Source organism: Pimephales promelas, chromosome 20, assembly GCF_988280905.1.
Source record: "Pimephales promelas chromosome 20, fPimPro1.hap1.1, whole genome shotgun sequence".
In the NCBI taxonomy this organism is placed as follows: Eukaryota; Metazoa; Chordata; class Actinopteri; order Cypriniformes; family Leuciscidae; genus Pimephales; species Pimephales promelas.
In genome coordinates this window covers 26,310,399-26,454,230 of record NC_142788.1, presented here as the reverse complement: position 1 = coordinate 26,454,230, position 143,832 = coordinate 26,310,399, and the positions used below count along the sequence as shown (strand labels likewise).

Here is a 143,832-nt window from a genome sequence, read left to right as displayed (position 1 = left end):
TCATGAATATAAAAACAGCGCATATAGGGTACAATATAATAATATTATATTCATATTGTGCACTGTTGTTATAATTTAAGCAAGTATGTTTGGATGTTTAAATCAATTTTTCAACTTGTTTTGATGAGTTAAAGCAACCTTGATCACACACACATACATACATATATATATATATATATATATATATATATATATATATATATATATATACATACATAAAACACTGCATCATAGTGTATATTACACTGATTAAAAGTGAGTTTAACAATGATATTTGAAACAGCTTCCACATCTGCCTTTTTGTTGAGACAGGAATTTGTTTTTTACATTACATTTTCAAGTTTGATTAGCTATATGCAAAATCTCTGTAATATGACATTGAAAAGCCTTTATTTTCTTCCATATAGACAACTTGCCAAGTAAAAAAAAATTGATGAAACATTTTTATTTTTCTACAGCCTTAATGATATTTGCTAGGCTTCCTGCAGTCAGTGGTCACTCATTTGTGACTTTTTCAGTGAATGTAATTTTCATTGAGGAGGAGTTTTTGATTGCTTGACCTTCATCTGTATGCAAACCCTGTCTCAGTAAGCTAAATAGAGGACTGTCTGTTTGCTCCTCACAGATGACTGTAGGTCAGGGGTCACATGCACTGTCCATCAGGCCTGTCATAAAAATATTCCAAAGCTGTTGCTTTCCAGTTTTTTTTTTCCATTATGCCCAACATTGAATTTCCTGTAAATTAATTAAAAAAACCTAGTGCATATAAATGTGCCTTTCTCTACAGTGTTCATTTTAGCATAGCGTTAAATCTGCAGTTTAACTGCTAGTCAACTAACAGCTGTCTTAATGGAAATCAGACTCATGTTTTGTTGTTTGCTTGTGTTGTTTGCTTTTGGAAGCTCACAGGAAGTTGCACATTCCTTTACGGCACACACACAGGGGTTGGATGGGAAAATCCCCAGGGGTGTTGCAGGCATTGAGCCCTCCCTCACATACTGCTACAGTTGCAAGTGTCTCTCTAACCTCTGTGCCATCTGCGCACCATGTGTATTTTTCTGTGTGTGTTTTTGGTCGTGTCATTGCAGTCATGGATGTACAGTCTGACCTGGCGCAGGATATACAAAGACAAAAGTCAAATAAATGCACAATGCTTTGGTTGCAAATGCAATAACAAAATACTAATGTCTTTCCTAAAATACTTCCTTTTGCTTTGCAACTAAAACATTGAATATTTATTTGACATTTTGTTGCATTTACCTGCATGAGAGTATTTAATTAAAACACTTCCCAAAGAGCTGAATAAACTCTACACTCTAAAAATGCTGGGTTGTTTTAACCAAACTTTGGGTCAAATATGGACAAATCCAAATGTTGGGTTAAAAATGCAATAAAAAAATTAACCCAATGGCTGGGTTTGTCCATATTTGACCCAAAGTTGGGTTAAAACAACCCAGCAATTTTTAGTGTACATGTCAATCCCTCACCCTTTCTCGTAGGCTTAGAGCACAAACAGTTGATCAAACAGTTGGTTTATCTCGCTCTCGTTGTGCAACTAAAAGTTAAAAAAAAGCAATTGTAGGGTCACCTCTGATATTCACAAGGGATATTCTAACAATCAGTGCATTCACTGACAAATATGAAGTAATTAAGCAATTTCCTTAGGAAATAAAAAGTGTGCATGAAAAAACTGATGAATGAGTTACTGGATAATAGAATTGGCAGTCGCCAGAAGGCATAAAGGAATCAAACTAAACATTTGAGGAATGACTTGCAAACTTGGAAATGGCCAACCAGCCAGAGGGATGACGTGCCCCACTAAGCCTAAAAGAGAGCAAGGGAATGGGGGGTGGGGATCGATACAGATTGCCTCGGTCATCTTGGCATCCAGCCCACAGTAATTCAGGTGCTGTCAGGGTATAATTGAAGAATGACGCACTGGGACTGTGTGCACTGTACTGGGGGATCCAGTCAGACACTCTGTGTAAGCTTTTATTCATGTTGAGTATAGGAAACATTTGATGTTGCCCAGTAAGAACAATAACCCTCACAATGCATGGAATCTCTGACTTAACGGGATCGTTCACACAAAAATTCGACCATCATTTACTCAGCCGCATGTCGTTCCAAACCCATTTGACTTGCAAAGAGGAATAATGTGAAAAATGTCTCATCAGGCGAATTCAACGGGGTCCAATGTTCTTCATAATATCTTCTTTTATGAGGAAAGTCATACAGGTGAACCATCCCTTTAATGTTTTTTTTCCCTTTAATAATAATCTTTTTTTCTCTTTTTTTTTTTCATTAGGTTATAATGAACTTCAGTAAAGGGGCAGGCAATAAACATTCGCCCTACCATTTAACATTTGACTTTGGCTGCTGTGTTGACGTGAGTATTATCTTAAGCACTTGTTGACAGACCTCTCATATATCATCATACAATGCTTTCTCCATAAGCCTTGTGATAAAACCAAGACATTAAGCACAGAGGGTTGTAGTGACCATTTTATTTTACACTCCTATTCAAAGGGGAAATTCACCCCAAAATGAATCATTTACTCACACCCTCATGTCATTCCAAACCTGTATGCATGATGTCTCCATGGAATAAAAGTCAATGGGATCCAATGTTGCTTGGAACACACCATTCTTCTAAATATCTTCTTTTGTGTTCCGCACAAGAAAGAAATGCATGCAATGACATGAGGGAGAGTAAATGAAAGTTTTTTTGGGTGAACTATCCCTTTAAGCTTGAAGGGACAGTAAAGTTCAAATCTAGGTAAGAATGAGTGCAATATGTATGTATGTATAATGTGTGCATATTATATATGTGGGTGGACTGGCAGACGCAAAACAAACAACAGACACAACAGTACGCAAATTGTTGCCGCCATTCAAGCTTTTGGGATTTGATATAGCAGGCCTTTCTATTCTGTTTCCTGACCACAGCTATTGTTCATACGCTGGGCGATATAGCCCGAAATGACCTTTTCACTGACATATTTGCCTGTGAGTTATTTTAGATCATCAGTGTGGCCTGGCTAGACATTCTTCTCCCTGATAGTCTGGAAACCATATGAATGCTGTATTACTGATTCGTAGGAAATGACAAATCAAACAGGGCTCTTCTTGGTTTTACCATCAACCTATTACATATATCGTGATTTATTGAGGGGGGCGAGCGATTCACAATTTAACGCACGGCTCTCACAACAAACATGAAATACTTTGACATAATACAGGTCAAATGTCATTGAGCGTGACATTTTATGAGCACATGTCAAGTAACTCACATTTGAACTGCATTAAACGCAGACCTATCCAATCATTACTCTGGTTAAGGATTACGCTGAGATTCTGACAGACATTTTCCGACATTCAATATAGAAAATTAATTGCAGCATATAAACATTGGTCTCTATTAAGATTTAGGGCTCTGTCGAGGAAAAGTGTTCCTCCGAAGTTTATTTGGCTCTGAATGGAGAGCTAGGGGGTGCTGGACTCCTTTAAATATAGCCTGGGCTGCTGCTTGTCAATGAGAGCGTTTTTAAAGGGATGAACATAGAGAATACAATAAAATGGAAGATGCAATTTATAAAAATGGAGGGATTCTGCCTAGCATGTTGTTGCTGACCCATTTAGGCACAAGAGCAGATTTTATGTATTACACTCTGCTTAATTTGTAAAGGTTTCTCCATAAAACAAGCAGCCTGATTTCTGTCCCTGACATGTGCCACATCTGCAGAGGATGTTTCATTATCTGCTTCATACTTCTGCTTACAGTCTACTTATAGTCTGACATGTAAATGTCAAATAATCTGAGCCGTATACACCATATACACATACATCTGTGTGTGTGTGTGTGTGTGTGTGTGTGTGTGTGTGTGTGTGTGTGTGTGTGTGTGTGTATATATATATATATATATTCAGACACACACACACACACATATATATATATATTAGTGTCAGATCGATTAATAGCAACATAAAAGTTTTTGTTTAGATAATGTGTGTTTATAGTATATATAATTGATCCCCATATATATATTTGTGTGTGTGTGTGTGTGTGTGTGTGTATTGACAAGCACACACACACACTCACATATATAATATATATATTAATTATAATCATATATATACGTATATACACATAGGCCTATACATATATGGCTCAGATTATTTGACCTTAGCATTTTACTTTTTATTTAAGTACATGCACTCTAAAAAATGCTGGGTTGTATTAACCCAACTTTGGGTCAAATATGGACTAACCCAGCCGTTGGGTTAAATTTTTACATTACATTTTTAACCCAACATTTCGGGTTTGTCCATATTTGACCCAAAATTGGGTTAAAACAACCCAGCATTTTTTAGAGTGTGGTTTCACTATATTATTTTAAGGTGATTATATGATGTGGAGGTCTTGAGGTGGTGATATTAGCCTATTGACAACAAAGCCTACAATCCAGTTGATATGGGTAAATTTAAAGTGAGGATTGATGTATATAGTTAGGACCACTTTAATTTTCTCATGCTTCACTATATTTGTAAGTACATGTTTAAAAATGTGGCCTTCACAGGTATAGCCAAACGTACACCCTCATAGCTCCTCCTCCAAATATTAATTTCTGCTTGCTGAAAAGTTACTGTCCAACTTTGGATAGACTTTCTTAACCATTTTATAATTTAGAAACACCATTAGCAAACGTATTATATTTTAAATCACATCACTAAGATTTAAAAGCAAGGATGCGCGGCCACTCGGTCAGTTAAGATGCGCTGCAAAAAAGTTCGTCGAACTAGAAAAGTCAACTTACCAGCACGGGATTGATTTCTCCTCACTCTCATCCAGTCGAATGTCTTTTCACTGTGTAATGTCTCATTTAACGTGTTCATAGGAGCCTCGTGCCTGGTGCTATTATCCTGAACTGGAGGGTGACGCACTGGGCCGTCGCATGTGCGCGCAGCGAGGTGTGTGTTGTTGACAGGGCCGAGTTCACAAAGCGCGCCGGAGAAAGTTCTTAAAGTGTCTGAGGAAGACGAGAAACCCGTTCTGGAGAGACCCTGCATACGACAGCTTTGGAAGGAGGGGACTTGGGGACGAACGGGGTGCACTGGTCTTCTATAGAATTCTTGGTTATGGGGGAAGGGGGGTCTGGTCGAGTTAGCAAGACCAGGGTCCTCACAGGGCTTTGAACACGCGCCTGTGGCCGTGGCACTGAGATTCGTGAAGTGATATTGAAGAAAATCCGCCTCGGTGTTGTTAACATATCCCTCGTCTCTGCTAGGGAAGTCAGAAGTAGCTCCGTGGTCCTGATGCAGACGCATTACTCCAGTAGCATGATAGCCCTTGAAAAGTGACGTTGTGTCCCTGAACCCTTGATAAGAATTCATGGCTGCATCTCATGTATTCCAGATTTTCATTCGAGGCTGGACGCGACAGAAACTCCATCCACAGATGCCACACATAGCGCGCAAGAGGACAGAGGCTCAGATCTAGACAGGGACATGCCTTGTAGAAACATTCGATCGCTGATGGATGGGGATGACGTGCCCTCTAACTCTTGGCCAATAGCCGGACATCTCCTTCATCTGTGTGAGCGTTAATTTACCAAAGCAAGCAAGTTTGAATGACTTATTTGACCTGCTAATAAGGTCTCGTGGAGTGTGTGGGCTCGCGCGTGCGCGAAGAGGGGTCAACATCAGCACTACAGTTCATAGTGGATAATATTGAATTTAATAAAAGCGCACTACATTATGCTGGATGATTCATATGAATTTTGCACAAATGTTCAAGGGATTTCATTTGGGAAAAGTCACATTTAGGATATGAATAGATTCTTTGTTCTGTTTGTTTCAGATCTAATTTAATTTCACTAACGGGTATAGTTTTGTGTTTTAAATTTTAGTTAACCCATACATTTTTTTTTTAATTTCGACACATGTTGTCTTGATTGTTTTTTTTTTCTCTCTCGGAAGGCCCAGTCCGTTTTAGATTAGCACGCGCAGAAAATCAATGACATGTTTAGTCAGTATTGCAGCCTTAGCTCACCCGAATAAGGTCTTAAGCCTGCATTGTCAATAGTTGTTAATGGGAAAGCCATGGATCTTAGCCTATTAATTCATTCAAACTTGGAAAAGGATCTTAGAAACGTAGGCTGTATCTAACCCACGTTAACACAATTGCATTCCTCCGTGTGCTATTTTATACTCCGATCTATTTAACAAAACAGATTTGTTCAACGTAAAGAGTCTCCATACTTTCTCCATAATTCTAAACTCTGTGTAGAATTCTATGGCCACGGGGAATCTAACATAACAGCTGAAATGATGTTAAAAGGGAATCATAAAGTCATTGTATGAGATTTCTGAGTGATTATGTGTAAACATCTGTCGTCCCAGGTCATTCGGCGGTCAGATGATAATTAGCAGCTGCCTCCCCTGCAGTAATCAACCGCGGGTACAAAAAGTGTTTAAGCTTTTATTTATGAAAAATATTAATGATTCAAAACAAATGGCAAGTTAAACTGACAATATTAAAAAAAAAAGTTTAATTCGTTAAGTATACTCGTTTCATAAAAAATAAGAGTTTTATTTTAGGGTAGGCCTAATATGCTAAACTTAATTATACACTTGCTGCCTTTTACATATTGAATAAAAGAGAAAATATATATATAATTGCATTTAAAACTTTTCACTGTTTTCATTCTAAGAGGAGTTTGTCTTGTAATTAAGTAGCGTAGGTACACATCCATAAAAGGAGTTTTTGACCAGCTTTGTTACTTTCCTCGAGAAATAAGAAATAACTATTACGGAGTTTCTTTCATTCTCTTCTTGTTTTCTTTTCTTCGTTTTTCCATCAGATTTGATTTTTTTGTTGCTATCTTCAAGCAATAATTGGCTGAACCCATTACACTTGAGGATGGCGAAATGTACACTGTAAAATGTATATGATCAATAAGTTATGACTACAAATGTTTTTACATTGCTTAAACTTATCAAAATAAGTTAAGCAATTTTCAACTTTTTTTATAATTTGTAGAAGATTACACTAATCATTTTTTATATACGTATATGTATGGAATATGATAATTGATGTTATTAACTAATATGTGATTCATGTGGTATTGAAACTTTAATTTACTAGATCAATTCAAGCCAAAATATTATGAAATATGTCCTTGTAAGATACCCTTTGAACCTTTAAAGCCTTGCTTCGTTAATCTATCATGTCTAAAATATGAGAATTTTTGACTATTTCACATGTGCATTTCATTATGTTTTATGTGACATTTCAAAAAGTTTCTCCAAACTCATAGAGCATTAGACGTAGAACACCCGAGATATTACCTTCCGAGGTTACAACACTCTCACATCTGTTCAGAAGTGGCAGCCCGTTGTAACAGATGTGGCCTTTACTTTCAGACTTGAATGGTCTTTCCTTCCAGTAAGTAGCTCAGTCATGAAAAAGTTTTACTGAGTCAAATGATTTCAAAGTTAAAATATAATACGAAAAATATAAAAACAGAGAAAATTGAGAAATGCCAACGCATTCTCACCCTTGGGTGTCATGTAACTGACGCTTTTTGACCATGCATCTAAATCCGACGCACATGGCAACCTTTAGCGTAAGTTGCTCATCCGCGTCAGCTAACTGACGCTTTTGACCATGCAACCGACGTACATGGCAACCTTTAGCGTCAGTTAGAATGCGGTTCTCAAACTGGGGGCCACTATAGCGCTAGGGGGGCCGCAAAGAAATTCTAGAATATGAAATTATTTAAAAAAATTATTTTACCTGTATGTAAGTTTGGATTGTCCTATGTGAAATCTGCATTGCATGATTTCTTTTATATTGTAAAACTTGTATAACATTGTATGTCTTCTATATTGAAAAAGTATTTCTTTAAGTAGAGTAGAATTTTTTTTTGTTTCTTGCTGAAAAAACAGATTGCTGTTCAAATTTGCAACCAAACTTGAGCCACTGCCATTTACTACCTTAAAACGTAAGAAGTTTAATGCACTTTTTTACAATCAGCAAATTAATTTTTCAGTGTTCATCTTTTACTATGAACATCACAAATGTTCAGTATTCAATACTTTTGTTGCACTTTTCAGACAATATTACTGTTAACTGTCAAAACCATTTTTTATAAAAAATTGTTATATTTAATGAAATGTACAATTTAACTAATTTTGTATATTCAAAGACATAAAGCTAAAAACAGAACTGTTGTTCCAGCATTGTACAAATTCATTTGTTTTTGGTACAATCTAAAATTTGTAAGTAAAATTGTACGTTTGAGGATGTTTTCGTTATGAGTTTTCTTTTGGGGGGCCACAAAAGGATTCACCCTACACAAGGGGGCCTCCTCCTGAAAAAGTTTGAGAACCACTGATGACGCAGGTAGGTTTAGGTCTGGGGTAGGTTTAGGGTTAGACCACTAGGAGGCGCGTCTCATATTGACGTTAAAGGGTGCCATATGCGTCGGATGTTGACGCATGGTCAAAAAGCGTCAGTTAGTTGCACATTTGCATCAGATTTACATTGTGAGAGACAAAAATATATAAATTGAATGTGCTGTAAGTCACTTTAAGTGTTTGTCTGTAAGTGTTTGTCTGTCTTCTCTAGGTCTAGGAATCGGAAGCACTATGGCATTGCTCATTAAAATAATGTGAACGAGGTGAGTTTATGATCATTTTAGTTTTTTAACATGCATAAAATGCATTTATTTAAATAAAAGGGCAAATGTGAATAGTGAATAAAAATAACATTGATTATATATCTAATTGTTATGATATTGTTTGCATAAAATGTATTTTATTTAAATAAAAGGGCAAATGTGAATAGTGAATAAAAAATAACATTGATTATATATCTAATTGTTATGATATTGTTTGCATTTAAACATTTGAACTACTGCACAGGACAGAAGGAGGAATTTCTGCTTATGACCAATAAAGAGTTTTACTGGGGCTCTGCTGTGATTAAAAAACCATCTCAAATAATCAACAATGTATAACCGTGCACTCACAACCCCAGAGATCTGGTCCCAGCTGGAAGAATAAATGGAATTCTACGGGCAGCAATGCACTGAATGACGGAGTGCAATATATCCTTTCCCTCTGTACATTTGCATGGTACACTTATCCATCTTCATGTCAGCTGTGGGGTTACCCAGGGTTCACGCGCTAGCTTGTTTCTCTCCTCTCCGCTCAATAAATAAATCTCTGCTGCTCTCTGTTTACGGGCTGAATATAAATTTGTTTGCAGTCGATCGCGGGCCTGTGTGAAGGCATTAGAAATTGTATTTCTGTAATGGGTTTCAACATGAGGAGGTGGGGATGGGGGGAGGTGGGGACGAGGGGTGCGAGGCAGGAGTTGCAGAAGTGTTTGACTGCAGGGTAGGAGAAAAAAAAAACCAGGTGTGTGTGTGCACTTCTCCACCTCAATAAGATTATACACACTTTTTTTATAGTCCAGATAAGATAAATTGTCTCGGGGCTGAATTTACAATGGATTTAAACTGAATTTTAATGTTTATAGAGATCAAATATTAAGGGTTTATTCGTTTCTCCTCGTGCCATATGTTTGATTAGTATAAATCTTGAGGGAAAGCGGTGTTCAACATGCCTCCATGTGTTTTCTACAGACATTTGACCTCAGTTGAACAGCTCTGGGTAAACAAGTCATCACAAACGTCAGTTCGAAACAGCTTGCTTCCCATCAGCACGCGTGTTTTGCCAGGACAGATGATAGGAAATCAGTCTCGGTTCATGTTCGTAATAAGGTGAGGGAATAATCATTTTCCTTATTGACTGGAAAGAGACCAAATAATACCAGCTTGCCACATCTGAGCTGTTTCCGGTCGTATCCTGTCTTCATTTACAACGTGTGCATATTCAAAGCGAATGGCATGCACCGGCCAAGCCTCTCTCTGTGAAGGAATTGCATGCATGTGCACCTCTCCGTGACTTTATAGCTGGAGGCTGGTGAAAACTCCAGTGTGGTACAGGTTAGGTTTCATGAGGATTTGAATGCATCACTCTTCTCAGAGGGGAAGCTCGGTCTGATAACCTGATCTCTCTTTGGTGACCCTCCCACAAGCTGTGCGATCTTGGCTATGATGTGGAGATCATATCATTGGCTGATTTTGACCTCTGACCCCTGTGACAGAGCCCTGGCATGATGACTTGTGGCCCGGGTTTAACCCTAGAGGATTGTCGGGCCTAATTATTTCTCATCTCTGAGCCCTGAAAATGCCAGGAGTGAGACGTTGCTGACAGGTGACTGTCACCACTGGTGGGAAGGTCATTGCTGTTAATGTAGAGCGGGCCTGTCTACGATGATTGGTTAAGGGCTGGTAATCTATGCACTTGCGTACCCCTCTTACTTTATCACAGAGGAGCACTCCAGAGAGGAGGCCAAATGAAAAGCTCTCTGGCCTAGAAAGTTTAGGCTTGTGCGACATTCAGAACTGAATTAGGAATGGAGTTTAAATGAGGTAGTAAAAAAGATGCTAATTAGAATTCGAAGTTGAATGTAAGGATGTAGAATTATAATGAATGAAGATATTTATTCTAATTTTATCTAAAAAAGCAAAGTTTGTCAAGACAAATCTGAATATTGAATTGACCGTGTTTTGAAAGTTTTGAACAAAGTTGATTATAGGCCATAGATAGATAGATAGACAGACAGACAGACAGATATTGATTGATACATATATTGATACAGATTAGTTTGAATGATTGATTAATACATTGGAGGATTGATACATACATGAATTGATACATGGATGGATGGATGATTGATTGATGAATTAATGATATTGATTGATGCATATATTTATTTATGGATGGATGGATGGATGGATAGGTAGATGATATTGATTGATTGATACATGGATGGTTGGATGGATGGATGGATAGGTAGATGATATGGATTGATTGATGCATAGATTGATTGATACATGGATGGATGGATAGATATAATGATGGATGGATGGATCAATGATATTGATTAATGCATAGATTGATTGATACATGGATGGATAGACAGACAGACAGTAGCAACTTCAAGGTCATGGGTTCGATTCCCAGGGTTGGTATGAACTGAAAAAACGTGAATGCAGTGTCATGGATAACAGCATCTGCCAGACAAAAAGAAAGGCTGACAGGGGAATACAAACGGAGTAAGAAAGAGCAATACAGAAAAAATGAGTGATCGAGGGAGACTGACAGGGAAGATGAAGCCATTGATAACATCAACAGCAGTAATTGATTGAGCACAGTGCTGACATGGTGATTGTTTAAACTTGCAGTGGTGCATTTTACTCAAGCGGCTGCAAGATGACTCTGATAACAAAACACGCCAGGCACTTTTAGAGAGTTTTTAGACTTCATCACTTCATGTGTTTTTACTAATAGCTATCTAATCATGAAAACACCAATTGCTCTCCAAGATGCATTTGAGACAGATGCGAGAGGTGGCGGTGGTCCGAGACGTGTACAAGATACAGTCAATTGTAAATGCTTCTGTTTGTTAATTAATCCCGAATGGTTTAGGTACAGTCCGCATGAGCGAGCAATCATGGATGAGCTTTTGAACTTAAATTTTCCAATTTTTTTTTTTATTTTGATAAAGAAAAGCTTCTGGTTTTTTGAAGGGGTACAGCAGCTTGTCACTAGGGCAGTTCCCTTTATGTGAAAACGGTGACGTTATGCACACGCGTGTTACATGTTCAGTCTATAGGCGTGTAATGTTTCTTTATAAAGGAACATCGCCTGGCATGAATAATATGGCGTTTTGTGGATCCTTTTGCACATGGATCGTTTTGACAACGTTGTCGTCTGTACGCGAAAAAAAAAATTTCTGTTTTTAGTACATCATTGTCATGTACAATGTACTCATTGTACTCACTCATTATGAAAGGTACTCATAGAGTAACAATACATATTTTGAGGTACTATTAAGAACTTTTAAATGAGATACAAAGATCTGCCCCAGTGACAAACTGTACAATTTGTGTACATTTTTTTTCTAAGAGTGTATCAGTCTCATTTTACGAAGCTAAATTCATACCTTTCACATTTTCTCTTCAGGTGTTTTAAAAAAATGCTTTGATTGTGAATATCTGTCATTGTATTATTCCAAGTATTTCATGTTGAATTGAAACTTGCATTTCATTCTTTCAATGACAGTTTCAGCGTTCTCTAATGAACCTCTAACAAAACTGTTGTTTTTTTGGCACAAAAACAGAGTACATAGTGACCAGGTGTGTGTTAATGGGATGCACTGCTGATTCTTACAATCACACAGAGATCCCAGCAGGCACGTGCAGAAATGGCTCTGTCGCATCTATCCCGTGTACTTCGCTCAGTGTAGTCTGTAAGAATACGAATGCTTCCGGTCTTCACTTCCTTCTTGAGCCCAGCAGGCAGCAGCCCAAACAAAGTGACAATAAGCCATCTGTCATATGAGCATAGACTGCTGCATGCTCGCCAGTGCCTCCAGTGCTCCTTACTGGGAGACATTAGCAGGGTTAAACAGTTGGTAGGAAGGAAAGCTCGTCACTGCACAGCCATATGCCTCTTCTCCTCAAGAAAGCTCGTCGGAAATGTATTGTTTTTGTTGTCCTGACCCGAGAACCGCTTTTCTGAAAATCATCAGGTGTCGATTCGGTTGATCAGTCCTAGACATCAGAACACATGTTAATGGTAATTGTTTTGTGGGAAACCTCATCAAGTTTGTGAGGCTTCTCATCTGTGTGACAGTCATCAGCCTTTTTATTCTCTCCATTTAATGTCACCAATCACCTTTAGCTAGAGCGTATTTAAAAAGCCATTGATCTTTATAATGCAGTGCTTTAATATGACAGTAACAGTTGTACGTGATGCAGGAAGTCAAATTGTGGAGATTGATGAGGGCTTGCAGGTGAATTATAATCCATCTACCTGAGTGATGCGTGCGCTGTGTTCCATACCAGCAGGCCAACAAATAAATAAAACCCACAAAAGGTGACACTAGGAATTGATACTTAACAATCCCTCTGAGCAACAAGCACTAGGAGCGGCTTTGACTGAGAGGAAAACTCCCCTGGAGAGACAGAGAGCGAGAGAGAAATGGCAAAGCTGGGAAGGTTAATGGAAAAGAATGGACTGGATTTGCCAAAGGTCACACATAGAGAGTCAGCACCTTGTTTATGATTAGAAGAGGTCTGAGCACAGCTTGTGCTTGAGCCGCTTAATAAAACACTTTAAATGACTATTGATTCATGCTTCGGAAGAGAACTATGAATCTCGATGTAGTGATTACCTATGTAAGCATAAGGTCCAGCGTTTTTAAATCCTTAATGAGAGTCATACAGTAAAAAGTGTGGTCAGGGAGGTTGATCTTCTCCTTTTTAATTGGTAAGAGGGCCTATATTTCATTATAATAAATAAAATTGTAGCCGGCCATGAGATGTTTGAAGACAAATTGAGAATTTTAATGGCCAGTGGACCATCTCTTATGCAAATTGACTGTAGAATTAATTGATTCGATCCAATTTCCAGATCCTTAACTAGATTGTGGGATTACTAACTAAATCTGGAATGTGATGTATGTGTGGTGTCCTGTGGCCCGCGTTGTGCAGGGCCTTTCTGCCGATTTTTCAAAAATTCCCAGGATGAACTTATTTGGAGCGTATGCCGTAATCTCATTCGGAATGTGAATATGATGAGCGACTGATGGGAGTCTGTTAGTGCACTCAGTCTAGGTTAGTGCTGTGGATCAATACGTGACCCTATCGAGGAGGAAAAATGGGAATTTGGAAGTACTGACCTTTAGATGAAAAGAAATGGACTGAGATACTAATGAAAAGAAAGCGATATCCAGTTAGACTGGTAAAAATGCAAGGTGTATGCGTGTAATTAGTTGATGTCAATAATGAGGTTGCATAGTTGTAATGATGATTTCCTCGTGGGTATATCGATGCTGAGAGCTTGCTCAGAAACTGTGGCATGGTGTGCTTTTGTTTAGATTTGTGCACCTCAGTATTCATCACGCTAACCTCAGTTTTTTATTATATTTCTCAATTAAACTCATATTTTTTGGTTGATGCACCTTTATACTTAAACTTGTTTTCATTATATATGTATACAGTAGCAATGTGAACTATTTACACTTAGGATATTAAAGGTATAGTATTATTGATGGATGATATATTGGTGCCATATCAAGCCGATTTTTCTGTATTGGCTGAGATTGGATACTGTAATGTGCATGCTTGTTTTTATGCATGCCTCATTGGCCACCCTTTTTAATAGCACTTATGATTAATAATCTTTATAAGATATCAACAAAAAAATACATACATGTGTATGTATATAATTTTATTTTATTTTTTTTACCACAAAATGTTTCCCCAATGTTCCCCAGATACCCATTTATCAGTTGCCGTCACAATAATTATTGGTATCGAGCAGAACTTTATACAGGAAGCAGTCACTGCAAGAAACAGGTGACATGATCTCATAGCTTTATTTTTCTCTCTTTCTCTCTATGTTGTAGAGCAATGCATCAGCAATGGATATCTGTCATTGTTTTCACATATACATCATGTTGAAGAGGAACTTGAATTATATCAAAGACAGCTTTGGATCAATTCAGTCATGTGGAGAGTTTGTGATGTGCAGCCTGTGTGGTTTTAAATGCTTAAAAATAGGTCTTTTTATTGTGTGAGTGGCCAGAGCAAGCTCTCTCATCCTCTGTGATCTTTGCCAGGGGTCGTGTAATGCTCCTTAATGTGCTCGTAAATCATGGCTGCTCAGCCCATACACACAAGAATGTAAAGAATCCAACGCAGACTCCATCTATCTCTCTCTTCTTCTGTCAGTTCAGTAAATCTTTTTTTCTTCTGAACACTCAAAGAGGAATTTCTCTGCAGCTGATTTTCTGCAAATTAATTACAAACTGAACTCAATGATGGAATGCTTTAGGAATGTAGTGGACCCATTTTGCTGTTCTCTTTACCATGAAATAAAGCTCATACAGTGCAACGTTTAAATTAGATCTTGATCCTCCTCAGTTTACAGGCAGATTTGTCTTCTGCGGCTACTCTGCAGGATGTCTATTTTAAAAATTGGGGCTGATGATGTTCAATGGTCAGTCTGTCATGCCCCTTTGAACTTCAATTACTGGATTTCTCTCTTGTTATTTTCATTAGTATAATATTAAAGTGTTAGTTCACCCAAACATAAAAATTCTGTCATAATTACTAAACCCTAATGTCGTTCCAAGCCCATAAGACTTTCATAAGAATTCGGAGAACTTTCTGTCCATCCATTATCAGCTACGCAACTACCACTTTCAAGGCCCAGAAAAGTAGTAAAGTCATTATTAAGTAATCCTTTTGACTCTAGTGGTTTAACCTCAATTTTATGAATTGACTTGAGTGCATTTGAGTGTGAGTTTGCTCAAAAAAACATAATTTACCACTTTTACCACTCCAATGCGTGTTTTCATGAGAGCACCACGACGCATGTGTTTTTTAATGAATTCAGAGCAGACAATACAACATACATTTGTGGGTTCATGACAATCACAAGTCACGAAGCGTGCATGCCATATTGTGTTGACACGAATTTTTATATTTTGTAAATAAAGTGGAAAATTAAGTTGGGTTTTTTTGCACAAACACTCGCATCACTTCATAAAATTTAGGTTAAACCGCTGGACTCACGAAGATTACTTTAAAGTCAAATGAGACTTGATCTCGTGTCTCCATCGCAGCTTTTGCTCCACGCATCCACACTTCTGTGTCCAGTCTCGAACCGGGATCCTCCCGACAGGGGAGATCACGCTCAACCCACTGAGCCAATGGCACTTCCACATGAAGTTTTCTTTTTTTGGATGTCATTTTTATTTGGACAAAACCAGTGAAACTGAAGCATTATAACACAAAGATTGAGATTCGAACCCAAATCCTCCACATGATGGAGCAACACTCAAACCACTGAGCCACTGGAGCTTTCACTCTTAATTCTCTTTATTTTGGCGGGCATGTCTTTTTTATTTGGACAAAACCATTCAAAATAAAGCATTTTAACACAAAGAGTGAGATTTGAACCTAAATTCTCCGCATTATAGAGCAATGCTCAAACCACTGAGCCACTGGAGCTTCCATTGTTGCTCCTCTTTTTTGGTGGGCATGTCTTTTTTATTTGGACAAAACTGTTCAAAATGAAGGATTTTAATGCAAAGAGTGGGATTTGAACCCAAATCCTCCACATGAGGGAGTAACGCTCAAACCACTGAGCCACCGGAGCTTCCACTCTTACTCCTCTTTATTTTGGGGCCATGTCTTTTTTATTTGGACAAAACCATTTAAAATAAACTATTTTAACGCAATGAGTGGGATTTGAACCCAAATCCTCCATGTGATGGAGCAACTCTCAAATCAATGAGGCACTGGAGCTTCCACTTTTGCTCCTCTTTTTTGGGTGGCATGTCTTTTTTATTTGGACAAAACCGTTCAAAATGAAGCATTTTAATGCAAAAAGTGGGATTTGAACCCAAATCCACTACATGACAGAGTAACGCTCAAACCACTGAGCCACTGGAGCTTCCACTCTTATGCCTCTTTATTTTAGGGCTGTGTCTTTTTTATTTGGCAAAACCATTCAAAATAAAGCATTTTAACACAAAGAGTGGGATTTGAACCCAAACCCTCCACATGATGGAGCAACTCTCAAACCACTGAGCAACTGGAGCTTCTGCTTTAACTACTCTTTTTTTGGGTGGCATGACTTTTTTATTTGGACAAAACTGTTCAAAATAAAGCATTTTAATGCAAAGAGAGGGATTTGAACCCAAATCCTCCACATGATGGAGCAACACTCAAACCACTGAACCACAGGGAGCTTCCGCAGTTGATCGTCGGAGAAAAAAAACGAAAGGGGTACCACTGTCGTTTTTTTTGGGGTCGAAATTAGGTATATCAGCTCTGGAAGGGTCTAGAGCCTCCATTTTTGCGCTCAGGTCAAAGACTGACGGCCCTCTATCAGAATCCAGAGTTTTGAGAAGATTGGAGAAACTTAATTTTTCGCCCGAAAAAAAAAAAACGTAAGGAGTAACACTGTCGTTTTTTTTTTCAGGTCGAAATTTTGAATTTCGATATCTCAGCTCTGGAAGGGTCTAGAGCCTCCATTTTTGCGCTCAGGTCAAAGTCTGACGGCCCTCTATCAGAATCCGGAGTTTTGAGAAGATTGGAGAAACTTAATTTTTCGCCCGAAAAAAAAAAACGTAAGGGGTAACACTGTCGTTTTTTTTCGGGTCCAAATTTTGAATTTCGATATATAAGCTCTGGAAGGGTCTAGAGCCTCCATTTTTGCACTCAGGTCAAAGTCTCACGGCCCTCTATCAGAATCCAGAGTTTTAAGAAGATTGGAGAAACTTAATTTTTCGCCCGAAAAAAAACCTGTAAGGGGTAACACTGTCGTTTTTTTTTTCGGGCCGAATTTTTAAGTTTTGACATCTCAGCTCTGGAAGGGTCTAGAGCCTCCATTTTTGCACTCAGGTCAAAGTCTCACGGCCCTCTATCAGAATCCAGAGTTTTAAGAAGATTGGAGAAACTTAATTTTTCGCCTGAAAAAAAAAAACGTAAGGGGTAACACTGTCGTTTTTTTTTCGCGTCGAAATTTTGAATTTCGAAATCTCAGCTCTGGAAGGGTCTAGAGCCTCCATTTTTGCACTCGGGTCAGTCTCACGGCCCTCTATCAGAATCCAGAGTTTTGAGAAAATTGGAGAAACTTAATTTTTCGCCCAAAAAAAAAAAACCGTAAGGGGTACCACTGTCGTTTTTTTTTTCGGGCCGAATTTTTGAGTTTCGATATCTCAGCTCTGGAAGGGGCTAGAGCCTCCATTTTTGCACTCAGGTCTAAGTCTCATGGCCCTCTATCAGAATCCAGAGTTTTGGGAAGATTGGAGAAACTTAATTTTTCGCCCAAAAAAAAAAAAACGTAAGGGGTACCACTGTCGTTTTTTTTTCGGGCCGAATTTTTGAGTTTCGATATCTCAGCTCTGGAAGGGGCTAGAGCCTCCATTTTTGCACTCAGGTCTAAGTCTCATGGCCCTCTATCAGAATCCAGAGTTTTGGGAAGATTGGAGAAACTTAATTTTTCGCCCCAAAAAAAAAAACGTAAGGGGTACCACTGTCGTTTTTTTTTCGGGCCGAATTTTTGAGTTTCGATATCTCAGCTCTGGAAGGGGCTAGAGCCTCCATTTTTGCACTCAGGTCTAAGTCTCATGGCCCTCTATCAGAATCCAGAGTTTTGGGAAGATTGGAGAAACTTTATTTTTCGCCCAAAAAAAAAAAAAAACGTAAGGGGTACCACTGTCGTTTTTTTTTCGGGCCGAATTTTTGAGTTTCGATATCTCAGCTCTGGAAGGGGCTAGAGCCTCCATTTTTGCACTCAGGTGTAAGTCTCATGGTCCTCTATCAGAATCCAGAGTTTTGGGAAGATTGAAGAAACTTAATTTTTCGCCCAAAAAAAAAAAACGTAAGGGGTACCACTGTCGTTTTTTTTTCGGGCCGAATTTTTGAGTTTCGATATCTCAGCTCTGGAAGGGGCTAGAGCCTCCATTTTTGCGCTCAGGTCTAAGTCTCGTGGCCCTCTATCAGAATCCAGAGTTTTGGGAAGATTGGAGAAACTTTATTTTTCGCCCAAAAAAAAAAACGTAAGGGGTACCACTGTCGTTTTTTTTTCGGGACGAATTTTTGAGTTTCGATATCTCAGCTCTGGAAGGGGCTAGAGCCTCCATTTTTGCACTCGGGTCTAAGTCTCATGGCCCTCTATCAGAATCCAGAGTTTTGGGAAGATTGGAGAAACTTAATTTTTCGCCCAAAAAAAAAAAAACGTAAGGGGTACCACTGTCGTTTTTTTTTTCGGGCCGAATTTTTGAGTTTCGATATCTCAGCTCTGGAAGGGGCTAGAGCCTCCATTTTTGCACTCAGGTCTAAGTCTCATGGCCCTCTATCAGAATCCAGAGTTTTGGGAAGATTGGAGAAACTCAATTTTTCAACTGAAAAAAAAAAAACGTAATGGGTACCACTGTCGTTTTTTTTCGGGACGAATTTTTGAGTTTCGATATCTCAGCTCTGGAAGGGGCTAGAGCCTCCATTTTTGCACTCAGGTCTAAGTCTCATGGCCCTCTATCAGAATCCAGAGTTTTGAGAAGATTGGAGAAACTTAATTTTTCGCCCAAAAAAAAAAACGTAAGGGGTACCACTGTCGTTTTTTTTTCGGGCCGAATTTTTGAGTTTCGATATCTCAGCTCTGGAAGGGGCTAGAGCCTCCATTTTTGCACTCAGGTCTAAGTCTCATGGCCCTCTATCAGAATCCAGAGTTTTGGGAAGATTGGAGAAACTTAATTTTTCGCCCAAAAAAAAAAAACGTAAGGGGTACCACTGTCGTTTTTTTTTCGGGCCGAATTTTTGAGTTTCGATATCTCAGCTCTGGAAGGGGCTAGAGCCTCCATTTTTGCACTCAGGTCTAAGTCTCATGGCCCTCAATCAGAATCCAGAGTTTTGGGAAGATTGGAGAAACTTAATTTTTCGCCCAAAAAAAAAAAACGTAAGGGGTACCACTGTCGTTTTTTTTTCGGGCCGAATTTTTGAGTTTCGATATCTCAGCTCTGGAAGGGGCTAGAGCCTCCATTTTTGCACTCAGGTCTAAGTCTCATGGCCCTCTATCAGAATCCAGAGTTTTGGGATGATTGGAGAAACTTTATTTTTCGCCCAAAAAAAAAAACGTAAGGGGTACCACTGTCGTTTTTTTTTTTCGGGCCGAATTTTTGAGTTTCGATATCTCAGCTCTGGAAGGGGCTAGAGCCTCCATTTTTGCACTCAGGTCTAAGTCGCATGGCCCTCTATCAGAATCCAGAGTTTTGGGAAGATTGGAGAAACTTAATTTTTCACCTGAAAAAAAAAAAAACGTAATGGGTACCACTGTCGTTTTTTTTCGGGACGAATTTTTGAGTTTCGATATCTCAGCTCTGGAAGGGGCTAGAGCCTCCATTTTTGCACTCGGGTCTAAGTCTCATGGCCCTCTATCAGAATCCAGAGTTTTGGGAAGATTGGAGAAACTTTATTTTTCGCCCAAAAAAAAAAACGTAAGGGGTACCACTGTCGTTTTTTTTTTCGGGCCGAATTTTTGAGTTTCGATATCTCAGCTCTGGAAGGGGCTAGAGCCTCCATTTTTGCACTCAGGTCTAAGTCTCATGGCCCTCTATCAGAATCCAGAGTTTTGGGAAGATTGGAGAAACTTAATTTTTCGCCCAAAAAAAAAAAACGTAAGGGGTACCACTGTCGTTTTTTTTTTCGGGCCGAATTTTTGAGTTTCGATATCTCAGCTCTGGAAGGGGCTAGAGCCTCCATTTTTGCACTCAGGTCTAAGTCTCATGGCCCTCTATCAGAATCCAGAGTTTTGAGAAGATTGGAGAAACTTAATTTTTCGCCCAAAAAAAAAACGTAAGGGGTACCACTGTCGTTTTTTTTTCGGGCCGAATTTTTGAGTTTCGATATCTCAGCTCTGGAAGGGGCTAGAGCCTCCATTTTTGCACTCAGGTCTAAGTCTCATGGCCCTCTATCAGAATCCAGAGTTTTGGGAAGATTGGAGAAACTTAATTTTTCGCCCAAAAAAAAAAACGTAAGGGGTAACACTGTCGTTTTTTTTTCGGGTCCAAATTTTGAATTTCGATATATAAGCTCTGGAAGGGTCTAGAGCCTCCATTTTTGCACTCAGGTCAAAGTCTCACGGCCCTCTATCAGAATCCAGAGTTTTAAGAAGATTGGAGAAACTTAATTTTTCGCCCGAAAAAAAACCTGTAAGGGGTAACACTGTCGTTTTTTTTTTCGGGCCGAATTTTTAAGTTTTGACATCTCAGCTCTGGAAGGGTCTAGAGCCTCCATTTTTGCACTCAGGTCAAAGTCTCACGGCCCTCTATCAGAATCCAGAGTTTTAAGAAGATTGGAGAAACTTAATTTTTCGCCTGAAAAAAAAAAACGTAAGGGGTAACACTGTCGTTTTTTTTTTGCGTCGAAATTTTGAATTTCGAAATCTCAGCTCTGGAAGGGTCTAGAGCCTCCATTTTTGCACTCGGGTCAGTCTCACGGCCCTCTATCAGAATCCAGAGTTTTGAGAAGATTGGAGAAACTTAATTTTTCGCCCAAAAAAAAAAAAACCGTAAGGGGTACCACTGTCGTTTTTTTTTTCGGGCCGAATTTTTGAGTTTCGATATCTCAGCTCTGGAAGGGGCTAGAGCCTCCATTTTTGCACTCAGGTCTAAGTCTCATGGCCCTCTATCAGAATCCAGAGTTTTGGGAAGATTGGAGAAACTTAATTTTTCGCCCAAAAAAAAAAAAACGTAAGGGGTACCACTGTCGTTTTTTTTTCGGGCCGAATTTTTGAGTTTCGATATCTCAGCTCTGGAAGGGGCTAGAGCCTCCATTTTTGCACTCAGGTCTAAGTCTCATGGCCCTCTATCAGAATCCAGAGTTTTGGGAAGATTGGAGAAACTTAATTTTTCGCCCCAAAAAAAAAAAACGTAAGGGGTACCACTGTCGTTTTTTTTTTCGGGCCGAATTTTTGAGTTTCGATATCTCAGCTCTGGAAGGGGCTAGAGCCTCCATTTTTGCACTCAGGTCTAAGTCTCATGGCCCTCTATCAGAATCCAGAGTTTTGGGAAGATTGGAGAAACTTTATTTTTCGCCCCAAAAAAAAAAAAACGTAAGGGGTACCACTGTCGTTTTTTTTTCGGGCCGAATTTTTGAGTTTCGATATCTCAGCTCTGGAAGGGGCTAGAGCCTCCATTTTTGCACTCAGGTGTAAGTCTCATGGTCCTCTATCAGAATCCAGAGTTTTGGGAAGATTGAAGAAACTTAATTTTTCGCCCAAAAAAAAAAAACGTAAGGGGTACCACTGTCGTTTTTTTTTCGGGCCGAATTTTTGAGTTTCGATATCTCAGCTCTGGAAGGGGCTAGAGCCTCCATTTTTGCGCTCAGGTCTAAGTCTCATGGCCCTCTATCAGAATCCAGAGTTTTGGGAAGATTGGAGAAACTTTATTTTTCGCCCAAAAAAAAAAACGTAAGGGGTACCACTGTCGTTTTTTTTTCGGGACGAATTTTTGAGTTTCGATATCTCAGCTCTGGAAGGGGCTAGAGCCTCCATTTTTGCACTCGGGTCTAAGTCTCATGGCCCTCTATCAGAATCCAGAGTTTTGGGAAGATTGGAGAAACTTAATTTTTCGCCCAAAAAAAAAAAACGTAAGGGGTACCACTGTCGTTTTTTTTTTCGGGCCGAATTTTTGAGTTTCGATATCTCAGCTCTGGAAGGGGCTAGAGCCTCCATTTTTGCACTCAGGTCTAAGTCTCATGGCCCTCTATCAGAATCCAGAGTTTTGGGAAGATTGGAGAAACTTAATTTTTCACCTGAAAAAAAAAAAACGTAATGGGTACCACTGTCGTTTTTTTTCGGGACGAATTTTTGAGTTTCGATATCTCAGCTCTGGAAGGGGCTAGAGCCTCCATTTTTGCACTCGGGTCTAAGTCTCATGGCCCTCTATCAGAATCCAGAGTTTTGGGAAGATTGGAGAAACTTTATTTTTCGCCCCAAAAAAAAAAAACGTAAGGGGTACCACTGTCGTTTTTTTTTTCGGGCCGAATTTTTGAGTTTCGATATCTCAGCTCTGGAAGGGGCTAGAGCCTCCATTTTTGCACTCAGGTCTAAGTCTCATGGCCCTCTATCAGAATCCAGAGTTTTGAGAAGATTGGAGAAACTTAATTTTTCGCCCAAAAAAAAAACGTAAGGGGTACCACTGTCGTTTTTTTTTCGGGCCGAATTTTTGAGTTTCGATATCTCAGCTCTGGAAGGGGCTAGAGCCTCCATTTTTGCACTCAGGTCTAAGTCTCATGGCCCTCTATCAGAATCCAGAGTTTTGGGAAGATTGGAGAAACTTAATTTTTCGCCCAAAAAAAAAAAACGTAAGGGGTACCACTGTCGTTTTTTTTTCGGGCCGAATTTTTGAGTTTCGATATCTCAGCTCTGGAAGGGGCTAGAGCCTCCATTTTTGCACTCAGGTCTAAGTCTCATGGCCCTCAATCAGAATCCAGAGTTTTGGGAAGATTGGAGAAACTTAATTTTTCGCCCAAAAAAAAAAAACGTAAGGGGTACCACTGTCGTTTTTTTTTCGGGCCGAATTTTTGAGTTTCGATATCTCAGCTCTGGAAGGGGCTAGAGCCTCCATTTTTGCACTCAGGTCTAAGTCTCATGGCCCTCTATCAGAATCCAGAGTTTTGGGAAGATTGGAGAAACTTTATTTTTCGCCCAAAAAAAAAAAACGTAAGGGGTACCACTGTCGTTTTTTTTTTTCGGGCCGAATTTTTGAGTTTCGATATCTCAGCTCTGGAAGGGGCTAGAGCCTCCATTTTTGCACTCAGGTCTAAGTCGCATGGCCCTCTATCAGAATCCAGAGTTTTGGGAGGTTTGGAGAAACTTAATTTTTCACCTGAAAAAAAAAAAACGTAATGGGTACCACTGTCGTTTTTTTTCGGGACGAATTTTTGAGTTTCGATATCTCAGCTCTGGAAGGGGCTAGAGCCTCCATTTTTGCACTCGGGTCTAAGTCTCATGGCCCTCTATCAGAATCCAGAGTTCTGGGAAGATTGGAGAAACTTTATTTTTCGCCCAAAAAAAAAAACGTAAGGGGTACCACTGTCGTTTTTTTTTCGGGCCGAATTTTTGAGTTTCGATATCTCAGCTCTGGAAGGGGCTAGAGCCTCCATTTTTGCACTCAGGTCTAAGTCTCATGGCCCTCTATCAGAATCCAGAGTTTTGGGAAGATTGGAGAAACTTAATTTTTCGCCCAAAAAAAAAAACGTAAGGGGTACCACTGTCGTTTTTTTTTTCGGGCCGAATTTTTGAGTTTCGATATCTCAGCTCTGGAAGGGGCTAGAGCCTCCATTTTTGCACTCAGGTCTAAGTCTCATGGCCCTCTATCAGAATCCAGAGTTTTGAGAAGATTGGAGAAACTTAATTTTTCGCCCAAAAAAAAAACGTAAGGGGTACCACTGTCGTTTTTTTTTCGGGCCGAATTTTTGAGTTTCGATATCTCAGCTCTGGAAGGGGCTAGAGCCTCCATTTTTGCACTCAGGTCTAAGTCTCATGGCCCTCTATCAGAATCCAGAGTTTTGGGAAGATTGGAGAAACTTAATTTTTCGCCCAAAAAAAAAAACGTAAGGGGTACCACTGTCGTTTTTTTTTCGGGCCGAATTTTTGAGTTTCGATATCTCAGCTCTGGAAGGGGCTAGAGCCTCCATTTTTGCACTCAGGTCTAAGTCTCATGGCCCTCTATCAGAATCCAGAGTTTTGGGAAGATTGGAGAAACTTAATTTTTCGCCCCAAAAAAAAAACGTAAGGGGTACCACTGTCGTTTTTTTCTCGGGCCGAATTTTTGAGTTTCGATATCTCAGCTCTGGAAGGGGCTAGGGCCTCCATTGTTGCACTCAGGTGTAAGTCTCATGGCCCTCTATCAGAATCCAGAGTTTTGGGAAGATTGGAGAAACTTAATTTTTCGCCCAAAAAAAAAAACGTCAGGGGTACCACTGTCGTTTTTTTTTCGGGACGAATTTTTGAGTTTCGATATCTCAGCTCTGGAAGGGGCTAGAGCCTCCATTTTTGCACTCAGGTCTAAGTCTCATGGCCCTCTATCAGAATCCAGAGTTTTGGGAAGATTGGAGAAACTTAATTTTTCGCCCAAAAAAAAAAACGTAATGGGGTACCACTGTTGTTTTTTTTTCGGGCCGAATTTTTGAGTTTCGATATCTCAGCTCTGGAAGGGGCTAGAGCCTCCATTTTTGCACTCAGGTCTAAGTCTCATGGCCCTCTATCAGAATCCAGAGTTTTGGGAAGATTGGAGAAACTTAATTTTTCGCCCCAAAAAAAAAAACGTAAGGTGTACCACTGTCGTTTTTTTTTCGGGCCGAATTTTTGAGTTTCGATATCTCAGCTCTGGAAGGGGCTAGAGCCTCCATTTTTGCACTCAGGTCTAAGTCTCATGGCCCTCTATCAGAATCCAGAGTTTTGGGAAGATTGGAGAAACTTAATTTTTCACCTGAAAAAAAAAACGTAAGGGGTACCACTGTCGTTTTTTTTTCGGGACGAATTTTTGAGTTTCGATATCTCAGCTCTGGAAGGGGCTAGAGCCTCCATTTTTGCACTCAGGTCTAAGTCTCATGGCCCTCTATCAGAATCCAGAGTTTTGGGAAGATTGGAGAAACTTAATTTTTCGCCCAAAAAAAAAAACGTAAGGGGTACCACTGTCGTTTTTTTTTCGGGCCGAATTTTTGAGTTTCGATATCTCAGCTCTGGAAGGGTCTAGAGCCTCCATTTTTGCGCTCGGGTCAAAGTCTCACGGCCCTCTATCAGAATCCAGAGTTTTGGGAAGATTGGAGAAACTTAATTTTTCACCTGAAAAAAAAAAACGTAAGGGGTACCACTGTCGTTTTTTTTTCGGGACGAATTTTTGAGTTTCGATATCTCAGCTCTGGAAGGGGCTAGAGCCTCCATTTTTGCACTCAGGTCTAAGTCTCATGGCCCTCTATCAGAATCCAGAGTTTTGGGAAGATTGGAGAAACTTAATTTTTCGCCCAAAAAAAAAAACGTAAGGGGTACCACTGTCGTTTTTTTTTCGGGCCGAATTTTTGAGTTTCGATATCTCAGCTCTGGAAGGGGCTAGAGCCTCCATTTTTGCACTCAGGTCTAAGTCTCATGGCCCTCTATCAGAATCCAGAGTTTTGGGAAGATTGAAGAAACTTAATTTTTCGCCCAAAAAAAAAAAACGTAAGGGGTACCACTGTCGTTTTTTTTTCGGGCCGAATTTTTGAGTTTCGATATCTCAGCTCTGGAAGGGGCTAGAGCCTCCATTTTTGCACTCAGGTCTAAGTCTCATGGCCCTCTATCAGAATCCAGAGTTTTGAGAAGATTGGAGAAACTTAATTTTTCGCCCAAAAAAAAAAACGTAAGGGGTACCACTGTCGTTTTTTTTTCGGGCCGAATTTTTGAGTTTCGATATCTCAGCTCTGGAAGGGGCTAGAGCCTCCATTTTTGCACTCAGGTCTAAGTCTCATGGCCCTCTATCAGAATCCAGAGTTTTGGGAAGATTGGAGAAACTTAATTTTTCGCCCAAAAAAAAAAAACGTAAGGGGTACCACTGTCGTTTTTTTTTCGGGCCGAATTTTTGAGTTTCGATATCTCAGCTCTGGAAGGGGCTAGAGCCTCCATTTTTGCACTCAGGTCTAAGTCTCATGGCCCTCTATCAGAATCCAGAGTTTTGGGATGATTGGAGAAACTTTATTTTTCGCCCAAAAAAAAAACGTAAGGGGTACCACTGTCGTTTTTTTTTTTCGGGCCGAATTTTTGAGTTTCGATATCTCAGCTCTGGAAGGGGCTAGAGCCTCCATTTTTGCACTCAGGTCTAAGTCGCATGGCCCTCTATCAGAATCCAGAGTTTTGGGAAGATTGGAGAAACTTAATTTTTCACCTGAAAAAAAAAAACGTAATGGGTACCACTGTCGTTTTTTTTCGGGACGAATTTTTGAGTTTCGATATCTCAGCTCTGGAAGGGGCTAGAGCCTCCATTTTTGCACTCGGGTCTAAGTCTCATGGCCCTCTATCAGAATCCAGAGTTTTGGGAAGATTGGAGAAACTTAATTTTTCGCCCCAAAAAAAAACGTAAGGGGTACCACTGTCGTTTTTTTTTCGGGCCGAATTTTTGAGTTTCGATATCTCAGCTCTGGAAGGGGCTAGAGCCTCCATTTTTGCACTCAGGTCTAAGTCTCATGGCCCTCTATCAGAATCCAGAGTTTTGGGAAGATTGGAGAAACTTAATTTTTCGCCCAAAAAAAAAAACGTAAGGGGTAACACTGTCGTTTTTTTTTCGGGTCCAAATTTTGAATTTCGATATATAAGCTCTGGAAGGGTCTAGAGCCTCCATTTTTGCACTCAGGTCAAAGTCTCACGGCCCTCTATCAGAATCCAGAGTTTTAAGAAGATTGGAGAAACTTAATTTTTCGCCCGAAAAAAAACCTGTAAGGGGTAACACTGTCGTTTTTTTTTTCGGGCCGAATTTTTAAGTTTTGACATCTCAGCTCTGGAAGGGTCTAGAGCCTCCATTTTTGCACTCAGGTCAAAGTCTCACGGCCCTCTATCAGAATCCAGAGTTTTAAGAAGATTGGAGAAACTTAATTTTTCGCCCAAAAAAAAAAAAACGTAAGGGGTACCACTGTCGTTTTTTTTTTCGGGCCGAATTTTTGAGTTTCGATATCTCAGCTCTGGAAGGGGCTAGAGCCTCCATTTTTGCACTCAGGTCTAAGTCTCATGGCCCTCTATCAGAATCCAGAGTTTTGGGAAGATTGGAGAAACTTAATTTTTCGCCCAAAAAAAAAAAACGTAAGGGGTACCACTGTCGTTTTTTTTTCGGGCCGAATTTTTGAGTTTCGATATCTCAGCTCTGGAAGGGGCTAGAGCCTCCATTTTTGCACTCAGGTCTAAGTCTCATGGCCCTCTATCAGAATCCAGAGTTTTGGGAAGATTGGAGAAACTTAATTTTTCGCCCAAAAAAAAAAAACGTAAGGGGTACCACTGTCGTTTTTTTTTTCGGGCCGAATTTTTGAGTTTCGATATCTCAGCTCTGGAAGGGGCTAGAGCCTCCATTTTTGCACTCAGGTCTAAGTCTCATGGCCCTCTATCAGAATCCAGAGTTTTGAGAAGATTGGAGAAACTTAATTTTTCGCCCAAAAAAAAAACGTAAGGGGTACCACTGTCGTTTTTTTTTCGGGCCGAATTTTTGAGTTTCGATATCTCAGCTCTGGAAGGGGCTAGAGCCTCCATTTTTGCACTCAGGTCTAAGTCTCATGGCCCTCTATCAGAATCCAGAGTTTTGGGAAGATTGGAGAAACTTAATTTTTCGCCCAAAAAAAAAAACGTAAGGGGTACCACTGTCGTTTTTTTTTCGGGCCGAATTTTTGAGTTTCGATATCTCAGCTCTGGAAGGGGCTAGAGCCTCCATTTTTGCACTCAGGTCTAAGTCTCATGGCCCTCTATCAGAATCCAGAGTTTTGGGAAGATTGGAGAAACTTAATTTTTCGCCCCAAAAAAAAAACGTAAGGGGTACCACTGTCGTTTTTTTCTCGGGCCGAATTTTTGAGTTTCGATATCTCAGCTCTGGAAGGGGCTAGGGCCTCCATTGTTGCACTCAGGTGTAAGTCTCATGGCCCTCTATCAGAATCCAGAGTTTTGGGAAGATTGGAGAAACTTAATTTTTCGCCCAAAAAAAAAAACGTAAGGGGTACCACTGTCGTTTTTTTTTCGGGACGAATTTTTGAGTTTCGATATCTCAGCTCTGGAAGGGGCTAGAGCCTCCATTTTTGCACTCAGGTCTAAGTCTCATGGCCCTCTATCAGAATCCAGAGTTTTGGGAAGATTGGAGAAACTTAATTTTTCGCCCAAAAAAAAAACGTAAGGGGTACCACTGTCGTTTTTTTTTCGGGCCGAATTTTTGAGTTTCGATATCTCAGCTCTGGAAGGGGCTAGAGCCTCCATTTTTGCACTCAGGTCTAAGTCTCATGGCCCTCTATCAGAATCCAGAGTTTTGGGAAGATTGGAGAAACTTAATTTTTCGCCCAAAGAAAAAAACGTAAGGGGTACCACTGTCGTTTTTTTTTCGGGCCGAATTTTTGAGTTTCGATATCTCAGCTCTGGAAGGGGCTAGAGCCTCCATTTTTGCACTCAGGTCTAAGTCTCATGGCCCTCTATCAGAATCCAGAGTTTTGGGAAGATTGGAGAAACTTAATTTTTCGCCCGAAAAAAAAAACGTAAGGGGTACCACTGTCGTTTTTTTTTCGGGCCGAATTTTTGAGTTTCGATATCTCAGCTCTGGAAGGGTCTAGAGCCTCCATTTTTGCGCTCGGGTCAAAGTCTCACGGCCCTCTATCAGAATCCAGAGTTTTGGGAAGATTGGAGAAACTTAATTTTTCACCTGAAAAAAAAAAACGTAAGGGGTACCACTGTCGTTTTTTTTTCGGGACGAATTTTTGAGTTTCGATATCTCAGCTCTGGAAGGGGCTAGAGCCTCCATTTTTGCACTCAGGTCTAAGTCTCATGGCCCTCTATCAGAATCCAGAGTTTTGGGAAGATTGGAGAAACTTAATTTTTCGCCCAAAAAAAAAAACGTAAGGGGTACCACTGTCGTTTTTTTTTCGGGCCGAATTTTTGAGTTTCGATATCTCAGCTCTGGAAGGGGCTAGAGCCTCCATTTTTGCACTCAGGTCTAAGTCTCATGGCCCTCTATCAGAATCCAGAGTTTTGGGAAGATTGGAGAAACTTAATTTTTCACCTGAAAAAAAAAACGTAAGGGGTACCACTGTCGTTTTTTTTTCGGGACGAATTTTTGAGTTTCAATATCTCAGCTCTGGAAGGGGCTATAGCCTCCATTTTTGCACTCAGGTCTAAGTCTCACGGCCCTCTATCAGAATCCAGAGTTTTGGGAAGATTGGAGAAACTTAATTTTTCACCTGAAAAAAAAAACGTAAGGGGTACCACTGTCGTTTTTTTTTCGGGCCGAATTTTTGAGTTTCGATATCTCAGCTCTGGAAGGGGCTAGAGCCTCCATTTTTGCACTCAGGTCTAAGTCTCATGGCCCTCTATCAGAATCCAGAGTTTTGGGAAGATTGGAGAAACTTAATTTTTCGCCCAAAAAAAAAAACGTAAGGGGTACCACTGTCGTTTTTTTCTCGGGCCGAATTTTTGAGTTTCGATATCTCAGCTCTGGAAGGGGCTAGGGCCTCCATTGTTGCACTCAGGTGTAAGTCTCATGGCCCTCTATCAGAATCCAGAGTTTTGGGAAGATTGGAGAAACTTAATTTTTCGCCCAAAAAAAAAAAACGTAAGGGGTACCACTGTCGTTGTTTTTTCGGGCCGAATTTTTGAGTTTCGATATCTCAGCTCTGGAAGGGGCTAGAGCCTCCATTTTTGCACTCAGGTCTAAGTCTCATGGCCCTCTATCAGAATCCAGAGTTTTGGGAAGATTGGAGAAACTTAATATTTCACCTGAAAAAAAAAACGTAAGGGGTACCACTGTCGTTTTTTTTTCGGGACGAATTTTTGAGTTTCGATATCTCAGCTCTGGAAGGGTCTAGAGCCTCCATTTTTGCGCTCGGGTCAAAGTCTCACGGCCCTCTATCAGAATCCAGAGTTTTGGGAAGATTGGAGAAACTTAATTTTTCACCTGAAAAAAAAAAAACGTAAGGGGTACCACTGTCGTTTTTTTTCGGGACGAATTTTTGAGTTTCGATATCTCAGCTCTGGAAGGGGCTAGAGCCTCCATTTTTGCACTCAGGTCTAAGTCTCATGGCCCTCTATCAGAATCCAGAGTTTTGGGAAGATTGGAGAAACTTAATTTTTCGCCCAAAAAAAAAAAACGTAAGGGGTACCACTGTCGTTTTTTTTTCGGGCCCAATTTTTGAGTTTCGATATCTCAGCTCTGGAAGGGGCTAGAGCCTCCATTTTTGCACTCAGGTCTAAGTCTCATGGCCCTCTATCAGAATCCAGAGTTTTGGGAAGATTGGAGAAACTTAATTTTTCACCTGAAAAAAAAAAACGTAAGGGGTACCACTGTCGTTTTTTTTTCGGGACGAATTTTTGAGTTTCGATATCTCAGCTCTGGAAGGGGCTAGAGCCTCCATTTTTGCACTCAGGTCTAAGTCTCATGGCCCTCTATCAGAATCCAGAGTTTTGGGAAGATTGGAGAAACTTAATTTTTCGCCCAAAAAAAAAAAACGTAAGGGGTACCACTGTCGTTTTTTTTTTCGGGCCGAATTTTTGAGTTTCGATATCTCAGCTCTGGAAGGGGCTAGAGCCTCCATTTTTGCACTCAGGTCTAAGTCTCATGGCCCTCTATCAGAATCCAGAGTTTTGGGAAGATTGGAGAAACTTAATTTTTCACCTGAAAAAAAAAACGTAAGGGGTACCACTGTCGTTTTTTTTTCGGGACGAATTTTTGAGTTTCGATATCTCAGCTCTGGAAGGGGCTAGAGCCTCCATTTTTGCACTCAGGTCTAAGTCTCATGGCCCTCTATCAGAATCCAGAGTTTTGGGAAGATTGGAGAAACTTAATTTTTCACCTGAAAAAAAAAACGTAAGGGGTACCACTGTCGTTTTTTTTTCGGGCCGAATTTTTGAGTTTCGATATCTCAGCTCTGGAAGGGGCTAGAGCCTCCATTTTTGCACTCAGGTCTAAGTCTCATGGCCCTCTATCAGAATCCAGAGTTTTGGGAAGATTGGAGAAACTTAATTTTTCGCCCAAAAAAAAAAACGTAAGGGGTACCACTGTCGTTTTTTTTTCGGGCCGAATTTTTGAGTTTCGATATCTCAGCTCTGGAAGGGGCTAGAGCCTCCATTTTTGCACTCAGGTCTAAGTCTCATGGCCCTCTATCAGAATCCAGAGTTTTGGGAAGATTGGAGAAACTTAATTTTTCGCCCAAAAAAAAAAAACGTAAGGGGTACCACTGTCGTTTTTTTTTCGGGCCGAATTTTTGAGTTTCGATATCTCAGCTCTGGAAGGGGCTAGAGCCTCCATTTTTGCACTCAGGTCTAAGTCTCATGGCCCTCTATCAGAATCCAGAGTTTTGGGAAGATTGGAGAAACTTAATTTTTCGCCCAAAAAAAAAAACGTAAGGGGTACCACTGTCGTTTTTTTTTCGGGCCGAATTTTTGAGTTTCGATATCTCAGCTCTGGAAGGGGCTAGAGCCTCCATTTTTGCACTCAGGTCTAAGTCTCATGGCCCTCTATCAGAATCCAGAGTTTTGGGAAGATTGGAGAAACTTAATTTTTCACCTGAAAAAAAAAACGTAAGGGGTACCACTGTCGTTTTTTTTTCGGGACGAATTTTTGAGTTTCAATATCTCAGCTCTGGAAGGGGCTATAGCCTCCATTTTTGCACTCAGGTCTAAGTCTCACGGCCCTCTATCAGAATCCAGAGTTTTGGGAAGATTGGAGAAACTTAATTTTTTACCTGAAAAAAAAAACGTAAGGGGTACCACTGTCGTTTTTTTTTCTGGACGAATTTTTGAGTTTCGATATCTCAGCTCTGGAAGGGTCTAGAGCCTCCATTTTTGCGCTCGGGTCAAAGTCTCACGGCCCTCTATCAGAATCCAGAGTTTTGGGAAGATTGGAGAAACTTAATTTTTCACCTGAAAAAAAAAAACGTAAGGGGTACCACTGTCGTTTTTTTTTCGGGACGAATTTTTGAGGTTCGATATCTCAGCTCTGGAAGGGGCTAGAGCCTCCATTTTTGCGCTCAGGTCTAAGTCTCATGGCCCTCTATCAGAATCCAGAGTTTTGGGAAGATTGGAGAAACTTAATTTTTCACCTGAAAAAAAAAACGTAAGGGGTACCACTGTCGTTTTTTTTTCGGGCCGAATTTTTGAGTTTCGATATCTCAGCTCTGGAAGGGGCTAGAGCCTCCATTTTTGCACTCAGGTCTAAGTCTCATGGCCCTCTATCAGAATCCAGAGTTTTGGGAAGATTGGAGAAACTTAATTTTTCACCTGAAAAAAAAAAACGTAAGGGGTACCACTGTCGTTTTTTTTTCGGGCCGAATTTTTGAGTTTCGATATCTCAGCTCTGGAAGGGGCTAGAGCCTCCATTTTTGCACTCAGGTCTAAGTCTCATGGCCCTCTATCAGAATCCAGAGTTTTGGGAAGATTGGAGAAACTTAATTTTTCGCCCAAAAAAAAAAAACGTAAGGGGTACCACTGTCGTTTTTTTCTCGGGCCGAATTTTTGAGTTTCGATATCTCAGCTCTGGAAGGGGCTAGGGCCTCCATTGTTGCACTCAGGTGTAAGTCTCATGGCCCTCTATCAGAATCCAGAGTTTTGGGAAGATTGGAGAAACTTAATTTTTCGCCCAAAAAAAAACGTAAGGGGTACCACTGTCGTTTTTTTTTCGGGACGAATTTTTGAGTTTCGATATCTCAGCTCTGGAAGGGGCTAGAGCCTCCATTTTTGCACTCAGGTCAAAGTCTCACGGCCCTCTATCAGAATCCAGAGTTTTGGGAAGATTGGAGAAACTTAATTTTTCGCCCAAAAAAAAAAAAAAACGTAAGGGGTACCACTGTCGTTTTTTTTTTCCGGCTAAAAATTAAGTTTCTCCAATCTTCCCAAAACTCTGGATTCTGATAGAGGGCCGTGAGACTTTGACCCGAGCGCAAAAATGGAGGCTCTAGACCCTTCCAGAGCTGAGATATCGAAACTCAAAAATTCGTCCCGAAAAAAAAACGACAGTGGTACCCCTTACGTTTTTTTTTTTCAGGTGAAAAATTAAGTTTCTCCAATCTTCCCAAAACTCTGGATTCTGATAGAGGGCCGTGAGACTTTGACCCGAGCGCAAAAATGGAGGCTCTAGACCCTTCCAGAGCTGAGATATCGAAACTCAAAAATTCGTCCCGAAAAAAAAACGACAGTGGTACCCCTTACGTTTTTTTTTTCAGGTAAAAAATTAAGTTTCTCCAATCTTCCCAAAACTCTGGATTCTGATAGAGGGCCGTGAGACTTAGACCTGAGTGCAAAAATGGAGGCTATAGCCCCTTCCAGAGCTGAGATATTGAAACTCAAAAATTCGTCCCGAAAAAAAAAACGACAGTGGTACCCCTTACGTTTTTTTTTTTGGGCGAAAAATTAAGTTTCTCCAATCTTCCCAAAACTCTGGATTCTGATAGAGGGCCATGAGACTTAGACCTGAGTGCAAAAATGGAGGCTCTAGCCCCTTCCAGAGCTGAGATATCGAAACTCAAAAATTCGTCCCGAAAAAAAAACGACAGTGGTACCCCTTACGTTTTTTTTTTTCAGGTGAAAAATTAAGTTTCTCCAATCTTCCCAAAACTCTGGATTCTGATAGAGGGCCGTGAGACTTTGACCCGAGCGCAAAAATGGAGGCTCTAGACCCTTCCAGAGCTGAGATATCGAAACTCAAAAATTCGGCCCGAAAAAAAAACGACAGTGGTACCCCTTACGTTTTTTTTTTTGGGCGAAAAATTAAGTTTCTCCAATCTTCCCAAAACTCTGGATTCTGATAGAGGGCCATGAGACTTAGACCTGAGTGCAAAAATGGAGGCTCTAGCCCCTTCCAGAGCTGAGATATCGAAACTCAAAAATTCGTCCCGAAAAAAAAACGACAGTGGTACCCCTTACGTTTTTTTTTTCAGGTGAAAAATTAAGTTTCTCCAATCTTCCCAAAACTCTGGATTCTGATAGAGGGCCATGAGACTTAGACCTGAGTGCAAAAATGGAGGCTCTAGCCCCTTCCAGAGCTGAGATATCGAAACTCAAAAATTCGGCCCGAAAAAAAAACGACAGTGGTACCCCTTACGTTTTTTTTTTTGGGCGAAAAATTAAGTTTCTCCAATCTTCCCAAAACTCTGGATTCTGATAGAGGGCCATGAGACTTAGACCTGAGTGCAAAAATGGAGGCTCTAGCCCCTTCCAGAGCTGAGATATCGAAACTCAAAAATTCGGCCCGAAAAAAAAACGACAGTGGTACCCCTTACGTTTTTTTTTTGGGCGAAAAATTAAGTTTCTCCAATCTTCCCAAAACTCTGGATTCTGATAGAGGGCCATGAGACTTAGACCTGAGTGCAAAAATGGAGGCTCTAGCCCCTTCCAGAGCTGAGATATCGAAACTCAAAAATTCGTCCCGAAAAAAAAACGACAGTGGTACCCCTTACGTTTTTTTTTTGGGCGAAAAATTAAGTTTCTCCAATCTTCCCAAAACTCTGGATTCTGATAGAGGGCCATGAGACTTACACCTGAGTGCAACAATGGAGGCCCTAGCCCCTTCCAGAGCTGAGATATCGAAACTCAAAAATTCGGCCCGAGAAAACAACGACAGTGGTACCCCTTACGTTTTTTTTTTGGGGCGAAAAATTAAGTTTCTCCAATCTTCCCAAAACTCTGGATTCTGATAGAGGGCCATGAGACTTAGACCTGAGTGCAAAAATGGAGGCTCTAGCCCCTTCCAGAGCTGAGATATCGAAACTCAAAAATTCGGCCCGAAAAAAAAACGACAGTGGTACCCCTTACGTTTTTTTTTTTGGGCGAAAAATTAAGTTTCTCCAATCTTCCCAAAACTCTGGATTCTGATAGAGGGCCATGAGACTTAGACCTGAGTGCAAAAATGGAGGCTCTAGCCCCTTCCAGAGCTGAGATATCAAAACTCAAAAATTCGGCCCGAAAAAAAAACGACAGTGGTACCCCTTACGTTTTTTTTTTTGGGCGAAAAATTAAGTTTCTCCAATCTTCTCAAAACTCTGGATTCTGATAGAGGGCCATGAGACTTAGACCTGAGTGCAAAAATGGAGGCTCTAGCCCCTTCCAGAGCTGAGATATCGAAACTCAAAAATTCGGCCCGAAAAAAAAAACGACAGTGGTACCCCTTACGTTTTTTTTTTTTGGGCGAAAAATTAAGTTTCTCCAATCTTCCCAAAACTCTGGATTCTGATAGAGGGCCATGAGACTTAGACCTGAGTGCAAAAATGGAGGCTCTAGCCCCTTCCAGAACTGAGATATCGAAAATCAAAAATTCGTCCCGAAAAAAAAACGACAGTGGTACCCCTTACGTTTTTTTTTTCAGGTGAAAAATTAAGTTTCTCCAATCTTCCCAAAACTCTGGATTCTGATAGAGGGCCGTGAGACTTTGACCCGAGCGCAAAAATGGAGGCTCTAGACCCTTCCAGAGCTGAGATATCGAAACTCAAAAATTCGTCCCGAAAAAAAAACGACAGTGGTACCCCTTACGTTTTTTTTTTCAGGTAAAAAATTAAGTTTCTCCAATCTTCCCAAAACTCTGGATTCTGATAGAGGGCCGTGAGACTTAGACCTGAGTGCAAAAATGGAGGCTATAGCCCCTTCCAGAGCTGAGATATCGAAACTCAAAAATTCGTCCCGAAAAAAAAACGACAGTGGTACCCCTTACGTTTTTTTTTTCGGGTGAAAAATTAAGTTTCTCCAATCTTCCCAAAACTCTGGATTCTGATAGAGGGCCATGAGACTTAGACCTGAGTGCAAAAATGGAGGCTCTAGCCCCTTCCAGAGCTGAGATATCGAAACTCAAAAATTCGGCCCAAAAAAAAACGACAGTGGTACCCCTTACGTTTTTTTTTTTGGGGCGAAAAATTAAGTTTCTCCAATCTTCCCAAAACTCTGGATTCTGATAGAGGGCCATGAGACTTAGACCTGAGTGCAAAAATGGAGGCTCTAGCCCCTTCCAGAGCTGAGATATCGAAACTCAAAAATTCGTCCCGAAAAAAAAACGACAGTGGTACCCCTTACTTTTTTTTTTTTCAGGTGAAAAATTAAGTTTCTCCAATCTTCCCAAAACTCTGGATTCTGATAGAGGGCCGTGAGACTTTGACCCGAGCGCAAAAATGGAGGCTCTAGACCCTTCCAGAGCTGAGATATCGAAAATCAAAAATTCGTCCCGAAAAAAAAACGACAGTGGTACCCCTTACGTTTTTTTTTTTGGGCGAAAAATAAAGTTTCTCCAATCTTCCCAAAACTCTGGATTCTGATAGAGGGCCATGAGACTTAGACCTGAGCGCAAAAATGGAGGCTCTAGCCCATTCCAGAGCTGAGATATCGAAACTCAAAAATTCGGCCCGAAAAAAAAAACGACAGTGGTACCCCTTACGTTTTTTTTTTTGGGCGAAAAATTAAGTTTCTTCAATCTTCCCAAAACTCTGGATTCTGATAGAGGACCATGAGACTTACACCTGAGTGCAAAAATGGAGGCTCTAGCCCCTTCCAGAGCTGAGATATCGAAACTCAAAAATTCGGCCCGAAAAAAAAACGACAGTGGTACCCCTTACGTTTTTTTTTTTTTTTGGGCGAAAAATTAAGTTTCTCCAATCTTCCCAAAACTCTGGATTCTGATAGAGGGCCATGAGACTTAGACCCGAGTGCAAAAATGGAGGCTCTAGCCCCTTCCAGAGCTGAGATATCGAAACTCAAAAATTCGTCCCGAAAAAAAAACGACAGTGGTACCCCTTACGTTTTTTTTTTTGGGTGAAAAATAAAGTTTCTCCAATCTTCCCAAAACTCTGGATTCTGATAGAGGGCCATGAGACTTAGACCTGAGCGCAAAAATGGAGGCTCTAGCCCATTCCAGAGCTGAGATATCGAAACTCAAAAATTCGGCCCGAAAAAAAAACGACAGTGGTACCCCTTACGTTTTTTTTTTTTGGGCGAAAAATTAAGTTTCTCCAATCTTCCCAAAACTCTGGATTCTGATAGAGGACCATGAGACTTACACCTGAGTGCAAAAATGGAGGCTCTAGCCCCTTCCAGAGCTGAGATATCGAAACTCAAAAATTCGGCCCGAAAAAAAAACGACAGTGGTACCCCTTACGTTTTTTTTTTTTTTGGGCGAAAAATTAAGTTTCTCCAATCTTCCCAAAACTCTGGATTCTGATAGAGGGCCATGAGACTTAGACCTGAGTGCAAAAATGGAGGCTCTAGCCCCTTCCAGAGCTGAGATATCGAAACTCAAAAATTCGGCCCGAAAAAAAAACGACAGTGGTACCCCTTACGTTTTTTTTTTTTGGGGCGAAAAATTAAGTTTCTCCAATCTTCCCAAAACTCTGGATTCTGATAGAGGGCCATGAGACTTAGACCTGAGTGCAAAAATGGAGGCTCTAGCCCCTTCCAGAGCTGAGATATCGAAACTCAAAAATTCGGCCCGAAAAAAAAAACGACAGTGGTACCCCTTACGTTTTTTTTTTTGGGGCGAAAAATAAAGTTTCTCCAATCTTCCCAAAACTCTGGATTCTGATAGAGGGCCATGAGACTTAGACCCGAGTGCAAAAATGGAGGCTCTAGCCCCTTCCAGAGCTGAGATATCGAAACTCAAAAATTCGTCCCGAAAAAAAACGACAGTGGTACCCATTACGTTTTTTTTTTTTCAGGTGAAAAATTAAGTTTCTCCAATCTTCCCAAAACTCTGGATTCTGATAGAGGGCCATGAGACTTAGACCTGAGTGCAAAAATGGAGGCTCTAGCCCCTTCCAGAGCTGAGATATCGAAACTCAAAAATTCGGCACGAAAAAAAAAACGACAGTGGTACCCCTTACGTTTTTTTTTTTTGGGCGAAAAATTAAGTTTCTCCAATCTTCCCAAAACTCTGGATTCTGATAGAGGGCCATGAGACTTAGACCCAAGTGCAAAAATGGAGGCTCTAGCCCCTTCCAGAGCTGAGATATCGAAACTCAAAAATTCGTCCCGAAAAAAAAACGACAGTGGTACCCCTTACGTTTTTTTTTTTGGGCGAAAAATAAAGTTCCTCCAATCTTCCCAAAACTCTGGATTCTGATAGAGGGCCATGAGACTTAGACCTGAGCGCAAAAATGGAGGCTCTAGCCCATTCCAGAGCTGAGATATCGAAACTCAAAAATTTGGCCCGAAAAAAAAACGACAGTGGTACCCCTTACGTTTTTTTTTTTTTGGGCGAAAAATTAAGTTTCTTCAATCTTCCCAAAACTCTGGATTCTGATAGAGGACCATGAGACTTACACCTGAGTGCAAAAATGGAGGCTCTAGCCCCTTCCAGAGCTGAGATATCGAAACTCAAAAATTCGGCCCGAAAAAAAAACGACAGTGGTACCCCTTACGTTTTTTGTTTTTTTTTGGGCGAAAAATTAAGTTTCTCCAATCTTCCCAAAACTCTGGATTCTGATAGAGGGCCATGAGACTTAGACCTGAGTGCAAAAATGGAGGCTCTAGCCCCTTCCAGAGCTGAGATATCGAAACTCAAAAATTCGGCCCGAAAAAAAAACGACAGTGGTACCCCTTACGTTTTTTTTTTTTTTTGGGCGAAAAATAAAGTTTCTCCAATCTTCCCAAAACTCTGGATTCTGATAGAGGGCCATGAGACTTAGACCTGAGTGCAAAAATGGAGGCTCTAGCCCCTTCCAGAGCTGAGATATCGAAACTCAAAAATTCGTCCCGAAAAAAAAACGACAGTGGTACCCCTTACGTTTTTTTTTTCGGGCGAAAAATTAAGTTTCTCCAATCTTCCCAAAACTCTGGATTCTGATAGAGGGCCATGAGACTTAGACCTGAGTGCAAAAATGGAGGCTCTAGCCCCTTCCAGAGCTGAGATATCGAAACTCAAAAATTCGGCCCGAAAAAAAAACGACAGTGGTACCCCTTACGTTTTTTTTTTTCAGGTGAAAAATTAAGTTTCTCCAATCTTCCCAAAACTCTGGATTCTGATAGAGGGCCATGAGACTTAGACCTGAGTGCAAAAATGGAGGCTCTAGCCCCTTCCAGAGCTGAGATATCGAAACTCAAAAATTCGTCCCGAAAAAAAACGACAGTGGTACCCCTTACGGTTTTTTTTTCAGGTGAAAAATTAAGTTTCTCCAATCTTCCCAAAACTCTGGATTCTGATAGAGGGCCATGAGACTTAGACCTGAGTGCAAAAATGGAGGCTCTAGCCCCTTCCAGAGCTGAGATATCGAAACTCAAAAATTCGGCCCGAAAAAAAAACGACAGTGGTACCCCTTACGTTTTTTTTTTTGGGCGAAAAATAAAGTTTCTCCAATCTTCCCAAAACTCTGGATTCTGATAGAGGGCCATGAGACTTAGACCCGAGTGCAAAAATGGAGGCTCTAGCCCCTTCCAGAGCTGAGATATCGAAACTCAAAAATTCGTCCCGAAAAAAAACGACAGTGGTACCCATTACGTTTTTTTTTTTTCAGGTGAAAAATTAAGTTTCTCCAATCTTCCCAAAACTCTGGATTCTGATAGAGGGCCATGCGACTTAGACCTGAGTGCAAAAATGGAGGCTCTAGCCCCTTCCAGAGCTGAGATATCGAAACTCAAAAATTCGGCCCGAAAAAAAAAAACGACAGTGGTACCCCTTACGTTTTTTTTTTTTGGGCGAAAAATTAAGTTTCTCCAATCTTCCCAAAACTCTGGATTCTGATAGAGGGCCATGAGACTTAGACCTGAGTGCAAAAATGGAGGCTCTAGCCCCTTCCAGAGCTGAGATATCGAAACTCAAAAATTCGTCCCGAAAAAAAAAAGACAGTGGTACCCCTTACGTTTTTTTTTTTTCAGGTGAAAAATTAAGTTTCTCCAATCTTCCCAAAACTCCGGATTCTGATTGAGGGCCATGAGACTTAGACCTGAGTGCAAAAATGGCGGCTCTAGCCCCTTCCAGAGCTGAGATATCGAAACTCAAAAATTCGGCCCGAAAAAAAAACGACAGTGGTACCCCTTACGTTTTTTTTTTTTTTTTTGGGCGAAAAATAAAGTTTCTCCAATCTTCCCAAAACTCTGGATTCTGATAGAGGGCCATGAGACTTAGACCTGAGTGCAAAAATGGAGGCTCTAGCCCCTTCCAGAGCTGAGATATCGAAACTCAAAAATTCGGCCCGAAAAAAAAACGACAGTGGTACCCCTTACGTTTTTTTTTTTGGGCGAAAAATTAAGTTTCTCCAATCTTCCCAAAACTCTGGATTCTGATAGAGGGCCATGAGACTTAGACCTGAGTGCAAAATTGGAGGCTCTAGCCCCTTCCAGAGCTGAGATATCGAAACTCAAAAATTCGGCCCGAAAAAAAAACGACAGTGGTACCCCTTACGTTTTTTTTTTTCAGGTGAAAAATTAAGTTTCTCCAATCTTCCCAAAACTCTGGATTCTGATAGAGGGCCATGAGACTTAGACCTGAGTGCAAAAATGGAGGCTCTAGCCCCTTCCAGAGCTGAGATATCGAAACTCAAAAATTCGTCCCGAAAAAAAAACGACAGTGGTACCCCTTACGTTTTTTTTTTCAGGTGAAAAATTAAGTTTCTCCAATCTTCCCAAAACTCTGGATTCTGATAGAGGGCCATGAGACTTAGACCTGAGTGCAAAAATGGAGGCTCTAGCCCCTTCCAGAGCTGAGATATCGAAACTCAAAAATTCGGCCCGAAAAAAAAACGACAGTGGTACCCCTTACGTTTTTTTTTTTTTTGGGCGAAAAATTAAGTTTCTCCAATCTTCCCAAAACTCTGGATTCTGATAGAGGGCCATGAGACTTAGACCCGAGTGCAAAAATGGAGGCTCTAGCCCCTTCCAGAGCTGAGATATCGAAACTCAAAAATTCGTCCCGAAAAAAAAACGACAGTGGTACCCCTTACGTTTTTTTTTTTGGGCGAAAAATAAAGTTTCTCCAATCTTCCCAAAACTCTGGATTCTGATAGAGGGCCATGAGACTTAGACCTGAGCGCAAAAATGGAGGCTCTAGCCCATTCCAGAGCTGAGATATCGAAACTCAAAAATTCGGCCCGAAAAAAAAACGACAGTGGTACCCCTTACGTTTTTTTTTTTGGGCGAAAAATTAAGTTTCTTCAATCTTCCCAAAACTCTGGATTCTGATAGAGGACCATGAGACTTACACCTGAGTGCAAAAATGGAGGCTCTAGCCCCTTCCAGAGCTGAGATATCGAAACTCAAAAATTCGGCCCGAAAAAAAAACGACAGTGGTACCCCTTACGTTTTTTTTTTTTTTTTGGGCGAAAAATTAAGTTTCTCCAATCTTCCCAAAACTCTGGATTCTGATAGAGGGCCATGAGACTTAGACCTGAGTGCAAAAATGGAGGCTCTAGCCCCTTCCAGAGCTGAGATATCGAAACTCAAAAATTCGTCCCGAAAAAAAAACGACAGTGGTACCCCTTACGTTTTTTTTTTTTGGGCGAAAAATAAAGTTTCTCCAATCTTCCCAAAACTCTGGATTCTGATAGAGGGCCATGAGACTTAGACCTGAGTGCAAAAATGGAGGCTCTAGCCCCTTCCAGAGCTGAGATATCGAAACTCAAAAATTCGGCCCGAAAAAAAAACGACAGTGGTACCCCTTACGTTTTTTTTTTTTGGGCGAAAAATTAAGTTTCTCCAATCTTCCCAAAACTCTGGATTCTGATAGAGGGCCATGAGACTTAGACCTGAGTGCAAAAATGGAGGCTCTAGCCCCTTCCAGAGCTGAGATATCGAAACTCAAAAATTCGGCCCGAAAAAAAAAACGACAGTGGTACCCCTTACGTTTTTTTTTTTTTTGGGCGAAAAATTAAGTTTCTCCAATCTTCCCAAAACTCTGGATTCTGATAGAGGGCCATGAGACTTAGACCCGAGTGCAAAAATGGAGGCTCTAGCCCCTTCCAGAGCTGAGATATCGAAACTCAAAAATTCGTCCCGAAAAAAAAACGACAGTGGTACCCCTTACGTTTTTTTTTTTGGGTGAAAAATAAAGTTTCTCCAATCTTCCCAAAACTCTGGATTCTGATAGAGGGCCATGAGACTTAGACCTGAGCGCAAAAATGGAGGCTCTAGCCCATTCCAGAGCTGAGATATCGAAACTCAAAAATTCGGCCCGAAAAAAAAACGACAGTGGTACCCCTTACGTTTTTTTTTTTTGGGCGAAAAATTAAGTTTCTCCAATCTTCCCAAAACTCTGGATTCTGATAGAGGACCATGAGACTTACACCTGAGTGCAAAAATGGAGGCTCTAGCCCCTTCCAGAGCTGAGATATCGAAACTCAAAAATTCGGCCCGAAAAAAAAAACGACAGTGGTACCCCTTACGTTTTTTTTTTTTTTTGGGCGAAAAATTAAGTTTCTCCAATCTTCCCAAAACTCTGGATTCTGATAGAGGGCCATGAGACTTAGACCTGAGTGCAAAAATGGAGGCTCTAGCCCCTTCCAGAGCTGAGATATCAAAACTTAAAAATTCGGCCCGAAAAAAAAACGACAGTGGTACCCCTTACGTTTTTTTTTTTTGGGGCGAAAAATTAAGTTTCTCCAATCTTCCCAAAACTCTGGATTCTGATAGAGGGCCATGAGACTTAGACCTGAGTGCAAAAATGGAGGCTCTAGCCCCTTCCAGAGCTGAGATATCGAAACTCAAAAATTCGTCCCGAAAAAAAAACGACAGTGGTACCCCTTACGTTTTTTTTTTTTGGGCGAAAAATTAAGTTTCTCCAATCTTCCCAAAACTCTGGATTCTGATAGAGGGCCATGAGACTTAGACCTGAGTGCAAAAATGGAGGCTCTAGCCCCTTCCAGAGCTGAGATATCGAAACTCAAAAATTCGTCCCGAAAAAAAAACGACAGTGGTACCCCTTACGTTTTTTTTTTTCAGGTGAAAAATTAAGTTTCTCCAATCTTCCCAAAACTCTGGATTCTGATAGAGGGCCGTGAGACTTTGACCCGAGCGCAAAAATGGAGGCTCTAGACCCTTCCAGAGCTGAGATATCGAAACTCAAAAATTCGGCCCGAAAAAAAAACGACAGTGGTACCCCTTACGTTTTTTTTTTTGGGCGAAAAATTAAGTTTCTCCAATCTTCCCAAAACTCTGGATTCTGATAGAGGGCCATGAGACTTAGACCTGAGTGCAAAAATGGAGGCTCTAGCCCCTTCCAGAGCTGAGATATCGAAACTCAAAAATTCGTCCCGAAAAAAAAACGACAGTGGTACCCCTTACGTTTTTTTTTTTCAGGTGAAAAATTAAGTTTCTCCAATCTTCCCAAAACTCTGGATTCTGATAGAGGGCCATGAGACTTAGACCTGAGTGCAAAAATGGAGGCTCTAGCCCCTTCCAGAGCTGAGATATCGAAACTCAAAAATTCGGCCCGAAAAAAAAACGACAGTGGTACCCCTTACGTTTTTTTTTTTGGGCGAAAAATTAAGTTTCTCCAATCTTCCCAAAACTCTGGATTCTGATAGAGGGCCATGAGACTTAGACCTGAGTGCAAAAATGGAGGCTCTAGCCCCTTCCAGAGCTGAGATATCGAAACTCAAAAATTCGGCCCGAAAAAAAAACGACAGTGGTACCCCTTACGTTTTTTTTTTGGGCGAAAAATTAAGTTTCTCCAATCTTCCCAAAACTCTGGATTCTGATAGAGGGCCATGAGACTTAGACCTGAGTGCAAAAATGGAGGCTCTAGCCCCTTCCAGAGCTGAGATATCGAAACTCAAAAATTCGTCCCGAAAAAAAAACGACAGTGGTACCCCTTACGTTTTTTTTTTGGGCGAAAAATTAAGTTTCTCCAATCTTCCCAAAACTCTGGATTCTGATAGAGGGCCATGAGACTTACACCTGAGTGCAACAATGGAGGCCCTAGCCCCTTCCAGAGCTGAGATATCGAAACTCAAAAATTCGGCCCGAGAAAACAACGACAGTGGTACCCCTTACGTTTTTTTTTTGGGGCGAAAAATTAAGTTTCTCCAATCTTCCCAAAACTCTGGATTCTGATAGAGGGCCATGAGACTTAGACCTGAGTGCAAAAATGGAGGCTCTAGCCCCTTCCAGAGCTGAGATATCGAAACTCAAAAATTCGGCCCGAAAAAAAAACGACAGTGGTACCCCTTACGTTTTTTTTTTTGGGCGAAAAATTAAGTTTCTCCAATCTTCCCAAAACTCTGGATTCTGATAGAGGGCCATGAGACTTAGACCTGAGTGCAAAAATGGAGGCTCTAGCCCCTTCCAGAGCTGAGATATCAAAACTCAAAAATTCGGCCCGAAAAAAAAACGACAGTGGTACCCCTTACGTTTTTTTTTTTGGGCGAAAAATTAAGTTTCTCCAATCTTCTCAAAACTCTGGATTCTGATAGAGGGCCATGAGACTTAGACCTGAGTGCAAAAATGGAGGCTCTAGCCCCTTCCAGAGCTGAGATATCGAAACTCAAAAATTCGGCCCGAAAAAAAAAACGACAGTGGTACCCCTTACGTTTTTTTTTTTTGGGCGAAAAATTAAGTTTCTCCAATCTTCCCAAAACTCTGGATTCTGATAGAGGGCCATGAGACTTAGACCTGAGTGCAAAAATGGAGGCTCTAGCCCCTTCCAGAACTGAGATATCGAAAATCAAAAATTCGTCCCGAAAAAAAAACGACAGTGGTACCCCTTACGTTTTTTTTTTCAGGTGAAAAATTAAGTTTCTCCAATCTTCCCAAAACTCTGGATTCTGATAGAGGGCCGTGAGACTTTGACCCGAGCGCAAAAATGGAGGCTCTAGACCCTTCCAGAGCTGAGATATCGAAACTCAAAAATTCGTCCCGAAAAAAAAAACGACAGTGGTACCCCTTACGTTTTTTTTTTCAGGTAAAAAATTAAGTTTCTCCAATCTTCCCAAAACTCTGGATTCTGATAGAGGGCCGTGAGACTTAGACCTGAGTGCAAAAATGGAGGCTATAGCCCCTTCCAGAGCTGAGATATCGAAACTCAAAAATTCGTCCCGAAAAAAAAACGACAGTGGTACCCCTTACGTTTTTTTTTTCGGGTGAAAAATTAAGTTTCTCCAATCTTCCCAAAACTCTGGATTCTGATAGAGGGCCATGAGACTTAGACCTGAGTGCAAAAATGGAGGCTCTAGCCCCTTCCAGAGCTGAGATATCGAAACTCAAAAATTCGGCCCAAAAAAAAACGACAGTGGTACCCCTTACGTTTTTTTTTTTGGGGCGAAAAATTAAGTTTCTCCAATCTTCCCAAAACTCTGGATTCTGATAGAGGGCCATGAGACTTAGACCTGAGTGCAAAAATGGAGGCTCTAGCCCCTTCCAGAGCTGAGATATCGAAACTCAAAAATTCGTCCCGAAAAAAAAACGACAGTGGTACCCCTTACTTTTTTTTTTTTCAGGTGAAAAATTAAGTTTCTCCAATCTTCCCAAAACTCTGGATTCTGATAGAGGGCCGTGAGACTTTGACCCGAGCGCAAAAATGGAGGCTCTAGACCCTTCCAGAGCTGAGATATCGAAAATCAAAAATTCGTCCCGAAAAAAAAACGACAGTGGTACCCCTTACGTTTTTTTTTTTGGGCGAAAAATAAAGTTTCTCCAATCTTCCCAAAACTCTGGATTCTGATAGAGGGCCATGAGACTTAGACCTGAGCGCAAAAATGGAGGCTCTAGCCCATTCCAGAGCTGAGATATCGAAACTCAAAAATTCGGCCCGAAAAAAAAAACGACAGTGGTACCCCTTACGTTTTTTTTTTTGGGCGAAAAATTAAGTTTCTTCAATCTTCCCAAAACTCTGGATTCTGATAGAGGACCATGAGACTTACACCTGAGTGCAAAAATGGAGGCTCTAGCCCCTTCCAGAGCTGAGATATCGAAACTCAAAAATTCGGCCCGAAAAAAAAACGACAGTGGTACCCCTTACGTTTTTTTTTTTTTTTGGGCGAAAAATTAAGTTTCTCCAATCTTCCCAAAACTCTGGATTCTGATAGAGGGCCATGAGACTTAGACCCGAGTGCAAAAATGGAGGCTCTAGCCCCTTCCAGAGCTGAGATATCGAAACTCAAAAATTCGTCCCGAAAAAAAAACGACAGTGGTACCCCTTACGTTTTTTTTTTTGGGTGAAAAATAAAGTTTCTCCAATCTTCCCAAAACTCTGGATTCTGATAGAGGGCCATGAGACTTAGACCTGAGCGCAAAAATGGAGGCTCTAGCCCATTCCAGAGCTGAGATATCGAAACTCAAAAATTCGGCCCGAAAAAAAAACGACAGTGGTACCCCTTACGTTTTTTTTTTTTGGGCGAAAAATTAAGTTTCTCCAATCTTCCCAAAACTCTGGATTCTGATAGAGGACCATGAGACTTACACCTGAGTGCAAAAATGGAGGCTCTAGCCCCTTCCAGAGCTGAGATATCGAAACTCAAAAATTCGGCCCGAAAAAAAAACGACAGTGGTACCCCTTACGTTTTTTTTTTTTTTTGGGCGAAAAATTAAGTTTCTCCAATCTTCCCAAAACTCTGGATTCTGATAGAGGGCCATGAGACTTAGACCTGAGTGCAAAAATGGAGGCTCTAGCCCCTTCCAGAGCTGAGATATCGAAACTCAAAAATTCGGCCCGAAAAAAAAACGACAGTGGTACCCCTTACGTTTTTTTTTTTTGGGGCGAAAAATTAAGTTTCTCCAATCTTCCCAAAACTCTGGATTCTGATAGAGGGCCATGAGACTTAGACCTGAGTGCAAAAATGGAGGCTCTAGCCCCTTCCAGAGCTGAGATATCGAAACTCAAAAATTCGGCCCGAAAAAAAAAACGACAGTGGTACCCCTTACGTTTTTTTTTTTGGGGCGAAAAATAAAGTTTCTCCAATCTTCCCAAAACTCTGGATTCTGATAGAGGGCCATGAGACTTAGACCCGAGTGCAAAAATGGAGGCTCTAGCCCCTTCCAGAGCTGAGATATCGAAACTCAAAAATTCGTCCCGAAAAAAAACGACAGTGGTACCCATTACGTTTTTTTTTTTTCAGGTGAAAAATTAAGTTTCTCCAATCTTCCCAAAACTCTGGATTCTGATAGAGGGCCATGAGACTTAGACCTGAGTGCAAAAATGGAGGCTCTAGCCCCTTCCAGAGCTGAGATATCGAAACTCAAAAATTCGGCACGAAAAAAAAAACGACAGTGGTACCCCTTACGTTTTTTTTTTTTGGGCGAAAAATTAAGTTTCTCCAATCTTCCCAAAACTCTGGATTCTGATAGAGGGCCATGAGACTTAGACCCAAGTGCAAAAATGGAGGCTCTAGCCCCTTCCAGAGCTGAGATATCGAAACTCAAAAATTCGTCCCGAAAAAAAAACGACAGTGGTACCCCTTACGTTTTTTTTTTTGGGCGAAAAATAAAGTTCCTCCAATCTTCCCAAAACTCTGGATTCTGATAGAGGGCCATGAGACTTAGACCTGAGCGCAAAAATGGAGGCTCTAGCCCATTCCAGAGCTGAGATATCGAAACTCAAAAATTTGGCCCGAAAAAAAAACGACAGTGGTACCCCTTACGTTTTTTTTTTTTTGGGCGAAAAATTAAGTTTCTTCAATCTTCCCAAAACTCTGGATTCTGATAGAGGACCATGAGACTTACACCTGAGTGCAAAAATGGAGGCTCTAGCCCCTTCCAGAGCTGAGATATCGAAACTCAAAAATTCGGCCCGAAAAAAAAACGACAGTGGTACCCCTTACGTTTTTTGTTTTTTTTTGGGCGAAAAATTAAGTTTCTCCAATCTTCCCAAAACTCTGGATTCTGATAGAGGGCCATGAGACTTAGACCTGAGTGCAAAAATGGAGGCTCTAGCCCCTTCCAGAGCTGAGATATCGAAACTCAAAAATTCGGCCCGAAAAAAAAACGACAGTGGTACCCCTTACGTTTTTTTTTTTTTTTGGGCGAAAAATAAAGTTTCTCCAATCTTCCCAAAACTCTGGATTCTGATAGAGGGCCATGAGACTTAGACCTGAGTGCAAAAATGGAGGCTCTAGCCCCTTCCAGAGCTGAGATATCGAAACTCAAAAATTCGTCCCGAAAAAAAAACGACAGTGGTACCCCTTACGTTTTTTTTTTTCGGGCGAAAAATTAAGTTTCTCCAATCTTCCCAAAACTCTGGATTCTGATAGAGGGCCATGAGACTTAGACCTGAGTGCAAAAATGGAGGCTCTAGCCCCTTCCAGAGCTGAGATATCGAAACTCAAAAATTCGGCCCGAAAAAAAAACGACAGTGGTACCCCTTACGTTTTTTTTTTTCAGGTGAAAAATTAAGTTTCTCCAATCTTCCCAAAACTCTGGATTCTGATAGAGGGCCATGAGACTTAGACCTGAGTGCAAAAATGGAGGCTCTAGCCCCTTCCAGAGCTGAGATATCGAAACTCAAAAATTCGTCCCGAAAAAAAACGACAGTGGTACCCCTTACGGTTTTTTTTTCAGGTGAAAAATTAAGTTTCTCCAATCTTCCCAAAACTCTGGATTCTGATAGAGGGCCATGAGACTTAGACCTGAGTGCAAAAATGGAGGCTCTAGCCCCTTCCAGAGCTGAGATATCGAAACTCAAAAATTCGGCCCGAAAAAAAAACGACAGTGGTACCCCTTACGTTTTTTTTTTTGGGCGAAAAATAAAGTTTCTCCAATCTTCCCAAAACTCTGGATTCTGATAGAGGGCCATGAGACTTAGACCCGAGTGCAAAAATGGAGGCTCTAGCCCCTTCCAGAGCTGAGATATCGAAACTCAAAAATTCGTCCCGAAAAAAAACGACAGTGGTACCCATTACGTTTTTTTTTTTTCAGGTGAAAAATTAAGTTTCTCCAATCTTCCCAAAACTCTGGATTCTGATAGAGGGCCATGCGACTTAGACCTGAGTGCAAAAATGGAGGCTCTAGCCCCTTCCAGAGCTGAGATATCGAAACTCAAAAATTCGGCCCGAAAAAAAAAAACGACAGTGGTACCCCTTACGTTTTTTTTTTTGGGCGAAAAATAAAGTTTCTCCAATCTTCCCAAAACTCTGGATTCTGATAGAGGGCCATGAGACTTAGACCTGAGTGCAAAAATGGAGGCCCTAGCCCCTTCCAGAGCTGAGATATCGAAACTCAAAAATTCGGCCCGAAAAAAAAACGACAGTGGTACCCCTTACGTTTTTTTTTTTTTGGGCGAAAAATTAAGTTTCTCCAATCTTCCCAAAACTCTGGATTCTGATAGAGGGCCATGAGACTTAGACCTGAGTGCAAAAATGGAGGCTCTAGCCCCTTCCAGAGCTGAGATATCGAAACTCAAAAATTCGGCCCGAAAAAAAAACGACAGTGGTACCCCTTACGTTTTTTTTTTTGGGCGAAAAATTAAGTTTCTCTAATCTTCCCAAAACTCTGGATTCTGATAGAGGGCCATGAGACTTAGACCTGAGTGCAAAAATGGAGGCTCTAGCCCCTTCCAGAGCTGAGATATCGAAACTCAAAAATTCGTCCCGAAAAAAAAAAGACAGTGGTACCCCTTACGTTTTTTTTTTTTCAGGTGAAAAATTAAGTTTCTCCAATCTTCCCAAAACTCCGGATTCTGATTGAGGGCCATGAGACTTAGACCTGAGTGCAAAAATGGCGGCTCTAGCCCCTTCCAGAGCTGAGATATCGAAACTCAAAAATTCGGCCCGAAAAAAAAACGACAGTGGTACCCCTTACGTTTTTTTTTTTTTTTTGGGCGAAAAATAAAGTTTCTCCAATCTTCCCAAAACTCTGGATTCTGATAGAGGGCCATGAGACTTAGACCTGAGTGCAAAAATGGAGGCTCTAGCCCCTTCCAGAGCTGAGATATCGAAACTCAAAAATTCGGCCCGAAAAAAAAACGACAGTGGTACCCCTTACGTTTTTTTTTTTGGGCGAAAAATTAAGTTTCTCCAATCTTCCCAAAACTCTGGATTCTGATAGAGGGCCATGAGACTTAGACCTGAGTGCAAAATTGGAGGCTCTAGCCCCTTCCAGAGCTGAGATATCGAAACTCAAAAATTCGGCCCGAAAAAAAAACGACAGTGGTACCCCTTACGTTTTTTTTTTTCAGGTGAAAAATTAAGTTTCTCCAATCTTCCCAAAACTCTGGATTCTGATAGAGGGCCATGAGACTTAGACCTGAGTGCAAAAATGGAGGCTCTAGCCCCTTCCAGAGCTGAGATATCGAAACTCAAAAATTCGTCCCGAAAAAAAAACGACAGTGGTACCCCTTACGTTTTTTTTTTCAGGTGAAAAATTAAGTTTCTCCAATCTTCCCAAAACTCTGGATTCTGATAGAGGGCCATGAGACTTAGACCTGAGTGCAAAAATGGAGGCTCTAGCCCCTTCCAGAGCTGAGATATCGAAACTCAAAAATTCGGCCCGAAAAAAAAACGACAGTGGTACCCCTTACGTTTTTTTTTTTTTGGGCGAAAAATTAAGTTTCTCCAATCTTCCCAAAACTCTGGATTCTGATAGAGGGCCATGAGACTTAGACCCGAGTGCAAAAATGGAGGCTCTAGCCCCTTCCAGAGCTGAGATATCGAAACTCAAAAATTCGTCCCGAAAAAAAAACGACAGTGGTACCCCTTACGTTTTTTTTTTTGGGCGAAAAATAAAGTTTCTCCAATCTTCCCAAAACTCTGGATTCTGATAGAGGGCCATGAGACTTAGACCTGAGCGCAAAAATGGAGGCTCTAGCCCATTCCAGAGCTGAGATATCGAAACTCAAAAATTCGGCCCGAAAAAAAAACGACAGTGGTACCCCTTACGTTTTTTTTTTTGGGCGAAAAATTAAGTTTCTTCAATCTTCCCAAAACTCTGGATTCTGATAGAGGACCATGAGACTTACACCTGAGTGCAAAAATGGAGGCTCTAGCCCCTTCCAGAGCTGAGATATCGAAACTCAAAAATTCGGCCCGAAAAAAAAACGACAGTGGTACCCCTTACGTTTTTTTTTTTTTTTGGGCGAAAAATTAAGTTTCTCCAATCTTCCCAAAACTCTGGATTCTGATAGAGGGCCATGAGACTTAGACCTGAGTGCAAAAATGGAGGCTCTAGCCCCTTCCAGAGCTGAGATATCGAAACTCAAAAATTCGTCCCGAAAAAAAAACGACAGTGGTACCCCTTACGTTTTTTTTTTTTGGGCGAAAAATAAAGTTTCTCCAATCTTCCCAAAACTCTGGATTCTGATAGAGGGCCATGAGACTTAGACCTGAGTGCAAAAATGGAGGCTCTAGCCCCTTCCAGAGCTGAGATATCGAAACTCAAAAATTCGGCCCGAAAAAAAAACGACAGTGGTACCCCTTACGTTTTTTTTTTTTGGGCGAAAAATTAAGTTTCTCCAATCTTCCCAAAACTCTGGATTCTGATAGAGGGCCATGAGACTTAGACCTGAGTGCAAAAATGGAGGCTCTAGCCCCTTCCAGAGCTGAGATATCGAAACTCAAAAATTCGGCCCGAAAAAAAAAAACGACAGTGGTACCCCTTACGTTTTTTTTTTTTTTGGGCGAAAAATTAAGTTTCTCCAATCTTCCCAAAACTCTGGATTCTGATAGAGGGCCATGAGACTTAGACCCGAGTGCAAAAATGGAGGCTCTAGCCCCTTCCAGAGCTGAGATATCGAAACTCAAAAATTCGTCCCGAAAAAAAAACGACAGTGGTACCCCTTACGTTTTTTTTTTTGGGTGAAAAATAAAGTTTCTCCAATCTTCCCAAAACTCTGGATTCTGATAGAGGGCCATGAGACTTAGACCTGAGCGCAAAAATGGAGGCTCTAGCCCATTCCAGAGCTGAGATATCGAAACTCAAAAATTCGGCCCGAAAAAAAAACGACAGTGGTACCCCTTACGTTTTTTTTTTTTGGGCGAAAAATTAAGTTTCTCCAATCTTCCCAAAACTCTGGATTCTGATAGAGGACCATGAGACTTACACCTGAGTGCAAAAATGGAGGCTCTAGCCCCTTCCAGAGCTGAGATATCGAAACTCAAAAATTCGGCCCGAAAAAAAAAACGACAGTGGTACCCCTTACGTTTTTTTTTTTTTTTGGGCGAAAAATTAAGTTTCTCCAATCTTCCCAAAACTCTGGATTCTGATAGAGGGCCATGAGACTTAGACCTGAGTGCAAAAATGGAGGCTCTAGCCCCTTCCAGAGCTGAGATATCAAAACTTAAAAATTCGGCCCGAAAAAAAAACGACAGTGGTACCCCTTACGTTTTTTTTTTTTGGGGCGAAAAATTAAGTTTCTCCAATCTTCCCAAAACTCTGGATTCTGATAGAGGGCCATGAGACTTAGACCTGAGTGCAAAAATGGAGGCTCTAGCCCCTTCCAGAGCTGAGATATCGAAACTCAAAAATTCGGCCCGAAAAAAAAAACGACAGTGGTACCCCTTACGTTTTTTTTTTTTGGGGCGAAAAATAAAGTTTCTCCAATCTTCCCAAAACTCTGGATTCTGATAGAGGGCCATGAGACTTAGACCCGAGTGCAAAAATGGAGGCTCTAGCCCCTTCCAGAGCTGAGATATCGAAACTCAAAAATTCGTCCCGAAAAAAAACGACAGTGGTACCCATTACGTTTTTTTTTTTTCAGGTGAAAAATTAAGTTTCTCCAATCTTCCCAAAACTCTGGATTCTGATAGAGGGCCATGAGACTTAGACCTGAGTGCAAAAATGGAGGCTCTAGCCCCTTCCAGAGCTGAGATATCGAAACTCAAAAATTCGGCCCGAAAAAAAAAACGACAGTGGTACCCCTTACGTTTTTTTTTTTTGGGCGAAAAATTAAGTTTCTCCAATCTTCCCAAAACTCTGGATTCTGATAGAGGGCCATGAGACTTAGACCCGAGTGCAAAAATGGAGGCTCTAGCCCCTTCCAGAGCTGAGATATCGAAACTCAAAAATTCGTCCCGAAAAAAAAACGACAGTGGTACCCCTTACGTTTTTTTTTTTGGGCGAAAAATAAAGTTTCTCCAATCTTCCCAAAACTCTGGATTCTGATAGAGGGCCATGAGACTTAGACCTGAGCGCAAAAATGGAGGCTCTAGCCCATTCCAGAGCTGAGATATCGAAACTCAAAAATTCGGCCCGAAAAAAAAACGACAGTGGTACCCCTTACGTTTTTTTTTTTTTGGGCGAAAAATTAAGTTTCTTCAATCTTCCCAAAACTCTGGATTCTGATAGAGGACCATGAGACTTACACCTGAGTGCAAAAATGGAGGCTCTAGCCCCTTCCAGAGCTGAGATATCGAAACTCAAAAATTCGGCCCGAAAAAAAAACGACAGTGGTACCCCTTACGTTTTTTGGTTTTTTTTGGGCGAAAAATTAAGTTTCTCCAATCTTCCCAAAACTCTGGATTCTGATAGAGGGCCATGAGACTTAGACCTGAGTGCAAAAATGGAGGCTCTAGCCCCTTCCAGAGCTGAGATATCGAAACTCAAAAATTCGGCCCGAAAAAAAACCGACAGTGGTACCCCTTACGTTTTTTTTTTTTTTGGGCGAAAAATAAAGTTTCTCCAATCTTCCCAAAACTCTGGATTCTGATAGAGGGCCATGAGACTTAGACCTGAGTGCAAAAATGGAGGCTCTAGCCCCTTCCAGAGCTGAGATATCGAAACTCAAAAATTCGTCCCGAAAAAAAAACGACAGTGGTACCCCTTACGTTTTTTTTTCGGGCGAAAAATTAAGTTTCTCCAATCTTCCCAAAACTCTGGATTCTGATAGAGGGCCATGAGACTTAGACCTGAGTGCAAAAATGGAGGCTCTAGCCCCTTCCAGAGCTGAGATATCGAAACTCAAAAATTCGGCCCGAAAAAAAAACGACAGTGGTACCCCTTACGTTTTTTTTTTTCAGGTGAAAAATTAAGTTTCTCCAATCTTCCCAAAACTCTGGATTCTGATAGAGGGCCATGAGACTTAGACCTGAGTGCAAAAATGGAGGCTCTAGCCCCTTCCAGAGCTGAGATATCGAAACTCAAAAATTCGGCCCGAAAAAAAAACGACAGTGGTACCCCTTACGTTTTTTTTTTTTGGGCGAAAAATAAAGTTTCTCCAATCTTCCCAAAACTCTGGATTCTGATAGAGGGCCATGAGACTTAGACCCGAGTGCAAAAATGGAGGCTCTAGCCCCTTCCAGAGCTGAGATATCGAAACTCAAAAATTCGTCCCGAAAAAAAACGACAGTGGTACCCATTACGTTTTTTTTTTTTTCAGGTGAAAAATTAAGTTTCTCCAATCTTCCCAAAACTCTGGATTCTGATAGAGGGCCATGCGACTTAGACCTGAGTGCAAAAATGGAGGCTCTAGCCCCTTCCAGAGCTGAGATATCGAAACTCAAAAATTCGGCCCGAAAAAAAAAAAACGACAGTGGTACCCCTTACGTTTTTTTTTTGGGCGAAAAATAAAGTTTCTCCAATCTTCCCAAAACTCTGGATTCTGATAGAGGGCCATGAGACTTAGACCTGAGTGCAAAAATGGAGGCCCTAGCCCCTTCCAGAGCTGAGATATCGAAACTCAAAAATTCGGCCCGAAAAAAAAACGACAGTGGTACCCCTTACGTTTTTTTTTTTTTGGGCGAAAAATTAAGTTTCTCCAATCTTCCCAAAACTCTGGATTCTGATAGAGGGCCATGAGACTTAGACCTGAGTGCAAAAATGGAGGCTCTAGCCCCTTCCAGAGCTGAGATACCGAAACTCAAAAATTCGGCCCGAAAAAAAACGACAGTGGTACCCCTTACGTTTTTTTTTTTGGGCGAAAAATTAAGTTTCTCTAATCTTCCCAAAACTATGGATTCTGATAGAGGGCCATGAGACTTAGACCTGAGTGCAAAAATGGAGGCTCTAGCCCCTTCCAGAGCTGAGATATCGAAACTCAAAAATTCGTCCCGAAAAAAAAAAGACAGTGGTACCCCTTACGTTTTTTTTTTTTTCAGGTGAAAAATTAAGTTTCTCCAATCTTCCCAAAACTCTGGATTCTAAAAGAGGGCCATGAGACTTAGACCTGAGTGCAAAAATGGAGGCTCTAGACCCTTCCAGAGCTGAGATATCGAAACTCAAAAATTCGACCCAAAAAAAAAAAACGACAGTGGTACCCCTTTCGTTTTTTTTTTGGGCGAAAAATTAAGTTTCTCCAATCTTCCCAAAACTCTGGATTCTGATAGAGGGCCATGAGACTTAGACCTGAGTGCAAAAATGGAGGCCCTAGCCACTTCCAGAGCTGAGATATCGAAACTCAAAAATTCGGCCCGAAAAAAAAACGACAGTGGTACCCCTTACGTTTTTTTTTTTTTGGGCGAAAAATTAAGTTTCTCCAATCTTCCCAAAACTCTGGATTCTGATAGAGGGCCATGAGACTTAGACCTGAGTGCAAAAATGGAGGCTCTAGCCCCTTCCAGAGCTGAGATATCGAAACTCAAAAATTCGGCCCGAAAAAAAACGACAGTGGTACCCCTTACGTTTTTTTTTTTGGGCGAAAAATTAAGTTTCTCTAATCTTCCCAAAACTATGGATTCTGATAGAGGGCCATGAGACTTAGACCTGAGTGCAAAAATGGAGGCCCTAGCCCCTTCCAGAGCTGAGATATCGAAACTCAAAAATTCGGCCCGAAAAAAAAACGACAGTGGTACCCCTTACGTTTTTTTTTTTTGGGCGAAAAATTAAGTTTCTCCAATCTTCCCAAAACTCTGGATTCTGATAGAGGGCCATGAGACTTAGACCTGAGTGCAAAAATGGAGGCTCTAGCCCCTTCCAGAGCTGAGATATCGAAACTCAAAAATTCGGCCCGAAAAAAAACGACAGTGGTACCCCTTACGTTTTTTTTTTTGGGCGAAAAATTAAGTTTCTCTAATCTTCCCAAAACTATGGATTCTGATAGAGGGCCATGAGACTTAGACCTGAGTGCAAAAATGGAGGCTCTAGCCCCTTCCAGAGCTGAGATATCGAAACTCAAAAATTCGTCCCGAAAAAAAAAAGACAGTGGTACCCCTTACGTTTTTTTTTTTCAGGTGAAAAATTAAGTTTCTCCAATCTTCCCAAAACTCTGGATTCTAAAAGAGGGCCATGAGACTTAGACCTGAGTGCAAAAATGGAGGCTCTAGACCCTTCCAGAGCTGAGATATCGAAACTCAAAAATTCGACCCAAAAAAAAAAAACGACAGTGGTACCCCTTTCGTTTTTTTTTTGGGCGAAAAATTAAGTTTCTCCAATCTTCTCAAAACTCTGAATTCTGATAGAGGGCCGTGAGACTTTGACCTGAGCGCAAAAATGGAGGCTCTAGGCCCTTCCAGAGCTGAGATATCGAAATTCAAAATTTCGACCCGAAAAAAAAACGACAGTGTTACCCCTTTTTTTTTTTTTGGGGCGAAAAATTAAGTTTCTCCAATCTTCTCAAAACTCTGGATTCTGATAGAGGGCCATGAGACTTAAACCTGAGTGCAAAATGGAGGCTCTAGACCCTTCCAGAGCTGAGATACCGAAACTCAAAATTTCGACCCGAAAAAAAAACGACAGTGTTACCCCTTACGTTTTTTTTTTCGGGCGAAAAATTAAGTTTCTCCAATCTTCTCAAAACTCCGGATTCTGATAGAGGGCCGTGAGACTTTGACCTGAGTGCAAAAATGGAGGCTCTAGACCCTTCCAGAGCTTAGATATCGAAATTCAAAATTTCGACCTGAAAAAAAAAAACGACAGTGTTACCCCTTTCGTTTTTTTTTTTTTTGGGCCAAAAATTAAGTTTCTCCAATCTTCTCAAAACTCTTGATTCTGATAGAGGGCCATGAGACATAAACCTGAGTGCAAAATGGAGGCTCTAGACCCTTCCAGAGCTGAGATATCGAAACTCAAAATTCGACCCCCCAAAAAAACGACAGTGGTACCCCTTTAGTTTTTTTATTTTGGGCGAAAAATTAAGTTTCTCCAATCTTCTCAAAACTCTGGATTCTGATAGAGGGCCATGAGACTTAAACCTGAGTGCAAAAATGGAGGCTCTAGACCCTTCCAGAGCTGAGATATCGAAACTCAAAATTTCGACCCCCCCAAAAAAACGACAGTGGTACCCCTTTCGTTTTTTTTTTTTGGGCCAAAAATTAAGTTTCTCCAATCTTCTCAAAACTCTGGATTCTGATAGAGGGCCATGAGACTTAAACCTGAGTGCAAAAATGGAGGCTCTAGACCCTTCCAGAGCTGAGATATCGAAACTCAAAAATTCGACCCAAAAAAAAAAACGACACCAAACTCGGGTCAAAGTAGGGTCCCTAAGGGCCCTCTCCAATGGGCCCTAGTCCGAGGCTCTAGCCCCCACGGGCCGAGATATGTGGTCCAACAGGAAAGGGGTCACTTCAGAAGGAAGATTCCCAGAACCTCGGGACTCTGGGGATTTGAGAGGGCCCCTAGGGGCCACTCACCACCCCAAAGGACGATCCGCTGGGACTCGTCATTTCCAAGATATTGACCGTTTTGTCCATTGTGAAATGCTCCAGAAGTTAAAAAAGGGGGCTGACATGTGATGACATGTCCATTGCAGCTTTTGCTCCACGCATCCACACTTCTGTGTCAAGTCTCGAACCAGGATCCTCCCAACAGGGGAGAACACGCTCAACCCACTGAGCCACTGACACTTCCTCTTGAAGATTTCTTTTTTTGGGTGCATGTCCACATGATGGAGTAACACTCAAACCACTAAGCCACTGGAGCTTCCACTCTTAATTCTCTTTATTTTGGAGGCATGTCTTTTTTATTTGGACAAAATCATTCAAAATTAAGCATTTTAACACAAAGAGTGAGATACGAACCCAAATCCTCCACATGATAGAGCAATGCTCAATCCACTGAACCGTTGGAGCTTCCACTCTTAATCTTCTTTATTTTTGGTGGCATGTCTTTTTTATTTGGACAAAACCGTTCAAAATAAAGCATTTTAATGCAAAGAGAGGGATTTGAACCCAAATCCTCCACATGATGGAGCAACGCTCAAACAACTGAGCCACTGGAGCTTCCACTATTGCTCTTCTTTTTTGGCGGGCATGTCTTTTTTATTTGGACAAAACAATTCAAAATAAAGCATTTTAATGCAAAGAGTGGGATTTGAACCCATGATGGGGCAACACTCAAACCACTGAGCCACTGGAGTTTCCACTCTTACTCCTCTTTATTTTGGGGTAATATCTTTTTTATTTGGACAAAAACAGTGAAAATAAAGCATTTTAATACAAAGAGTGGGATTTGAACACAAATCCTCCACATGATGGAGCATCGCACAATCCACTGAGCCACTGGAGCTTCCACTCACATGCTTCTTTATTTTGGGGGATTGTCTTTTTTATTTGGACAAAACCTATGAAAATATAGCACTTCAATGCATAGGGTGGGATTTGAACCCAAATCCTCCACATGATGGAGCAACTCTCAAACCACTGAGCCACTGGAGCTTCCACTTTTGTTTCTCTTTTTTGAGTGGCATGTCTTTTTTATTTGGATAAAACTGTTCAAAATAAAGCATTTTAATGCAAAAGTGGGATTTGAACCCAAATCCACCACATGATAGGGCAACACTCAAACCACTGAGCCACTGGAGCTTCCAGTTTTACAGCTCTTTATTTTGGGGTAATGTTTTGTTTTTTTATTTGGACAAAACCAGTGAAAATAAAGCATTTTAACGCAACAAGTGGGATATGAACCCAAATCCTCCACGTGATGGAGCAAAGCTCAAACCACTGAACCACAGGAGCTTCACCAGTTGATCCTATTTTTTTCCTCTTTTTTGTGTGTTTTTTGAGAAAACCACATAAAAGCATGTGTCCAATAACCCACTATTTTTCAAGTACTAACCCCGGTCTTCATGCAATAATCTGCAAGTTGACAGAATCCCCTGCAATCTATTGAATGGTGATTCAGACAGTTTATTTGATGGACATTTTATAATTAAAGTTCCTCTCATGATGAAAACCATTTATCTGCACGCAAAGGGGCCCCCTGAGTGGCACCAAGCACCATCCCATAATTCCACTTTCCACGAACACACTATGTGTCCAAAAACCCACTATTTTTGAAAAGTACTAACCCCAGCCTTCATGCAATAAGCTGCAAGTGGACAGAATCCCACCTTCAATCTATTGAGTGGTGATTCAGACAGTTTTTTTTGATGAACATTTTAATTAAAGTTCCTTTCATGGTGAAAACCATGTATCTGCATTCAGCTGGGGCCCCTGAATCCGTGGCACCAACCGCCATGGCGCCATCCCATAATTCCACTGTCCACAAACCCACTATTTTTCCAATAACCCACTATATTTGAAAAGTACTAACCCCGGCCTTCATGCAATAAGCATTAAACTTATTGGAGAAACTTATTTTTTCGCACCAAAAAAAACCCAAAACAAACAAAAAAAAAAACGAGAGGGTCGTTGTCGTTTTTTTTTTGGTACAAAAAAAATAAGTTTCTCCAATCTTATTGAAACTCTGGATTCTGATAGAGGGCCATGGGACTTAGACCTGAGTGCAAAAATGGAGTCTGTAGACCCTTCCAGAGCTGAGATATTGAGATATTTTATATCCTTTGTAACTAAGCAAGTAGGTTAGATGCAGGTTAAATACAGCAAAGCACTCTGCATTCTGTTGAAGGGGCCACCGGGAGGCCAACTCCAATTTTGCATATGGAACAGTGCCGCGTGGTGATGAATGGTAAATTCAGCAGTAGCTACAGCATCTGTTCATTCTCTCGCGGACACTTGTAGAAAGATATGTTCACATACTTATTGGCAAATTACTGTATCAGATTATTTATTTAGATCTGTGATTTAGCCTCAACAATTCATTACAGAGTCATTTGTACCTTTAATCAGAATGAATGGAAAAAAGGGCTATTTTCATCCTCTTGATTACGAATACTGCATTGTAATCTATAAACGGAAACCAGGCTGAGAATATAGTTAAATCTATGATTAATTGTGCAGTGTTGCTGATAGTCCTGGAACCCTCCAGGAGCGGGGTTGAGAACCACTCAAGGTTACTAAGTTAGGCTACTAATTAAATTGGGTCTAGATTGATTTACGCAGAATGACTGAGATTGGCCCAACTGAAATTGCTCAATTAGTTCAAATTTCAGCTGAAGTTAATATTTTTGAAAAGGTAGATTTTGCTGTTCCATGCTTAGCTTATAAAATGACACACTGTGACGTCCTAATTAAACATAATTAATCAAAATGAGTTATCGCCGACCCTGCCAGGGGCGGTGCCCACAAGCCTTGCCTTCTTCACCAGGAACGTTGCTGTAGTCCAATTATGCTTAAATGTAATAATAGTCTCTGTTTTTAGGAGAAAGGAGAAAACCAAATCTGTTTTCTCTGGTTGCACTTTAGCTCCCATACTGAAGAAGAGTGCTTGAAGGTTGGAAAAGAAGTGCACTGCCTGTCATTAGGCTCAGCGGGTTGAGCGGCTGTGAAGCTGCTTGAGAGAGAGAGAGAGAGAGAGAGAGAGAGAGAGAGAGAGGGAGACTTGTCTAAATGATTAATGTTGCGAGGTTGGTAGGCGGAGGCGGAGGAAGGCATATATGTAAGGTTATGTATAAAGAATACAAAGTACAGTATTGCCTATTTCAAAAAGTATTCATAGAAGGACTTTTAAGCTAAATTAAGATTCACTCTGTTGTTCTCAATTCTTTCTACCAAACTAACAAAGACAAGAAAATCTGAACATCATTGTCATTTACATGCTATTTAGTCACCTTTATTAACTATACAGAGGTATTTAATTAGTTTGACGCTACCACTTTTCAGTTTCAAACACATGCTTTTAGTCCGATATGGCCAAGAGAACTATAATATATATACACATTTTACATTGCATCTCTGTCATGTTCACATTACATGAATAGGTAAAAACAAAACAAATAAAGGATTCTGGCATTGACATAGCATTGTGACTGATTCATTTGTCAGTCAAAACACCATAAATTCAGATTTAAATGACCAGTACTTTCAGTATAAAAAAGAAAAAAAACTGTAAAGTCAAACTCATGGCCATTATCAACAACATTCTAAGTTAAAAGATTCAGCACATGCCTTGGGAAAAATAGCATATCATTTTGGGAGTAATAAAAATATGTTGCGCACTTGCAAAAGTTGAGCGGATGTTAATGACCATTCAAAGTCTTGAATGCCCTTTTTAAAATAGTATTTTCTGTGCCCAAGAGATAAACTTGTACAAGTGGGCTTACATCCGTGTGCAATAAATCTTGGTGCTTTGCAGAGATATTAAAACAGCAGTTTATGCACAATGGAGACTAACTCTGATACACCATGTACAAACTGATAACATGTAATCTGGTTCAAAGCGAACTTGGTTATTGAACTTTTCCAAGTTAACTTTTCATATAAATCATCATCTAGGGGCAATAAATCTTCAATTATCTTATATATAAATCATGCCAGAGTGGTACAATGGGGAAAATAGCTAATCAGCAACAGAACAGCATATTTTGTGTAGAATTTGTATTTCACTTATTAAAGTGGTTGGCAGAAGTCACTGTCATTATGTGAGTCATTCTTTAGTGCTGGATTCTGAAAGTTGTTGGATTTCCTGTAGTTTCACTAGTGGCTCTGAGCACAGTTCATCATTGATGGTCTCTCATTGTGGTCCTACCGCAACTAATCGCAGAGGGCTGGTTACCTGTCTCCAGGCAGGGGTAAGAGGACTTTTCCTTATGGTCTTTCTTATACTTCATGCGACGGTTTTGGAACCAGATTTTAACCTGGCGGTCAGTGAGCTTCAGCAGCGCTGCCATCTCAAGTCTCCGTGAGCGGCACAGGTACGCGCTGAAGTGAAACTCCTTCTCCAGCTCCAGCAGCTGAGCCGAGGTGAATGCTGCACGTGGCCGTTTACTGTTAGAACCGCTGCTCTCCCGTTCACCACTGCTGTGCCTGGAATCACCTGGAAAACATGCAGAAGTGTTAAGGTACACAAGCTTTCACAGACAACTGAAGCCTTGTCCCAGACTTAAGTGCATGTTTGAGCTGTGTTAACTGAAAGGAAATAAAATACGTCAGTGCCATTGTTTTGTCTCAAGATGCACACAAGTAATGTAAATGTAAAGGCAATTTTATAAAAGCTATTGAACTAAGGCCTAATCCTGGTTTAATCTAAGCCCTGTATGTGAATCTGGGCCAAGATTTGTCAAAAATAGACTGGTTCTCAAGTTTAGTCAATGAAAAGAACACTCATCCCAAATTATGAAAGGGGATAGTTCACCCAAAAATGAAAATTCTGTCATTATTTCCTCACCCTCATGTTGTTCCAAACTTGTATGAATGTCTTTGTTCTGTTGAACACAGAGGAAGATATTTTGAAGAGTTTTCGGGGGGGAAAAAAAGTCAAAGGTGCCCCAGAACTGAAAATGATGAGAGGATTTAAATTTTTGGGTGAACTATCTCTTTAACCGTGTTGAATAGGATAATCTCTCTGAAGCATGAACTGGGATGATGAAAATGTAGCATGGCGTCCTTGAATACGCTCAGCTGCAAGTTTAAACCCTCAACGATAAATCGGTGTACTTACTGTCTTTGGGCAGAATCGCCAAGTCAATTATCCATTCTGTGTGTTCTACTGTTAGATTCCCTAATGATTTTTCTTATGAAAAAAGTAGAGACCTCAATGCCATCTTTTCATTTCTAAACATACGCTGACATTATTCTATATGTTTTGTAGAACTTATTCACTATAGTGTGAATGTAAGAGTTTGGCTTAGACTAAAAGAAGTGAATCAGTTTTATCTGTGTGACCTAGAAAAGCATAGCCTCAGACAATAAGAAAAAATCCACTGTAGGCTCTTTTTCTTATTATTATTCTGCTCCTTAGTAAATGTTTAAACTTAATCAAGTTCACAGAACAACTGGCGGTCTCTAGAAAATATTGCTTTCCTTGGAAATTCTCTTTTTTTATGCGTCTCATTTTCACAGAGAAACATCAAAATAATGTTAGACACAATATCAAATCCATATGCTTAAAATATATAACTGTTTTTATCAATGAGCAATAAGCATTATATTTGCCACACTGAGTTTTTCCATACACGTGTCCACATTCATCTTAGACTCTTTGATTTGTCTGATTTTGATAAACATATTTAAATAAATTAACTTAAATTATCAGAATAAAACTTCAGTTTTAGACACATTCTTACCATCTTTATTAGTCAAGATTGAAATGTTGCTTGTAATTATGGGCTCATTTCTATTAAAGGAGGAAGGATAACACTAATAATTGATTAAGTATTTCTTCATTCATTGACATCAGTGTCTAAGTGACGAATTACATTTACATAGAACCAAATCTGACACAGATGTTATTCATTATTGACTAAAATATGACAGACTGAATAGATTACGTGTTTCCAAGCAATACAAATCAATATACCTCATTTACTCCAAAAACGAGTTCTCTCACCTGATTCAATGACTTTAATGGAGCTGAAGTTTATAGGTGTGTGACGCTCTCTCATCCAGGGGTTCTTCTTGCTTGGAAAGCAGGAAGTTGGCAGCTTGCATCTCTTGTCTCTTGTAGCACTCGCATGGTCCAAGGAGTTGATCTTTTCATTCGTAGGGTAATTGGCATCCGCAGAGGATGAAAAGGGATGTTGGATTTGAGAGAGTTCTTCAAAATTCCAAATATGGCCTTCATAATGTTTTGATGAATTTTCTTCAGCATGTTGACTCCACGCAGAACTGCTCTCCTGAAGAGCACAAGGGGAGAAATGTTGCTCCATAGAAAAAACATGAGATTTTTTGCATTGCACGTGTGCATTGTTAATGTGGAACAAATTATTATGCATCTCTAACCGTCCTGATCACTCGGGTTGAGTAATTGATGACACAAGGTAGGAAAGACATAAAAGTACACACTACCTCGCATTTTAACTGTTTTCCAACAAGGGTAAACAATGCAGTCACGTGATGGCCTCCTCCAATAGCCTCGCACGCTCGCTGTTTGAGTTGTAAAGTGCTCGTAAGCAACCAAACGACGACTCCGGGTTCCTCCGCATTCTTCAACTATTTTACAATTTCGAATGATTATCCTGTGGACAGAAGAAAAGCCATGAGCAGAGCTTATACATTACCCTGTTCCCGTGCTGACAAGAGTTCAGAGAGCGTGATTGAGAGGTGGGAGGGAGTCGGAGACCCATTTAGACAGAGAAAAGACACGCAAGTCTGGGATCACGTCTCTTTAGTTTTGCCACAATGGATTGCAGAATACAGACTTCATTTCCGTGATAATGTAGCCTATTATAATACTGTGTTTGAAACCTTGACTTACTTTTCATTCCTCTTATGGTAGGTATTTAAAAAATAATCGACTTGTTTCCGTTAAGTAATTATTCATGTAACGGTGTGCATTTGTAACAGCTCCACGTAGCCTTCCTTAACATTTTTTTAATATATATATATATTTTTTTTAAATCATTGTAATCTGTCGCAAACAGCCATGCAGATAAATGCTTCAGCAATGCTTCTTTGAGAATAAAATATTTCTGTAATATACATTGTTTGTCTTTCTCCGCATGTTTTTTAAAAAGGATAACAACACGTTCTGATGTGTGATGAAATTGCAACACAGGTTAAACTGATCTTTTGAATAGGCTACTATTAGTGTTTTTATTATACAATTTATTTCGACGTGGTTTGAGATTTGTGCTTATTTTACCTGGTAAAAAAGACATCAAATCAATGGGTGTGGTCAAACAAAGGGATTTTGACTGTCATTGCTGTACTGAAAATGCATGTCATAAAATCTTTTGAATGATAGAGTTTTTTTATTTTTTATTTAACTGGCAATGTAAGAAAAGAGTCGCTAAGAAGGTTATTTGCTAGTTCGGGTAACCAAACCCATTTTTAAGTTGATGTAAGAATCGCATTGAGTAGCCTACTATTTAAAACAATGTCTCGATTAACAAAGAGCAGGAACAGCCCAGTTTTGGCGTATAATGACGACAATTTACGGCAATGGGAAAGTCTTTAAAAACAACAAGTTACCCAGCGCCAACAAGTTTCAAAAGTCATTTGAAATAATTACAAATTGATCACAAAACTATTGCATTCGCAACAGAATTAGTCTTTGTCCTCTCTGACGTCATATAGCCTATAAGCTGACGGAAGAGGGTTCCATCAGAACGTTGACTATTTTGCGCTCAGCCTGCCCAGATCCCAGTATTTCAGACACCTAAAAGTTATCGACACGGTAAGGATCCTTGTTGTGATAATTAAGATGATAACATTAGCAGTCGCGTTGAAGTAAGTAGGCTATAGGCCTACCCAGTCTGAAATGAACATAGACATCAGCCTTCCTTTACATAAGCTGCATGTGGACAGCGGTTGTCACGCACTAGTGATTAATTGTGCACAAGGACTGAAACCCAAGGACTAGTCCCTTTTCATTTACTCTCAACAGTGTCTTGTTTGAGTATTTACTCAGACACTCAGTACTGTCAATAACATGTCTGGCGTATTTTCGAAGACAAAGACTGATAGCCTCAACGACTCACTCTCTTTCTCCTGGAGGGATTATTTATTTATTTTTTTGTTCAGGGAATGTTTAATATAATGCACTGTTCATTGAGTTTCCAAGACGCCAAGAAGGGCCTGCCAGTATGGCCAGGTTTGTGTTTGAATAATGGTCATCTCAATCTTAGCACATGTACAAGATTACTTTGGACTGCATTAAAACAATGACGTGTAAATGGCAGCATGACAGCAATTTAAAAGCCTTGTCTCTCGTTTCGAATAGTTTAACTAGTCAAATCATAACCATTCATATAGGTCTACTGTTTATTAAAGAAGATGATCAAAGAGCCATGGGGCTACCCTCTCCGGTTGTGACGCTAAAATCAATCTTTTTTTTTTTTTTGAAAACGATTTGTTATTTTGAGTTCAGTGAATTGCTGTCACAAGCCATGTCAAATAGAAGCATTCTGCATATTACAAGTCCGGCTTCCGCCGAGCTGCAGCGCTATTAACATGAAATATTACTGCGCCCGAGTGTGCAGGGAATGCAAGTGTACTCATTCCATATGAATTAGATATTCAATAAATGCTATTTAAACTATTTCGATGCATTTTCAATTTTATTAAATTCTTTTTTTGGAAGTGATATTTGGAACCCTATAACCGTTGGTGGAAGTGGTTATAGGTTTTTTTTTTTTATTAGAATTATTATTCTGCAGGTTTTTATGGTTCCCCTTGTGCCTTTCATAGATTTCAAACTCGTCCCTTATTGTTTGAAAGTCGCTTGTGATCTTGGGAATTTTCTAATTAAAGTAAGTTTGTTCCCTTGTCTCATGCCGCTGGGTCCATTCACTAAATCTGAAAAGGAATCTTTGATGTAGTGGCTCAGCAAGACCATAACTCAGCGCCTCCGCCGTACACTACAATTCTCAGTGAACTCTGTTTGAACCACGTTGCTGGCAATAAATCATTTTTCTTTCTCTCACAAAAGCGCGCCGGTCGCTCTGGGTGTCAACCCTTTTATAATTCCTCCCTACCTTCTGCGCTCTTGTGGTTGCTGACACAAACAGATGCATAAAACATCGATAATAACATCGCTTTAACCATTTCATGCAAAGATAGGCTCTCTAAAGAGGATAAAACGGGAATGAGGCAACGAGCTCTGTTGCTACCATAACTCCAATTGGTGAGGACATTACCCAAAATTTTGGAGACTTTTTTGTTTGTTTTTGTATTGCGGATTAAAGAGTTTTAACGAATGGGAATAAAATAATAACTTTCTTTCTTTCTTTCTTTCTTTCTTTCTTTCTTTCTTTATTTCTTTCTTTCTTTCTTTCTTTCTTTCTTTCTTTCTTTCTTTCTTTCTTTTCTTTCTATGTCTATTGAAAGTACTTTTGGGATTTCATAAATGAATTTTTATTGAAGAAATTAATCCACTGCGCTGTGAAACAATAAAAATACTAAGTAATATCCTAGTGAGTTTTTTAAGGTGTGGGACAAATAATATAGTAATTCCAGGAAAGCATTTTGATGAACAAAGGATGTTGTCGGTTATGCATACTAATGGGCCTGCCTCTGATAGTTTTATATCTTCACAATCTGAGCCTAAATTAAAAGTGTGAAATTTAGAAAGATCTCCCAAGTCCTCCTGGAACTTATGACCTCGACTTGATAGAGTCGATTGCTCTATTAATTCTGTTATTCATAACTGCATTACTCTTTAAAGTCCCCGTGCCATGTCAGGTGAATTCAGACCACTATGGGAAAAAATAAAGGAAAACTGAAAGATGAATACAATGAGGTAGCCTATACAATTTCTTTAAAGCTGCCTTGTTGACTGACTTGAACTTCCTCAATCACATTTTACTTCAGCATTTAACATAAAAAAATAAATCCTAAATAAATGTTACTATAATATGTCAATAACTTTTTATTTGCATGTTGAAATGCTAGTTTCATTTTTCTTTCTAACGCTTTATCTAAAGGCCTTATGAATGATTGTCATAAAAAGTCATTGGACTTCAATCTTTGTTCCTTCAAAAATAAAGTTTTCAAGTTGCTTTTGCAAGGGTTTAATAACCATCGTGTCTTTATTCTTAGGTAGGCTACTAGTATTTATATTCTATGCCAGTACATGCCTGTTTAAAGCACTCACCATGTTGTTACAGAAAACGTTAATCTACGAATAGCATTTCTCTATACTATAGAAAAGATGACATTAATCATTGTGGCGCAGCAGCACGTCTCGTGACCTCCTCGTGACCGCATATGTTTAGACACACTGCAGACACCCCGGAGGACTGGACAAAAGCCTCAATACACAATTCTACATCTATACCGTGACACTGGGAACAAGTTGTAGAATCTTTCTTTTAGGATATTAAGATATGTCAACCAATGTGAAATGAAAGTGAAAATAACGCACTTAATTTATAACTGCATTTATAACTATTTAACATTTTATTGTTTGTAGCCTACTTTTTTGAGAGTGTCTTGATATGAGCACATTTCTCTGCATGTATACGTGAGATTATGGATTTTGCAGAAGATTCAAGGGAACCTGAAATTACGTCTGTGTGTTCACTAGACGAGCACAGTCTCTCACATAGGCTGTGTCCTTTGGCTCTTATAGCTTACATGAATTACCAACGCTATCTCACTCCATATCTCCTTAGTGAGATGTGTGGAAGCCTGGCAGACAGATACAGAGAAACAGAGATGTTCACAGGTGACCGTTCATTCATATTACGACCGTGCTCAGTCTCGCATTCTTAACAAACTGCCCCCTGTGCCATTAGACGCTGAACTCTTTTTTGTAACGAGAGTTTATTGACAAAGGCTGGGTAAAATACTACAGGTTAATTCGATAAAACAGGATACGCATTGTGGCTTCAATCGGTAAATCGTGAAATAAAGAACTTTTAGTGATAATGGATGTTCTCTTATTCTGTGAGCGACTCTAGTGTAGCTTGTTGCCTGGCAACTTGAACAAATCACAAGATCAAGATCACTCTTCTCTTTCATCAGACATTTATCTATCTTACCCGAGTAAACCAGTATGAAATTAGATTTAGACATATATATGCCTAAATGTAATTTCATACTGGATAACTTCAAGTTGCCATATATATATATATATATATATATATATATATATATATATATATATATATATATATATATATACTGTATATAACATGCTTTTAAGACAATCTCAAATTACGGTGTGTAGCCCTATGTGTCCTGGTAAACCCTACATCATAGGGACCAAATGTCCCCACAAAGATAACAATATCCGAAATCCTTCTCCTTGAAGACATTTTTTGGTCCCCATGAGGAAAACAGCTTATAAATAAGTACGGCGATATGTTTTAAAAATGTAAAAATGCAGAAAGTTTTCTGTGATGTTAGGGGTAGGGTTAGTGTAAGAAAATATACAGTTTGTAGCCTATAAAACAACTTTCACCAGTAGCCTAGCCTACGTCCAATAATTTATCTCCCCATCCCGAAAATTGTGCGAAAATAACTCAATAAATAATTTAATATCGACGTTAAAAACTCGACACTATGTTGGTTATACCACTTGTAGAGTTGTAGTTGTGTTTATTTGCTTAACGTGGTCTTTTAAAATTATCTAATTACCTTGCTGCAACACGATCTCATGAACGTGCGTATCCATAACACGAATTTTATTCCCCGTGCCTTTTATACGCCCAAAATATTTTTTGCTTGCAAATGATGCACTGTAAACCCATTGGGTAGGATTAGGGGTGCGTAGTGCCTGCGTAGGCTACTTCACGCCAGTAAGTGCATATTTTATGCATGCAAAAACTGTTTTTGGCGTAGCTTTAAATGGTACGAGAAATAAGATTCGTGCTATAGGCTAGATAGCTACGTACTTTGTGAGATCGTTCTGATTTTTTTTGTTTTGTTTTGTTTCTTAGCATGTTGCATTTGTTTTGGTTTAACTGCCAATTGTTGCTCAGTTCAATGTTGATTCATTCAAATCTATTACGGTGTAAATGCAAAAGTTAATGTCATTATCCACGTCAATTCATTTTCTAAATTCAATTCCGTTCAAACTGTTATGTATTCTTGTGGGGAAAATATAGTTAAGCTCTAACTATTCTGTGTATTTGAGACTATTGTTAAATAAAAATAAATAAAATATGTAGCTAGAAGAACTCTATCAAGCTGTAATTTTTCGATTGTCCTGCAGGTGACTGCATGCCTTTTAACGTTGTGTGAGCTGCGATTCCTATGACGACCATGATACGATTTATAATGCAATGAGGGAAACAAACAGCCTGTAATTCTAAAATGATTCGTGAGATGTACTCAGGCGTACGTTGCTTTTGGGAAATCCCAAAACGCCCCCAAGACGTTTATCATTAAAGTGGTTTCTTCATTTACTACTTATGATTGTTTGTTTGACACTTAATATGGAGTTAAGACGTGTTCTCATTTAAAACATGGTCACTCAAATCTCACAGGCTTTCACATGAATATTTAGAAACTCCGAAACAAGATAAACTGTTGAAATTATATTGTTTTTGAGACAAATAATTGTTTTTTGAGTGCACAGACATGTCTTGATTTTGGATGATTCTTGAATGAAATGGCCGCCCAGACATACAAACTTATCTTTCTTACAAATAATTATACATAACCAACACTTTAAAAAGTAAACATGGACAGTTACTTTTTGACAGTGCTATTTCTACCTATGTTGATTAGAGTGATATGACTATTTTTTTTTTTTTCAAAAGGTTTTTGACTTGAATAAAACCAGGTAATGTAGATTTTGCCCCGGCGTGAAGCAGACTTTGACAATTATTTGTTTATCTTATAGTAGGCCTAAGCCATAGTTATATAGTAAGTTTTTGTCGTGTGTCCCCTCTCTCGGGCTTTTTTAGTTTGGGTGGCCATTAGGCATAGCATTTGGGGTCATATTGAGTGTAAAGGTTAAGGGGCAAGACATCAGAACAAAGATTATGGAGATATGTTGAGCGCAATGCAGACACTCTTCTTCGCTCACGCTCTTAGTTTTGCATAAAATGCGGGAAAAAATAGTCTAGCCTATACGAAAAGCGCAAAAGTCAAAGGCATAGACGCACATAGGACAATTATCTTATGGAAAAAGTTCTGTATTATGTACTATTTTATGTGTGGTGAGGATATTCAGAAGAACTGACACATTTCTGGAAAATAACATGGTGACCCCCGATTCAACTCTGATGCTTTTTGCGACGTTCACCACAGAGTTTATACAGAGGACCTCCCAACAAAGCTAAGAACCTAGAACTTAAATGATTTGAGAAGACTTATCTTACAAAAAGGGTTGACAAAAATGCAGTTTAAGTTAATAAAGGCAACATTGCAATGCATTCAGTACTTGACAGAACGTAGATCTTATAGTGATAATTTCATATTGCTAATTTATTGAGAAAAAGTCCCTGTTGTTCATTCATTAAAAATAACTGTGGCTGATCATACTTCCCTTCGATATATTAAGAAATGTTGTAACAGAAAAGCCAAATGAATATGAAAATTAGAATAACGAATAAGCAAGTCAAAACTTTCTCAACAATGCGTTGTAATACAAGCTACGTAAAAATTGATGCTATTTACATGCAACAACAGGGCCAACAGATGACCTGCCATTGCGCATTCACTAGTCTCTAACGTCTTTATGACAGAAATAATCATCTGTTCTCATAACAGTTTTATGTCTCATGGAGTAATTAACATGGTGGACCCTGTATGCTTTACAACGGGTCAGTGTTAGGTTCACTATTAACACGCAAAGTGTTATTCTTCACTTCCCTTGTAAATGAGGAGGTTTTTCTGGGACGGTTGTTCGAAAGCAGATCTGACGTGCAATATAAGTACTATATTTAAAATTAAAGTCTGTTCCCCGAAAGCCTCGTTACCTTGATGCGTAAAAAAGTTAGTATTAACGAGAACCTAAAACCACTCATGCAAGCTAATGAATAGAACTCCAGTTCCGCAGGAAAAAAACACTGACACAGTAAAATGTGCATTACTGTTCAACTGCAAACACTTCAGTCAATATAAACCAATATTGAATAGGCCTAAACCTAATAATATCGGTGTACAGACGACAAATGACAATATTAGACAGGCTAATGAAGCTTGGTAAATGCGCGTTTCTGCAGACAGGTGATGATCTTCGTGCTCTTCCTGCTTGTCTCTTCCTCCTCTTCTTCCTACAAGGGCAAGTTCAAAAGCCAAAACACAACCGTTTTTGTGCAGCGTGGCACTACTTGTATTGCAGGGCAAAACCCTCAATCATCTTTTTGATTTATGGACTCATAAAGAAATGCCCACCTCCCGGGACAGTTCATTACAGTGCGGGAGGCCGTGGCTGTCCAACCTTCTATGATTTTTATGGTTAACAAAAATAGTTTAATAGTTTATCCACTCGGATCTGGTATCAGGCTCAGATTAATTGAATTATATAATTATAACTGAATTATTTATAGCCTTATATTTAAAATTATTGAAGGAATTATATATTTCATGGCCTACAACTACATGTGTAAACATAATACTAAATAATTTCACTATAAATATTAAATAATTGTATTTATATGCATGTTTCAATAATAAATTCTGTATAATTTCGTAACTTGCAACAGCTATAGGACAACCTTTTTCTTTTCTTTTTTGCAGCAGGCTGTCACATCGTAAATTTGTAATTTAACGCTGTATTTAAAGTTATTTTTATAACAAACGACCTCTGTGCTGGTTTTGTAAACAGTACACAACCATCATTAAATAATGTACGACATAAGCTGAGCCGATCTTTAGAGAGTGATTTAAACTATTGGAAAACAGTGCTTAGTGCAAATGCTGGCGCCATGTTGTTCATCCTGCATAAATTAAGTTATTGGGATCAATTATGAATGATTGCAGAAAGCTTACTGTTGTTACAACTATCGATGCATTTCAGTCTTAACTTTTATAACAACTGTTCAGAAAAGTTAGCATAGCTATTTGTGATTATTTTCACTTGTCATCTACTAGAATATTTATCAGCAACTAAAATATGATTGTTAGCATTGCAGCACAGAACACTTAAGTAGTTTGTCTGAAGATACTTTTTCATCAAATACTTTAATTATTAATAGCTATTATAACCTAAAAGATAAAATTATACATGTCTCTCTACAACTTAGCATCGAATAGCCAACGCTCGTCAAAGTTTTGATCTAGTTAATTTAATTAGTTTATCTAATGGTTAACTGAAAGGTTTAATTTAAGTATTAATAATATTTAATACGACTGAATCAACCTGACTAAATTCGGTTGCACCAATAATAGTTAGTAGGGTCTGTAATTTTAAGGGTCAGATAAAAAGGTGCAACTTTACGTTTCTATTTTTACAGTATACTAGCCGATAGCTAATTTATATTTACTCTATAGTTGTAGAGTTAGTATGAAAGTTATTGGTTGGCAATGAAGTCACGTGTGATGATTTCCTACATTAGGCTACGTGTCTCCTGAACAATACAGTTTGTTTGTTCATAGTTTAGTACAACATATGTCAGACGTGACATTTGTTCTCCTTTTCTTTCAGCGTATATTTTAGTAACAGAAAAAACTGCTTTACATCTTCCGTTTAATGTCAGACATCCAAGCAGCAAAGTCAGTCTGTCAGGAGTAGCGAGTAGCCTATAGCGCTCCCCTCTGAGAAAAGGCTGTTTGTCTCATGATGAAACAGGTTTGTTTTGTATTTTAAAAGTTGTCATCAGTTTGGATGTCACAAAACCTGAAATTAAGTTAACAGTCAATAAAAAAGCTATGTAAAGCACCCCCCCCCCCAATTTAGGTAAACGGTAAACATTACTAACCAGCACAATGCTATCTGAGTGATTAAAAGGTGGCTAATTCGTACGAATTCGTACGATTTGTCTAAACCCATGTGATGAGTAGGTTTAGGGGCGGGGTCAGGGGTAGGTCATTCGTACGCATTTATACCATTTGGGCAACTCGAAAAAAACTTTACGATTCAACAAAAATCGTACGAATTCGTACGAGTGAGGTGGTATGAATTCGCTCACTACACTAACAGTTCGAAAAAGAAAAAGTTACAAGGTCGCTCGCTAGAGAAGCCTTGTCCCAGAGTTCACCGATCTCGTAGGTCATATGGTGCAAAGCAACAAAGGAGAAACACATTCAGATGTCCCTCTTCTATCACCACATCAACATAACCAAAATCCACAATGAAAGCATGAGCACCGGTGGAACCCCAGGAAGCCTGTGAGGGTGCACACAGAAGGTACACGTTGAGAGAGCCAGTGGGGTCAAGGGGTGGGAGAGGTCGGCCGACCCGGCTGAAATGAAACTAATGGGACAGAAAATGTGTCCCCAAATTGAACTCGACTTTTCTTAGTTGCCAACAACTTCAGTAAAGTATCTTTTCAGCCTCGCGACATGGAGGCGACCGCATCTCGAAAGAGGCTGTCGGGATGCTACAATTTAGGCGTGCACATTCATTTCTCTCATAGGCTAATGGTCTCTGAATGCAGTTCTGCACTACTCTTTTCAAGTGACATCCAAAGTCACGGCCAGGCTGGGACGATGGCCGGTGGCTTTTTCCCATTTAGGTTTGGATAAAGTATCCGCTGGCTTAAACATATTTTGCAGTGACGCTATTGTGCTCTATAGTGCCTGTACAACTTAATACATTAGAACTTAGAAGTACAATTGACTATTGCTGCCGGACTTGATTGATGGTCTAAAATGGCTCAGCTCTTTGTGCTTCTCAGCCCCCCACTTAGCGAGCCGTTGTGTAATCTTCATTCAAGTCATGCCGATTTTACAATTAATCAAGCACATTCCTTATTTTCTGTACGTTTTTTTAGAGTTTATTTCATTAGACACGCTAAGTGTTTAATGTTTAAAATTTAATATATTCTTGTGGATTTGAAAAATACTAAAACGTCATAATAGAATTAAAACCAATTTGCACGCGGGAGCGTTCTATGCCGCATTGTAAATGGCAAGGCCACAGCGTGCAGATTTTGGTCCTGTGTGCGATGACGTTGCTTCGAACAGGATATAGCGCCACTTTTTAAAAATAACAAAGTGGCACACAAAGAGGAGTGGCTTGAATAAGAACTTTCAAAAACAGAGGTACTGGGGTTATATTTCACCACATGCAAATAGCTTCATTTAGGCCTACCTTTAAAATAATAATAATAATAATAATAATAATATGGACATAACTGACCGATTTCACAGCCTTTGTCTCTTTACGTTTGCCTTTTTACACATTTATCCCATAACACGTATTTTTGCAATGTGGTAAAGCTGATTCGTTTCATTCTCTATTGCATCTGAATATATCAAGATTAAGTAGCATTCATTTTAAATATTAGCGAATTTCAAATGAGATTTTATTTAAACTCCGCTAAACATAAAAATATATCAACCCATGTTCGACCTATTTTCACGTTCTGAATAATATATCATCCATCTTTTTAATGTTAGTTTACCTAAAATAAAACGAATTGGTTGAATTTGTTTGTCAGCTTGAAAACGCTTGAAATTATTATCGGAAAGAAACATAAGCAGTGCTGGACTTTTTGAATACCGGAATTGATTTTCAGAGACATTACATCCATGTTGAAAACGGTAATGAATCTTCTGAAATGAGGAGCGATAAGGTCCCTTCTGAAAAGGCCCGAGTAATGTGCCTCGTTAATCGAAGAGGTGAGAAAGTGATGTGTACAGAACCTAAACTAACCCCTACACAACTCTCACCCCTCAAATATGAGAGATAGAGTTGTAGATATTAGAAAAGGTATGGCAGAAATAAAATGGCCAATTAATTTCTTGCAATAAAGAATGTTGGAAACCCAATCGACACCATGGTGTATTTTTAAATGCAACGAAAACACGATTTTCACTTTGGGCCTATTTGACTTACATGGAAGTTTGTATCCCCAGTTAAAAAAATGTGAATAAATCTTTTCGCTATTTATACGCGGAAATGTAATCTACATTGCATATTAATAAAAGTCAGCCACGCAAGTCTAGGTAAAACTAATAGACACTTACGTTTTATTGACCAATATAATTAGCACAAATACACTAAACTGGTTTTATTGCATCTCACAACAATCTGCTGTAAATAGCCTAAACACAACGCCATCACAACAAAACTAAATGATAATTTAAAATCTTAACCTTTCCATACGACAGATAACCCACAGCATGATTTACTTTAAAAGAAAACAAAGACGTTTAAGATATTTTTTTCTATCGATACCCACGATAGTGTTTTTCCTTTACAGTACAAAAAAACGTACCAGCTCTCTCAAGTGAGAAATAAATAGATTCGTTGTGCACTTCACCTTGGCAGCTGGGCAAAAGAAAGGCCCACAAATAACATTTGAATAAAATGTCCATAACCTGCTCCGCCCAAAACATTCCTCTTAAAAATAAAGAAAATAAAATAAAAAAACAAACAAACATCATATTGATTCAGTTTTTCGATAAATTAAACCCTGTTTCTCGTAAAAAATAATCCATAGGTATTCGCAATAATCCATGCTATATAACATGCATTTTATATAACTGTGGACTTAAAGGAACCCCTTTACGCACAAGATACCTACGAAAACAAAATATATTATATTTTTATAAATAATCAGTCATTTGATCTTCCCTTCTCTCCTCTCCTCGAAATAGTTCTCTTATAACCTTGTAATATCCTCGGCACGCTCGGGTCCGGAGAGGTCCTCGGAGGCTGATATGGTGTTAGTGGTGGAAGCTGCCGCCGCGGAGCTTGTGTTGGACCCGGAGGAAATGCCCGTGGAGGACGAGGATCTGACTTTGGTGTTTGGCAGCCTATGGTCTTTTTTCCACTTCATCCTGCGGTTCTGAAACCAAATTTTGATTTGCCTCTCCGAGAGGACCAAGGAATGAGCAATCTCGATACGTCTTCGCCGTGTTAAGTACCGATTATAGTGGAATTCCTTCTCCAATTCTAAGACTTGCTGGCGAGTGTAAGCAGTTCTAGACCGCTTGGGTTCCGCTCCATTGTAATTAGGGTTCACTGGAAAGAGGAGAAGCAAAGGGAAAGAAAGAATAGAATAGAAAAAGAGTAGAAAAGAAAAGAGGCAGCGAGGGAAGGATAGGGTAAACAAGCGTGTCTTTCATTGAGAAATGGTGGCGACAGAGGAAATGAGGGTGGGATGGATAAAACATCTTAAAGTTAGCTTTCTATAATAAGGCTAAAATCACATTGGACTCAGCACTGAATTATTAATGCAACATTATAAAGCTTAGTTTTTCCTCTGGTCCCAGATCTCCCTCACTCTCTCGCACACTCATAACAAGAGAAGCCACATGGTGATACGACTGCCCAGAGTATACCTCGGCTATAAAATTTATGGTGGGTGTAATTACCAATGCCTAGTCGTAAATCCGCCTCAATTGTGCCATTTCAAAGGCTTCTATCCTATCGTAGCAGAGGCTGGCCAGGGGATGAGTGTAAAAAGGAGTGAGGCAGACGGAGAGAGAGAGTTAGGATGAGGGGCGAGCTTTATAGTGCTTAAGAGAAATACACTCAAGTTGCCTACCGGTGCTGACGTGAATTTTCTTCATCCATGGGTACACAACGGGTTGTTTGGCAGAGGCTGAGCTGTTGGGATGCTCCGGGGTGGCTTGATTGCAGGCGGAGGATGCAGCCGGAGGGGTGGCAGGAGACAGGGGTAACGGTGGGGGCTCACATGAGGCAGGTTGCCCTTTTCCGAGCAGGTGCCCCGCGTGAGGAAGTCCATGTCCTCTTTGAGTATCAGGCTCAGGGATGCTTGGACAGTTAAACTGACGGTCCTGGTAGCTTGCCCGCGGAGGGTATAACTCCTGGTGGTGATGCTGGTAGCCACTCTCCCTTGCACGGCTGTAATATTCGGGGCTATGTTCGGGAATGTAGCTATTTTGCGAATATTCCTCGCAAGGAGGAAATTTCGGATCGATGTAGTTAGAGTCCATCAAATACGAGCTCATGATCATTAATTTCTGGAGTGGAAAATAATTTTTCTAGCTTTGTCGTTTTTCTGCTCCATAAAGCCCTCCTACTAGCGAGCAACCCTGTAAAGTTACTTTTACCACGTGATGCGATGGCCCAATGGCATGGGGCGATGTAGTCCCCGGATAAGGAACCACAGCTTTTGCAAATATACCTTCAATTTTCCGCCATTGTCCGCGAAGTCTCTCAGTCTCTCTATCCCTCTCTCTATCTTTCTCTCTCTCTCTCTCTCTCTCTGTGTCTCTCTCTCTCTCTCTCTCTCTCTCTCTCTCTCTCTCTCTCTCTCTCTCTCTCTCTCTCTCTCTCTCTCTCTCTCTCTCTCTCCCTCCTTTCTCTCTCTCACATACAGACGCATACACAATGGCCAAATCTTCTCGGATCATGTCATAGCAGGGATGTTTCTCAGTTAACTTGTGCATGTGCCGTTACCTATGAGTTTCACTAATTACTTTAAGTAATATTAATAATTTTATGCTATTAGTAAAACAACAAAAAAACAAAAAAAAAACAAAAAAAAAAAAACAATTGCATTTAATATGCAAACAATTACACAACATTATACAATGCTTTTTAACCACGGATTTTATGACTTGCTGATTTTATGATTTTATGACTTGAACATGCAGGAAAATATCTAGTAGTAGCCTATAAACATATTTTCACTTACCTATCTCTTGAGAGCATTTATGCCAGTATACAAATGAAGATCCCTGTCATCTTCGTTATATAAAATTAATAGGCCTATGCGTTATAAATTCTATGTTTAGAGTTTATTTAGCCTATGATTCGACGAACACAGGGAGAATTTGTGTGGTGGCACAAAGCAGATTCTGTGTTTAATTAAGATATAAAGGCTTTAAATCAATCGTTTACATTGGATACAGCATATTTCCGTTTTTACAATTTTGGCTCAGTATGTTCATGTCTTCCTGTGGTATAGGCCTAGTTTTATACTAATTTTTTCAAACTCCTTATGGTAGTAACTAAGCACACACGACTTTCATGCAAAGTCACGTGCCTCAGACCGAGACGAATACAAACCCAACTTGGCGTTCGTGGCTTTTACGTCGCCCATGTATTCCTGTAGAGACGTATTTGCGATTTTCATGTTCTGGACACAAATTCGGTTCTACAGGGTACATATAGACGACTACTGAGAGACCATTCTTCTATTGGATGTTTTAAAACAGAATTCAAAGTACAAAATAAGGCAGTTTAGGCTATGACCTCTTTACCATGCAGGGATAAATAATTTTCTTGTTAGATTGTTTGGCCATTATTAATATCTGGGTCAGAACTGGTAGGCTATATAGGAACAAAAGTAATAGGCTATGTGTTAGTCATTACTGAAAAAGATTAAATGCAGAAAATAAATCAATGCATTATTTTTAACTGTTTAAAAATGTATTACTTTATTTTTCCAATTGCTCGAAAGAGAATATGCAACACATCCGAAGTGATATTAAATCATCAGCAGGCTCGTGAGACCAACACACTTTGAATACAGATTTGGGAATGCTTTATGGTATAGGCTATCTATCTAGGCCTATGTATTTATTTATTGTTTGTTTGTTTATTGTTTGTTTGTTATAAAAAATAATGTATTAGCCTAAATGACATACACAACAAACAAATCGTTAAATTTAACGAAAATGATTTACGATAGCCTACGACAGAATTAATTTCACAATAATTATTTTATTCGTTGATGTTAAATGTATTTTGACGTGTTCTGCCTCATATTTTTCATATCACCCCTAAACACTCCAATGAGTAAATGAAACATAGAACATAAAAGAAAGAGTTGAGTTGGCATGATAGGGACAAACAAGAAATAATTTTACTATCCATTCCTATTAAATCTCGAAAACATGAGCACCCACTTGAATATTCAGTCTCAAACATGTTGTGCACAAAGCGGACACGTGACAGCACTGATGAAAAATAAGTTTCTTTTGTTCCTTTGGGGTTTATTGTGCACGTTATTACCATATGACCGCCCGGTAACCTGCAAGACCGTGCCCCGAATTTCTCTCTCCTGTTTAGCTATCTAAACGGGAACAGATATCCTACGAAATAAAAAAGGATAGGCTACAAACTAAGCAAAGAAAAGTACAAACACAGTTAAGCAAAGAAACAAACTTTTTAGAAATCATTTAGGCTATATATAGCCAAACAACATAGACTATTTCCAAATCCAATTTTCAAACCACCAGAGAAAAATAAAATGTTCTCCCCTAAATATAACAAAACCAAACAAACAGACAGGACATAACTCTTTAACAAACGAAATCCAACGAAACGACCGTTTGCCTTATCACAAGCCTTTTATTTTACTTCGAGACCCTGCAGATGTGATAGGGATTTTTTGTCCACCCCCACCAGCCTGAAAACGCCCCCATCCACCCACTCGGCACTGCTCTAGTGTTGCGGACGCATTTTAATATTAGTTAGACAGCCTGACCCGCATTTCACCCCTCGCGTTCGACTCGTTCCAATAGTTCACTGCCAAGGAGTTATTGATGAGCGAAAAGCGATGAATTCCCTCTGCACATAAATGGCCTCAGATCCTGCACCAGCTCAATAACTAGTTATAATGTAGAGACTTCCAAAAAGCTATAACCGCCGGCGAATTTGCTTGATGATTCATTTGTATATAGGAGATTCCCCCCAGATGTAGATAGATAGATAGATAGATAGATAGATAGATAGATAGATAGATAGATAGATAGATAGATAGATAGATAGATAGATAGATAGATAGATAGATAGATAGTGTACAAAAAGGTGGGATTTTTGATGGAAGAATATCTTAGCTGTCCACAAGGATCTATTGTTTGTATGGTTGAACGAATGTCATTTTTATATGATATTTAATGTATCCTATGCCCTTTGCAGTAATTTGGAATTATTTAATTTTCGGGCTCATATTTCTTGCCTTAAATATCGAATGAAATTTAGTTCAAGTGGCCTAAAGCTGTTCCACAATATTAAAAGGAAAAAAACCTTACTCATTTTTTCTTTTTCTTTTGCGATCTTAAATAGCCTATTTAACGTCAGATTTATTTATTTGTTTTATACACATATATACACACTCTATTTGTAACCATTACAATATTGATATAACATTTTTTTTTTAAATGGGATCAATTCATGAGATTATTTTTTCGTACAGCTGTTGCATTATTATTTATATTATTTATATTTAATTTTTTATAAGAGTTATTTTAAAACCCTTAAAATGCTTAAAACAGAAACCCTTCACAATTCTGTATTGTAATGTATTTTATTTATTTTTATATATAAAAATATTCAGTTAGATTACAGTGGACAACTTGTTTATGCTGTGTAAAAATAAAGAGTATTTATATTTTAGGAGATAGTTTTTTCTTATATATATGTCTAGCCTATAGGCTGCATTTTTAAAATATATAAAAAATATAAAAATAGGTTTTTGGCTCACTAGCACAACAAAAAAGCTTTAGTACAAAACACTTCCTTGCCTCGAACATGTGCTGTAGTTGTTCGCCACTATTGTCAGGGAACACTGCCCTCTGTGTTTATTCGCAGCGAAACAAGATGGGAAAGAATATTATATGCAACTGGAACAAGAAAATAACGGTAAGACTTACCAGTGCAACGACGATCTCCTCCTTGCTCACACGTTCATTAATCCCTCATGGGCTAAAAAGAAAGAAAGCAATTTAGAAAATAAAATTACTAATAAAAACGTATCTTGCCAGGCGTGTAAGTTTAACCTATTTAACAATATAAAGGGTTTGATATACATTTCAAACAATTGAATACCTATGATGTAAATAATGCCAATCTTTCAGTATCCTGAAAATTAATATCAATATCTGAATAAATATCTGGAGTTTATGTAATCAGTTAAAAGCTAAAAATATCAAATCATGCATGAAGCTTACAATAATCTGACAGCTGCGTTTCAATTCTTATTATGTTTTAATGTGTTTAGTACAACTTCTCTTTGTCTCTCATTGAGGTTGAACTGTCCAGAGGCATGATCCTTTAAAGTAGGACAAGGCTATGTATTTAGCACAGGTTATTTTCAGAACGATTTCCTTGATGACTGTAGTTATTTTTGCAACAATAGGGGAGCTAAAATGAGTTCCTACTTGGACAGGTTAACATGGCAATTCAGGATTGTTTAAAAAAAAAATAACATATGTTTGCTTCTCAGGTTTACATCCTCGCAGAGTTTAATTTGACAGTATATGTACATACTGTGAATTCACATGCAGGGTTGGACCAATGTTTGTCAGTGAGATGAATGGCAAAAAAAAAAAAAAAAAAAACCTGAATAGTAACCTTAAGATTGAAGCAGGGGCGAAAATATAAAAGTAATTTGATTAAATAATGTATGGTGTGTATGTATACACAAAACGATAAACATTATATATACTCAGTTCTACAATTATCCATGCTACACACTGGGAAACATCTATAAATATAAATATAAACTGTGTTCAGTTAAAAACTGTGATTATAAAAGTATTTTCTGTTACACACAGTTGTTTCATAGCAATGCAGTCCTTGTTGCCATGACCATCCGTTTTCTTAATAAATCATAATGGGTTTATTGAGATAACCACCAGTCCAAATACCCTTCACTATTTTTTTCCTTTCTTTTTTTTTCATCCATTCCCCTCATCCATTACTGAATGAAGAAGAGCTTATCCACATTGAGAATAAAAGTTCTGTCTTGGATTTTTAAAATGATTGTCCAAATAAGAACTTCAACAACTTGTTAATAGAGGTTATTCCAACATTGAAAGCATTGCCTTGTTTAGTTATTCTGCATGCAATGGCATCATTTCCAATTCTGTGTCATTTGCTGGCTCTTTAAAGGAAATTACTGCCATATTCCTTGTATGGCCAGTCAATTAGTAACCTAGTAAATGACAAAAGAATATGTTGAACCCCTGAACTCAGAGAGAAGAAAACAGAGGAATATAAAACTATTGCCCCCTATTGGCAGTTAATGTTTTTGACACTGTATTCAAAGTGTATTCAATTAATGATAAAATTAAAGGATGGACATATGGGCTCACTAAAATAGAGGAGTTAAAATGATTCTTAATTATAAATGCCAACAACAAATTAATTTAAATTTATTAAGTGCTTTCCATCACTACAACAATTGTAATTAATCAAATCTCTTTAATAAGTTGACATTTCCTGAAAGTGTTTCAATAGCGAATGTGTTGTTGGTTGTACCACAGTACACACCACATGAGCAATTTATTCTCTCAATGACTAACCACTTCCCAATACCCCAGAAAAATGTTAAATTTTGTAAATTTTAAATTTTACTAATTATTTTTCCAGTCAATGTATACAATAAGGATTATTGTCAAACTCATTCAAACTTGAGTGAGTAAAACCTGCACCTGCTCTGAACCAAAAATGAGCCAACAGGAATCAACTTCTGCTTTGATGTGATAATAACTGTGGAGTACATTCATACAATTATGTCATAATCAGCTTTGTTGTTCTACCAATGATAATGCACATAAATAAACACAACATAATCCCAGAAAAGCAGCTGTGGAAAACAACTATTTAAAAACACTTGGTTATAGTTTCTAGATGGATTGAATTTTCTGATTTCTGGGATAAAGAATGGATATTGAAAATGAAAGAGATGAGCAGCAATATCATTTCTTGTTTTATCGTATTTCTTTTATATTTGATTTATTGTATAAAAATTGATTGACTGAACTAAACTATTATTTCAAGTGCTGTGTAATGAGCACTCATACATGTTTGTATTAATCACAAAAGTAATTATTGATTACAGTCAGTGGATTAGCCAGTGTTTATGTTGGAATATCATAAAATACACTTAAGACTTACTTAAAAGTTAGCAGTTTACCAACATAATACTAACTGGAGTTTTATCAATCAAGTACTTTTAAATGATATGTTTTCTGATCTGCTTAATCTGTCCTCCCCCTGTTCTTTCTAAAAAATAAAAAAGCATTTAATTAACAGTAAGCCTGGAGAAAAGAACTTTAGCAAGCCATGGAATTTACAACTCAGTGATATTTGCAACCAGACACTGCCTTACAAGACAGAACCAGTCAGTGAAATGGGTCTTTACACTTGTTTCTACAGACTACAAATTGCAGTGACTGAGCAAACTGTAAAAAGCTGTTTTGTGAAATGCAATATCTGACATTATATCTTATATTAACATTTCAGAGTAATGGCGTGTCATGTCCTGCCTTTTTCTGCTGTAGTAATGGCATTTGAAGGATGTTGTTTTGTTGAACCATTTCAGTTCTGTTTACCCTGTTGTGTTAAAGACATAAAATGATGACAAATTAATTGCAATCCACAGTTTGCTTTATTAAAACTCATTAAAAGTTTCTAATTAATCTTACAACTGGAAACAATGGCAAAAATGCATAAATACCCCCATGAAACAGTTATATTTGTATCTGCAACCCAACTCTTTTCCTTAAACTATAAATTCACAATTACTATTTGGGAGCTCAATAACCTTTAATCTTGGTTTTTCTTCATAATTATTCTTGGACACATGTATAACCTTTGCACAGCAAAAGGCCCTGAGTTAGTTCATAATGCCATAACTGGGGCATTATAATAACTCTCAGAATATACCACAGGCCTTCACTAAATAGAAACAAAGCAGTGATGATGGCGGTGGAGTTCCTGTTCAGCTAAGATCGCTGTGCACAGAATAAAGAGAACACGATGAACAGGGTCTGACTTATTCTGTTTCCAAGCACAACATCATAAAGTAAGATATGGCTTAAACTTTTCATACCAAAATTATAATGGTCAAGTGGAGCCTCATCTGTCAAATAAAGACCACTGAATATCCGGTGTTGAAAACTGACAAATAACAGTGGTCAATGTTTTTTTGTTGTTGTTTTTTTTAATAAAATGTATACTTTTTTCATGTGACTTTGAACCATTGGAGTCATTTCAGTTATGTTTTTTGTTAAGTTAATCATGTGACTCTTCATCCACACTGCCCTGTACATGACCCCACCACACAACACCAAATCTTCTCTGCCCTGCACATGACCCCACATTATGTCCGATCTAAAGATATATGTTCGGCGCTCTTATCTGCAAACCAATACGAGATCACTTAGCTTCTCGGTCCTTCACCGTCACTTTTACCACAACATACACTTCCTAGGAACAAATGAAGCATTTTTCACTAGCATTTTGATTGGATATACTACAACTCAAATATTAATTACACATGCACACACATGCACAATGCTTTTAAGTTGCATACAAGATGTTTTTAAAATACATATGAGTCATGATATACAGAATTAGATTTCAAGCTGCTGCCAGAACAATAATTCCATATCAACGCCAAATTAACAGTACAAATGCACAAACGTTAAAATTGATCAAAACTGAACAGACGAGGACACATTTGCGCACCACTTGACACGATTTCTCCATGAACTATTGAATTACATCCTTGATTAATTCCCGTGGGTGTTGCGGAGGAACGTACATATTTAATTAAAAAGAGGAAAACAAGATTATTAACTTACTGCAACCGCCTGGGATCCATTTGGGAGAGTCGAACTTCTACAGACCCTGACGCGAGTAACCCGCACTAACAGGCTCTAAGCCTTTCTCTCAGAGATAAGACTAGCCAACAGCTGCGATTACGGACAGTTAACATTATATATGATGTAAATATATTGAGGGTTTGTCAGGTCTTGCAGGCCATAAAACCCACTTTAATGACCCCACGTGCTCTTCCTGCACCACTCACTGGTCTTGCTTTGGGCAATTGGCATAAATAACCTTCAAAACTTCAAAATACGTGGCAAGAGAGCTAAAAAAAGAGGGGTTTGTGTAAAAAGCAACATAGTAACCACAGTAACTCGCAATGTGGTCAAGATAGCGAGTGTAGAAATTCAAAGAAGCATGGAAATTTACATTGAATCTCCAATATAGGTGAGTGAGACGATTCTAAAATGAAAGCAATTTTAGTACTATATATTGACTAGCTGACTGTTTTTATATTTTAGTGTGTGCATATAATGTTAGCATTCAGAAACATGGCGATTAAAATGTTCGGTAGCATTTCAAATACATCGACAGCGCCGAGAAGGCGTGAATTAAGAAAAACTAGAACAAGCCAGTCGAATATTAGCATTTTGTTTACACAGTCAACGCTCCTATGTCCTTTGTTTGACATGGGCCTGGACTGTGATTTCTGCACATAAGGTGGCTAACATCATGCCTCATTTTCTAAATGACAAATTTCAACAATAAGGTTTGAGCAATTAACTTTAAACGTCTTTAATTAAATGCTTTACGCTTTCGCTTCATATTTCAAAAGCATAAAAAACGTATATTATAATTTAGTAGTGCGCAGTATTTTATTAAATGTGCAAACTATCTTATTGATTTAAGGGGTTTGTACAGCAAAACGTCACTTTGAAATGTTTGTGTAAACTTCCGCCGATTTGTTAAAAAAGGAAACAGTTGTCAGTGCCTGATGGGTGAGAGGAAGTGCTGTAAAAGTTTATTGGGGTCATAAAGTTTTATGTGCCTCCGTTACAGGGCTACTGTAAATAAGTGACCAGGGCGTTAAAGTTCAATCATGTCTCATCACTGAAAGTATACACATGCACACTTGGTCCTCTATTAATACACGACTATTGTACCAAAATCATATTATTTCGCACAGAACGTTTTCTTCTCTTAACCCTGCACGAGGTATCAAATGGGCCTTGAATCCAAAAAAGCATTTTGTTTAAAGAGAGACTCATTATTTTTCTTGTGTCAGACCAATAGGACATTCTTTACATTTCATCGATTTTATTTACAAAGATAGGCCTACCACATTAGAGGTTTTATTGGACACAGGAGGCTGTTAACCCAGAGCTGACAAAACTTTCTGAAATGTTTAGCAATTGAATCTTGTTACTGTGATGATTAATTGTTGACTGGATGTGGCTTAACAATGAAACTTCGAAAACAAATGGTAAGAATATCAGAAGTAATGGATCATACAAATGCGGTTCACACAAAAGTAGGTCGTGTAGTTTGTTTGGTATGAGAGGTATAAGCCACTCCTACAGTATACTTGCCTATATACTTAAGAGTAGAGTGTGAGAAAAATTATGGTGTCTGCCTGTAAAATGTGCCCAAAAACACATTCAATTAAAGAGCAAAATGTTATGAACGCACAGTATTTCAACAGACATAATAATGGAGATAAAATTACCATTTGGCTGCTGGTTGACAGACAACATGATAGACAGCGTTTAATATGACACTACAGTTGTTGCATTATTATCATGGAGTGTGGTTTACTATGATGTATTTACGACAGAAAGTACAATGGATAAAAAGACAAGTTCCATCAAAATTCAATATGCAAAGGGAAGATTGATAAATGTTCAAACAAAGCACCACATTATTTGCACTTACATTGAAGTCAACGTAACTGGATGCAGACCATGGTATATTATCTTGGTTATTAGTACAAGTGGTTTTAGTAAGTCATATTCAAATAAAGTTTAAGTTTACAGGCCTACATTATTCAAATAAGCATCTTCCGGGAGAGAGCACTATCAATAAATATCGAAAATATTGACATATTCACACAACAACATGATATTGTAGACAAATGAAAGACATTTAATGTTGTCAACAACAAAATCTAATCATTTGTTGTTTCAAGTTAACACCGCCTTTATTTTTAGGCTTTTCAATTGAAGCCGTGCACCACATAATTTATAGTCCTCCTTTCACTTTCAACTTTGAGTCCTTCTTCCACTTCATGCGACGGTTCTGGAACCAAATTTTAATTTGCCGCTCGTTCAAGCAGAGGTTATTGGCAATCTCGATACGTCTGCGACGTGTGAGGTATCGGTTGAAATGGAACTCTTTCTCCAACTCCAGAGTCTGGTACCGGGTGTAACTGGTTCGTGACCTTTTACCGTCAGATTCTGAAGTGGCATCAGAAAGATATTGGGTTACCTATATGTAAAATTTTTATCGACTGTCGTCCTCATGCATATTACTAGGAAAAATATGTTCATAATCACTGATGAAGTTGCCACCAAACACAATCCATTTGAAATATGGATACATCAAGCATTATGAAATCCAAAATGAAAACAGTGGACAGGTGGTATGTCGCTAATATTTATTTATTCTGAAATTAAGTGTCATGCACAGAAATAACACAAACGTGATAAAAAAAAACAATCATAAATGTATGAAGGCCACGAGCTTCCTAACATGTCCTGACCCACAATATTGTAAGAGCTCAAATAAAAAAATAATGAATTATTTAAATAAACAAATAAATACAAAGAGACAATGCCTCACTGCTTAGAGGAAACAAATTGTTATTATACTTTTGTAATTTGCTCTACTAGCTACTCCAACGGTGCAGAGAGCAACTAACCGGAAACAAGTATAGCCTACTGCCAGATAATGTAGCCTGTGTGTATGCAAAGATTCGCTCGAAATTCCACTTTACATGATTAACATGTAAACTCATGCTTAAAACAAGAAATAATAAGTACATTTAAATGTAATAATTTTTTGCTTTTCTTAACCAATTATTTCTCCATAAATTTGAGCGGAGATCACCTCTTCACAGAAACAGGACAGGTTTACGAGCAATAGATGCCTTTGTCATAAAATTTACGGCCGCTAGTTTTATTATTTCCTGCGTTTGGCCTATAAAACTCAAGAGTAAAAATATGGAGCGACAAAACGTAGGAAGGAGATGCAATGACGAGGATGAGATGCGTGCAGTTTCCCCTCTCTCTTCCAAAACAAACTTTAAACGTAACTTTACCGTGGCTCATGTGAAGCTTTGTCATCCACGGATATATCTGCGGCTGCGACTGGTTCTGACGCTGAGTCGAGTTAGTTTGTTGCTTTATCGATGAAGTAGTCTCCATTTTGATATCGTCTGTGCGGCTCTTGCCGCTGGGCTTCTCCATAACTTCCATATTCCCCTCGGCTTTTTGGCTCAACAGTCCGTGACTGAGGGGGTTGTACCCGTGAGTGCTTACAAAGCTATGAGCGCCCAGAGCTGAACAGGACTGTGTTCGCTGAACTGCTGCACTGGTCCTTGCACGGTCGCTTGTGTTTATCGCCTCCCGTTTCAAAGAGTTGGAGGGGATTTGAGAACTGAAGGATCCGCCGATATCAAGTCCTTCGTACGCGTAATTGGACTCGTGAAACTCAGAGTGAACACGATAGTTGCCAAAAGTGTGCATTCTACAAGAGGAGGCGTCTTGCGTTTGCTTAGAAAAAGACTTTCCAACGTATGAGCTCATTCTATTTCCAAAACAATATAGTAGCCTAACCTTAGAGAGAGAGTCACAAAAAGCCCCCGATCACAGCAGAGATTGAATCAGCTAATAAAGTAGACATAAGTTGTTTAGAAGTTTTATTTGTTTATTGGACTTTATTTGTATTTCTAGAGGACGTTGGGCTTGTCCTAAAAAAGAGCAGGATTTATAGGAGGAGGAAATCATTTTCTTTTTTTTTCTTGATACGACGTGTAATGCCCAAATATGGAATGTTTAAATAGAATCACGTGCAGCTCCTGGGCCAGTCATAAATTGGCTTGATCCCCAGGAGGTTATTGATAGACAGTGAAACGTGTCCGATAACTTCTCGGTATGGAAATTATCTAAGGGTCTGGGCTAAAAAGGGCGAGACCGTTAGACAAGAGCGTCATCTGGCGTCTAATACTGGACAAAGCGGCCACACACACATGCATAGACACAGACACACACACACACACACACACACACACACGATACTATGCAATACGATGTTATGGCAAATCAAATGTCGGCGATATATGGAGTAGCAACACGATTAGGCATATCCATATTCTATATATGACAATTAGGCCTATGTGTTTCTCCTGTTTCGCGGTAGTGATTTCTGATTTTTTCATGTGTAGGCTATGTTGCTTTTTTCTTGGGTGTTTGCGAAATTAATCCCCATTGTGATCATAAATGTCTCTTAAATGCGTCAACTTTTGTGCATTTGTTGCAGTGACTTCCCAAAACTAAATGTCGGCTAATTTTAATTTTATTTAATCGCAGAACTACTGGTTAAGCGTTGTGCCACTATGCAATGCAAATGTGGTTTTGTCAAATTAAGCAATACCGATGAATAGTCAAGGCTTTTTAATTGAATGAAAAGTCTCTAAATCGTTACATAGCCTACTTTAATCATTAGGGATTAACAATAATAGGTTGTATTATTCCATTCAGATAATTGGGCAGATTAATTTTGAGTTAAATTAAGTGCACTTTAACGATACACCAAACTCCAATGTAACCGTGATTTTAATTTGTCATTTGGATTCAAATTGCTCACAAAGATAAATAAAAAAACTTTTTGCAATGTTTTTATGTTAAAAAGTGTTTCAAGTCTTAAGTTTACTGAACCCTTTAAGCGTGGTGAAGAGCGCAAGGCTGGAGTCAAAATAAAGACAATAAAGGTTTTTGTTTTCAAGAATTTTATTAAATAATACACAGTTTACACAAACAATATAATTGCGTACCAAGGTATATGTTTGTTTTCATATTGGTGTGATTCTCACTTTAAGACAAGTTTATATGCACACAACTACAAGTATGATGAAATGTATTTTTTGAAGTTCTCTCAATAGCTAATGTGCCAGTATACAGCGGCATTTTGAACAACAGAACACTGACGGGGCAAAAGCAATATTAAAAAAAGAAAAAAAAAGGATAATAAAATGTAATAAGGATTTAGGTAGTATAGTTCATCCCGTCAGGGTTTGTTTCATTGTACAAATATGCATCCACAAAGAAAAAAAAACTGAATGTGCATATAAGAAGTTTCCTTCATCTCTGGAATGCTTAGGTACAGTTTAGAGGCTTAATAGTTTGGTAGCCTACTTATCAAATTCGATTACATTTTCATCTAATGTCATTTTCTACTAGCCTATAGCAACATGATAGCTAATACTAGAACCACACAAACATTTCAGCTGTGGCATTGTCATCACGCAGCCAAGAAAGAACTATTTCCAGTACAAAGAGAAGTGAATTGCTTTATGGTGGATAACATGTGCGTCTTCCTCTCTCTTAATCTCTCCATTTGTTTCAACGTGTGTAAATGTTAGTGGCGTGGTGGTAGTGGAGCTTGAGTGTGGTGTTCAGGTCGGAGGAGGAGGAGGGGGCAGTCAAAAGGAATAGCAGAGTATACAGTCCATGCATTAATATTTGCAAATTCTCCGTTTAGGTAGTTACGTTGCAGTTAACAGGCGTTCGAGAACGAGAAATGGACTTCCTAATCTTTAATCTTTTTAACTTCCTCGGTTTCCTCCTCGGTCTCCTTCTCGGTGTCTTGAGGAGTACCCGTTGATTCGGTCCCCGGTACAGTAGAAGTTAGATTGGTCTCTTTCTTCCATTTCATGCGCCTATTCTGGAACCAAATCTTGATTTGACGCTCAGTTAAACACAGAGCGTTGGCGATCTCGATGCGTCTGCGTCTGGTTAAATACCGATTGAAGTGAAATTCTTTTTCCAGTTCCAAGGTTTGGTATCTGGAGTAAATCTGGCGACCTCTTCTTCTGTCTGACCCGTACCCAACTCCTGTTGTGGGGAAAAGTGCAAATACATTTTAAAAAGAGAGTTTACACAGATCAATTCTTAATTGACTGCAAAATAAAACACACCTTTGGGATCCTGGTGGAATAATTCACTTAAAGCATTTTTTATTATTTAATTTATAAGGTAACTAATATAACAATTTGACGCAATAATGAAGTCTATAGCATTTAACCCATTATTACATAGCATCGCGAAACTTGTTTCGAATTTCAGTGTTTCTAAAATATTTTTTAACCAACTTTGCTACCGTGTGTTTTCAAACAGTCTCGGACAAGTTAAGTGACATTTTTAACATAGTAGTGCATGCTCTTAAAATGGTTCAAAATGCACTTTTCGTTGGATAATTTTCTAACGCGCTCACACTTATTGTACATGTTTTTGAAATAATTTTGGCACTTGAGTATTAAAGGAGGTAGCCAAATGGGATTCCCCTCGCTGGAAAAGGGGGCTTTTATAGTCTGATGATTTAGTAGTGGTTTATGAGGCCATAAAATGTAGCTACTCTGTTGATAGGACGTATCGTAAAACAGACCAATTCCACCAGGGTATGTCCCAAGTCGCAGTAAAACTCACCGCTGTGCGAGTTCATCCGCTGCATCCACGGGTAGATCTGAACGTTGTTTCCTTTCTGATCCTGTGTTCCTGCACGAGCTTGTTCCAGGCTGTACTCCTGGGCAACGTGGCTCTGCGCACTGAGTCCCATACTAGTTTGCCTGCAACTGGGAAGCACGTCCTTATCTTGAAGAAACACGTTAGATCCATACTCGTACGGTCCTCGACTTGATCCAAACACAACGTTATCTTGAGGTGAATAGAAAGGGGACGCATAAATCCGGTTTTGGGTCACTGTGGTGCCATAAGACGAAAAATGTCTGACTGAATCATATGCGGTCGTGTTCAGTGGCATGTTGGGCAAAACCTCTTGCCCACCAGATAAATGGCACGAGAGCGACGGGTTCGCGAAATACGAATTCATACCTTTCCTATCGCCCTCTCATCAACTCACCCTCCTATCTTATTTCCCCTCTCTTAATCTCTCACTTTCTTTCTTTGTGCTATGGGGTCTGCTTCCTTCTGTCACATACACACGTCTCCCGCCCGCTTTCCTAACTCTCTTTCAAATGAACTTCAGAAGGATTTCAATAATATTAATTTCCAGTCTCCGGTTAAGACGCGCAAAGCAAGTGTTATAGCCAAGGCTTGGCTCATGGAAGGACAATATGACAGCGTCACCTGACCACTTTCAGCCAATTGAATGCGCTGTGTACGGAGGAATATCGAGCTTGTAGCTTCTTATCCTTGTGGCTTCAGTTGATAAAGTTTAAGTAAACACACACACAAATGCAGAATACGCACTCACACGACCAAAGAATTACATATTCTTTGAGCATTAATTCGCGAGTTATAATCTGTATAATCTTTATAATCTTCTCCACGTGTATTATGAAGATAAATCTAGACTTAGGCTATGGGGAATCATGCATTTTACATTGAGCTAATTTCCATCTCACTTAATTGCCTGAAATATGGGTTTTCACAGTTGCTTAGGCTTCTGTCGCTGACGTAGAACAAAATATCCTATATCCTTTACCATGACAATAGGCTACTACCGTATTCGTGTCTTTCTGGCGCAACAACTTTATTACTGTGTAGATGATATAACTACAATTGTAACCATTCCAATTACATGAATAGAACTCTTTGTTTTAAAAAAGAAAAATGACCAAGGGCCAATTAAATGACTAATTGCCATAGGCGGCGTTTCTACACCGATTTTGTTTACCCTCCCTTTTAAGATGCTTTTAACATGTATTTCAACGTGCATTAACATATGTAAAATGTAATATATATATATATATATATATATATATATGTTAAAAAAATAAAAGTAACTGTGAATGTGTCCGCTGATACACATTTTATATCATATAAATAGACATTATCTGCATTGTCGTCAGTCACCAAGTGAAATGACCACACTATTCTTTTGTTATTGAGTAGACATCTCCCTCTAACGTTTGTTTTCTCTATCTCTATTTCCTCGGGCTTTCTTTGCGCTGAAGGGAAAACGTCTGTTCTTTTCCTTTCCCCATTTGTAATGTATTGATAATTTCTATGGTAAAAAGAACCTGAGTAAGGAGGGGGGAAGGGGTATCTTACTAAAGAATGCGTCAAACGCGCCTTGGTGCCATAAAAGTCACAAACCCAACTGAGGACTTCCAGCTCTGAAGCAATTACCCCTTTGAATGTATGGGGGCTGTGCAGCGAGTCTCTTATCTTGTACACAGAAAGCTGCAAAAACATTTTTAGCATTTAACTTTATAGTTTATGATTATGAAAAAAATAATAATGCCACGAGACATTTCAAACTCAACTTTGATGACTGTATTGATTGTATTTATAAGGATATAAACTATATTTTTTTCAGAATTTCTTAAAATGATCATATTTGCCAAAGGTCTGTTAAATAATTCAAATATACAGCTTTCCTTTATTAAATGCTTGCAGCCATATTAATGGAATAAATTATGTATTATCATGTTCAAAGAAACAGTAGTGGGAACAGGACTAGTTTTAACCGAATGGTTAGGGTATGCTCCATGACCTTAATGCAGGCCACATGACGGGACGTGTGAGGCCAAAAACAGTGGTTTAAAAAGAGGTGCGCAAAACACGAGATTGACAGAACAGTAAAATTTACTTCCAGCCCGACAGTGAGAAAAGGCATTTAACAGCTATAAAACAGGCTAATCTGCTTAACGATTGATTAAATACATACAATTTTTCTTTGTATTCTAAAGTACCTATAAAATCGGGATAAATCAATATCAAGGATTAATGTTTTTGATGGGTTGTCCTTTTTTGGACAATATTTGAGATCGGCAATAATTCTATATATCTGCTAGGAATGTCTATTAGGAATTTCTAAACATCAATATGGTAAGTGCTATTTAATCACTTTACGGCTACTATATGATTAATTATATTCCGAAGCTAATTCATCGACGTTTATACCAATAATAATAATAATAATAATAGTAGTAGTAGGCTAGTGCAGTAGTAGTTTTAACCGGTCTGCAATAAAAGTAATAAAAACATGAATTGCATGCTAAGTTAATACAATACATATATGGCAGTATGTAACTTCACGTATTATTATGATTTAATTTATACAATATTACACCGTGTATACTGTGGGGGGGAAACTAATAAAAGTAATTTATAATAAAAGTAATTTATAACAGTAATAAAAATATTTCTTGCGTGTGCACACGTTTTAACGTTTCATTTTTAGATTGTGGCAATTTAACAGTTGCCAATTCAAATTTATGAAATAAAAAAAAATCAATAAAAAAAAATCACAGCAATAATTATACTTTCAATTACAATTTTAAAAATATTTAAATTACCTTTGTCTTAACCTAGTAGGCTATGCCACACTGGATATCGGATATCATATTTAGAAACAGGAAAGCGCAATGCTGAAAACAAATCAGTGGTGCATTATGAATTCTTAAATCATTTACTTGTTTTCACTAGGCTATCTTCCGACGTGTAGTTTGGCTGAATTGAGATCACATACTAAGTGTAGGCTGTATCTAGGCTATATATCTGACTCTTTGATGTTCAATATTGCTCCAACGACTTTGAACTGAAAGCCTTTGATGGGGAGATTTTTCATATCGTGATCTATTTTACAGCATCAGTCTTGTGAATGAAGTAGCGAGTAAAACACACCACACTCAGTCTGCAGTTGGTATGTTGATGTGACTGGAGAGAAAGAGCTTTAAGTGTTTTATTGCAGCCCTTAAGACAAATCGCACGGTTGTGTTTTAGCGTTTGAAGAGGCAATAAATAGACATCCCGTTTGGCCTGTATTCTCTTTACACTCGACCAAACTAGGCACTAACGTCCGCAAAAATCGTCCTTACTTCCAATGCGTAATTTACGTGATATGATTATGATCTGGAAAAAGCAAGCTATGCACATCCTAACTGTGCTCGATAATGGCCTAGTCTGCACATTCTCCAAAGTTAAATGAATGTTATCATTGGCCAATTTATTTGTAACGGATGTTCACAATTGCAAAATTCCAATGATGAGTCTTATAGCTTTCTTATCCAAGCCCAACTTTCCTACCCTGTCATCTATATGTCGATGTATCTATGCGAAAACAAAATCCATAATAGTAACGTGACAGCTTTAACAGAGCTCTCATGTGCAGCTAAGCACTTATAACAACACGCGACCCGAAGGGGCATTATGGTTTTTAACTAGAACAAGATAATTCTGTGTAATTTTGTGGCCGCATAATGACCTCCATGAATAAGGCGTTTTGAAGTAGAGCGAACTCATATTGCCCTGCGGTTCTTGTAAGGAAATGTTTGGAATTGAAAGTTCGCCTGGAATTTGTTTTCATTTTCGTGGCAACTGAATTATGCCTTCTATGATTCAAATTCAATAGCGGTGGCAGACACGAGATTGGCCCAAAGTTTACACAAATGATAGTCAAATGGCAATAAATGTGTCAATTTCAGAAACCTGTTTAGAACTTTGCCATTAACAGTAAGAATAACTGTAATACACAAATGAATAAATCTCGTGCACCTTATATACGTGCAGGCATAAGGATTAGTTAAATAGACTCCATTTTTAATGGCAAACAAAAGACAGTCATTATTCCGAGGCAAAGAGGAGACTCACAGTATAGAAGAACCCCGCCCTCCACTCGCGTTGCGCGTTCGGTCTCTCACTTACATACAAATACACACATGCACATCGACAAACCATATGCGAGCCCACACACAAGAATTCTGCCTTGATAAATTACCAATCCATAAAAAAAAGAATAATAATAAAAAGAAAATTAGTTACGCAAACCTAGCTCATCAGATTATCTGTTTCTGTATACAAAATATATATGCTTATACACACTTCTAATTTGAATAAACCGGATAAATAAAACTTTTCTTTTTAACAGTTCCATTACAAATGGAATGCATGTTCATAATAACTGGTTTTATTATTAACACTTTTTTGTTTTGTTTCCCCCAGTCTAGAAGCACATGTGGATTTCAAGAGGCCCATGACTGAAGGTCGCAGCTTTAGCTTTTTGGTCAGCGTACCAATGGATTTTATTAATATGTTAACCCATGGTTATTGTATTTAAAGCTTCATGTTTGTCAATACTGTCTCATTACAACTATAAAACTAATAAAAACAATAAAAAAGTAGTCGGACTTTTTTGTATTTGTTTTGAAATGTCTTCATTATTTTAATAATTGAGAATTAATATGAATTTCTAAAAGCCACAATACACATATAAAATAAAATATTTATAATAATTTATTGATAATAATATATTTTTGGCTAATTAGCTAGCATAATAACGCTGGTAAAGCAATTGTATCAGTTTCCTTTCCCCATTTTCCTATCAAATAAACTTTTTTTACGCAGCAAAACACCAGCAAATGGCAGACATATTCCCACATAAAAATTAAGATCTGAATTTTATGTGGGCAGTTGCCCTCACTGGTTTTGGACTCTGTATAATGGCTTGCATATGGAGCAGGCACAAGGTGGCAGTGTTGTTTGATTTAGTCCTCACGGAATGACAGTGTTGGATGATTGAACACGTGAGAGAGAGAGAGAGAGAGAGAGAGAGAGAGAGAGAGAGAGAGAGAGGGGGGGGGGGGGGTGAGGGGGGGGTGTATATGTGTGTTGTTGTTGATCCTGATCCGTAACAAATATTCAGATATGTCTGAAGTGTTTAATCAGTTGTTTGCTGTGTAACACACGCCGTTTACGCTTTATGTGAGTAGTTGAGCAAGTGTAAAAGATTTTCTGAGCGCAGTTTGTCATCAGACGGACACATCCAGAATTCAGCAGTTTGAATACAAATTAACGATACTAATTACATTGTAACCCTGTGTCTCTGAATACAACTCGTGAATATCTCACTCGTAAATAATTCACATTTCCAGGGTAAATAATCACACAGAGCGAGGAATAGTACAATGCAAGAAAGAAAATTTGACAAGGAGAGCAACCAATATAGCCCGATGAGTGTCACATAGTCACACTTAATATTGAGAATAGAAATTTTTGTAAAATTTGTAATTTTCTGACATTCTTTAGTCTAATTTGCTATTATATTAAATCTATAGCTTACTATGAGGTAAAATACAATTACATCAATATGACCAAATAACCAAAATCAAACACATAACCTGACAACGCATGTTTTAACTATTTGAAAGTAAATGCATTAACCCCAAACCACACCAGTTAGGACAACTTAACTAAACTTAAAAATGTTATATTCATTTTCGCCGAGACAATTAACAAACAATATACAAGAAAGCAACAGCAAAAGTCACTTGTCACCGAGGCTGTGCGTTCACAATCCATAGCCTACAGTATTAGAGGAAACGCCACAATAAAAGTAGCCTATATTTATGTTGCATGTCTCTCTTAAACATCCCGTCTGACAAATCACCACATATTGTGTAGCTATACACGCCTGTAAGAAGCCAATAAGCAGCGTAGAATATGTTCACTTACCAGCGTTCGTTGTTGTCTGTGTGACGCACGTTCCATGGCGTTCGAAAACAGCACATCACAGGCAACGGCACAAGGATCTAGATCCCTTTCTCCTGTACTCTTAAAAATGTTTCTCTTTCGAGGTGAAATGATCATATTTACGCACGCTAAACCCCTCAAGCTCCAGCTAACAGTGCTGTTTTCCTCTAGGGGATCAGATGGGTAGAAAGGAGACTGGGGAGGCGGCGACGTCAGTCATTACTAGCGATGAAGCAAACGAGACAAGATGGTGTTATACTATCTGCGTTTTAAAAATCCACCTCAGATGGTAAATAAACAGAAAACAGAAAAATGTCTGGTGCTAAGATCATTTCAACACCACAGCGAGCTCGCAAGTCGATAGATGTGGATATCCAGTAGAAGACAACAGCACAAAGTTCATGTTCATAGAGTGAGTACCACGTGGTCTGACGCAACCAATGACCGCGTGTATTCAGTCGTAAACTTTTATTACTTAGCTGTAAATTCCCCCTCTAAACAACTAGGAATGTGTTACGTTTCACCCTCTCTCAAAGATCGCATTTCCCATTTTCTTCCATCTTTTTCCCTTTTTTTATTGGCTAAGTTGATGACACTGAGAAACCAGTCTTATATTCGTCATATAGCCTAGACTATTGTGAAAAACACACGTCCAGTTAGTCCAGAACTATTAAAAGCTTAATGATCACATTAATATTTTTCGAATCTGAGTATAATGAAAATTGTAAAACAGGAAAAATAAGCCATAATGGGCAAACCTGTATTAGGTGTCTGTTCATAACCTGTGCAAGCCCTCTTTTGTTCATCAGAATATGTAAATATAAAAGGGAAATATCCATTGTCCTGTAGCCTATACCCACAATGCATTAAAAAAAATATATATATATATATATATATTAATATTAATAATTAAAGGTGTAAAAATCTTAATGTAGCAAATATTTTTTAACCATTCTTTAGGCTAACCTAATTACCCCATTTGACCCATTATGGATTTTGTTTTGGACTAGTCGTTTAGTTGAGTTTATTTTTGCAGCAGATCGAATCACATTATAATTTAGAACCATTGGGAGACAGATAGTTCTCACAACAGGCACTTTTTTAAAGATAAAGTTCAAATAATCACATGATCATTTTCACAAGCATTTGAGAGCAAATTAATTGTAAAGACCATGGAACATCAGTAGCTATAACTATTATTCTTATTTCACAAAATTATCAAAAAGGGACATTTGTAGGCCTATCCATTGTGTACAGACGCACTTGCAAAAGAGAACAAAATTAGGTAACAAAAACTTGCTTTTGCAAATATTCTTAATTAAACAGGCCTATATTTACAAAAAAAAAAAACTTTTTACATTTTTAAAACAACCGTAAAAGTTTGACTGCTCTTATGCTGTCAAATGTCAACACATTCTCACCCCAACAACTAATGATAATGCAAAATGAACACTCCTCTCTGTCAGATAGTATTGCTATTGTATTGTCAGATAGAAAAATCAAATATGATTATTGATTCAATGATGTTCAATGGTGTTGATTGAATGATGTTCAAGCTTAACACTGTAACAACGTCAAAGTTCAGACATTTCAGTGTTGTATTATGGTGCAGGTAAGTAGGCTATATTTGAATAAAGCTTTACGTTATTCTTCAATAGCGACCGCTATGTATATCAATGTAGTTGCTGGTCATTTGTTTTCTTTAAACGAAATTCGTTGTATGATCTCTATTGGTTAATTGATAAGTATCTGAATCATTAATTGCAAGATGAAAGCATTAAAGGAACACGCATTACACGAGATATTCTTCAAATATGTATCATGGAGGCTAATGTATGGAAACATGCAATTGAGCAAAATCAAAACCAGTCAAGAGAATATAGCCAAAGCTATTTTATGACAATAATACATATTAACTAAATGTTTTACTAACGGTTTTGGCTAAACAAATCGACAAAAGTTGAAGAAGCTGTAAGCTGTATAAGTTTTTCCTTTAAGCTAAATTCATTTCTTTCACTCCTATCTTTTTAGTTTCATACCACAAATATAAACAGAATGCAAATGTATGTACAAATATCGAATACCACTCGAATAAAAAATAAATAAATAAATAAATACATGCACAAATACTTACACTAACGAACACAGCCAAGAGCGGGCTAATATTCTCCCCTTAACGTGTTCCTTTTCATGACAACCTTGTTTTTTTTCTTCTTCTAATTTGATAGCACAATCATAAACAGATTGTAAATATGAGTACAAATACGAAAACTTCCACTCTTTTAAAATTAATAAATTAAAATAGAATATCACACAAACATATACATGCACCCTTTGCTTACATACACTCAAAGCAGTCCCACGTCCACGTTGCTTTCCTGGTGTCTTTTTCTAGCCTGTCTGCACTGCACAGAAATCAAAAGGCAAAAACGTCTGCCCGGATGCGACACTGTCGGGTTTACACCACCAATAAAGTTTACTGCAGGTATAGTAAAGCCCTCATTTGGAATGTAACAGCAGTGCAATACAAAGGCAAGGCGGATGGACAATGACCACTGCAATTGTCACTACCACCGGAACTTCCTGAAAAGGTCTATGCCTAAAGTATTTTTTTCTTTTTAAACAGTGACCATCCAACACCATCAAAACAAAAGAAGAGTGAAATAAACACGATAATTATTATTCTTCTTAATATTATTATTATCATCAGCAGCAATAGTCTAGCAGACAATATAGCTTACATGCAAACGCATTTTTTTTTCAAGAATCTTGTGCATCAAGAATCAAAACCTGTATCTTGCCTTTTTCAAGTTCTTAAAAGGTATACCTACACTTTAATCATTGGTATCTGTTTTGAGATACAGCATTTGAATATTCGTTTGTATCAATCTTGAAATATTACAATAATAGGCATAGCTTATACTTGGCTGTGGTTTGGCACGTTGAAAACTATGTTCCTAAAGTACACAATAAATGGCATTGAAAATAAATTCTGATATTCTGTTGTTATTATTATATCCATACATTGCCTTATATTAGCCTAGTCTTTGTGATGTCATCATCCGCCTAATTGCGGCTGCTTTATTGGGCACTAGACTACTGTTATGACCTGCCATTAAAAGTTGTAAAAGAGACAACACTTTTGAACACTCGCACATAAGGTAGGCCACACTAGGCTTTTAATGGCGATAGTGATATTTTAATACTTTTAAAGGCATTTTAAATGTCGAAGCATTATCATAAACCTGCATTAAACACATATTTGTAGCTAATTAGATTTCTCCCGTGCTACGGTGTGTTGCATATTCTTCTTTGTGTTGTGTGCTAAAAGAATGCAATGGAAGGCACATGTAAATATTGCTCTTGAATCCTTTCCTTTCAATGGAAGTCTTTGAATAAGAAAAGTGTTGGAATTGATAATATTATAGCTCGCGTGTCCTGTCTTCTGTCTTCAGTAAACATCCAAAGTTGCACTAGCCTTTGCACAAGTCTTTTAATTTTAAATTGCATTTTTTTGTTGTAGATAAAGTATGAAAGAGTATTCCTCGTCAATGGAACAGAAGGTTCGAGTTTTGGTGTACAACAAATTAGTCTGTTTGCTGGACAAGAGAAGACTGTCAATTTTGTTAAAAAATAAAAAAAGAGTAGAGTGCTTTGTTAAGGGAACACTTTTGCAAGATTTCAGTAACCTTCGTCAGTGATTCATTCTAGAAAATCCTCTCAATGTCTTCTAGCAAGACCGAGACCTGCGACTTATCCTCTTATGTTTCCCAGTGTTGTTATTTTGCTTTGAGTAAATCTTCTAAGCAAAATAATTTTTACTTTTAAAAAGATTCTTTATCTTTGACAAAAAATAACTTGAGCGAATCACACACAGTGCCATAATTTGGAAATGTTAGGTACGGATGTAGGCTGAATATGTTTTGTGAGGTGGAATTGTAAAAAATGAATAATTGAAACTGAGAATTTTTTTCTCAGATTATGTTTAAATTTTACATATATTAAGTACCTGACAATAAAACAACAATTGCATGATAACGGCATGATATTTATTTGCACAATTTAGTTATACTATAATTTATGCACAAAGTCTGACTGTAGTTGATCACGCCATTCTGCTTGGACTGATACCATTTTATTAAACGGGAATTCCGAAAAACAGCCGTTGATTATTTGCTAGAGAGATTGAGAGTTGCTTTGTTTTTTTGTTATGTAGAGACAATATTTCAAAGCTTGAAAAGTTTTAAATTATAAAAACAGATAATAGCCTAATTGTGAAATATTGTTGTTGGATTTGCCGTTTCAAACACCCCACAGACATGAAATATATAGCCTACTATGAAAAGATATTAAGTGTTGTATTTGTCGTATTTAACATGTAAAAGAAGCAGATGTTGGTGTTTAAGGAATTCAGTATCATGTCAACAAGTGGATTCAGGCAAAAGAATAAATGAGACGTGATAGAATGAGCCATCTTGTTTATTCTTCTGTTGATTTCAACAATGGCGTGGACACACACGAATTTGTCTATATTCACACGAGGAACACAAGTAAAACGAGCATATTGATAACAGCAAGATATTACAAGACGTACATGAAGGTTATACTCAGTGCAATTCAAAATCTACGCTATAACACCAGCACGAAAAAATGACTCTCTTTCCTCAGATAAGGTAGGGTAGTAATTAACGTGTTCATCTACACATAATGTGCATTTTCTATAGGCAGTTTAAGTTGTTGGGGGAAATGTCTAAATAATTTCAACAAAGCAGCATGTAGAATAAATGAATAATTCATTCTTGCAAGCAAAACTTTGTTTTTAAGGTAGTGCCGTGGTACAATCTTTCATATAAGATTGGCTTTGAGCTATTGGTGTCTTCCAAAGACTTCAAAAAAAGCTCGATAATCATAATACGTGATTAAAAGGGTAAGTTACATAACTTAGTTTTAATACTACAAAACAAGATACTATGAAATCTCTAGGTAGAAATGTATATTGCAAATTTCCCATGATTAGGTAGCTTCTTTCGAGATTTTCAACGATTGTAATCTCTGGTGAGACCAATAAAATAATCGAAAAAATACAAACTGTAGCCTGGCTCACTCACATAGAATAACAATAAAAAACAGTTAGGTAATCGATAAAGTATGTAATACAGAATGCATTTTCTACACTTGCCATCCCCTTTCTCAGTACACGTAGCACTAATGCAATATTGCCATATTCGGATTGCAGAAATAGTGTTACACCGAATACATAATCTATTCCTCTGTCAATTTGATTCGTAATGTCAGCATGTTGTGGCTTGATTTTATATACAAGACCAACCGTTTTTAAAAGTGACAAGCTGATGCAATCATTTCAGTATTTTAATTGGTTGCATCTTAGTCATTTTTATCCCCCAGACATCCTCATCAAATATGAAATAATTGTTAAACTCCGTTAAATGCTTGTCATGCTGCGTACATTTCCCTAAATAAAACATTGTGTTCCTGTTAGTTTATCAATTTGTCAAATAAACAGATCCACTTTTCGCTAATGGTAAAAGTCCCCGTGTGTTGGTAAAAAAATGCTTCTTTTTTTCTTTGGGCAGGTTTCAGGGTACTTTTGTATGCAGGGGGATTTTCTCACTTTTTGACCCAACTGTTTGTAATAAAATTGGCGCGTCTTCCTTTTCATGGCCCATTCGCGAGACCTCTTCAAAATCTGCCATATAACCATAAAAAAGACCATAAAATCACTCCTTGCTTTCCTCTTTCTCTTCCGTTTCCTTGTCTTCTCCTTCCTCCACCTCAGCGTCCTCGTTGGCCTCTTCTTCGGCCTCTGCTTCAGCCTCTCCTCTCTGGCCCGGAAATTTGTCTTTGTTATTTTCTTTTTTCCACTTCATTCGGCGATTCTGAAACCAGATCTTCACCTGCCGTTCGGTTAAGCTCAGCGCATGGGACACTTCAATCCGGCGCTTGCGCGTGAGGTATGGGTTGAAGAGGAACTCTTTCTCCAGCTCAAGAGTCTGGTAGCGGCTGTATGTCTGCCTTCCATTGCGTCTCCCAGGAGCTTTGGAGTGAAACAAAAATATCTGTCAATTGCATGTCTCCAGTGCTTCGCTCTCTTTTCATTTAGGCTACATATCCTGATAGTTAAAGGAAACATAAATTGCTATGAATGTCTATTTATATGTGTAGATAAAAACGAATAAACAGTTCAATTGTTTACAAATGTAATTTTCTTCTTTTTTTTTTCCAAACACACATCCATACACACATATCTCAACTCATAGCACAGGACAAATTCTGGCACACATCACATTGTGTGTGTGTGTTGTGTCATAGCGTGCCTTAAGGTCTACTGTCATCATTAAGATTTGTCAGAAGATATTCAGGTAGGCTATGTCAAGTGTGGGCAGTCATTGTTGTTTTTAGAAGGAATTAAACTTACACGCTTCTATATAATGGCGTTTCTAGTAGATGTACATTTCTTCCATAAATTCAGTGTTTCTATGTTTGAGTTACACAACGGCTTTAATTCAGGTCAGTAACGCACAGAATTTCATAATCTGATCCGCGGGAGCACATACACACACACACACACACACACAAACAGGCAGGCAGGCAGGCAGACAGACAGACAAACAGACAAACACACACACACACACGCAGGCTGGCAGGCAGACAGACAGACAGAGACAGGCACACACACACATACACACACACACACACACACACTCTCTCTCTCTCTCTCTCTCTCGCACACACACACACACACACAGGTTTTCATATTATCTATCATTTGGACAAAATAAATAGACTGAAAACCTTTCCTCATTCAGGTTCATTACCAGTTAGTTTTAAATTAAAGTAGGCAAATAGATTTCAAAGCACTTCAAATACACTCGTCATTTGTATTTAGTAAAGGTTTTCTTTTAAAATATAATTTGACAGACAATTATACTGAAACTATTTTTGACTAGCCTAACTATTGACCTTCAGATTTTAATTAAGGAAACGCAAACCAATGGAAACAATCGAACAGCGTTAATTTAAATCAAAATAATTATTTGACACTAGCTTTTGCTAACCTAGTGTTTACCACTACACATTACAAACACGAATCTTTACTCGTTCCTTAAGTCATCACAAAGGTGGTTAGACAGGTGTGCATATCTAACTACAGCGAGAATAATCTGAATCCATCCAGCTCTGTCTACACAATTTAGCCAACACTATATGTTCGTTTCATAAATAAACATAATGGTACAGTAAGGAGAGCAAATACGAAACGCTACAGTGCCTATAATTAAGTGCAATTTCGCAACCTGAAAAACATAACCCACCTGTGTTTTGATCTGTGTTTATGAACACTGCACACTCTTGACACACTGACGCAGTCACACAGACACACACACACACACACACACGCAGTGATTGAACAGAATGTGAAATAGTAAGTGTTCTAACCGTGAGGCCGCATCCATGGGAACATGAGGCTCGGAGAGGTGTTCTGACTTAAGTGGCCTTGTCCTTCTCCAGGGTTAGTGCTATTGGACGATTTACAGTCTGGGTATTGCGCTAAACTGGCCTCTTGCTGGGTACCATAAAGCGGTTGCCTTGGAAGGGCTTCATATCCATAAAATTTCGTAGCGTCTCCGTGACATGCCAATGCACAGGGGTTCTGTTGATAACCAGGGTTGGAGATACCTGTGGTTCCGTGATGGAAAAAGTCCTGTACGTGATGCGACGGGTGTTGAAACCCCGGCGCAGCTGCTCCATGTCCGTACACGAGCGTGTGGCTTCGGGCAACGCTCTGTGGAAACCTGCAGTCGTAGTAAGTGGGCTCTAATGATTCGCCGGCTTTGTACTTGGAAAAAAGAGGGTTAACAAAATAAGAGCTCATGTTTATCTAGCATTAAAAAGAGATAAAATCAAGTCTCCTCTCTAAATGGTGGCAACCTATTGCAGTTTCAAATGGCATGCAACGCAGACAGAGCAACCGGAACTAGATGGAGAAATGCTGCCCCTTCGGACAATCTGAGGCAGCTCCCACTTCAGATCCTCTCGCTTAGTCTCTCTCTCTCTATATCGCCAGCCTTTTCCTTTAGCAACCTCAAATCATGGCGCGCACGGTGGATGTGTGTTAAGGTTAAAGCTGGCTAGCTCCGACGGCTCAGTCACAAGCTCGTACTTTTTTTTTTGCCTCCCACCAGCCACCCCCACTACAATGAGACCCCTCACCCCCTCCCCCCTCCTTGTCCCCTACACCCCACCCTTTGGCTCCTCATCTTTCCAAAGCGTCCACAGGCGTCTACCTTGAGGGGGAAACATAGTTGTATGTGTTTTTTTTATTGAATAAAAACGGCTGCACGTATTAAATGAATGAATCACTGAAGTTTTGAATGGCTTCTATAGAACATATCCGCAGGTTACTGCAGCTTCGAACTGGCCGTATACAGGTTAGTCATGCGGACGTTGAAACAATTTCTCTGGTATTTCGTTTGGGATATAACTGTATCATTTCCTTTCAAAAGGCCATATACGCTATGATTACACATCCATTATGATAGGTTTACAAGGTTGCGTATCGAGCCATAACCCCATAACCCACAGCCATAACAAGTTTACGAACATTACGAAGAAACGGCTACAACGATTGACACTGTCTACCGGCTAAAACGCTAATTTATAATCACAATGGAAAATATTGTAACACTATTATGATGAAATGTTATTATTGTTATTATTATTAGTATTATTATTATTGCTGCTGCTATATTTAAAGTTTGTGACGAGTAATTGTGACTCCTACATTGATTATTTGTGTTAGACTGCTAACACACACACACACACGCTTCTCTTGGCCCTCCTAAACCATACTAAAAGTTGTAAATCTGCCGCACTGACACAATAAAATTGCGCAATAGATGCCTCGTTATTTTACTGGACACATTAATGGCTTGTTGTTTATTTCGGCTGTGCTCATTTAAAGTCCTTCCCAAAATATGAGCATGTGGTTTCGAGTCGTTACTTGACAATTTTTACACTTCGCTGCTAAACGGGAAAGGCACACACAGGAAATTTATAGACATCTCACAGTCTATAAAGATGCAGATTCTGGGCCATTGTCTCAGTTACAGTAACAAATAGTGGAGTAGGCTATATATATATATTTGTAACGGAAAAAAATCAATAGTTAAAATATAGACTAGTAGCCTAATTAAGTAAGTAATTGTATATCTTTTCAGATTAAAAAAAAATCGAACATATAAAACATAGCCCATTATTATAACATTGACGTAATCGATTGTTTTTATTGTAATAATAATAATTATTAGGCTATATTTATAACAACAACAACAATACATTTAACACGAATTTTCAAAAGTAGGCTTTACTGTTTGAAAGGGATTATAAAATCATAATAATTATAATCGGGATACGGTAGGCTATTATTAAAGGCCCCGATTACTGATTAATCAATGTCATCTTTAAAGCGTCATATGCGAGAATGTCGAACAAGTTCCACAGACAAACATGCCTTCTAGAACATAAAAAAGTGTCCACAAATGAAAAAATAAATGGAAATCATATCGGCGAGATTTGTAAACCTAATCTCACATGAGACTGAAATGCTGTGACGATTTCCCAGTGCCTTCAATAAATTATGTCAGCTACGGCAACATAAAAACCGACAATGTATGCGCTTTTCAAAGCATCAGTGAATTACGGATTTGACAAAACAAAAGACAGGGAGAGTGGGAGAGTGGGGAAAAGACCGTAGCACGAAGATTCAAGGCAACATAAAATTACTAAATACAAAAATTATAAAACAAACAATTGTTTCACGAATATGTTAAATAGCCTATGGTGTGAATGTAAACTTTAATACTTTAGCGTGCTGACTTTTTTTTTTAGCTATAATTGTGATTAACAACAGAAGGCCCTTCTCTCAGCACTTTACTTGAAGCACTCCCAGGATTTAGCAACCCAAAATGCGTTAACTGTGAGTCAATAGCGCCATCTAGCGTGCTTAGGGGTAACTTTTACAAATGATCATTGACAAATGATCACTGGCAAAACACACAGTTATCCAAATTAATTAGGACAATGACAGAAAGCCCATTTGAATGCACCTGTAGCCTCTTGGAAACATTTGACTGTGAAAACACAAAACACTCTTAGTAGTACCGAATACATGATTTAAAGCCGTACAGCACCAGTATGAACACTGTAAATTAGCTTTACAAGCATGTGTTAAGTGAAAACTAAGCTTTTCAGTTTAGCGCCATTTAAAGGCTTGGAGTGAGTTCTGAATGCATTTTGTTGTGTCTGGTGGATTGCATTTGCCTGTAGTTTGCCCCAAAGACTATATGGCTCTGCAAATCTCTTTGGTCCACCAACGTCCATTAAACCATAAAGTAATTTAGCCCAGACGTCTAGCCAGTTAGCCAGGTAGGCTTTGTTCGTCTGCATCTGAGACAAACACCACCAAGCCCCAACAGGGTTGTAAAACTAGCATTTTTGTTTTAAGCCGGAAACGTGGTCGATCCGGCTTTGAAATCACCGCATCCTGTTCGTATTGTTAAGGCCCACAAAAAGGCAATTTCAGTCCAGCGTAGCACGCTAAACATATGAATTTTAATTATACCACAACTGCTACTCGTAGCCTAGCCTATATAAATAAGAAAATAATAACATCAGATGATTTTAAGATTACGCCTGTGCGGTTACTGACAGTAGGCCAAGTTAAGAGGGGTGAAAATACAAAGGTGCACTGAAACAATTTAGTCATAAATAAAGAACGCTCAGATTACAGGACAGGTCGTTTTAAAAGATTTAAACTTAAGGTCATACCCCAAAAACGCGGAGTCTACATTGACTTAAAACCCCTTTTTACCGAGTCCCTCGACCTGATTAATTTAAACAAAAAAGCCATTATTGTTGAAATTTATATTTTTAATTGATATTGTTGTTGACATTTCCATAAAAATGTGTGTGTGTTTTGTGGCTCTGACACGTTATCTGTAGGCCTACTACAGATTGAAATCTTTTTCTTGAATTTTTCCTCCGAAAATTGTCATATATTGTCGCACAAATTAAACTACAATAATAATAATGAAACTGTTTGTTTTTATTTAAACGTCAAAATAATATTCAATTTAAAAATAAGGAAAAGGTTGCAATTAAATACAAAAATATGAGTAGCCTATAAGGCACGGCTGAGGCCTTAACACAGGCTTTTTAGTATGTTTTTTTTTTTTTTTTGATTTGTTAATTTGAGATTTCGACTGTTACACACTTGTGCACTTACTCCATCCTGGAAACTTTTCACATGGGAACACTGTGTGTGTTGGCCAAATAACTGGATTGCATAAACTTAACTAATTCATGAAAGCTATTCGCTGAAAATATATGTCGTCATTGTGCGGTCAAATTAATGAAATGAGACACAAAAGTCATATTAACATGGTTGTAGGCTATATATTTGGATATATATACAATCTATATTGAAACTCATTTACAGTTTAAAGAATGTAAAACACACAAACAGGTACATCATAAACAAACTAAGCACATCGACGCAAACACGTATATTATTAACTACAGAACTGTTATTCTTTATAAAATACTCGGCTGTGAAACCTCCTAAAAATAATGTAAGCATAGAAAAGAAACAACCACGTAGATAGCATAAATTAGGAAATTGAAAATAAAGTTCAAGTATTTTCTCTCTGAAACTTCGGACCACTTTTTATGTGTTTGTGAGTAAAGAAACGTTATGTAAATCCAAACTACAATATTCAATCCAGCATGGTAAAATTACGCTTATATTAAATCATACATCACCATTTTTTCAAAGGATATCCATATAGGATATTTGTTTTCTCTGTTCCTGTTATAGGCCGCAACTGTTAAGACTCGTGATGATACTAAATTATGGTTTTCCTTCAGTCTGTGTCCGATTAATGACTTTTGGTCTATTGTTCTTTACTGTCGTTTTTTTCCTTGTTCATTTTCTTCATCTTCATCCGTCGGTTCTGGAACCAGATTTTGACTTGTCGCTCCGTTAGGTTCAGCACCCTTGCTACCTCATATCGCCGGTCTCTTGTGAGGTACATATTAAATAAAAATTCCTTTTCGAGTTCGAGTGTTTGATACTTGGTGTATGGACAACGCTTCTTTCGAGTTGAGCGCGCATGGATCCAGTTTGCCACAGGATTATCTGAAAAACAACGCATAAAAGTATGATTAGGTGCTGCTGTAAACAAATACGCTGAGATTATTATTGATCCAAGTCTTTTCTTTCTTGACAGCCATAACTTAATGCATTATGAAATGTAGCACCTAACAACACTTCTCATTGGCAAGATTAATCTTCAATTAAATGATCAGGCTTTATACGTGTAAATAAAAAATCATTTCATATGAAGTCCCCCTATCTCGGTCTATTTGAAATAGCTTCGCCAAACTCTTAGGAGAGAGAAATGGCGCTGTAAACTAGTGAATGTATCTAGGCCTATTTGCTTTATAGGCCCATAAAAAAAGCAAAGGCTTGTGACTCAAGCCTTCACAAGCCTATGCTCAAAGTTCTGCTATGCAGTGAATGCACAGTGAACATTCCACGTGCTGTTTATCGATTTAAAAGCTAGGTTTAATTTTATTTTTAAATATGTAAATTACGTTTAATTGAATAGTTCAAAACGGTTTTACGTTTTTAATTAGACACTTCAGTAGGAATGTTGTAATAAGCTCCATGACAAGTAGCCTGCAACTCAAGACAAGCAATATTGGTATTTTAAGGTTATAATAAAACATATACAGTTGAAACCCAAAATTAGATCTACGAATTGTTAATTTGTATGGTTAATACGCATCCTCGCTTTTTAAACGCATGAATTATTATTGAGCCAACGCAAGGCTAAAATGATACATTTCCACATTAAACAAAACACAGCATAACAGTAACATATTAGAATTAATGATAATGATAATGGTATACGGCTATTTGTAAACATCACATGCTACCTTCTTCTGCTAGACTTGGCTTTTTAGGAGACCGTTTTATAGCTCGTTTTACAACCCAATCCTATGGCGTTTGTCATCAGTGGATAGCCCCAAAGCAGACTTGAGTCGGCCGAGAGGATGAAAGAGTATAGAACTTGGTTTTACGACGGACAACAGCCAACCACCAAGCAAACGCAATAAACTGAGAAGCATCCCATATACCCGGTTGTAAACAAGAATAGCACTAACTTACTTGGGTCTAATTCAGCCTTGTCGTCTTTGTGCTTCCCGGAAGACAGAGTCTCCGTCTCAGGCGATGGTGTGTTCTGCTGCTTTTCTCTAATGTCGACGGCGGAGCAGTACAGATAATCCGTGTAATTGCGTCCGTTCGAGCCCAAAGTGTCCCCAGTACGGGGATCCTGGAAGGTGTCGGGCTTCAGTCCGTAGTGCCTGCTATTCCCTGCATATCCTGGAAAAGACACGGTACCGGGGATAGGCTCCAGCCAAGTGCGAACGTACCTTGAGTCTGTGCCTAGGTGAGGTTGGTGAGTGTATGGATGGTAAACCACTGACGACTGGGAGTGAACAGGGGCCCACGAGGTAGTAAAGACGGGTGGTTTCGGGGCAAAACTGCAGGACGGGTAATCCGCGCATTCCGGTACCAGAGTCGGCGGTCGTGAGCTGGAGGATATCGGACCAGTAGCTGTGAAACGACTCGCCAGAACATCCTCGCTCTCATGGTTGATCAAGGAATCCACATAATAATTACTTATGGGACCCGTAGCCGACATGGCGATGTTTCCCTTCTCTTTTACATGCATCCGATTATTATATGGAGTGTATGTGTACTTTTTTTATCTGACCGTAGAACAATCAAGACAGGTAATTATTTCAGAAAGCTTCCCCAGCTGGGATTGGACGCCTAAGGAACACGTGATTGCATTTACCCCCTGAAAAACTGCACTGCAGATCAATGCGCGCTCTCTCCTGGAACAGCAATGCACTTCGAGCTTGCAGTAGGTTGCTTAATACTAATATTGTCTTTTTACATAAAGCATAAAGATTATGCGTTTCTAATATTATGATGCAACTTTGTTATTTGTAGCCTTACAGAGCAGCAGTGTGTGTTAAGGGGTTTTTAAAGGGCACTATTTGTTTGTGTAATCAATCTATGTCGAGGGAATGCTACTGTCCTGTGGCTAGCCTTGTGCGCATCCCTCACTGAACAATGTTATTTATTAAAACAATTAGAAAAAAAGAAAAGACTGTACATTTTTTTCTCAGTTTCACTATTAATTATATATAATTGGAACGGACCCAATGGATTCATTTTGACAAATAAACGGCTCCTGTGCTGTCTAGAGGGTTGTTTTTATGCACTGAAGTCCTATTTTCCACTAGTTTCAAATAAATACAATTGGGATATCCCTCGTAAAATGGAGTTTTAAACAAATCGGGGCGATGGGAATAGTAAGACGCCCGAAAACGCACCACAACTGCGGCTGTATTCGTCAAGTGGTCGTGCATGCTTTTATGTCCTTCAATAAATTTTTACGAGGACCATTTGATTGTTCATAAACGTGTCGTTAATAAAACTGCAGTTGAGTTCCTGGTATAACGTAAAACCAACACTTCGCTTGTGAAAGAAGTCTCTTCAAACCTCTGTAGGCTACAAGAAGAAAGACGAGTGACTGTTCACAAACAGCATTAAAAATGCATATGAGAGAAAGATTTTAAAACGCTTATTAAAATAGCAATTTCATTGGGATATTTTTGAAAAGGCAAATGTATATCACATTCTACATTTTGCAAATTCTATACAGCCTATACTTCCCTTTCTTTACATTTTTTTTGTTCATTTATTTAAGTGTTTTTTTGCGATTCTATCGCACTTAATTCTAGATGTTGTAATACGAGGCAAATAGTCTTGTTAACTGAAAATAAAATTATACTAAACTGAAAGGAATGTGAAATAATTGTGAGTATATTTTTTTCCGAATCATTAAGTTTTGTAATTTCGAATTATGAATACTGACGCAAACATAAACAAAACATAGGCTATAGCCTATTTTTTTCTTCAAATCATTCAAAACTTTAACGCCACACTCTTGTCGTGTAGAAAATAACACAGTTTCAACATTGTATTAAATATATAAGTCATTATATTTCAGATTAAAATTTTCTTCTAAGTAAATTGCGAAATTTGGAAATATAGCTATTGATTTTTGTCTGCAGTCATTGTCAGTGTTAGGCCTTGTATGAAACCGGCCACATGAGGTCAGGCTTTTTTACCGCCCTGTTTTCTGTGGGAACACCAGACATTGTCAAAATATATGCACACACCAATAACATAACAATACGCCGACTCTTACTCTTGTATCACAAATATTAAATCATATGTCATATTTGTTAACAGAGACTCGACCCAAAGTAATGAGTGCCATCAATGTAGGCTACTATTTTCATTTGTAAAACAACTTATGCTATTGATTCAACAAAACAACTAAAATCAAAAGAAAGCAAAATATAGCCTACTGAATTTATGCATCCATACCGTTCCCTTTAATAATTATGTGTTTTATAGAAAGGCGTGGCAGCTTGATTACGGCGTGAATCAGATTCCCTCTATAATTGCAATAGACCGCAGAACAAATATAATTTGATAGCCATACTCTGTACAAAAGTGAAAGTAAAATAGTAGGCTATGTAAGTGTTTTAATAATTTATAGCCTTGAAGGGAGGCTGCAGCTTATCAATGCATCTAATAAAATTCTGAGAATAATTACACTGTGGCATGTACAAAAACAAATGTATGTAATATAAAACGTTCCTTAAACACATTTGTAAATCACGGCATCATATCTAGCCTATAGCTTATAAAACCTTTATCTTTTTTTCCGATGGCGTGGTACCTGATCTTAAAGTCTTAGTTCACACTGTTGTTAGCTTACGTTTATTTTTAAAAGAATGTCTTATGTTGTTTTAATGTTGTAATGATGCATGCATAACGCTATTTGTTTGTAAGCAATAAATGTTGTTTTTAAATACATAAAGCATTATCAAAATAAAACGTTTAATTGTTTGGCTGTTCTATGTCTTTGAAATTTCTAACTGGAATTGTAAAGTTATATCTATAATTTCTTTCCGGTGGGATATATAGGCTATTTATATTTTAACATTGATTCGGTGAATAACAAGTATGTTTTTTTTTCTCACAATATATCAGATTCATATAAACAGAATAGCAATTTTACTACGCTCTCTCAATGGAGCGATGAGGTATAATTTATAACGAGATATTCTCTATGTGGTCGCATTTATTTATACAGTACATTTATTGATAACGACCTTGTGATTTAACAGTGTAGAAATCTGCACAATAGTATTCGCTGCAGTCTTGGCACTGAAGCTGCAGGGTGACTCAGGATAAAACTGAGATACGAGCTCACTCTCTTCTATCCATCCTTAGGTTTATCTTTTAGAACATCACAGACCTTATACACATTAGCCAATAATAGACGTCTTTAAGATACTGAAATTCACAAAATAGCATATCTAACATATAGCAATTTAAGGAGCAATTTCTTGATTAGGCTATCTACAAGCAGCTGGTTATTCACCAACACATAATCCCACAATAAAGCATTTAGTCTCGTGACTAAAAAACAAGGTAGCTTCATAATATAAAAATACCACTTTCTTGTATTGGCATAACTGAATCATTTTAATTGATTTTAAGTTGTCATTAAACACATCAGAGTACTGTCCTTTCTCAGACTACAACAGCACGGCAGCATCATTGCTAATACAATTTGATTTACGGGAATCTCTCAACATTAATCTCCAGCTTCCAATCTGTTTTAGTACTAGTATAGCTGGAAAAAAAACAAACAAAAAAACAGCACACCTAAAAGTCAGGATCAGGTTAAAAACGAATATATATTTTTTTCATAGTTTATTTCAAACGCTAGCATACCGCCAATGCGCCTAAAAATACAATTGTGTTTTATTCACACACAACGGTGTTAAAAGACAGAGATCATGGATATCAGTGCAGGACTTTCTGAAAATCATCCCACATAACTTCAATATGTTATATAGCAAATAAGGTCATGAATAAAAAAAAAATGTTTTTGTTTGTTTTAGTCTTTTAGCTTTTAAACGACCTTAAGTGCGCCATGGTCAACGTGAACATCACAATACACGTTTGGGTGTCATCCTTTTTTACTATTATGTGTCAGATATCTTTGTATTAATTCACGGGAGACGGGAGGATACAAAATAAAGCAAAACGTTCACAGTTTATCAGTGTATCTACAGAACCGGTAGACACTACACTAGTATTATAAGCAGGCACTAGTATTATATAAGTATGCTATCATATAATTGTTTCCGGAAAGCAGTTCAAATGTTTAAAATTTTAGTCAAAAAACTATTTAAATTAATATAGCCTGTATTGAGTTAGTGCTTGTGTGCAAGTGAAAACAGCAGCAAATATAAAATATATAATATATATATATATATATATATATATATATGAAGAGTTCAGATGCAAAAGCCTCTAAATGCCATTTGAAATTTTCTTCTTTAATGATAATTTTTATCAAGCTTGTATATTTAAGTTCAGTAATTTCACTTAAATGGCAATGATAATTACCTAATAATTGTTATTTAAGTGAAATTACTGAACTTAAATATACAAGTTTGATAAAAATCATCATTAAAGAAGAAAATTTCAAATGGCATTTAGAGGCTTTTGCATCTGAACTCTTCATATATATATATATATATATATATATATATATATATATATATATATATATATATATATATATATATATATATATATTTGTGGGTATAAGATTACATTTATTTGTGTTGCAGAGAGACGAGTAAAATACCTTTATTTAGCAAAACTTGCTTTGGATTGGAAACTCTTTGAGCAATCCAACCTGTTCCGGACAAACTCGTAACATACCATGTAGAAAATGAGGGTATACAGTGTATAGCTGCATAAAAAAAATATATAATTTACATTAATTCTGTCGAATTGTAAAAGTGTGCTTATACTGGCCTTTAGGTTTACAAACTAAAATAATATCAATCAAAAGAACAACGTAAATCAACAGATAATCAATATCCTCATTCAAGCCCACTGAAAATAAGCAGCTACCATAATCTGTGTTAAATTCTCGTCTCAGGCTCTGTGTGTGGACATCTATTCAAATGTTTACATCACAGGGGTAGGCCATTGCTAATGCTACAGACAGGCCTAATGCGGAATGTGTCACACATACAGTACTATGCTTCTAAATGCAAGTCAATAATTCAACATATTATATATATATATATATATATATATATATATATATATACACTGAGCAAGAGGTGTTTTGATGTCTACCAATCCTTAGACTGTTTGAGGATATTGCAGCTATATCCGCATGCTCGGCGGCAATGTCCTGTGGGGCTATTACGCGTGCTGTAAACTCTTTGTTGGTGACGCATTCCAGAGGAGAACCCCATTCACTCAACTGAATGAAAATGACTTTGGATTCCAGACTGTCTCCTCCCGTCGCAAAACAGCTGAAGGAAGGGGAGGGGGTTAAGAAAACAAGCATATCTGGTGAAATCCAAAGACTATACTCTCCCAGGAAAAAGGACAAGTATAGGCTAACTGATGAGGCCCTTTCCAACTAACAACTTTCCCAAAAACATTACCTCAACTCGTTTAGCCACATGTTATTTATATGGGAGGCATTCTGTCCTTACTGTACAGTGCAAATAAAGTCATAGCAAAAATATACTGAAATTTCCCGATTCATGATTTGGAGTAACCCACCAATTAAAAAAAAATTATGATACATCTTATTTAATTTTTAATTGCTATTATTAGAAATATGCAAGTTTCAAAAACAGTTTCTTCCAGACATTAATCAAAATGCACATTAACTGCCTAAAAAGCTTGTTCTCTTTCTCTGCCTTTCCAACATGTCTCATGAAAGTGGGTCTATACCACGAATGTCATTTCTCGTGCCATTTATACGCCAAATTTATTTGTTTTTGTTTTTTGCGTGCATATTTCTGTCTCTACTAAAGCATCGTATACTAAAATGTTTTACTAATTCATAAATGTAAATGTAGAAATAACTCAAAAATTTAGAATTAATATGATGATTATACATTTCAGACAAGCTGTGACAAGCTACAGTGTGTGTGTAGGCCTATCATATTTTACTAACGATTTTTTTTAAAGGTCTGATATGGAAGAAGAATATTAATATCCGTGAATGAACCACACAGGTTCACTGTTTATAGAGCACGGAAGTAACAGGTCAAACATTTTGCCTTGGATGTCACAGTAATTCTGCTGTGGCAACGCTTTTTAACGTTTAGCATGTTGCTATACTGGCCAATGGTACTGCTCATGTTGCTGCTGTGTCTGTTATAGCAAGTGTTTAAACGTTGTTATACAAATGCAATTTTGCTATTTGAGCCAGGCTGTTTATAGCTTAAAAATTGTGTGGTTGGGTTGGGTTGACCCACATGTGGGTGGAAAGTAATCTGGCACTATTTCAAAACAAATATCAAGAGATTTTGTAATTGTTGGGTCACGTTTCCCAGAGTACAAAGTCAAAGCAGACAAAGTGGGTAAAATTTGTAAAGGCGATTAGTGTCATACACATAAACACAATTATAATTAACTGCATGGAAAGAAATTCATAGCTGATCAATTTAAATAATTAATAGCTGGAAAAATAATCTGCACTTTTTCCGTGTCCGTCAGTCCACAATTTCTCTGTTTCTGTATGTAATTTCTTTGCTAGCATCTCAGCCACTGACATTTCTACTGTTAAAAAGTGGCTAAAACACTTTGGGCCATATATTGGGATAAAAGAATAAGCCATAGTAAGGAACAGTCTAAGTTTGCACCATAATGTTAACGGTCCTTTCTCCCTCTGAGAGTCTAAATTCTCTTTTACAGCCCGACACACAAAGGCGAGCAAAAGAGAAAAAGAGCCCGCTGTGGCTATAATCGTTCAGTTCATTTACAATGCCATTTGCGGAAACTTCATTGCACTGGGTGTAATTTAACGGCAATTGTCGCCCTTGATGAAGACGAACTGACGTAATCAAGGCAGTTTCTTGTTGTCGAGCCAGGAAGCCAATCCCAACAACATGAAACTACCTAAACCACGCACCAGCCGCGCGTAACGGCGTTATCCACAGGAGGAGACATACAACAAACTCTGCACAGATAAGTAAGGATTTTATTCCATTCCTCAGAGCCTCGAGCGCTAATTTAATCAAACCTCGTGTGTTGTTTTTCTATATCATTAGACGAGACCATGACTTTTGGGTAGTTTTAAGTTTTAAACAAAAAAAAAAACGAACACCAATTGACATTTCTATAAACCAGAAGGCCTATTGCTATTGCTAAAAAAAATTCTAACCCATTGACAAATTACTAGCATGCAATAAGTTCAGATGTTCAAAAAGAATTAATCTGCCAAATGAGTTTCCTGTTGCTTCTTTTCAGAGCTAAACGCACCTGTGAACAAATTGTTAAAACAAACAAAAAAAAAATTGTTGTAAAAAGATTGCCCTTTAGAGGGACTGAAAATAGTTGAAATTAATTTATAACACATAATGTTGGCATAAGCAGATCTCCACAACTTTAACTTGTGTTTGGAAGTTGCATGTGGCACATTATCCACAACAGCACTCTCTTAACAACAACTGTCAGAAGCACAGAGAGCAACGTCCACTTGTCAAGAAATGCGCTTATAACAAAGCTGCTATCCATGCCAGCGCGTAAGAGTATCCAAAAAAGCCTCTCTAAGCTCAATAGAGGGGAGGGGGAAACAAGGAAAACGTTATCCTACCTTGAACGTTCTGCACACGGTCTGATTAGCGTCGCTCATATGATCCACTCATTCATTCACCGCTGCTGTAGTTCTTTCATTCTTCCGTGGTCAGTCCATCGTATCATAGCGTTCCATAACTCCATAATGAAAGGTTCCTGGTTCCAAAACAGCCAGGCAGCCCGCAGAGCGCGTCAGTGAGGCCAGCACATTGCAGTCCCGAGTATGTGAATTAGCCCTCCTCCACTCACCTTTTAATGCATCTTTACTGCAGCAGCACATTATATTTGCAGATCATAAAATCCACCCCCAGCGCTTTCCAGGACCGTCATGACATTACAATTTTATGACCTTGACTTACTGTGGTCACCTGGATAATATTTAAATCAACGTTATGGGTCTTCCACTCATACTGAAAGTGCTATGCACTTTCTCTTTCTGCCTCTCTTCCCTATCTTCACCCAACATTTCTGTCATCAGAATACAGGAGAAAATATGCAAGGGGAAGGACATACCAGGACATAATATTTTCCCACCCCCTGTTTTATTTTTCAGCCTCTCGAGTTAAACATCATATTGACAAATACACGTCAAGAACAAAGCATGCAAAATACAGGGTGCGCGATGTATATTAGCCTACACGCGCACTGACAGCAAACAAATTAAGCTAAGACATCCAAATAGAAATCTCGCTTTTATATTCTGTGTTAATGGCTTTCAAAATTACAAATCTGCCACGAATATTTTGCACCAAGCATCCTTTTCTTCCGCCACTGTCATATTTACAATTATTCAGTTCTGTTCCACAATGATAAATTAGACGCGGGTGGAATTGTAATTTAAATGTAATATTGTTTGCAGGATGTTCCAGTTCCTTTGAAATGAAAGTCATGGGCCTTTGCTATTTTATATTTGCATGTGTGAATGTGAGTCTGTGAATGAAAAGGAATAAATGCGAGATGGGGAAAAGAGATTTAAAAAATAGAGAGGGTTTGAACGTGGGGCGCGCGAGAAAATATGCATTTTTATGATTCCTTCTTCTGTCTGTTTCTTACGCCCTCAGTTGAAGCTATAGCCTGTTAGCTCTCGGACGCGACTTTCTCTGTTGAGCTTCTTTAGCTTCATCCTTCTGTTTTGGAACCAGATCTTGACCTGTCTGTCTGTGAGGTTGATACTCTTGCTGATCTCCAGACGGCGCTCTCGAGTCAAGTACATGTTGAACAAGAACTCCTTCTCCAGCTCAAGTGTCTGATACTTTGTGTAAGGGCATCTCTTCTTGCGTCCACTTTTCGCTTTTAGCCAGTTCCCCGTTGTTTTTTCCAATTTAGCCTCGTCTGCACAAGAAAACAAGAGAGAGAGAGAGAGAGAGAGAGAGAGAGAGAGAGAGAGAGAGAGAGAGAGAGAGAGAGAGAGAGAGAGAGAGAGAGAGAGAGAGAGAGATAGGTATGACTGCGAGATAACAGAACTGCATGGGGCGCTGCAGGTCCTCGATTATGTTATATGTTATTTAGTTTAGTTTGATTTCGTTGTTGTTTTGTTTGTTTTTACAAAAAATATTCATATTTATATATTATTTTTTTTTTCAGAATAAAAGTTATGCTCAATTTATTGTGCTAAAGGTCTATTATCTAATGGTTTCATCTACACTCTAAAAAATGCTGGGTTGTTTTAACCCAATTTTGGGTCAAATATGGACAAACCCGAAATGTTGGGTTAAAAATGTAATGTAAAAATTTAACCCAACGGCTGGGTTAGTCCATATTTGACCCAAAGTTGGGTTAAAACAACCCAGCATTTTTTAGAGTGTAAGCTGGCCTTTTTCTTATGCAGTGATGCCGTGTCCCTCAATTTAACATAGGCTATCTGACATTTTTTTTATGCAAATAAAATATTATCTATATATGTATACTAACTTGGACGAACTACATTTCCAATTTTACAAGATCATTTGTATGATTTCATTAGGTCATGGGCCTGCATTTTGAATACGAATAGAAACGTCACCCACCAAGACAAAAACAATGATAACCATACAATACAATGCAAATAATATAAAGCAATATAACAAATATTTATTTTCCTTATTTAACTTTTTTGGGGCTTAATTATCTCGTTAGATTAACTAAACAAATTAGCCTATAAAAAAAAGATCAGATGGAAGTATGAATAAGTGTGTTATTACTGAAGATTTCAGAAATTTTCATAGACTATATGCCTACTTACCAAACATTACTGACATTTTATTACGAAAAAATACAAAAACAACATTATAAAATAAGCGCTAGACATGTCCAAATAATTAAACGTTTAAAACATTTTAATTAGATATTATTTACTTAGGTAGACGGCTATTGTTTTTTTTTTTCGTTAAACGCAAACCAGTTTTTGAGCAAATATTTACCAATATCATCAAGAAATCATGTAGTCATTTATGATCCTTTATTTAAACCTTTATATATGTATTTATATATAATAACAGAAAATATTTCAATATATATTGTGACATGCGGGGAAATTTTCACTTCTACACTATTGCGGGCAGAACTACAACACACTGGAGTGTAAATAAAAATTGAATTCAATTAAATTTACCTGATAAGTGTGAACTGTTTTGTTTTGTTATGCTGTGCTTGGATGGATGTATTGTAGAGCGCACTTTAACACCGCGTGAAGTGATCCAGTTTATATCAATGCCAAGACCCATTTTTATTTTTTTAACAGTGTTAAATGCCGTTTCATTTTTTAAGCACACATAATACTGTTTAACAGACGAAGATCCAATCTGGGCCTGTAAGAAAAGGGGCTAAACAGTCGACAAAAAGGTCTGCTATTTTGACGTGCAACTTGGTTGTCAGTTCACATGTTGGCTAAAAGCAAGCGCGCTATTATTGTGTGTGTGTGTGTGTGTGTGTGTGTGTGTGTGTGTGTGTGTGTTTGTTTGTGTGGCAGAGAGAGAGAGCGAATAATTAGTTATCACCTTTCAATTCGCTTTCGGAATCATCAGTACAACTGTCTATTTTTGCGACATTCTCCTCTTTTCTAGCCTGTCTCTGATCCGTGTCGTCTTCCTGCGTACTCCCTCCCTTGTCTTCTGGGTCCTGCCTTGCCTTGCTGCTTTTGATAAATGAATCTGCTGCTAGTGCTTCAACAGGCGTGGATATTCTGGGAATTGGGTTAAAGTCCGAGCCGAACTCATCTCTTCCATGGTGGCCCCTTTCACTGGCGTACACCTGGCTCTGTCGGAAATAATCGGGGGTGGAGACGGCGCTTTGATTCGGGTGGCTGTTATTGTCTCCCAGACGGATGTAGGTGGATTTCTCAGCGGACTCCTTGGCGCTGTCGATATCAGGCTGGTAAAGACAAGGAATCGCTTCCTCTTTCACATTGCTGGCTGGAAAGGAACATGGGTGCAAAGGCTGGGCAACAGGTTGTGAGCCTCTGTAAGTTTTAGAGCCTGCGATCCAAGCGTCCCGCTGCGACAGGTAATGTGAGTGCTGGTAACTGCTGAGATGCATCCCATTCGGCTGCAAGTCATCACGTTTGGAGAGAGGGGTACCAACAATACCAAAACTACCCATCATGGAGCAACCATATTCTGCAGACGGTTGCATATACATTCCAGAGTTAGTTGAATAGCTCTCACCTCTGAACGGAGATGTTCCTCCCACCAGCGAGTCCATCAGGAATGTGTTGTTGGCTGCCACGTTGTTCGGGCATGACATTTTGCAACTTGGCTCGTTTTTCTTTTGATTCAAAACAATCTCCTTTATGCCGAAGAGGATAAGGACAGTAGGACGCTGACATATTTTGGGGGGTCGAAAAATATCAGCAACATAATTATGGATTCAAGGCGCTTTGTCATGTGATTTTCAGACCAATAGGGTTTTGAAAGTGGCCTTGATGCGCCAGACCGTCTTGACGTCACTGGGGTCAAGTTGTTGAATATACGTGGTACAACATGGAGCAATGGCGCCATCTAGCCGATTTTCACGGACAAGGAAACCAACAACAGAACAAAGAACAATCGTCTTCAGATATAGTTGGCTTATACGTGGCTTATGCGTCTGCAAAAGAAAAATAGAGAGAGGCAAGTAAACTAAACACTTCATGGAAATCAATGGCAAATTTCACAAGATTAGACAATATAGACTAGAGGATGGTTACACACTTTTACATGTCTGCACAGGCTCCGTTTTAAAAATGAACAACCAATTTTATAGAATAAGGACGTTGTTGACATGTTCTGTAAATGTTCCTGTCTCTCGACAAACACTACTTAATCCATTCTTTGTTATTTTCGCTCTTTTACAAACTCAATCAGGGGGATCAATTACATATTAATTAAATTAACTACTTGTTTATGTTTTAGTTTTTTGTTGTTGTTTGTTTTGTTTTTTGAAAGATGACTGCTTAGGTTTTCCCCATTTTCTATTTCTGTGTAATTGACGTTAATGTAGGCCTAATATAAAACACGAGGAACCAATGATTCATTTAGAAAATCCAAAAGGCGACAATAGCACACTATATATTTTTAAATTGTACAGAAATGCTCATACATTTATACATACGACTAAATGTTTAAATGAATTTGTGATCTTCAACGCTGCATAAAAAGCAAAGAGAAAACTTTAAATAATTAAAAGTGAATAACGTGCTCTGAATTGTGTATCTCAGCCAGTTTATTTAGCCTATTTAGCCGTGTTGATTTTTTCTCTCACAGGCACTTAATTATACAGGCTAATAGCCGTATAAACCTGGTGTTTATTTGGTACATTTTCCTCTAAGTTTTTTGTCAAACGGGTGTAGGCTATATTTGTGTTTTTGGATCCAACCAAATTTCCTCTGATTCCTTGTAATATAGGCTACACACGATACATAAATGTTTTCCGAATTTAGCACATGTTTTAATTTAGGGAAAGGGTAAAATGACACAATTCGTGTTTGACAAGTTAATTATTTTTTGCCGTTTTACCAAGCTGCATCGACTCGAGGGAAATTAAAAAAAAAACGCTACTGTGGAAAAACGTGTAAACATTAGGCCTACGTATTTTATGTAGGGTACTCTGTTTAGGTTATTTTTAGTGTTGCTTAAATTTCATCTTAAACATCTGTATTAACCCCTTGGACTTGAATGATCTTTTCTATGTTTACTGGCCAATGCATTTCTCAACGAGGCCAGACCCCGCTAAAAACACGGGGCGTTGTTTTGATTGGTCTGTTCACTTGTCTGTCACTCAGCCTTTTAAGAAAAACAGATACATTCTCTCGTGACAGAATATAAATGTATAGAGTTTATTCAGTGCGTTACAGGATCTGGTCTTTTATGTACACTAATATGTTTTAACATTATATTTTACTTATATATAAATCCATATATTAAAGCACTTTTCTAAATGAAATGCACATTATTCAAAGGGATTAATAACCTGTGTTCGAAAATATGCATCTATAAATGTGTGTGTGTGTGTATATATATATATATATATATATATATATATATATATATATATATATATATTATAAATCTGAGACTGTTTGTAATTGTCTTCAACTTATATAATTTGTATTGTATAATTGCATATCAGGTATAATTGTAAGTAGGCCTATCGGAATTGCAAGTTTTCAACTGAAATTTAAAAATGTGTCAATGAATTACAGGTCATGCTGCGCAGTGACTTTCTGATTCCAGATGTCGTGACAATGAAAACGTATTCGAGAAGTTGCCTACATTAACTAATTTAAATTGTAGTAAGTATTGTTCAATATAATATTATGTTTCGACGACTATTATGTCTAAAAACAACGAGAGTCAAATGTAAAATGCCTGTACATTATGGATTATTATGGACAGATGTATATTATTTAAGCGTAATGTATTTTTAGTGTTGCAGCGAGAGTACTTTCTTAAAAAAGCTATTGAGCAAATGTACCATTAAACTGTATTTACTTACTGTGGACTGAAATTTGTAACGTCATTGTCTCAATGTAAGTAAAGAGCGTGATCAAATGTTTTTTGTCTCTTTTTTCAGAACAGCTTATTTCATAGGATGAAAAGGTCAACAACGAATCAAAATTACAAAAAATACGATGAAACTGAACTGGTCTATATGCTATTTGAATGATCTTCTTTTCTTTTTGATTGCGTGAATGCCGAAAAGAAAACATGGAAGGCTTAGATGTTTTTAAGAGTATTCTCAAACATTGCATTTTCTTCTATTGACGTTTGTAAGACTAGTTTTAAATGTCGACATGCTGCTGCTGTTACTGTTAAACAGAAAAGGTGAATCCCATTTTCTTTAGGGGCTATATCACACAGAATATTGAATTGCAAAACAAATTAAATAATGCCAAAAGTGTGTGTAAAAGAAAAAAATAGGAACATTTTTTTCACACACACAAACGCACACAAAACACTTTATTTTTTCATTTTTATATATTTGAACAAATAAATGTTTTTGAGCAGGTATTGATTTCTGATCATTTTTTAAGGGTCATTACATGCACTGTGCTGTAAATTGAGCTAAAATGGCACAGAATAGTCGTCAAAACAACTTTGGAAAATGAAACAACACATCCAATTTCACCACCTAGGCCTCTACGTAAGTCTGTAACGGCCTTGAAACGAGTAAAACAGACTAGGATATTCCGTGCTTTTTTGGGATCTAAAACCACTCATAAAACATATTTCCTATTTAAAGAGACCCGCTTTTTAACCGTTTCCCCTCACCAAACTGGCGTCCAGCCGCAGAAGTATATGGCAATTTATGGTTGATGCATGTAACGTTTTAAAGACATTTATAAATCAGAGAGGGGTAATCGGAAAGCACATCAGCATTATATTAAATTTTAATATCACGAAAGACCAAACAAATGACTCGTGGGCACCAGTGGCGATTGTATTTACAGCTTTTCATCACATACAGGAGAGCGGAAGTAAGTATAAGCGTTCAATGAGTGTTAATAGGCTCTGTCCAAAGTACGCAACTGTACGGCTTGCAGTAATCTTTCAGACCACACATATTGGAAACTGTTGTCACTCCCAACATTTTATAAAAATCTGGTGCCAAAAACGTTTGTTTTTTTCTTCTTCTTCATGTTATTGGAAACCTGAGTGTTATTTGTCAAATGGGACAATTGAGCATAGGCATAACGGAAACTATGTCAGAAACTGAGTCTTGACATTCTTTTGATATTTTTTATGCAAATATGTTAGTTTAACTTTGTAAAATAAAATTGACATATGCTTCGAATAGATCATGCTGCATGATGGTGACTTAAAAGTAAAAATTGAATCCGGGTAGTATTTACATCCAGTGGTAACTCAGTCCACAGTCATTATGCTGATGTCTCCGAAGCCTCCGCCATTTTCCTTGTTGCCAACTAGAGCGGCTTCGAAAGTGTTCCATTTCGCTCTTACTTTCCGTTTAGCTGATATAACGCTACTGTATTCTTAACAATTACCACATCCACTCAACGTCTTACAACAAAATCAATTTGTTTTGGAAAGTCGCATTCATGAATTGAATCAACCCACAACACGAAATGAAGATTTTATACTAATCATTGTTCAAAAGTATGCATGCGCCGATTGTATTGGTTTGGTGGCGACATGTCTCCCGCGTTTGATAGGTGGACAGTCCAAGTTAGTGCTTCTCAGTCTGTGACGACGCAAGAGAATGGAATTCAGCAAATTAACTACGTCACTGAGCCAGGGCCAAGGTTGGTGGGTGTGACAAGAAGACAAGCCTTCCAGCCTTGATCCTTGGCTATGCCCCCACCCGCCATTTCTCTCCAACAGTTCTACAAGCGAAGATCAGTGGCAAAGTATCATCTGTACTAACACATCACACACACATGTAACAAGTCACCACATTGGGAATTTACAAAGGAACAAACGCGTTGAGTTTTAATACAATTAAATTTGTTTAAATCTCAACAATAAATCAGTACATAATTCAGCCCGCAAGGGACCTCCCTCCGTTTTCGATTCAGGTTCAAGCATCAATGCATATTTAGTCCGATCTCAGATTTAAATCTGTCAGAAATCTATTTCCTGTTACCCGGGAAAAGTCACAAGCAAGCAAGCTTAAATGGTCAAGAACATGCCAAAATGTCATGAAAATATTTCAAGCATGAAAATATTACATTTTACAGAGACAATAAAGCGCATTTAATGGGAGTGCTAAAACTGGAAAAGTTACCTGCTGTAGTTTAATGTGAGAGGTCAAAGTGTTGCTTCTTAGACATTCCTTGGTCCTTTCCCACTTGCGCTGATTGGTTCTGTTCTGTTCACCACGTTTCCTGACAAAAGGGGCTCCTTGATTCCACTTTATTACAATAGGTTAAAGGTGAAGGCCTTGACATTATTGAAGTTCAAAGACAACTTTTAATTATATATTTTTTCTCCATTCGCATAACTGCACACTTGCACGCCTTATGAGCTAACACCACATGTTGTGACACAATCCATGTAGTGTGATCACATAAAAAACTGCACATGGGGACAACATGCAATACCAATATCTCACCTCTGTTGGGTTTGTCAAGATGCATGCAACTCAGCTTCTTCTGAACAGATTATTCCGTGTGGGCGATGTCGTTTGATGGTTTTTTTGCACTTATAGACAATAAGGATTCATTTTTAAACGTCTCAGTTTTTTTGTCCTAGCAGCCGGACTTTCTTGTTTACTATTTACTGCGGAAGTGAACACCATTCCCCTCGAACAGACGGTGCAATTAAGTCAGAAAAAGGCAATTTAGAGCCCTGACTTTATTGCAGTGTCTAGACTACAAGAGTGGCGATTCCATTTAGAAGGTACTAAAAGTCGTTACCGAAATGCTCTCTACATTTTTGACGTGATCAAGAGCAATTTCATGCATCCCTTTCTTAGTCACTTTAGACAAATACACACATCCCTAAAATTCCCTAAATGTTAAATATTTTGATATTTACCAGTTTTCATTGAAAAACAACCGATATAGATACATATCGATACACTTGAACGAACGTGTGGAGGGCAGACGACACACAGATAGAGACAGAGCAAGAGAAAGGTATAGAAAGTGAGCTTTCATTGCTTGGCAGTGGTCAGTTTATTGTATCTTCTCTCAGATCTCTGTTTTTACTGCAGTGTTGTTATACACATTCCCAAAATTTGTACTTCACCGTGGACTACCTTGTGTGTTTTTAAAATCAAGTCACAATTGACATATCACTGTTTTCTTCGCGTTTATTTTTGATTAATATATAATACACAGGCCGATTCGGATCGCTTAGTAATCCTTCTGAAAAATGAGAACTTTGGGCGTACAGCAAATAATTTAAAGAATCGAACAACAAAGCTCACACGGCTGCAAAGGCAAGGTAAAGAAAAATAGCAGCAGGGATAGGGTGAGGGTACTCAAAATAACATTATATTTACATTCACGAATGCACAATGCATATTCTCTGTACAAGGAATACAATATTACAGATTGTACAAGTCACAGTTCTAAATGGTGAAAACATAAAAAAGTATGACATCTCCAGATTTAAACCAGAGTCGAGTGTATGTGTTTTAATATACATATATACAACCATAAAAGGATAAAGGATACCATTTTATAATATATTATAGTAGGCTATTTTGTGACAATTTTCAAAGTGGAGATTTCAAACATTTCACTTAAAAGAGGTGTCACATACATTTTGAAAAAAAAAAATGTAATTTTTGAGAAGTGTATGTTTTACTTTTTAATTCACAAACTAGAAATGACAGTTAATATTGACACTTTCTTGGTGTCAATGTAAACTGGCATTTCTAGTTTGTGATTCAAAATTAGCATTTTCTGTCCACAGCCTCAACCATTATAGTCAGGTTAACCTTTAAAAACAGTTTTTAATATTGTTGCTGGCCTTGAAAAAAAATATTTTTATCAGATTGATGGAGATATTTAGAAATACGTAATCTGAGTTTGCAGAAATATTAAATAACAGACAGCGCCATTCAACAATTACAGCAACGGATTCCCAGAGAAATACTGCAGGCGATCTCTGCTTAATTTCTTTTCTTTCATTCTACGATTCTGAAACCATATTTTGACTTGTCTGTCAGTAAGGTTTAACATTCTAGAAAGCTGCAGCCTTTTCTCCTTGTTGATGTAAACGTTAAAGAAAAATTCTCGCTCCAGTTCACGAATCTGAAACTTGGAGTATGGACATCTCTTCTTTCTTGTGCGCGGAGTACCTTGAGATAATAAAAAAGACATTTTAAATAAATATCTTATAAAACATTTCCTGCAAAAAAACATAATGAAAAGCATAAATGCACAACACATTTATTTTATTTTATTTTTTTATTGAAAGATGTGTTAGTAATCTTTAGTGTCACCAAATGCCTAACAGATATAATCTAATAGGCTACTGATATGGAAGCAGACACAAACTAAGTATGTCACTCCGATGCAATACTCATATCTACAGCCGTGGAAAAATCTTATAGAAAATCAAAGTGTATATATATATATATATATATATATAGAAAACAATAAAAAGCATGTTGAACTCGGCAAAAACGTAAACAAATGAGGGTTCTTGAATAAAAAAAAAAACGTTTTATCTTTTGAACTTCAGTGATTGTTTTTCCCTGTCTATGCATTTTTCCTGTTTTGCATCACATTAGGCTAATTAAAAATGTTTCACAAATTATAGAACACGTGACATGAAAATGTTCTCTTTGTTGTTTGTAATAGCCTACTACAAACAAATGCATCTTTCCATGGGCCTGAGGTACTGTCCCTTGTAAATGGCCGTGAATGTTAGCTTCTCTTCTGCAAGCTAAAGCCTACTTATAGTTTGAGAAGCGCCGAAAAAACAAATAGCAGGAATCTAAAATATCACATGATGCCTATTGAAGCGTAATTACGACAGCTCTGACTGGCCTTAATGTGTATGTTGTGGTATTCCAAAAAGAGAAAAACCTCTTTTAAAATTAATTTCTTTCATTTTTAGACATAGATAGATAGATAGAGCTGACACTGGGCAAGCACTTACATTGTGATCATTGACTATATACCCCACGGTAACTCAAGTCACAGCACGTTTAACAGCTAATAAGGACTTAGTTTACATTCGAGCTGCTAAAACAAAATTCACAGTATGCCAAAAGTAATGTTCTGCCCAATTGGTTTTTACCCCCGACAGCTAAACGAGAAAATCCGTTGCAATGCTCAACGCAAGTTCATGATCAAAGTTAGCATTTGTCACAATAGCGCGCTCTTAAAATTTCACAGACTCTGGTATAGTAGCGTCTGTGTATAACATCCTCTTTTTTCAAAGCGCTTTCCCATCGTAAAAATTCTTTTCGTTGGAGGAAAGAGCTTTGTAGGTTATAATAAAATCCTTTGAATGCTTATAAAACTCCACATAAAATCTGACCGACAAAACACCGGGCTAGTCCCTTAACCTTTCCCCATTTACAGCTTCGGTACCTACTCGAATGGCTGCTCTTGCTCGCGTTCCCGTCCTTAGTAGCTGCTGAAGTGCACGAGCCCGAATTGTTATGTTCCTCCTCATCCTCTGGGTCCTTTTCCGGCTCCTGCGTTGCGGAAACAGTTGTGGCTTGTTGGGACGAAGTCTCTAATTTGTTCATCTCGCTCTTTTGTAAACAATGTTCTGACTGATTGTCCGTGCTACAATAAGCGGTTTCAAAAAAGCGGTCAAAACCTTGAGGGAGCACGTTGTTTTTCCCCACCCCGGCGTAGAAACCGGTGGAAGGGTGGCTAGAGTTCGGATGATGCTGGTGGTGGTGGTGGTGGCTGTACACACTCTCGTTTTTCATGAGCATTTCTGTCATGGTGGATGGCGGAAGACAGTCTCTGTGCACCAGGTCTTCTCCTGAGTAGCAAGATGCATAGTTGGTTCTGTGGTGCCATTTGCTGGACGGGTCCAGACCATAGGAAACATCTCGCACTGGTTGCACTTGAGATAGATTTGTGGAATAGGGGTATGTGATTTGTCGCGAGGGCCCCTGTGGAAGGAACGAAGAGACGGCGGAAAATTCTGGAACGTAGTAGGTGCAGCTGGGGAGGTAGATGTTGGAGGCACAGCCCGTCCTGTCCCCGAACTCGGATGTCCGGTCTTTACGCGTCTGGGAGCAGAAGTTGCCCAGATTAACAGAGTTAAACATCTTTCTCCTGTAGTCCGTACTACAGATATGATGTTTTGGATTCGGGCTGCAGAAGGAGAAAATTTGGGAAGGCGAGATGACGCGCAATCCGTCTAAGTCGCCCCGCAACACGTGATCGAAAGTAGATATTGTCATATATCAATTTGGAACACATGGATGCGTAGGAGTGGTTCTGTTGGGTAAGATCTGTGAAATTCAAACGATTAGTTTTCAAATCATGCAAAACCATGTAAAACAGTTACATTCTTTGTTTTGTTGTTTTAATCGGGTTTTGAAAGAACGAAGAGAAGTATTTTCTATTTATGTGTACGTGTTTTGGTGCCTGTGTAGGTATTGAGTAACGCTGATTTTATGAGTCTGAGGCAACACAATTATATGCTTATATAACGTTACATGTTCTAATCTAAGACTTTTGCATGTAACAAAACTATTACAACTTTAAAAGGATAACTGGTATGATTTATTATTCTGTTGTAGTGTTTTTTTTTTCTGCACTGCTTAGGTATATTCAAGGGTCGAGTTTTACCGGATTGTCAAGATGCTTTTGTTCAAAAGCATAGAATTTTATATTAGGCTATATATACATATATATGCGTTAACCCTATAAAGCATACATTTTTATTCATGAAATGGTTAGCAAACATGCCTTATAGATGTCACGTGTCAACTCCACCCAATTCTTGAATGTAGTCATAGAACATTTGTGAGTTTGTCTTTTTCCTTTGATCAAAACATTGGGAACATATACAGAAAACGATACAGCCACCAGTGGATTTCAGTTTTTGCTTGCATATAAACACAAAGTTAATGCTGATGCTTTATGTTTGTTTTTAGAAGTTGTTTAATTTTAAACCGGGGTGAAAACTTTTCTTTTGTTTTTTAATCAACGACACTAAAAATAAAAGCTATGAATTATGCCACTTATTATAAAGGTTGACATTATCGTGAATGTAGAACACTGTCTTTTATCAAATGAAAAAAATGAAATAAAATTATGTGTAACATACTATTGTGTTCGACCTTCCTTACACCCAGCACTGCACGTTTTGGCATTTAATATGTGCAAAGCACGTCAAATGATCCCATGGATATTTTAAATCTCTGAGACCATTTTATGAGAGGCATCTGTTTAAGGCAAAACATACTATCCAGTTTCAATGTACCCTCCAGCGTCAAATAAAGCGAGCCTAAATTTTTTTATTTTTGTGGCAGAATTCGGATAAATACTAATTTTAAAGAACAATATTGCTTTTCATTTAAAACTAATTTTTAATAGTGAAAGATCTAGAGTAACTCTATACTAACACTACAGACCATGTTAATCTACTGAAATAAAAGTATTTCAGTATAGTTGTATTACAAACTAATTCGTAAAATAAACTATAATAATAAAAAAGTTCAGTATGTAGTACTCGTTTCAAAATATTAACTGTTAGTTCGTGTACATAAATGTAGTATACAGATTTACTGACCTATCATGGAAGCATTTCACCGAGCAGCACATAAACTAATAACATTTACCATTGTTTATGATACCAATTGTTTTTAATAGTTTCTCTTCAGAAAGATTATTTTTATAGGTCTATTATTTATTCAAAGCAGCTTTTCGGAGAGTCCATATTGACAAACTATGATCGATTGTTGTAAATATATTCATATCAGTTACACTGCACATCGCAACTAAAAACTTTTTTAAACAGAATTTTTGCTACTTGCGTATTTGTGTAAGAGGTATGTGGCAATGACTTTATGAGTCTTCTCTGAACGGAGCCCTCTCAAAATTGACAAAAGGTTGGTGTGCAATATGCCTTCAACCAAGTACAAAGAAAGCAGACAGCTGCCCAGACCCAGCACTTGAATTTGACCACTAAAATTCTCACTGCAGCCGCCATAAAAGGCCGAACGGCGGAAAAGCAAGAAATGCTTTGTTCTAAAGAAAACAAACACAAGGTAAACAATTAAAAAAGCTCAAAGAATTAAATATCTAACTAGTAAGATATGCAATGATTGACGAAAGCAGTATACTATCCAGGTTTCAGTCAATTAGGTCTATAAAAGTTATTTTGAACGAGCTCAAAAATAGCAGTGTCACCAATTTGAGGTAAAACTGTTAATGATCAGGAACAAAAATCGATTTTTTTTGTACTCACTCTATTCAGCATAAACTTTTTAATGTGAGAAAGATTTTGCGAGGTAACTACTGAAAAACTTAACATTGTGTCCTCACATTGTGTGTCTTACTCGTTTGACAACGAAGTCTTGTTTTCACGCAGACCATAACAACTACCGCATCTGACATGTTTTGTACCTGATTTTGCAATAGTTGTTCTACAGGAGACAGGTTTCACATGCATGTCAACTAATTCGATACAATCGTACAGCTTCAACACTATACTACTGGCTATAGGACCCTGAAATTCAACAAAGGTGCGCCCGTTTCTTTCTCTAAACAAGCACTATATCCCCACAAATGCTCTGCCCCTGCTGGAGATTTGGACAATTGTTGATATTGTGATGTAGCAGTTGAATTGAAGGGGCAAGTTCAGATGGAAAGAAAAGCTAGAAAGGCGTTTAGAGTCTAGAGAGACAGAGGTCTTGTAAATGTTTGCCATCACTACGAAGAACAGTGAGCTTTAAGACATTTTCAGTGGAATTTTTTTTTAAATCCGTTGCAGCTAAGGTCTACAATAATATAGTTAAAATTACAGTCACGTATTAATGTTACTCGGACTAAAACGGCGCGGCTATTGGCTCAGAAAAGAGATCCGGAGAAATAGCCCGCATGGTCAATCTCAGTGTTTGCTCTGCCCCGGCGGTCACATTCTTCGACTTTTCCTCCGTACGTCAACACAAAAATACTTTTTGCCTCATGGCGATCGAGCATCGACAGAAAATGAAACATATTCAAAAGTCGTGATATGTCAACAATGAGACCAAACAACAGTTGCAGGCAACACTCAAGGGCCCTTCAGTTTACCTCTAGGGCTAAAACCTCAGCAGGGCTAAAAAGGGAAACTGTGTAATAGCATTACTGTCCCCTCATGGCCTAGATAAATTTAATTGGATGTAAGTCGGGCTGTTAAACTCGCTCGTATGAGCTGTGAACAGATTCAAGCGACAACAAAAATGGCCCTTCTTTTTACAGAGGTCTCCGTGAGTGCATAGCCAGAGCTACAAGCAACCAGTGCCCAATTGTGTTAACTGAACATAGCAATCCTAGAAATCCTAAGCTTGTTGCTCAAACAGTAGTCAGAGCATGAACAGACAATCGAGGTATTTTTGTTATATTGAATTATATTAAATCTTTTTTTAGTAGTAGGCCTATTTTATATACAAAAAATTTAGCTACAAGAGAGATGGCTAATTTTGTACATTTCCATGAAAATGCACGTCGGGGTGCAAACTGAGGAAACTTATCGTTTTGAGTTACGCTACAGCGATTTTATTTTAAAAGACGGTTCTACACAAAATGCTATTGTCTTTGCCGCATAAGACTGGTTTATTTTATTTTTTAATATATTAATACAAAGTTGTTCTTATATAGGCCTACTGGTAGCGTGGGCTATGCAAAATATTATTTCTGTATATAGGTAATTATTTTCATTTGTTTCACACCCGAAAAGTAAAACGCGACTGATACAGGACTATTGCTTTTTGTTCCGAATAATAAGCTAATAAAAATCTTAAGCAGGTTATGCCTCGAAAAGCGCTTAAAGTGAGACGATTATTCCTTCTGCTATTTTAAAAGAAAAAAGACAATTGATGTTGTTTTCAATAACAATATTTTAAAAACATCAATATGGATTTACGAAGCCACAAAATGTGTATCCAATTAAAGAATACCTTGTAATCTATATTTATAGAGTATTTATCAAATAATATAAATATCAAAGGTGGATAATGCCTCGCGAAATATGCATCGAAAGTTCTTCATGTCAGAACCTTATTAGACTACTCAACTCTACTGATAATTGTCATTATTTGCGTTGTGTCCCATAACATTTTTTTTTTTGATAAACTGCAATGAAATGCAAATGCCACTTCAGTTAACCTGCTTACATGATATACCAAGATGTTTACTTCATATTTGTTTATCAAAATGATCCGATGACAGTAGCCTCACGGAATGGTATTTATTGCGGAAACCAAATTTCCGACATGGCTTGTTGGTGACAAGATAAAGGTATGTAGGCTACAAAACTACTATATAACACCGCATGTCTACACTCTTAAGAAAAGGTTCTATATAGAAGCTTAAAAGGTTCTAAAGCGCTACGTATTTGGAACCCCTAAAATGCAATGCATGAATGATCACAAAATTCAAGATATGGGGGTTAAAAAAATGTAATGAATCAATAATCTATCACACGAAGAGTGCCATTTCAGTTTGTATCCTTCAAAAACCAGCATGATTAAAATGGTATATTAAGTTACTACAACAGTTTAATAAACAGCAATGTAATTACAACTACAAAATGTTGCAGAATAATGTAATATATGAATGAATAATAGCCTATAAAGAACCTTTGTTTCAAAAGGGTTCTTTCTTGTCATTATCATCTTTTTTTTGCATAAAAGGTCCTTTGCAGTTGAGTAAAGAACCCTATGCTACATATAGAACCCTTTTTTCTAAGAGTGTACGGCACGACTTTTTCTATAAGCAACATAGCGTTTTAACATAACAAAAGGCCAGTAGCCTACCTTCACTCTCCTTTTTTTGGTAGATATGCAGGCCTTATTAAAACATATTACTCTGCTACATCGGTAAGAACACAGTAAATATTTCCTGGACCTTCCTCCACAAAGCTAAATCACAATTAATTTACAGATATTCTTCCAAGATCGCTTTGAAGTTGGATCCAAGACTAGCACGAACAAAGGTTTGTCGCAACGAACATCGGAAATGCTTATGTTCGCCCAGTCCACCAAATAATTTTAATCAAGTTAAAATACGTCTTAGGCTTCAAGGAGATAATCTCTTAAGAAGGGTGGTTGTGTTAAATTTGTAATATTAATTGTTGTTTGTATTTGTGAAATGAGTTAAAAATGTTTGAGCAAGGCTACTCAACACATTATTACAAAAAAATAATTGTCTGATTCGATTAAATATCTGGTGTACGTTACCCTCATATTAATGATTGAATTGTGTCTACACCAATGGTATTGGATACGTGGTTCCTATATATGGGACACACTAACTTGACCTTCAATTTGTAAGTTGCTCCCGCCCACTAAGACAGGGCTAACGCAAGGGGTGGGATCGGAAAGAAGGCCCCAACATTCTTTAAACAGTCAAAACAATAGTTTGCAAAAAGAGGTTATTTTCTACAAAACTGGATAGTTATAACAACTTTCATTCAACAATATCTGCGTTGTTTGTGTGCGGTTTTTCGCTCTCATTGCAACACGTTTTTCCCCTTTTTTATTTGCTCAGGGATTGTATTGCAGATCACACATTAGCAGCATGTGTCTTTAGTATTAATGAACGTATTCAACATGCATTCATTGGTTTCGTGCGGTTCTGCATATGACAAGCATATGACGATGCTATATTTCCAGTATATGTATCGTTTATCTATAGAATTGTGCCATTACGCTGCATAATATTACCCATATAATATTTTCTAATCACTTAAAAATAACTGCAAGGGAATGCGTTCTAGTCAAAGCAAGAGCAAGTCAAAGCAATTATATACACATACACAAATGCAAACATAATAGAAAAAAAAACATTCATGCAATAAGTATGCTGTAGTTATTTTCATAGGCTATTATATATTTTTTATTTTTGACGTCGTGCCGAACAGAAAAAAAAAATATCCCATGGCTTAGGGAAACTGCATTTAAATACTTGTTTATATGTTAAATGCTTAAAATGTTCTATAATCCAAAAAGCAAGACGTTAACATCCTTAAATACATGTTATTATGAACACTCTGTAAAGAAGTATTTTATAGGCCATTTGTACTAAATATTACAGCTGGAATGAAAGTTGACGTTGCTGCGAGTAAAAATTGTACAAGTTAATAAATAAGAAAATAATGAAGTTTTAATTGTAAAATGTCTTGTTTAGAAGTTAAGAATAACAAAAATTATGGCAGTACATGTAGAGGAAGAAAATAAAATAATAAGGAACCATTCATCCCGTCATTACTGCCCAATATGTATCGTTGCAACAGAAGATTAGGCTTAATTAAAATGTCATTCGGAAAGTTTATAAGAAATTTGCAAAGAAAATTCAAATAAAGAACATTATTAAAGTAATTTAATATAAAGATAAATGACAATTTAGAACAAACTACACAACAATTTGCATACAATTTATAAGATTCGTAGTCTGAACAATTGGTTTGCAAATAACTTTTTTGAGATGAAACCTTTTGATGTTAATCTTAAAATGGTTAACCTTTATTTAATCAGATGAAATAAGCGTGAAAGAAGGCGTTTTTTCCAGTGCGGTTTCAGTGATTGAAAGTTCAACTATAGGCCTATTCAACGCTAGCAAGCAAACGTTGACACTGCTTAAATAGGAAGTTACCAAACCGCTTCATAGGCTAAATACTATACTAACACGTTAAGACGGGCATATACACGCTTTATTCGTGTTTCAGAGTGTTTATAAAACTACCCATTGTCTCTCTCTCATTTACACGCAAGCCTCCCTTTCACAGACATACACTTTCATAATCTTGTGTGCATTGAAAGCGACGGCAGAATCGACTTATCCCGTCTCTACACGTCTGTGATAGGAGCAGAGCACTTAGTGAACCACATGACTGCACAAGTTTTGTGTGAAGGGCACTGAGGTTCTCAATGACCTCTGAGCCTGGGAGACGAGTCGTCATAAACAGATTTGGCCAGTCTCAAAGTCAAAAGCGCCGCAAGCACATAAAATGCTATTGTTACGATTGCAGCGCATTTGCTGTAAAGGAAGCCAATAGACTTGACACTAGCCATCCCAAAGATCCACTTTATTTGCATTCCAGAATCATCAGTGATTCTCCATTCATAAAATGTAGTTAAAAAAAAGTTACAACAAATGCACGTTACATCGTTTGGTTGAACAAGGTAACCTCGTGATGGCCAATAGTTGCTCCTAAAATCCAGTGCAAGTTCTAATTCCTTTTCGTGAGCAATTATAATATATTTATACCATCCAATCTTACGGCAATTCGTACGAATTCATACGACCTCAATCGTACAAATTAGTACGATTTTTGATAAGTCGTACATATTTTACCAGTTACCAATGAATAAATACTAATGACCTACCCCTGACTCGCCCCTAAACCTACCCATCACGTGGGTTTAGACAAATCGCACGAATTCGCCACATTTTAATCACTTGTACGAATTCGTACGAATCTAGGCTATACTATAAATATAATCGCCGATTAAAATCCTAACAATCAAAAAGAAAAATAAATCTTCCCACATATATTGATATTTCAGTAATGAACTAAATCGCCGGTCCAAAACGTCTTTAACCATCCAGTTCCGAAATAGGCAAATAAAGCAGGCTATTGCATGTCCTGCAGTTAGTCCTCACGGGCCTGGTTTCGGCGTCTGTACCATTTATCCACTAGGTGGATGTCTTTACCATTTCCAACCACTTGATAAACCATATCAATATTGTTGCACATGTGGCCATGTTGGCAAACATTCAGATTGCATTTTTAGTTTTCTCCTGAGTGTTAGAAACAACAAAAAAATTTTAATGTCTTAACCTTGAAACCATAAAGAGCCAATATGGTCAAAATAAGCATAATGCGATGAAATGTTTCTGAAAACGGTCGTCTGAGCGCCTGAAGTCGGCTTTTACTGCTATTACTTCATAGACAAATGTGTTAAAGTAACAGATAACACACTCAGATAACACTCATAAGCCTCCCACATCACGAAATGAGTAAGGAAAATTAAGTTTAAAGACTTTATTAATCAGAAACTGTAGGTTACACATATATGGATACATTCATTAACATTATTTACAAGACATTTTAATCGCAAGGTACAAAGGAATGCGACAGTGGAGCATTCACAAAATTACACAGAACAACACAGAAAAAATTATACATCGGAGACAATTTCACAAAACATTTTAAAGAGGGGGAGATGTGACGATAATTTTTATATAGTTGTTGATGTCATTCATATAATTGTATTTTCTATAGATTCACAAAAATAGGGTTTAAAGCAAATGACAGTCACCAATCTGTCAGATCAATAACACAAAATAAACAAAATGTAGCACCGACTTCTGCTAAATTACTTTATGATAGCTATAATAATAATACTTAATTATAATAATATAATAATACTTAATAATAATAATAGTAATACTTACAAACGAATAAACTACTTTAGATTATACAAACTTCAGTAACGTGTCCATATTAAAACGTCATTTTCAGTCTAAGGTGTTTTAAAATAATACATGCGCCTTTTGACAAAAAATAAAATAAAGAATAGCCGCAATTTTTTTTTTTTGCTTTTTTACCTTCTAACTACAGTCATTATCATCATGCAGCAAATATGAACTATTTCACTGGCATATAATCCATGATCTGAGTAAATAATGTTTCTAATAACACAATGGTTCCCGCTAATTAGCAAAACAGGCTCGTGATTATTGGGATATTCTGTTCTGTATGATTGCTAGTTTCATTACAGTTATAAATTGATGAATCCTTTTTGTTTTAATTTATCATTGCGCGTCTTGATATTACTTAACCATGCATTTGTCTCCCAGAAGCATTGTTGTTGAGAATTAATTAAGTAGACCTAAGCGAATATGTCCAAATAACGCAGATCAAGGGACGAGCTATCGTTAATGGGAAATTTATGCTGGTAAAAATGCAAATATAATGGGGACGAGTTTAACGTTTTTCACTAGATATATCAAGAATAAATATTTTATTAGCAGGACGTCGCGTTTTTTGCGGCTTTGCTGCAGGCCTACTAATTTACACTTTGGCCAATATCTAGTTGTTGAAGTAGGTAATCTCCTCACATTTGTCAGAATGACATTTCACAGGCTAGATCAAAGTCTATTCATAAAAGCTGTTCTGTAATTGCAGTTTGGTTCTCAAGGGCCCAAGATATGAGTTGGGTCACTAACTTGACCGTGAACGTGCCTTAGAACACGTGGCGATGACTGCGGAACGGAGATAACACTTTGATGGCTTAACGCGTCTTATGGTTGAGGACTGAGTTTGAAAGGCTCTTTCCTAGCGATAACTGGCAAAATGAGATTACGAACAGTTAAGGATTCTCGTTGAGACAACATATGGAGTTTCAGTCCATTTTTAAGCTTAGAACACTGATCATGGCACGAGTGTGTTATCATTTTAAAAGATCTTTTAACACTCCGACAATAAATATTTAGCGATCATTTCAATATCGTTAAGACTGATAAGAAAACATTTTACTGTCCGAAATTCTATCTCACAGCTTATAATTGTCTGAATTTCTAACTAGCAGTTAATTACTCAAAGTAACTTAAGTGAGAGATGACTTAGACAGCTTTTTACTTTCAAAACTTAGACTAAAGCATTACCATGTACATGCCCACAATTGCTGGGCACAGACCCCCTTAAATAAACACTAGACCACATAGTATAAGCAGACTTTTGGAGTTATCATTTGGTCGCGTACCCATAAATGTTTCAACTCTTATTCGCGTTTTCTGAATGCGTCATGGGGCAAGACTTTCAGAGTAAAATGAGCCAATGGCAGATTCCCATTGACTAAATACTGCTGTAGGACTAGCATTGAGCAATGTATAATGTGTGCCTCCTTAGAAGAAGGACAACGCCTGCTCCCTTAGTAACAGTCTCTTTTTCTTCATCCGCCGATTTTGGAACCAAATTTTAACCTGTTGGTCGCTGAGATTGAGCCTGTCAGACAGCTCCCTGCGTCGCTGCCGGGTGATGAACTCGTTCAGCATGAACTCTCCTTCAAGCTCGGCCAGCTGCAGTTTGGAATAGGGCTTTCGCTTCTTGCGGGTCCGGGTGTGCATCGGGTACCACGGGGCACCTAGGGGCATAGCACGGGTTCATGAGAGAGCTTCAAAACATCTTAGGCCAACACATCAACAACATCAAGCCACGTAAAATACTACTTTCAGGTGCATTTTATTTTGTGAGGCTGTTAATATGACAATTTGACATGATTCAATGACAATCTGAAGTGTGATGCAAGCTGTCGATATGACTAATGTATCTGTTTACACAGAAAGAAAGTCTTAGAACGTTTTACTGTTCTAGTTAAGAACAGTAAACATTAACATTAACATTAACATTAACAAACTAGTTAACATTAACTAACATTAACGCGCTAATTGTCGTTTTGCGAGAACCCTACTTATTTAGCGGTTTTAAGGCATATTAAATGCACGGCAACTGATATTAATTCAGTTTACGAGTCATTAAAACAAACGTCCTCTTTTCTCTGAACAGAGCAATTGCCATTGTACAAATCTGTTCTTCTTACTAAAATAACGTGAAAGCTTTAGCAAAACCCACATACATCAACAATAACTGTGCTTTTAAAACAGCGCCAAACATTGGCAACGGGATTGTTGAATTTTATGATGTTGTGTTTACTGGTTGTATAAATGACTGAGCGCTTAAACTGGTGAACGTGGAGCATTTTAGGGCAACCCCTAGTGGCCTTGAACAACCACGCAAGATCCATGCAGGAAAATCATAACAGTTGCCAGTGAATGCCTAAATAAACCGTCATGCAAAATAAATAAATAAAAAAGCCGGAGCAAGACATTTGTACTGTGTGCTTCTGATGCCCTTTTCAGTTGTGATTAAAAGCGAGGGACAAACCTCCTCCACTGGCGATATTGCTTGCGTGGTTTCCTTGCGATATCAGGGTTTGTGGATCGCCTGCTGAAGTCTTTCCTCCTTCGTTTAGCACTGAAGAACTGGAGTCGGACTCCAACGACTGACAGGATGGCGGGTCTTGGGTCAGATGTTCGGTGCCATAATCATACTTTGAGAAGGTGTTACTGTTGCCCATCCCATTGTGCATCCCGTGATCAGACGATACTGATGTATCTCTCGCTCGCTCCTCTCGTTTGAGATTGTTGCTCTCTGAACACGGCTCTCTGGTGTTGCTGGAATTGCCATAATAACATTTGCTTTCCTCCAGTCGGGTTATTTCACAAGATCGATTAAAAGAGGGGTTAATGGATACGGGACTGCTAAAGTAAGACTGAGGATATCCATTGCACGACTCCGATGGATTCCACGGGAGAGAGCAAACATTGTCCCTTCTAGGGTACGAGAGAGACGGTAGCCCCGCCAGCTGTCCCCCTGAGGCTCTAAAATTCGGGAAGTAAAACCTGTCTCCAGTGTGGATGTTTACCAAAGGTCCCACAAACCCAGGATTAAGAAGATTATGCTCGCCCATTTCCGCGGGCCAGACCAACAGCTTCTAGTTTATTGCAATCTGACATTTAACGTAGTTAAACCTGGAGGTGCACCTGATTGGTCATCTTCACGTCACGTGCCGGAGCTTACTCGAACACTAGAAGGTACCACCCACTTGGTCCATTTCAGACAAAACAAAACATTAACTTCTGTATAACGGGTTTTATATGCTTTTTTAAAATACTATAAAATATCTTATTAAAAATGTAAAATCCATTTTTTCTTTTCCCCAAGCTCAAAGGTTCTTAACTGATCATATTTCACTTTCCTGTTTAGAAATATATAGAAGTGTCCCTAGCCTCGTTTAATCTTTATTACATGGACAAAAATAAATAAACAAATAAAACAAATAAAAAAATAAATCACCTTTTCCCTATACAATGAAAAAACTCCTTCCCCCTTGAAGATAAGGGTGGTTTTCGCCATTGTTTTCAAACAAATTACGGTTGAATTCAGTGTCATATAAAGATGTGATGTTCATCTTTTACAGGCTTGTTTTAAAGAAATACTGATGCTCAGTGCTAAACTCCACTCATATTTACTGTAGTGGGGTCAGCAGGTTGAAACCATTGGCTCCGTAAAAGAAGATGATATTCTATAAGATTTTTTTAAAAGACCGTAGCCTATATTTGAGATAATATGCTCTAGTACACCTCACATGAACAACTTTAACAGATACATCCTATAAATACTCGCAGTCAAACTCATGCAGAGTTGTTACACATCTCGCAATTCTTTTATTTGAATTTTACAAGCTGGCAGAGGGCATTAAAATGATTCTGCCGCTCCAAATATACACCACACAGGATCACATTAATTGATTTTTGATTGTAGATATATAAAATACAAGCACATTTTCCTCATATCAAATGTAACGCCGTGTCATTGTCACGTGTATTATTTGAGAACATAATGAAGAAAAAATAAAGATTAAGATGACAAAAAGACAATAACAGGCTACGCATTAAATCCTCGCTCCATGTGTTTAGGTAACGCAAAGTTGATAGAAGTGCAATTCAGTGTTTGTCCAATCTTTCAAGCCTTCTTCTTTTGTAGGCTATTGTATTTTATTTCCCAACTTAATAATTAAAAATGAATACACTGGGATTTTCAGTCTTGTATTTAATGTCAAAAACACTGTTTTGAATTATATCCATTTTTATCTCTGGAAGTGGAATGCAAATAACCAAGTTAAAGGTTGTCGTATGTGGACACATCT

The 143,832-nt window shown here is 38.3% G+C and overlaps 10 protein-coding genes across 11 annotated transcripts in view; all 10 read right to left on the bottom strand.

The window, feature by feature from the left end:
* Positions 1-5,423, bottom strand: part of hoxc1a (homeobox C1a) — a 6,609-nt gene extending 1,186 nt beyond the window's left edge. The window contains exon 1 of the mRNA XM_039651603.2: positions 4,818-5,423. Within this exon, the coding sequence (XP_039507537.2) occupies positions 4,818-5,394 (577 nt within the window). The 5' untranslated portion in view covers positions 5,395-5,423. The remainder of the gene's footprint in view (positions 1-4,817) is intronic.
* A 55,629-nt stretch (positions 5,424-61,052) lies between these two features.
* Positions 61,053-64,204, bottom strand: hoxc3a (homeobox C3a). The gene is made up of 2 exons (XM_089124623.1): positions 63,784-64,204; positions 61,053-62,271 (listed from the first exon to the last, which is right to left on the bottom strand). The coding sequence occupies exons 1-2, from the start codon at positions 64,166-64,168 to the stop codon at positions 61,955-61,957; spliced, it is 702 nt and encodes a 233-aa protein (XP_088980749.1). The 5' UTR covers positions 64,169-64,204; the 3' UTR covers positions 61,053-61,954.
* On the bottom strand, positions 63,931-98,588 carry hoxc4a (homeobox C4a). Of its 2 annotated transcripts, XM_039652454.2 has the most exons (4): positions 77,450-78,993; positions 76,569-76,923; positions 64,242-64,411; positions 63,931-64,069 (listed from the first exon to the last, which is right to left on the bottom strand). In XM_039652454.2, exons 1-4 carry the CDS (start codon positions 77,880-77,882, stop codon positions 64,038-64,040), a joined length of 990 nt encoding a protein of 329 aa, XP_039508388.1. In that variant the 5' UTR covers positions 77,883-78,993; the 3' UTR covers positions 63,931-64,037. The 2 variants fall into 2 exon arrangements, 1 of the variants encoding a protein (XP_039508388.1); XR_016148263.1 differs by lacking the exons at positions 63,931-64,069; positions 76,569-76,923; positions 77,450-78,993 and adding exons at positions 81,531-81,582; positions 98,127-98,588 and having other exon boundaries at positions 64,271-64,411.
* Positions 87,157-89,807, bottom strand: hoxc5a (homeobox C5a). The gene is made up of 2 exons (XM_039652459.2): positions 88,751-89,807; positions 87,157-87,887 (listed from the first exon to the last, which is right to left on the bottom strand). Exons 1-2 carry the CDS (start codon positions 89,235-89,237, stop codon positions 87,673-87,675), a joined length of 702 nt encoding a protein of 233 aa, XP_039508393.1. The 5' UTR covers positions 89,238-89,807; the 3' UTR covers positions 87,157-87,672.
* On the bottom strand, positions 90,276-94,967 carry hoxc6a (homeobox C6a). The gene is made up of 2 exons (XM_039652458.2): positions 92,136-94,967; positions 90,276-91,544 (listed from the first exon to the last, which is right to left on the bottom strand). Exons 1-2 carry the CDS (start codon positions 92,536-92,538, stop codon positions 91,240-91,242), a joined length of 708 nt encoding a protein of 235 aa, XP_039508392.1. The 5' UTR covers positions 92,539-94,967; the 3' UTR covers positions 90,276-91,239.
* A 3,932-nt stretch (positions 98,589-102,520) lies between the features above and the next one.
* Positions 102,521-119,247, bottom strand: hoxc8a (homeobox C8a). The gene is made up of 3 exons (XM_039652457.2): positions 119,027-119,247; positions 105,600-105,999; positions 102,521-104,199 (listed from the first exon to the last, which is right to left on the bottom strand). The coding sequence occupies exons 1-3, from the start codon at positions 119,063-119,065 to the stop codon at positions 103,883-103,885; spliced, it is 756 nt and encodes a 251-aa protein (XP_039508391.2). The 5' UTR covers positions 119,066-119,247; the 3' UTR covers positions 102,521-103,882.
* hoxc9a (homeobox C9a) lies at positions 107,910-112,151 on the bottom strand. The gene is made up of 2 exons (XM_039652456.2): positions 111,394-112,151; positions 107,910-110,358 (listed from the first exon to the last, which is right to left on the bottom strand). The coding sequence occupies exons 1-2, from the start codon at positions 111,959-111,961 to the stop codon at positions 110,114-110,116; spliced, it is 813 nt and encodes a 270-aa protein (XP_039508390.1). The 5' UTR covers positions 111,962-112,151; the 3' UTR covers positions 107,910-110,113.
* A 307-nt stretch (positions 119,248-119,554) lies between the features above and the next one.
* hoxc10a (homeobox C10a) lies at positions 119,555-122,808 on the bottom strand. Its single transcript, XM_039652452.2, has 2 exons — positions 121,983-122,808; positions 119,555-120,339 (listed from the first exon to the last, which is right to left on the bottom strand). The coding sequence occupies exons 1-2, from the start codon at positions 122,725-122,727 to the stop codon at positions 120,065-120,067; spliced, it is 1,020 nt and encodes a 339-aa protein (XP_039508386.2). The 5' UTR covers positions 122,728-122,808; the 3' UTR covers positions 119,555-120,064.
* A 5,372-nt stretch (positions 122,809-128,180) lies between these two features.
* hoxc11a (homeobox C11a) lies at positions 128,181-131,483 on the bottom strand. The gene is made up of 2 exons (XM_039652451.2): positions 130,479-131,483; positions 128,181-129,231 (listed from the first exon to the last, which is right to left on the bottom strand). Exons 1-2 carry the CDS (start codon positions 131,305-131,307, stop codon positions 128,999-129,001), a joined length of 1,062 nt encoding a protein of 353 aa, XP_039508385.1. The 5' UTR covers positions 131,308-131,483; the 3' UTR covers positions 128,181-128,998.
* Positions 131,484-139,096: 7,613 nt separating this feature from the next.
* On the bottom strand, positions 139,097-142,869 carry hoxc12a (homeobox C12a). The gene is made up of 2 exons (XM_039652455.2): positions 142,008-142,869; positions 139,097-141,207 (listed from the first exon to the last, which is right to left on the bottom strand). Exons 1-2 carry the CDS (start codon positions 142,591-142,593, stop codon positions 140,969-140,971), a joined length of 825 nt encoding a protein of 274 aa, XP_039508389.1. The 5' UTR covers positions 142,594-142,869; the 3' UTR covers positions 139,097-140,968.
* Positions 142,870-143,832: the final 963 nt, after the last annotated feature.

What these genes read in the sequence shown, in the direction of transcription:
- hoxc9a (XM_039652456.2), bottom strand. Translation starts at nt 111,961, where the DNA reads ATGCATGTAAAAGAGAAGGGAAACATCGCCATGTCGGCTACGGGTCCC. An exon ending in CAAGGCTGAATTAGACCCAA is followed by an intron (nt 110,359 to 111,393) that starts GTAAGTTAGTGC and finishes GTTGTTTTTCAG; the next exon opens with ATAATCCTGTGGCAAACTGG.
- hoxc4a (XM_039652454.2), bottom strand. Translation starts at nt 77,882, where the DNA reads ATGATCATGAGCTCGTATTTGATGGACTCTAACTACATCGATCCGAAA. An exon ending in GAAAATTCACGTCAGCACCG is followed by an intron (nt 76,924 to 77,449) that starts GTAGGCAACTTG and finishes TCCTCTTTCCAG; the next exon opens with TGAACCCTAATTACAATGGA. An exon ending in CGTGCCGAGGATATTACAAG is followed by an intron (nt 64,412 to 76,568) that starts GTTATAAGAGAA and finishes TTCTGTCCACAG; the next exon opens with GATAATCATTCGAAATTGTA.
- hoxc5a (XM_039652459.2), bottom strand. Translation starts at nt 89,237, where the DNA reads ATGAGCTCATACGTTGGAAAGTCTTTTTCTAAGCAAACGCAAGACGCC. An exon ending in AAAGCTTCACATGAGCCACG is followed by an intron (nt 87,888 to 88,750) that starts GTAAAGTTACGT and finishes ATGCCACTTCAG; the next exon opens with AATCTGACGGTAAAAGGTCA.
- hoxc10a (XM_039652452.2), bottom strand. Translation starts at nt 122,727, where the DNA reads ATGTCATGCCCGAACAACGTGGCAGCCAACAACACATTCCTGATGGAC. An exon ending in TTCCGAAAGCGAATTGAAAG is followed by an intron (nt 120,340 to 121,982) that starts GTGATAACTAAT and finishes TTTCTTGTGCAG; the next exon opens with ACGAGGCTAAATTGGAAAAA.
- hoxc8a (XM_039652457.2), bottom strand. Translation starts at nt 119,065, where the DNA reads ATGAGCGACGCTAATCAGACCGTGTGCAGAACGTTCAAG. An exon ending in CCGTGTGCAGAACGTTCAAG is followed by an intron (nt 106,000 to 119,026) that starts GTAGGATAACGT and finishes CTTTTTTCCAAG; the next exon opens with TACAAAGCCGGCGAATCATT. An exon ending in CCCATGGATGCGGCCTCACG is followed by an intron (nt 104,200 to 105,599) that starts GTTAGAACACTT and finishes TTCACTCCAAAG; the next exon opens with CTCCTGGGAGACGCAATGGA.
- hoxc6a (XM_039652458.2), bottom strand. Translation starts at nt 92,538, where the DNA reads ATGAATTCGTATTTCGCGAACCCGTCGCTCTCGTGCCATTTATCTGGT. An exon ending in GCGGATGAACTCGCACAGCG is followed by an intron (nt 91,545 to 92,135) that starts GTGAGTTTTACT and finishes TCCCCACAACAG; the next exon opens with GAGTTGGGTACGGGTCAGAC.
- hoxc3a (XM_089124623.1), bottom strand. Translation starts at nt 64,168, where the DNA reads ATGCATAATAATTTGTTCCACATTAACAATGCACACGTGCAATGCAAA. An exon ending in CATTAAAGTCATTGAATCAG is followed by an intron (nt 62,272 to 63,783) that starts GTGAGAGAACTC and finishes CATGTTTTCCAG; the next exon opens with GTGATTCCAGGCACAGCAGT.
- hoxc11a (XM_039652451.2), bottom strand. Translation starts at nt 131,307, where the DNA reads ATGACAATATCTACTTTCGATCACGTGTTGCGGGGCGACTTAGACGGA. An exon ending in GAGCAAGAGCAGCCATTCGA is followed by an intron (nt 129,232 to 130,478) that starts GTAGGTACCGAA and finishes TATTATCTCAAG; the next exon opens with GTACTCCGCGCACAAGAAAG.
- hoxc12a (XM_039652455.2), bottom strand. Translation starts at nt 142,593, where the DNA reads ATGGGCGAGCATAATCTTCTTAATCCTGGGTTTGTGGGACCTTTGGTA. An exon ending in CAATATCGCCAGTGGAGGAG is followed by an intron (nt 141,208 to 142,007) that starts GTTTGTCCCTCG and finishes CTATGCCCCTAG; the next exon opens with GTGCCCCGTGGTACCCGATG.